General features: G+C 42.5%; 1 protein-coding gene across 1 annotated transcript; it reads right to left on the bottom strand.

Annotated features, from left to right (window-relative positions):
- Positions 1-54,093: 54,093 nt before the first annotated feature.
- On the bottom strand, positions 54,094-131,460 carry epha7 (eph receptor A7). The gene is made up of 17 exons (XM_028397638.1): positions 131,299-131,460; positions 129,913-129,977; positions 128,835-129,504; positions 113,357-113,512; positions 103,558-103,893; positions 73,436-73,560; positions 71,677-71,845; positions 70,005-70,113; positions 68,243-68,298; positions 65,611-65,736; positions 64,984-65,169; positions 64,627-64,688; positions 64,194-64,403; positions 62,605-62,754; positions 58,731-58,924; positions 57,998-58,153; positions 54,094-56,778 (listed from the first exon to the last, which is right to left on the bottom strand). The coding sequence occupies exons 1-17, from the start codon at positions 131,390-131,392 to the stop codon at positions 56,664-56,666; spliced, it is 2,979 nt and encodes a 992-aa protein (XP_028253439.1). The 5' UTR covers positions 131,393-131,460; the 3' UTR covers positions 54,094-56,663.
- Positions 131,461-144,179: the final 12,719 nt, after the last annotated feature.

Below are 144,179 nucleotides of genomic sequence, written 5' to 3'. Positions count from 1 at the left end.
TTGTCTCTCCTGATTGAATTGATATTTGTAAGATTTGTCATTTATGTTTTGTTCCTAGAACAGAAAACAAACAGGGTTTTTTTTCCCACTTAGGTTTGGGTACACAGTCCCAATCCACCAAACCTGCAGAGTTTTGCCTGAAATAAGATGGTGCAGAGCAAGTCACAGTGATGAAATCATCCAGTCTAGTGAAAAATGCTTTAACACGTAATCTCTTTCCCTTGCTTCAGCAGGAAATTCATTTTGAAGTAACAGGTTAGAGCTGCCAGCATATGTTCCCTGCCTATAATGTGACAGATACATTGACATATCTCAATAAAACCACTTATGTGTTTTTTTTCTACATCAAAGAACGAGGCTTACTCTGCTGAGAAGGCAGATTGTCATTCTGCAAAGTCAGGAAATCCAGATAGAGACTACTTTAATCAATGTCAAACAAGTCAAATGTATTGTCATGTTGATTTGAAATTTAAAATGATGCCTTGCAGCACTTCCCTCCCAGTGGAAAAAATAACTATTAAAGTATCAGAGAAATTTAAAAAAAAAAAACTATATTCTCAGCAGATGCATTTTTGTTATATATCTCTATCAACATTTTATGGTCCATAGTAGGAAAAGTCGCAGCACAGGCTGATGGTGTTGTCTGCTGGGCATTGCAGTCTGGCACACCTCCACCACTCCACAGCTCTGACCCCTTAAGGCCATCTGAATGCCCGAAACGCAGACCAATGGTGAATTGCAACAAATTATTATCGATAATTCCACTCCTTTAACCTCAGTACATCTCCTGGTAATAGAGCAATGCTGACACTCAAGGTCTTGTTAGGCCCCCCAGGTCTGTTTTCCTTCTCAGCAGCTACCTTTCTGTGCCTGCTTCGTGGTGGCTCTGCACTCAACTAACAGGTCTGAATTTGTTCTGCCCCCTTTTATAAGAGTTTAAATCGAGGCAACTGGACTCGAGGAAAGACGTTCGCCACTCCCCCAAGTGGCTTCTTCAGTTCTGCTGGGGGAGTGGTGACAACATCGTCAAAAAACAATCCAAAAAACAGTCCAGTTGCCTCGATTTAAACTCTTGGAAATGACTATGACCTGGATGAATGACAGCACCCACAGATATTCTGCCCTCTTCTGCTCATAGGTAGCCTCCAACCCATGCTATCATACTATCATTTGAATGGAAGTTAGTAGAATGCTTTCGCTTGCCTTGGACCACCTCATAAGGTCACCTCTAAGTGGTGTCTGGTGGAAACTTGAGCTGCCTTTCTAATCTACTCTCACAACTAGTCCTGGCCTAGCAGCCCATAGAATTGTTGCATCACAAAGGAGGTGGGCATATAGGATTTCTTCAGGCCTTACGTATTGTGTGAATTATTTGGCTGGAACTGGAGACTGTTGTTTGTGACAAGAGTGTCTCATTTGTTCTTTTTGCTAGGTGCTGATCATGTGTCCTTAGTCCCTAGGGGTCCTAGTCTAAGTAGTTGAGCCTGGCCATGGTTCTGTCCTGAGAAAAGATGGCAAAGCATGGCGTTTCCTCCAGGTGAAGGGGAAGAGTCCATCTTAGGTGCTATTAATCCTAGCTGGTGGATTGTAAGCATCTTAGGCTTGTGTTCATAAGGGACATGGGCAATAGTCTGAGTGCAGTTTCCACAGTGATGCAGTCACACACTGTCAAGGGTCCAAGCTCTCGAGTACCAGGCGTTCTACAGTCCTAACTACAAGTTTAATACCTGCATTTGTGTTTTTAGGAGTCATGACAATATCAAGCTGTTGGCGATACCTGTTTCTGTGTTTGCATAAAACCTCCATAAAAACACACTGAGCTCTTTAGAGGTCACATGGGCTAAGGACTGGTCAAAATGGAAGTCAGTTATTGTTGCAGGAATGCCTTATTTATGTGCCATGAATATGAAGCAGCTACAGGCTGAGAAATGTGTGATACAGAAGCAGAGAGGATGTGGTAATAGCTGAACTGAAGGTCAGTGGAGGTTTGCTGATTGTATTCTGCAAGCGCTGCTCTGATAAAATGAAAAGAGAAAAATCTTAAATGAAGGGGGCGAGGAGTGTACCTGAATGACTCAACCTCAGCCACAAGAGCCTCCTTGGAGGCTTCCTAGGCTTGACTTCCCTGCATGAGAGGGCAAACTCTTTTATAGGGCATGGGAGAGAGAGTGTTGTGGTCAATATGGCTGCGTTGCTGCTCCCTTTATATGATTCAGTGATGTATTGTGGAGCAATTTTAATCAGATTTTTAATTAGATTTCGCCTCGTTGAAAACCTCTCTGGAAAACAGATTTCCTTCACGATAAAGAAACGTTTTACATCTGTGTTGCCGTCTTACAAGTAAACACATGGGCCGAATTAGTGGATATACTGGTATTTTGTGGATCAATATGTTCTGGTCCCCAGTGCTGTCCACAGGCTGAGGAAAGTGTAGCTGAAGGCTATATTTTATTCAAGGGGGCCCTCAGGCCTGTGCTTAGTACCTTTTTAACCATTCCTCACAAGACACACGTGCAATCAAAGAAAAGAGGACAGAGCTTTCACTGAGAATATGGATTCGTTACATAATGAAAACAAGCTATATGACAAACATGAATGACACAAAATGGAGAGTGTGTCAGGAAACGAATGCCTATTATTGTCATTAGGCGTGCATTCATATGTGCTCCACACACTAGACTCACTCATTATTCAGCCTTTGTATGCATGTGTGACTGATATGCATGTCTGCCTCATCTGCACAGAGGCGTCGCAATCACCTTAAGCTGAGTGCAAATCATGTCCTGTTATTGATCCCCCACCACCACCATCAACACAAACACACTGACTTCCTCACTCGGCTGTTAGTGTGCCTCTACGTATATATACATATATACATATATATATATATACACGTATATACATATATATACATATATATACATATATATATACGTATATATATATATATATATATATATACACGTGTATATATATATATATATACACGTGTATATATATATATATATATATATATATATATATATGTGTGTGTGTGTGTGTGTGTGTGTGTGTGTGTGTGTGTGTGTGTATGTAAGCTATAGATTAGAAATCTAAAGCTTTGTGACCAAAAGTACATGGACATCATCTGCAACTTTTTTTTTTTTTAGTTTTAAAGGGAGGAAATCTTAATGCTTAGGTCTACTAGTTTGGCAGCTGATGATTGTTTGCACGATTGAATGATTGTCCATGATGAATCAATAATTGTATTCTGAGCTTTTACAGACTAGCTAGTGGAAAAATTCAATTTCCAGTGTGTTTGCCACTTTTTATGTTTCAACATGGCACAAATTAATCTAATGGGAAACAAAGGATTATGTTATATCTGGTTTGTATGCTGCTGCTTGTGCAAATGTTGCTCATTTTAATATAAGATGTACCCAATGAAGAAAAAACAAAGAGATAAATTCATGTGGCCGTCTACTGTAAAGATAAAATCTTATATAATAAATCTTATACAGCAGCAGAAGACATGATTTTGCAGATGCCCACAACGTTGATTCACTCGATATTACCAAACCTCACTACTAACTGAAAAATATAGAGGCCTGAAATGTAAAACTTATTTTTCTGTCCGAGGTAGAAAATGAGAACTTTAACTGAAAAATCAAACTCAGTGATTTTTCATATATTCTTAAAGATAATCAATCTCAAAGTTAGGGCTGCATAGAAATTGTGCAAGCATAATAATCAGTGACTATTTTACTCGTGCTTAGGTTTTAATTAAATAACACAGTGATATTAATTATATCCTGGTCCCTGGTTGAATCAGATTATTGCGTCTCTGTGTGTGCGTGTCTTGGAAATATAATGCTCCTCAGACTGCAGGGTCATGGATGAAGTGGCAAACTTCCACACCTTTCATCTAAAAGGCCAAAACTAACATGTTAAAAACAACAAAAAATGGAATAAATTACATTCAGAGCTTTGGCCCACTGTGGTGTAACTGCGGCAGTGTGTTTGTGTGGCGAGTTATTTCGTAAGTTTGTCTTCAAAAAAGAAAAAAAAACAAAAAGTTGGAGGGTCTGTTTCAGAATATGGCAGGAGAAAAACAATCAAACCCCCACAAGTACATGTCTGGTGTTCATTTGAAACATGAAACCTTTGGACACTGACGCTGACCAAAGCTGATTGAACTGATTGGAAAAGAGCATGAATTCCTTTTTCTAACCCATTTCTTCTTCTTCCAATTTTTTTCTCCTAGCTTTTTTTTCATATACACTGCAGCAGAAATGAGGGCTACTCAACTCCAGTTGTGGTGGAGTGGTGTTTCTTTTGAGGATGATTAATGAAGGCTCCTGCCCACAAAAACCAGAAGTGTTCTTCCTCATCAGACAAGCGATGCTGATTAAGCTGCTGAAGTGTTCTCTGATTACTGGCTCACCCCTTATTCCAGTCTCTGTATGTGTGTCGTGTTGGATCTGATGTGATGAGCTGTGTTTTTTGGGTGATGGGATCTCCATCTCTCCTCGCTCCCAGCCCCACCTGCACAGTCTGCTGCAGCTTTCATCACTGTGATGTCCACACAGAGGCCAGGTCTGGGTTTGATGTGAGCCACTAGGACAGGGCCTTTCCAGCCCTCTGGCTACCGGGGCTCTCTGCTCTACTCCACTGAGCAAACCCTGCTCTACACATGGTTTCCCCCATTTGATTACGTGCCTGCACATAGACACATTTATTTGGAAACACAAACCTCTAATGTAATTGTCTTTTTAAACAGACCCACAATTAGAACAAGTATTTACAGTATGTACTGAAACTATTTCTGTAGTTTTCATTGATATGCAAAGACAAGATGGAATAAGATGTCAGTCGGGGGATTTGGCATTGACATTTTGACCTGAAAAAAAATGCAGTTAGTTATGTGGTCACTTGAGTCTGGCTCCAAAAGTGAGTCAATCCTCAAATTGTCCAAGGGTCCAGTAGTTTGCAGTTTCTGAGAAACCATCCTCAAAAGTATAGATTCAGTAGGAATATGTAACACCACCAGACTCTTATGGCCTCTCCTATACACTGTGCGATTTTTAGCAATCTTAAAGAGATTGTGTTCTCCTATCCAGCAACATGCCACCTTGTGGCTATAGAGAGTACTGAAGGTAATTTGTTAGGCCCCGTTCACACTGGAGAAAGTCATTCCAGCTAGAGTAGGATTGAGCCCAGACAGCCTTTAAGCTGGATGCGTTCGGACCTATTTTCAAATCTGGCTAGCACACACTTGTGTCCGCACTCAATCAGCTTCATCCAGCGTGTTTGCTGTCCTCCAAACCACTAGGTGGCGCCTCGTAATATACAGAGTCCGTTCAGGCCCTGGTAGGACTGCGTGCGCGAATGCGTCGTGTGTTTTTTTGTCCCGTGTCGCGCCCCATGAACCGGAAGTAGCATGTCGCTAGCCGGATTCGCGAGCCACATTTGATTGAAATCAAACTGGATACTGCCGGATTCGAGGTGTTCACACTCAGAAAAAAAACATCTGGATAGGCCCGAATCCCGCTTTAGCCAGATTTTTTTCCCCAGTGTGAACGGGGTATTAGACGTCACTTAAGAGTCCAGTATCCAAAAGTTGCAGTTTCCCACCAAACACAAGATGTGCAAAGGCCTTATCAATGCTGCTTGGAAATTTATATTTAGAAGAAGTTGTACAAATATTTGTAAAGTTACAGTAAAGCTTTGGGCCACATATTGGCAGGAGAATCCTTAACAACAATAAGAAAAAAACAACCAAAGCTAGTGGTCAGATAATGCTTAAACTGAGTTCTTTTATTAGTAAGAGCAACAATACTGTGAATCTATCTTAACTTTCAGTCTCCTCCAGATGATCCCTGCAATGCTAATTATCAATGAGAAAATATTCTTTAACATATTTTTTGTGGGTTTTTTCTTTAGAAGGTCAGACTCCTTTCCAAGCTCAAAGGAATCAATATGCTTTTATTTTGTAACATCCTTGGCTTGAATATATTCAAACATTCTCTGTACTGGCACGAAACACTGACTCTCAGCAGTTTATAGTTGAACTGGCCTTCACGCACCTAATTTGGCTCAACCTCGTAACACCCATTGGAACTGTTACAACATTGACCTGCTGTTTCAAGTTTGACATCAGCTGAATGAAGCCAGCGGGCAGCTCAACATGCAACAGAACAGACATGCCAAGAAGACAGTGCAAAATAATAGAAAGAAAAAAAATGCTTCAATGTCAACTCTTCACAAAGGTCAATCTAAAATCTGACAGAAGGTCCCGAGAAGCTCAGCCGAAGCATGCACATGCATAAACTGTCACCGGAGCCTCCTGAGGGCTCTCCAAAGTGTTTATACCGTACACGTATTTGTTTACCCACTTATGTGGTCCTAGTGGGAAATGATGATCACTCAAAACAATATTAGCACGTCAAATATTGTACCAAATTTTACAGGGCTACTCTGGGACACAGTTTGCTGAGCAAAACAAAGAGTCCCTATTGATTGTTCGGATGTTTGACCAAACAGCTGCTCGCCACCGGTGTCAATCAGTTTATTATAGTAAACACAGCTCTCCAACACGTTTGCCAGGTAAATAGCGAGCCTCTCTCGAGTGCTTCACATGTGGCTTCATTTAAATAGTCCGTTGATCTCTCCCCAAAATGTTTGGATGTGTTTTTTTTTTATGTAAATACATCTTTTGTGTGATCTGTACACACATCCTTTCAACTAAGATAAAGTCAACAGAAGCTGCATTAATGACTTGTTCTTTGTGCGGGCAGAGCTCCACACACGATCAACCAAACATTGACATGTTGTGGCTTATATATATGCATTTATACTATAATTAGGAGTTGCAGTTAAAGTTTTTTTTTTGTCATTATCTTAAAATATATTGAGCTAATTAGCCTTTTTTTATGGAATCACAACATGACTGTAACAACACAATAAACCTAAAACTAAAGTGTTTTTTACTGGAGACTGGCAGAGGACAGACTCATCATAACTTCACTCTCACAGCAATGATTACTGTCTGAAGTCAGACTGCCTGCTTGCATAATTTGTCTGAGCCTCCTGGACATGCAGCTGAAGTGTGGCGACATGATAGGAAGAAAGCGGCTGTGCATCAGGACAGGCAGCGGGGCCGGCTCTGTATAGAGGCTGTGAGGCAGCGAGGGCGGCCATGCTTGAATTATTTCCGTCGCAATCTGCATTTGGCAGTCACAAATGGAAGAACAGGACCACACGACCTGAGCCAGGAAAGACCAGACTGACTCAAAAAAAAAGTCCTCAACAAGAGTTAGAATGGTAAAAAAGTCTCGTCATTAATACTTACGTTATATAAGCCTATGTTTCTTATTGTTTTGTAGCCTTTATTCTTCGTCTGAGATAAACCTGCTTTAACAACAAACGAAAACACTTCTGGAACAAACAAACTTTACAGTTATGTAAAGAGTTGGACGGGCGCTGCCTTCAGCACCTTATCCACGCTGGCAGCACATACAGCCTCCAAGCCTGTCAGAAGTAAAGCCCGACTCTCACTGCATGTATATGTATATAGTAGGGTTGGGCGGTATCCAAATTTTGATACCGTCAAACACCATCCCCATTTTACCCCGGTGTACGGAAATACCGTGCCGTGCGGCGTTTCAGTTAATATAGTTTTTATTGAGGCTATTTAAAAACACATATAGCGAACTGACTTTTTATATATTTCAAGCTGGCAGCACACAGCATTATTAAACTGGTATGAGCCAGTCCCGATGTGTTTCTGTTTGTTTTTGCAATTTTATCATGTTAACAGCGCAGCCTTGTGCAGTATTTATATTAGAAGCTACGCATGGGAGTCAATTGACGGCACTTTAATTTGATACAGCCTATAGCCTGCTTTTCATTAAACGATTCTAATTGATAAGCTTTGAAATCATTCTTATATATGTTGCATATCATTGATCATTTTAAACTCCATAAATTCTGATATATAGTCACTGATGAAAGACTATGGAGCCTGTCTGACACTGATTTAATGAGCAAGCTGAAATTAAAAAGAGCCACAGTGGATGACAAACAAAAAGGTACTAAAGAAGTAAACCTGTTAGTGAAGGCATCTGCCCTTGAGCCAAGAATCACATTCTGTACATGCAACCTATATGTGTGTGTGCATATATCGCTTTGTTGAAACACTCATCTGTACTTGTATTGGAGGGAACACAGGAACAGTAGAACTTACAGTGAGGCTTAATTAATGTTCACAACATGAAAAACACACCAGCAGCTTAGCATGTGGAATGCTGATTACAGTCTATGTATGCAGCTGAGCCTTCAAATAACAGGTGTAGCCTAAACACCATTGTTTCCAATGTAACGCTGTCAGTCATTTAAAATATCACATATTAATCGCATCGGTTATCTTCCTATGATACACTGCAAATACACGCTTGCTAATGTATGGCATTATCATTGCCCTAATACAAAAATAATGTCATATACTGTGCAGAATATTCTCAAGAAAGGTACAAAAAAATATGCTGATTTGAATTTGAATTTTTGTTCAAAAATGTCTAACGAGTAAGACCAGATCACAGAAAAGTGCATTTCATATCACTCTCTGTTATCAAGTGGCTTAAACTGCTCCTAACCGGTTTTCTTAGACATATATAAAACCAAGGGAAGAGACAAGGTCATGTTTTCCTTCTTTCTTCTTTCCAATGCAGGTGCATACAATGGGCTCACCATTGTTCTTAGCTCTCCAGTAGTTAATAATCTTTACCTATTCTTAAGCCTCTGGCTATTTATTTGAAACTCATAACTGGTAAAAAGATATATCCTGAATTCAGCTCCACAGCTGTAAGGCCAAACTGAACAAGCAGGGGGACAACTGAGGAAAGTTGACGTGAACCACCAGGTCGAAAATGTACATTTGAAAAACTCAAAATTCTAAATTAGAAACTTGAGAATTATTAATTTAACAGTGACAGTAAAACAAAGCTTTAATAAATATTCTGTAATTCTAATGTTAAAATTGAGCAAGGAAACAGCACATCTAAGCGTGAACCTGTGCTTATGAAGCCTTATGGAAGAGCTGCACCATTACCAGGTGTTACATCAGACTGTGTTTGCTAAATGCAGTCAGTATATCATGCATTTTGACAGCCTGTGTGTGTCAGGGTCAGAGCACTGTATTCTGAGTACCTGAACTCGCCTATAGGGGAGTATGATATGGATTTAAACGCGCAGCAGGATTGCAGAAGTTTTCCCACTTTCTCTAACTTTAGTGCTTAAGCCCACTGCTGCCTGTAGATACAGCTACAGAGAGAACCTTCACACCTTCCTGTTGGTTTTTATTCCGAGACATGGAAAGGCTGTATTGATAGGACACCACTGGGATGTCCTGCAGTCTTAAACGTACCACCTGTCCTTGTGAGGACATCTTGCAACAGGACTCCTAGAGCACCACTTAAAGCCAATGCAGGCTGCTGCTGAGCATAAGATGCAAGTGAACCAATCACTCTTTTAGGTCTTTAGTTCCATCTAATTCCATGACAGATATTCTGTGAAGATATTTTGCCATTCTCATCTGTGAGTTAGGAGCATTTTGTTCTGTAGCAGGTGGGAGCTGACATGATGTTTTGAGGATGAAGTTAAAATGGCAGGTGAATAGTGTCGGATTAAACGTCCCACAAAGCTGCAAGCTTTTCAATGCACCACAAAGATGAAAAAAAAATGCTTATGCAAAAAGAAACGGTGACATTACATCTGAAATGGAACCAGGCGAGCGGGGACTGTAGCTAAGAATGTATTGTTGGCTGGTTATAAGCTTTTACGACACACTACACAACTTCAACAGTCTTTACAGATTTTGAAAAGACTGGGAGGACACACTAACAGACCGACTTCAGTAGATTTTTGTATGACGACTAAAAAACTTAACAATCCCAGAGGGCAGCGTCATACAATGACCAGCAAGGTGCGCCACACCAGTGAGTACACTGGAGGCGGTGCGGGTAAAGTGTCTTGCCCAAGGACACACAACAATGACTTAGGGAGGAGTTGGGATCGAACCACCAACCTTCCGGTTATTGGACAACCCTGCTCTACCACTGAGCCACTGCTGCTCACACACTTAACAACTGCTCCTGACGAGGAATCACAGACATAATTTGTCAAACCAACTAAAGACAACTGAACGCATTAAATCTCTCCTGAGGGCTAAAGTCAGGTTTGCTCTGTCACCACTCTCCCACTCTCGCTGTTGCCGTCGTTGTTTTGATATTCCCACTACTTCCTCTCGTCTTTTGAAGCCGTTTCCTGTGTCTTGTCTTTTTCATTGGCTATTGGCAACACGTTTGAGTTGGGTCAGTAATCAGTTCACACTGCCCGACTGCATCCAGATTCAGCTCAAAAAATTCAAACACGTTTGATTGACTGGGACTGAGGTCAGGTCTGTTCCCCTCGCACACAACAGACTTTTGTTGACTACCCATGCCGACTGACCCCAACCGGTGCAGACTGGTACAGACTTTCCCAGCAGGGAATCATGGGTAATATATGGCAAAGAATCTTGTAGTGTGTCCTCAGCTTAACTACTACTTGGTATTTGGCCCCAGGTATCTCAGTATTTGAATGATTGAATAGTTCTATGACCCTGTCTGACCCATAGTGGACTGTTGAATAAAGCATTAAACATTTCTTCCTGCACCTACATTACCCACAATCCTTTATGATCAACACAGTGACAGATTTGGCTGTGCTTTCTGCAGAGATACATGGCCGGAAACGGGCTGCTTTTCTTTCTAGTTCTAGCTTTGTAATGCAGAACCCGCCCCCCCTGGAAACACAAAATACTCAGTGTGTGCAGTGTAGCACTTTTGGACCTGTAAACAGAATTTCCTGTTTAAATTTGCAGATGGTTTTCAGGTGGCTCTGAGTTTATGTGTGAAAACAGGAAGTCCAGGGATTGTTTTAAACTTAAACAAGAGGGAAACTTTTTAAATAGAACACAACTTTTTGACTTTCTCCTTGTTTCTCAATTTCAGCAAACTGTTAAAATGAAGAAACCACAAGTCAAATTTGTCAAATGTCACAGGCACTAAATTCCCACCAGTGACATACCCGGAAACAGGCTATCAAGTATATTTAAGTGTGTGTGTCTGGAGCCATGCCGGGCTCAGATGTGTTTCCACTTTGCTGCGTATATACGGTCAGGTACTCAGTGCAGTAAAAGAGTGTGTTCATAGAAAATCAAACTGACATGCTGACTTCCTCTCCTGGACCTCAGAGGTCGGTGGCCTTCTGATCTTTACATCTGCTGCAGTAATACATGTAGTACACCCCCCCCCCCCATCCCATGTTGATTGTTCCCCACAATGTACAACTCCATCACGGTAGCACTGCAAGTCAAGCATGCAACATGTAATACGGGTGAAATACAAGTCAAGAAACCAGGAGCATAAAATTCTGTTTTTCTGGTTTTTATGTATTTTTGTTTTAGCTTACAATATTTATGAAGTTCTCTGATCAGATTTTAAAATAAATCATTTTACAAATCCAAGTGGAGGAGATTTTCTGTAATGCATCAGGATGCAGGTGTAGGCAATCAACATGGTTGCAGAAGTAACTGATTAATGAATGGGATGATACAGTTAAATGATGGGATCTTTGCAGCATAATTGGTGCAAAAAGACCTGAGAAATGGAGCCCAAGCAGAAGTGCATGCTGCAATACTGCAGTGAGTCCATCCTCATAGACTTCCATCTTAAAATGCCTGAATGTACAGCAGAAATAAACATGTTTACAGCCTGGAACAAAACCTGTTTTTTGTAGTCTATACTGATGAACTCCTATGTCGGTGCTGCCTCTCAGCACAAGCTTCGCCTGCCTCAGCTCTACTCATGCTTCTTGACGCCAATATGGCGACGATCAGGTACACAGGGCGACTCTTCAGAAACCTGTGCGTGACATCTCTGATCCAGCCAGAGCTTTGCTCCAGCACTGCCAAGGTGCCAACAGTTGTAGTCTCCATATATTGCTGTTCTTTTAGTGTAATTACAATACTCTGTGCAGAGTTTGAATTCCTCATCTTGTGTGTATGTGTGAGGGGGAAGCAGTTTATTTCCACAACAGTGAACATGTCAATAGGCAACCGTCTACCTCTTCACCTTCACAAATTAATGGGCCGATGTGTCAGATGTGTTTTCAGCTTGTAGTTAGCAGCTAAAAAAAAGCTTGTTTAAAAATAGAAACGCATTTTATACATGGGACCGTAGAAGACAGAAGTTTGGACATTAGATTACAAAAAAAAGCTTTGCAAAAATGAAGTGCAGTGAGTGGCTCTACTGTACAGCAATTCCAACGAGGCCCTCCTGACACACAGAGGAGCTCTACACATGTCTGCTATTTGTCCTCTAAACAGCCCCTCAATTTATTGTGGTTGTACCAAAGTCTGCGAGGACTCCACAGGGTGGACGTTTGGAGTGAAGAGAGTGAAGCCAGGGATCACTGAGCTGCAGTTCCCAAAGCGTAACCATCACTATCTCCTGCCTCAGCTGGTGCTGCATCAGACATCGGCAGCCCTCAAGGAATAGCAGCCTCTATAACCGTGTAGCTCTGCAGTACAGTCTCACCCACTGTGCTGAGAGTTTCATTCAACTGCAGCCATAACCTCCCGTTGACCCCGCTCTCTCTCTTTTTCCGTTGCACTATAAGCTCTGACTGCTTCTATCCCAATCTCTCAGAATGACTCAAGGATGATGGATCATTTTCCTGCCAAAAAAAAAGCATTCAGGCTCCCCCTCAAGTGGAAGGAGATCCACCTCCACTTGTGTGGGTGGAGAGAGAAACAAAAACCCTGGCAAGGAAGCCAGTAACTGTTTAATTTGTTCTGCTTTAAAACGTTATTACATGTTTTTTTTTAGAGAGAAAATGGGTTGATATTTATTAACAGTTTTAGTCCATGACCCAGTTTTCTTGTATTAACATTTGCTGGAAATTTACTGGCAAACATTAAAATAATAAAAAAAAAAGTCATGACTGTGAGTCATGTGAAATGTACATGTCCATCATACATTCATATCTAAAAGCGTGGCAAGTTAAAACATCCAAAGATCAAATCCTAATGGCTTATCTGGACAAGAGCCAAAATCAAATTGCATGTTTTTCTAGTATGTGCCAAACACAGCATGTCTCACCTTCCCAGATTAGAGGCTCTTCTCACATAAAAGACTATATCAGGACACAAAAAACAAATATGTGTTTGTCAAGATTTTTTAAAACCAAATTAAAAATCAGCTCAAGACATCCATACACTTCCTGTGACACACAGTCAATCGAACCTATTGATTTCAAATAAATCAACATAATGCCTCACACAGAGGATAGGGTCAGTAAAAGCTCTAAGTGGTTCATACCAAAGACATGCATGTGAGGTGAACCGGGGGCTCTAAATTAGCTGTGAGTGTTTATTTGTTTTTATCCTTGTGATAGATTGGTGACCTGACCAGGGTGCATCCTGCCTCTTGCCAGCTGGCAGCTGGGACACAGGGGACAGACTCCAACCCTGTTGGAACTGAGAAAACTGAGAAAGATCTCTGGAAAGATCTCTGAGTTTTCCTGTGACCTTGCGAGCGGGTGCGCCTACAGTTATAAAACAACTTATTAGACTAAAACATTGAAATACGTCAATATTCATATGCTCAAAACGGACGGGGCAGCCTAACACAGACAAGGCAGCTTTCCGTTTTTAGGTGACATGCGATGTTTGTAGTCGAGCTGTGACAGACAGACACTTTATTGATCCGCGAGGGGAAATTCAGGATGCAAACTTTTTTCCGTTGTCTATGTCCATGACATGCTGCCACACTGCAGATGTCTCTGACATGGTAGGAGGAGGACTGACTTAGATGACACGGTCAAAACTAAATAAATATTTAGCAAACCACCGGGCCTGTTACTCTCTGTCTACCTACCTCTAGTGGGTCGGGCTAATCCAAAGTAGTGAAAACAAGAGGGGTGGTCAAGTACAAGATCGACTGTTACCTGTGAAACGGGTGTGCTAAAACACCCCCATTAGCACTTGGTACATTCCTCCTGATGAAATTAACGCTACAAAAAGTCGACCAATCGGAATTTTGGTCGAGCCAGAACGCATCGACTAATAAATCTACCAGTCGACCAGGAGATTACAGCCCTATTAATATCTGACCCTAACTGTGTTTGTGAAAATAAAAGCAAAGCACACCCCCTAGACACAGCCATAAAGCAGCCCAATCCTTTCCTCTAATGTGACCATCTATTGTGAGGAGAAAAATGGATCTCATGTGTTGCTGTTAGTTGAATACACAATATTATTTCTTCCAGTATGGCTAACCTTTCCACAAATCACTTTCATATCTCTGTATTTTATGTTATCTTAACTAACAAAGCCAACTAAACCAGAGTTATAATGTACCGTAGTTTTGCTGTGTGCCTGAATGGAAAACTCCCTGAGCAACCCTGATCGTCATCTCCAACTGATCTAGTGGCCATTAGGAGGCGAGAGAGCGGGGAACATCATTCCATTAGAAGTTAGTGTGCTCTTAAATCATTCCATTGGCATGCAGAGGCTGCACTTCTACACCTTTGCTGAACACAGCGTCAGCTTCATTTAAGCCAGTTTGAACCTCTTTTTTCCCCAGCATCACATTGTGAAATTAATAATTAATATGTAATACTCTTCTGATTCACTTATCATTTTTAAAGCACAAACAGAATCTAGAGAGGACTCTCATTGCCAGCTTTTACCCCTGAGGACACAGCCAGGCGAGTGGAAAAATAATGGAAGAAAGCAAGCCGTAATGTCCCTGAAATGATTTCATACAAACAAAAGTTAGGACCATCAGAGCTGAGTAGAAGGATCCAATAAAAGATGGGCTGTTTTATTATTTCCAAACAAACTGCCATGTAATGGCTACATATTGACCTGGCATAAAAAAATGGTTTTCTGAGTAGGTAACTAATAAGATATTGTTTAATTTGATTATTCACTTACACAAACACACTTCATTAATGGGTTAAAGTATAAGGAAACAAATTAAATGGTGGGTTTCTTATAATAATAATAATTCATAATTCAAGCCTTATTCTTGCTCTCCTATGTTGGCCATCAGTCCTGTTGGTAATAATTAGAACAGCATTGTAACCTGTGATTAGTCATGTGGTCTGACACAGAGACATTTAGTGGCTTCTACAGGATTCAAAAGTGAGTCAATCCCATTGACGTCCATGTAAAAATGTCCGACTTTACAGCAGAAATAAACATGTTTACAGCCTCTCTTTATTAAGACTTGTAATCAGCATTATTATGGAGGTGATTGCTTTGAGGTGGGTGCTGACTGACAGTGAAAACTTCCGGCTTCTGCCTGCCTGCTTCAGCTCCACCTCTTTGTCTGTGCTGGGAGCAGACTTTGACACTGTACTCATCGGAGCCTCCTACAGAGACTCACAACTCCCACAGAGGCTCTTCAGGCACCTTCTGTCCATAGTTATATGGACGGAATGCAGTCATATTCACTTCATGGACAAATGTCTGTGGACACCCAGACTGGTTTGTCCATAATAATAATAACAATAATAATAATAATTTAGTCCAGTAATCATGATCAATAATCAATCAATAATGCAAACAGAAATCAGCTGCAGATCTAGTACACTGCAGCATTAAGAATTCACTAGGGATGTCCCGATTAGGTTTTTTTGCCCTCGAGTCCGAGTCTGAGTCATTTGATTTTGAGTATCTGCTGATAACGAGTCCCGATCCGATACTTTCTATAAAGGCAGTCATTGCGGCAAAACCCGTGTGTGTGTTAACTTTGACAGCCCTAAAAAATATATCCGAGTCCTGATCGGGAGGTGATGTCCGATTCCGATCGAGTCTGAAATCACGTAATCGGGCCCGATTTCCGATCGCGTGATCGGATCGGGACATCCCTAGAATTCACACCTTTACAACTAAAAGACCAGCATGGTGTCCATTCACTTTTGGTGACAAAGTGTAATAGATATTTAGTTGTTAATACATAAAAACATAAAAAATATGACATCAAAACAAATAATTCCAATTATAGTGTTAGTAATAAATAGAAATAATTCTAGCCATTGCTGAACACTGACTATATTAAAATGAAAGGCAGTGTATCTGTTGTGTGTGTGTGTGTGTGTGTATGGCCGTCAGCATTAGCATTCAAGTAGGCTGAGTGACAACAGCTGAAACCTACATTTGAACAGACACACTAATTTCCTCAGTCACAGAGCTGAACCAGACAGTCTCTCTCTCTCTTGCAGAAAGTGTGAAGAGGCCCAGCCAGCGTCCAGCCTGCAGCCTCCCAGGAGGTCTCCCCCGACACACACCGTGTCAAACCACTGGAAAATCACACTACAGCCTTTCATTTGGCAAACGAAGGATGCCGCTTCATTTGAATACATGCTTTCTGACAGCCTAATTAGACCCAGGCTCTCTGTAATTGTCACTAATTGTCAGTGTGTGACAGATCACGCAGGCAATCCAAAGAGCACAATGAAATCATACACTCAAATTACTACAACAAAGGCAGGAGAAGAATTCGGAAAGAGCCGTCTTTCTCAGTGCTCGTGTTTGTGATAATAAATGCCAGTAACCCATGCAAATAGAAGTGAGATGTCTCTACATACAAACATTTTCTCTTTAAAAATACTTGGTAGATGTTTCCAACTGTCCTTAAAAGCCTCATCTTTCAGTCAGTCTTCCAACCACATTGATGTCACAGTTAGTGTCTGACTGTACTAATGAGTTTGTCTGAGTGTTGTTCATTAGTGTAATCCCAACCTCCCTGCAACAAAGGAGGGAGGCCTGCTGTTCATCCGAGAAAAGAGTCATCCAATCAACAAAATGGCCGTACACAGTATTAACTCAACTGCAGAGAGATTCCAGCGTGCAGCGCGCTCTCCAGGCGTGACCCATGAAAAATGAACTTGAACAAAATTGTTACTTAATTAAGGCATAATGGTCATTCCCCCTCCAAAACCATCCCTGACTTTCAACTGAGCTAAAAGCGGAAGCATTGTGCTAAATCCTATTAGCTTCTGTTCAATGCTAATCCATGAAACCAATAAGCAGCTATTAAAAGTTCAAAAATTCCCTGGTCTGAAAAAGATGCAACAATAACAGGATTAGTGGTTCTAAAACACGCCCTGTCTTCCATGTCCGCAGACAGTATGAGTGTTTTAGTCAAAATATGCAAGATCAGACGAAAATCCCTCAACATTTTATAAACAGGCTCAAGGAAGAACGTCATAAACTGTGAGGAAAAAAACCCACAAATGCAACACAGGTTGCAAATGAGTCATTTACATGTCCAGATTAAATGCTACGGTGGCCTACATAGGTCAATATACTGCAAAATTCAAATACGTTGGTACCGTTAAGTAACCATCACCAATTAGGAATCTTGTGACCAGGATGTAGAAAGGATTCTCCATTTCAATACTTTTAGCCAAGCCCAGTCCGTCACTTTTTAGCATCCTTCGGAAACATTTCCATCGTCTTTACATTACTTTGAGCATTCCCCTATTTATCTGTGCATTTTTGTACCTCGCACAGCAGCTGGATTCTTGTGAGTTCACAAGCCAAGCAGATCCATCTTGCCACCAACCTTGGTCGAGGCACTGGCAGTTATGGGAAAGGTGTGGTTGACTGTTTAATTAATAAACAACATGGCTGCACTGAACAAGAATAGCTTACGCGTTGCTATAGTACCTGTGTTATTAAAACTACCAATGTGTTTACTACTGTAATAGCTTGTTAGCATTCATAGATACTTAGCAGTTTGTTGTTTTCTCTGCTGTGCATTGATCTGTTTCTCTGATTGGATGAAATGGTTTCTTTGGTAGCCCTCCCAGATGGTTCTGTTTAACAAACCATCTGTTGAGTCAGGTTAGCATTTTTTAGTGTGTTGACATCACTGTAATGTATATTTGTATTTGTGAGCTAAGCTCCCAGCCACAGTAGAATGCTCAAAAAAAGCTTATATACCACTTGTATCATATTTTATAAAAGGCCACCCACTACTAGACTAAACACTAAATAAATAAAATTCTAAATTTTGACATATTTTCTACATGTTGCCCACTGCAGCCACAGATTGTCCGTTCTTTGTTGGGAGGGGGGTAACCTCACATGGTGTTGTGCTATTGTAGCCTACAGCTGTGTTCAGCACATTTGTACCAAGTGGTTATCTCAGTTGAAGGAGCCTTTCTGTGAGCGCCAACCGGTCTGACCACTTTCCTTTCAACAAGGCCTTTCTGTCTGCAGGACTCACTCGCCTTTCTGTGTAGTGTTGTGGTGAAAATCTCAGGAGATGTGCCCTCTCAGAGGTACTCGAACTTCCAGTCTCTCATACCAACAACAGTATCACAAGCAAGCTCAAAATATATTGAGAAAATGTAACATAGACATACATAAAATAACATAACAACAAACATAAAATTAAGAAGTACTTTCAGTTTTCAGTTGGGTCCGTGTCCCTTTCACTAACATGGTGGGAGCGGGGTTTAGGACCTATACTACAGCCAGCCACTAAGGCCCCGTTCACACTGGGGAAAAAATGTGGCTTAAGCAGGATTTGGCCGCATCCAGATCAATCCAGATGTGTTTTTTTCCGAGTGTGAACACCTCCAATCCAGCTGAATCCAGTTTGATTTCAAGCTGGCTAGATCCACCCTCGAGAGGTGGATCTAACAGGATTGGCTCAAAGGAGGTGTGAACGCAAATGTGGCCAGCGAATCCGGCTTGCCACATTATTAGCCATATTACAAGGCGCCACCTAGTGGTTTGGAGAACAGCAAACACGCTGGATGAAGCCAGATTGAGTGCGGACACAACTGTGTGCTAGCCAGATTTGAAAATAGGTCTGAACGCATCCAGCTTAAAGGCTGTCTGGGCTCAATCCTACTCTAGCTGGAATAACTTTCTCCAGTGTGAACGGGGCCTAAGGGACAATCCAGATGTTTTGGTCTGACGTCATGTCGTCCATCTTTATACACAGTCTATGCTACAATTCATCACACCTAAGCAGTTGCATGGGTCCACCTATAAAGTGCACTGTGAACTAATTTAAGTACCAAAAGTCACCTGAGAAAAGTTTTACCTGAACCAGAAGTACTGTATAATACCGTACTGTATTAGAGATGACACCCATGCTGGACTTTAGAGGGCTTTCAATGCCATTAGTGCACTGTCTAATTAGGAATTTGTTCATTCACAGGTCCCTCAGAGACCCATGTACCTGTGCCCATTTCCCCAGAGGGGTCAGAGCGACCTTCTCCTTACAGGACGGTCAGTGTGGACAGCAGGTCGCCCTCCTCCCCACTACCCTACATACTGGAAGATGTGTTATGTCTGTACTATTTAGCCCCTTCCATGATGCATCAGAGGTTGAAGCGACTGCGATGTTCATCTCCAGAGAGGGGCTGAATCCCTGTGCCAGAGAGCAAAGTGATAATTCACTTCAGAAGCCATTTTAGCTTATACTACATTACTAGGAAAAGATTGCTATGTCCGTCTTTGGGTCCAATGCACCTAGACAATTACAAAAGTAAGCCATGCATATCAGTCATGCGCTGGCTAGAAATAAAGCCCAGCCATTGCTTCTCACATAATGCATCCATATAACCTTGTTTGGAAAATTGGACACTGTGGCAGTTATTTATTACTCATCACTTCTGACTCATTATAGACTGGTGTCACCTTTCATTTACAAAAATCTCCATATTGTATTCACGGAATAGACAGAACGGACAGAGTGGTGTATAATGGCATTCATAAGCCAACCAAAACAACAAGTCTTTCCCTTTTTTCCCCCTCACATTATGCATGTTGGCGGTAATGAAGCAGGAAAACCAGCAGAATAAAGATGTTATATCCTTGAGGACCAATCTTAACATTATAAATGCACTTGTCTTGCACTTCTTTTATTACACAAGGCTTGATACTTCTGATGTCAGGTGGGACAAAACGTTGGACAAAAAGTTGTAAACCAGGACATGTACCATGTGACCAAAAGTAAATAGACACCATTTAGAACTTTAGCATCTTGCTAACCAGACTGTTTTCAGTTGTAATGGTGGGAAATCTTAATCCTGCAGTCTACAAGATCTGCTTGCATTATTGATTGATTGTCCATAATTAATAAATCAATGTATTTTGACATTATATGTACAAACCAGTGGAAAAGGCCCTGAAAATGTTACCAGATTAAAATAGGCTGGCAAACAGTACAGTGGCTGGGTGCCCACATACTTTTGTCCATGTGAGGTATTTATTCACCACCAACCAACAACAGTTAAAATTATTCAGAAGGAGTAATAAATGTAGCTTGATGTACTTTAATTTAATTGTTCACTGTTTATTTTCTTAGTGGGAATTGGCTGTCATAGATAAGGGCCTGTTCTTTCTTCCAATTTTAAATTTATCTTCTTCTGCACACTTCCTCAGCTGGCAAACCTTTGGGATCCTTCTGTGTGATCCTTGAGGGGCTGAGAAGTCTCTGGGCCTGTCATATTTAGCCCGTATCCCACGGGGCCTGATATTTTTGCCACATGCTTCCTCAGTGTAAGGTATTAATCCTCATTAGGCTGTAGTGAAGCTCTCATTGACTGCTCCAAGGTCTTTAAACCTGGGGGAGGCCTGCTGTTTTCAGTTCAGAAAAGCAGCCCAGTTCTGTCGGGGGAGATGAGACGAGGAGACTGGAAACACACATTTCCACTGAGGATGTGCTTATTTCTCTGCTTTTTTTTTACCTGCTCAGACTCTTCAAATTCACCCCAACCATTTTATTATCAACATCACATGAGGCATATTAAAGACTTTATGTACAACGCAGGCTCACTGATATCACACTTTGTCAGCTTTGTTTGCATAACTGTTACACATTTAAATTGAATTTCAATACACCTGCATTAACTTGCATTAACAACTAGGGCAAAAGGTGATTATAATGACTGGTAGCTGTTTTATTTACACTGGTTCCACGTGTGTTTAACAATAATTTTAAGATTCTGTTAATTACTGTTAAAGCCCTTCTTCAAGAAATACCTCTGACCTTTTAGTACCATACGAGCCAACACATGTATTGCGATCTTTATGCAGGTCTAAGGAGGCCTTCAAAACTGTGTGATCAGGTCACCTGAGTCAGTACCTACTTTCAAATGTCCTCTTAAAAACATTTTTATCAGTGAACCTTTCCTGATTTTATTTGATGTTTAATTAAAAATTAAGCTTTGATTGATTTTGATTGATTTTTTTTTTTCAAATCATCTAGAAGAAATGTTATTTTTTTTCATTTTCATATTAAAACAACATATTTGTCATTATTACAGCATGCAAACATACCGTGCCATTATCCTTTCTTGCTACAACAATGTACTATTTACTCAACTATAATGTAGAAACAGTATAATGTGCTATTTGTTAAGACACAAAGTATTGCCATTATAAAATGCACTGATAATACACTGCTACAACATTAAACATTCCTTGTAAGAACACTGTAACCCTGTAATAAACTGTACTGTAATAGTTTATTTTTATAACATAAGTTTATTATTTAAAAAAAAACATCTTACTATTACAAGAAACTTTTCATGTTACAAGTGATACTAATCTTTTTTTATTTCTCTGATATGGCAGTTCAGCACTTGTGTAATGTATATTTGCATTGGGGTATAATTCTATGATCTTGTTTTGTTTAATCACTGCTGTCATTTTTTTAACTTTGAAAATAATGATGATTATAATGTGCCTGATGTTTATCTGGTTTCTAATACTTTTATCAACAAACGTGTTTGTTTTATGTAAATGTATGTTGTTATTATTTTAAGCTGCATTCCTTCCCAAACTATGTGGCAGGCCAAAGGTCGTAATTATACAAGATGTGTGTGCTAATTGCTTGTCTCTGACATGTTATTATTAGTGGGCCAAACTACTGTGCAAACTGTAGTGCATTGTTCCACTGTTGTTATTGCTCATTGCAACAACAACAGCTGCTGACTGCTGACACACAAAGTTCTGTCCATCCCTGCTGAGGATGGATCTTCAAGTTTCCCTCACAGCTTGGCTCAGTGTAGCCTGCAGAGGTCTGGGCTCCAAGTAAAGGTCTGACTTTTGGGTCTCTCCCCTCTAACTGCCAAACAGATGGCTCCAGAGGAGGCAACACAACGGCACATGGCGGAAAGAATCTGGCTGTGACAAAGCCTGAAAATAAATAAACCGACGACCACCAGTGGAAGGAGGCCGCCTTGGTGACATGTGTGTTATTTGGCCTGGCTGTTGGTGCTCGTTTGCACAGCTGAACGACTCTAGAGGGCACCAGGGCCGACGTGGTGGTCAGCCAAAACTTCCCTGCCTTCCCTCCCTGCAGGCTCAGCTGCACTACACTCCCTGTTTACCACCACCACCACCGCTGCCGCTCTCTGTACTTGCAGTCTAGGCAGTGATCCAAGAGATGTTGTGTTGCAGTGAAGCGGAGCCTCTCAAACATACTGTAAATGTAGGTGTAAACAATGACAAGGCCGGGTCCCACACTGCTGTGATTTTTACTTTTTTTACTTGTATTTACACAAGCTAGGTCTGCTGAGCACAAACTGAGCACAAACTTCTGTTGTTTTTCCCCTCACTTTGTAGCACACAGTTACACCGGGGAGCTGTCTGCTATAGAGCCTGTTTTATAGTTTCCCTATTTTGCAGTTTCACTCTAGGTCGGAGGCTTATTGTCTCATTATAAGGGAGGACTCCTTCATTTCCCAGATTGTGATCCTGTGGAATTAAACCAACAGTCATTTGATCAGATACTACCTAATCTTCAAGCTTCTGTTGCTTTAGAAAATTAAAATTGATGCGTTATACCATAATTCTTTTATAAGCCATTTCTAGCTGACAGATATAACCCTGCAAATAACACTCGGGGTACACAGTCTGCCGTCTGAGAACGTTCTGTGGTAAACTTTTCTAATCAAAGCAGAAAAAACAAAAACCTCTCTGACTGATGGGAGTGCGGCACTGCGGCGCCGTCATAAACGCTGTTGTGTATTAGTTGATTTCCCGTCACACATAAGTTAATTACAAGCAGCCCAGATGAGGCTGTGGGGTCCACTCCCCTTTCTTCCCATTGTGTCACATTTAATTTCATTCCACCAAACATTTAAATAGTTGCCTTGCTTGTTGTCTTTGCAGCTTTAGATCACTGTCATTCTGCCAAACGAGCACAACAAATGCACTCTCCTCCAAGCCCTGTCCAGACCAAGCTGCGTTTCACATCGACACAAACTCAATTATTGTCAGTAATTACAAGTATCTTGGGGTGTTTGAGTGGAGGCTGAATTACAAAAGCTGCAAAACATGGATTAAATTGCTTGAGCTCTTGATGGGTGGAGAGGGGGCCGTTAAACTGTCTCTCACATTCAATTGGCCCAAAGAGTGTGAAGCAGGTGGCGTGGCCAGTACTGTGAAGCTTATCAGCGGTGTGTTTGTGTTCAGTTTGAACACACACCTCACCAAGAACGTGTGAGATTAGCCGCTTGCTTTATGGACATTAAGGCCCCGTTCACACTGGAGAAAGTCAATCCAGCTAGAGTGGGATTAAATCTGGATAGCCTTTAAACAGGATACGTTCAGACCTATTTTCAAATCTCACAGACATGTGTCCGTGCTCAATCCAGCTTGTTTGTTGTCCTCCAAACCATTAGGTGGCGCCTCGTAATATACAGAGTCCGTTCAGTCTGCGCGTCGTGCGTTTTTGTTTTTTTTTTCCGTCCCATGTCACTCGTTCTTTCGTTTTCTTCAGTTCAAAAAGCACTTTATTCCTTTGTAGCCCTGTCGAAAATAAACTCGGGACAAAGCTGTCGTAGTTCGACGGTTGTTCACATACGGCTTTTGTACGCAACCCGGACACTTTCCCCGTGAACTGGAAGTATCAAGTCGCTAGCGAATCCTGCTCTAGCCGGATTGATTTCCCTAGTGTGAACGGGGACTATCATAGAGGAAGTACAAACTGTCAGGACTCAAAGGGGATAAAATGCCAGAGACTGATAATCATGCAAGAGAACAACAGTGTTCCAATTCAGGGGCTACATCTTTCAAAAGGACACATTTCTACACTTGTGGTTTGACAAGGCCACTCCATGGTTCCTTCCTGGGATTCATTGCATGTCAGTTACATAAGACAAACTGAACTCTAAATACTGAAGAGTAAACCTTTGCATGGTTGGCAGATGTTACATATCCAGAAGGGCCAGGTGTTTTGTGTGTGCTTGTGTGTTGTCGCCCATTGTCCCTCTCTCTTTCTCTCCCCTTTGTGCTTCAGCTGCCTGACTGGGCTGACCTGTGCTGTCCAGGTAAGCTGCTACCTGGACTGGGGCTGTCCCAAATCACCCCCTACTCACTATATCAGGCCCTATATAGTGTCTGCACCATTTTGTAGTGGTGACTGAATGTGTATTGAAACTTCAGAGCCTATATAGTGCCCTCAATGTATCCCACATTTGATGGTCACTACGTTACAAATAGCAGAACAGCAGTGACCGGTCAAATATAATGATACTTTTAACTTATTAAACCTTAAGAACAGATAAGTTTAAGCAACTGCATAAATAAATAGCATATAATAAACCTCACTACAACAAGTTTTTGTATTCTTGATGTTTTGAGCAGATACCTGTGAGAATAAGTGGAGGTCATTGTTACATTTTATTTTAAATATCTGTTTTGAATGTGAACTCACTAACTCCATTTTATTGGTGTAACTTTAGAAGAGAAACTGAGAAAATGTAATGTGTGGAAAAACAGGTTACAATTAGGTCAGTGTGCTGCAATTGCAGAGATGTGAAAGCCCGAGGGTGTGTTTTCTAATGAGACTGCTGCAACACACCACCTCTAAAATAAAGACTTTTCAAACTGGAATGTCTAATAAAATAATACAATATAAAATGATTTAGAGTTTCAAACAAAGCTTCTAATACTCTCTTAGCCAAAGTTACATCCATTTAAAATAACTGCACGTCACTAAAGATTTACTATAGTGCCCTTTCAGTCAACTATGCAATCAAGCAGAACAAAGAAGTGCTACTGTAAGTGTGCCCTTAAGTGTGTTATATTCATATTACCAAGCATTCATTCTGATGCGGCCGGCGTGTGGGTGCCACACGCTGTCAGCCACCTTTGGCACATGAGGCTTATCACATCTGCCTGTCAAACCAAAATATGCGTGAGTGAGTCACTTTCTCAGATGGCGGTTAACACACCTCCAGCTAACAGACCTCTGCCTCCTTTTACAAGCTGCTGCTCCACTACTACTGCAGCACTCCTGTAGCAGGAAGCAGCTTCCACAAGAAGCGCTTTAAAATGTGAGAGACACATGCAATCTGTCCCCAGAGACAGTGGAGTAATCTGATTTAAATTCAGCCCGCGAGGTCATTATCACGTGTTAAACAGCCTGGGACTCCAGAGGAGCTCCATGCACACAGCTGTATGTAGACAGAGATAGGATGCTGTGTAGACATGTAATGTACACATTGTTTACATACATGCATACCAACACATTTAAATTATTTAGAATTGTTTTAAACTATGTGACCAGAAGTAAATAGACATGTAACATTATTAATGACTCTCTATGATCAATCAATCAATGTATTGTGACATTTTATGGACACCCCAGTGAAAAATGTGCTGAAAATGTTACTTAGCAGTATTTAGATGATTCAGATTCAGGTTTACAAATGGGCTGGACAGAAATCACAAAAATGGAGCGAACACATATGGTGGCTGGGTGTCCACATACTTTTGTCCATATTACGACAAGGAGTTCCCCAAGGCTCCAGTCTAGGTCCTCTTTCCTGCAATATTTTTACCTTAGTCAAATAATTCCAAAAAAAAATATTTTACCATAATTTATAACGTGTCATCCTACAAAAAAAACATCCATCTGTTGATATATAATCCTATTCTATACTATCATTGTAGTGGTGGACAAATGCTAGGTTTAATTTGTAATGTTGTAAGTGTTATCATTATGGAATAAATGGCTATAAACCAAACTTCAATTATTTTTCAGTCAATTCGACTCAGCGGCGTCTGACACTGTTCATCCATCAGTATCACAGTGTTTAGCTAAGTAGCTAACATGATGCATACTGAGCTCCTACACTCATTTCAAAATTATCTGCTGTTTTCTCTAACTTTGATATTCTCTAGATTCCATATTTCTACCTTTATTTCCAGAGATGTATCTAAGATATAAGGCATGTCACTAATATAATAATATATAAACAGCACAGCTACAGCGATGTAACTGCCGCCTGATATCAGGTCTACTTTGCTGCAGTAGCACTTCCTGCCATACACTGATTCCAGAGGCAACAGCAGAAGACTGACCCACTTTTAGAGCTGACTAGGAATGAAGTGTTCGCTCCTCAGCTGAGCAGGGAGAAGAGGTGCTGGAAAAGAACAAACATCTTCTGTAGCTCACCAACGTCACCTCAGGTCATACACAAGCACACACATTTGAACTGAAAAACATCAGTGTGTCAGGTAGTCTGACAGCCGCACTGCCAGGACTGCCTTTGAAGGGCTATCACTGCCACAGCTCCTCTCACTGTTACTGAGCTAATCACTTAGCATGTCCACAGCACTGCACTCTCCATGCTGGTCATCACATTAGCATTTTTTTTCATTTTTCTCCTCCACTTTTATTGCTTTTCTCTCCTTTTTTTCAGCTCAGCATTAAGGAGCTTTGTCCACCAATAAGAATTGTGATAATTAATGGCACAATGTGTTTCTCATTTAAAATCTAATCTAAAGGAGGTGGACACAAATTATCCAGCCTAATTGAAAAGCTAAAAGCAATAAAACAGCTCTGCGCAACCTTAATGCGATTCTTGAATGGGTGGGGAATGGAGTAAGGGGCTCAGAGTTGGGTAATATCAACAGTGGTAATGCGACTTCAATAACCTTCCTCTTAGTGCTGCTTGCCAACACGGAGCTCTTGAATCACTGTCAGTGGACACATTGTCAGAGAGCTAAAATTACTAGCAAGCACGGCGCTGTAGTGTTAGAATCATCAGCAATATTTCCAGTGATGATGACCTAGAAAATACATCATTTTCTCAAGAACAGCAGCTGAAAAGAGAGAACTGGAAGACGTTTATGTTCATTATTAACTTGAAATGGATGAAAATGGATTGAAATGGTTGCCACAGGCATACATGTCAGGCAACAAATCATATTGTAAAGGGGGCTAATATATACATTTTATCTCTAAAATCATCTGACCAAATACAGAGTAAAAGCATCACCTCACAAAGCCAATGTGCAATAGGGTTGGGCGATATTGGCAAAAAAATGAATCACGATTAATTGTGGCATTTAGCCGATAACGATTAATTTGACGATTAATTGATGACAATTGCACTTACATGTTTTTGACTCTAAATCGGCACAGTGTTCTAGCATGATACCGACAAATCATCAGTCAAGTTAACTACTTCATTCTAACAGGTTAAGCTGGTAAGTAGTGATTAGGCACAAACCAGCCATGGAAATATATATTGATAACAGGCACAAACTGCTTCAAAATAATAATGAAGCAAACATTTAAAGTAGCTTTGTCCTTCAAATGTTCTTAAGGTCACAGAGCAGTGCATGTCAACATTAAAATTAAACAGGACAAATTCAGACAAGTTCAGAAAAGTCACATCAGTGATTATTTCAAGTTAAAAAAAATGTGTCTGGTAAATTAACCTGTGACTGGAATATGTCACACACTAGTGCATGTTTTCACTCAGACTGTAGAACAGCAGCAGACACAAACAAACAAACCGTACAATTTCACATTTAAATGTATGTCTGTGCAAATCAACCTGCGTTACGTTCTTCCAGCACTTAGTTTGGTCGTAAGCAGCACAATGACTAAACGTATCGCGGATTCTCGGCTGAGTGGAATTCTTTCCAATATCTGCTGGAGGAGACTTCGCTGTTGTAATGTTTTCCTATCTTGCTGTGGAGTCCGTAAATAACGATCGGAGTTCATTCCTTTGCTATGAGCAAAAATCCAGTTACTATGGCAACAACCAACTCCATGCTTCACCTAATGCATGTCGTGGCACTATATACAGCTGTAGCCAGCGTTGTGTCCTCGTTGCGCTTTCTTCGGCTTTCTTCGTGCTCCGGCTTATGGTGACAGACGTTGAACTTATGTTAGGATCGTGCTGCTCCGCATTATTTAACTGAATACCACTGCCTTCCACCATTATTGTTATTGTGGGCTCACAAAATTGCGTCATCATGACGAGGCACTAATCGCCATAATGGATAAGTGGCAAATATTAATCGGTGACAGTTTTTCTGACAATTAATTGCAAACGATACGATTTTGCACAAGCCTAATGTGCAAACATGGTAACATCACCCAACAAGAACCAAAAACTGAGATCTCCACAGTGTCTCCCAGCCAATCCCATCCTGCCTCCAGTTACTCTGTAGCAGCCTTTAGGCCACATTTTGTTGGCTATAAATGACCTTCAACATCAGAAATGTGACAAGAGGATGAATTAGGTGGGCAAAACTGCAGTTCCCCCCATAGCCTGTGAGGGCTGGTACAAGAAGAGGTATGAACTCTGTTGACAAGTGTGACATCATGGACAACTTGTCCATATTTTTAAAGTCTGGATTATGAGATCAAAGCATTTAAAATATTTCAGTGTAAAACATAAAAGCCATTGTGTTTTTTAAAAGACAAATAAATGGTTGAAGTTAATGTGACGTATCATTAAAGAGCAAAACATTGATGTTGTATATGTAAGTTAAGGAGTATTAATGAAAGTCTGTGTTAATGAGAAATAAAATGATCCTAGCTTTAGGTGGTGTCAAATTTGTTGGACTATAACATTATCCAAAACTTAACTTAAAAAAGTTTTCACCCTAGCCCAAGTAAAATGTTGTTAATGATCAAGTATTTTAACAGCGGATAGCATGGATGGTGGTTAAACTGAATTTTAATGGAATTAGGTTTTTGCTCGAACGGAGCTGCAGGGCTTTTAATCACTACCAAATCTCCAGGCAGCCACAGAAGATTCTCAGGGGGCACAAAACAGGGGGGCCACCGTTTTGATGTAGAGAGGCCTGGATGAGGGGACACAAGAAGGTGACCCTCACCATTCTGCACCTCCATCATTCAATGTAGACCCAGCAAATGTTTCTCACAGTGGGTCTGTTCTCAGACGTGTTCAGACAGTGGATAGAAAGGGAAATCTACAGGCTAATTATCCCTGACCAGGGTGGATTTGGAGGACCTGCCAGGCATCCTCTGATTGGTCCTCTCGCTGGCTGTCAAGATTGGGATTAGTGAGGGCAGCAAGGGAGGTGGACAAACCCCCTGCGGTGAGCCAGTCAGACCTCCACCCCAACAGACAAGAGCACCAATAGGCCTCTTTACAAGGGTGCAGATGGAAATGCCTGCAGAGAGCCAAGTGTGGTATGTGGCGAGCTATTATGTAGGTCTTTTGTTGAAAGACGGCACTGGTGGGTACGGGGGAAATTCATCTCTTTCTAAAGCATTTTTTAAGCTTCAGAGTAGAGTGTGATCTAACTCCGATTCCTCAACTGATAATGCAGGCCTGTGAAGGACCAAAATGCTACCTGTGTCTTATATAAGGGGGGGTCCTATCCAGATGTCTTTTTAGCCCATTATAACATGTTAAATCTAATTCAGGCACTACAATGATGCACACAATTTCCTCAGAGTTCTTTCTAGCAACCTCACCATTGAATGTTTGAAGCTTTCATTGAATTGTGAAATTCTTACCAGTTTTAAAGAAAAATGCGTTAAAGCTACATTGATCCACAGCAAAGAAAATATGCATGTATATTAATGTTTAGAATTTATTAGGTTTTATTTTATATTTTTTATTTTTATGCTCACTACTTTACCTTATTTGTATTTCTGTCTTTTTTGAGTACACACGGAGCACCTGGAACGAAAGCAATTTCCCCCTGGGATCAATAAAGTATTTCTGATTCTGATTCTGATGATTTTAATGGGCAGGACTTGTAACCCTGGCAACCTAGAAGATAAATTGATGGTTGTTAAAAGGTGTGTTTTAACCCAACCTAATCTTTTTGTTGCCTAAACCAAGCAGCAGCTTAAAGTGACAGGGACTTAACCAGTTGTTAAAATAAGTCTGCCCAACATAGAGGGCCCCATCCACAAGTCCTATTAGGGATGCCCCTAGTAGGCTTTTTGCCCAGCCTTCACATTCATGATACAGGTTTCTTGTAATAAATTCAACAAAAATCAACAAAAAACTCAGGTTGAGTTTTCTAGCATCTATGGTTGTCAAATTTGCTTTAACTGTGAATCATAATTTTAATGCTTATTTTCCTAAATGACCCCTTCAGGCTCTGTTTTGCTCAGGTGCTCAGGTTTTTGAGGGCCTCATGCTGTCCAGCCTCTGTAGACGTCATTCTACAGCCTACAGAGCTCCTCGGAGTCCTGGCAGGGTAATGAGCGCCGTCCTCAGTGTAGCAGGTTAATGTGTTCTTATTGCCTTGGTGAAGCTAATAGAGTTGTGATGACTCCACACCTGCCACCGGCAGACGTGGGGGGAAAGAGGAAAAAAAAAAAAAGCCACCGTGAAGTCTCCCACAGGGCCCAGGGCTGTCCACGGGCAAGAGTGCAGCTGACAGATAAAGCATTTGACAGTGACACATTGCTATGGAATGACAACAAAAATGACTAGAATTTTAAAACACACCATGTCTCTTCCCACTTGCTTCTTTCCTCTCTCGCTCTAATCCGTGCCAGTTTCTTCAAGACATCCCTGCCTTGCTTAAATTTTACATAAATAAGTGGAGAAGAGAGGAAATTACATCTTGGCACAGACATTAAGGGTCTGTCTGTGTGGATTATTCCATCCTTATTTCCTCTCACACACATAATTTGCTTGATTTTTTTTTTCACAGATGACTACTTTTCACTCATCCACCCTCCATAAATTCTCCAATTATTGATCATTACATTACCCAAAATGCTTTTCATTAAGGTTATATCCTATTGTTAAAATAATCTTACCACTGCCAGGAGCAACAGTAATACCCCAAATTAAAGCCTCACATTACCTCTATGGCTTCATTCTGCTGCAGACTGTCACAGTGAGGAAGGGTTAGGAAGGTTACTTTCACAGTGTCATCTGCAACACAACACTGAACACCTGCTTCATACAGCGCCTGCTAATGGAATGGACCGGAGGACAGTGTAATCTCATGACTTTCTGTTTCATTTGAAGAGCTTCTGGAAAACAAAAACCATTGCTGTGCATTTAATGAAACATTTAATTCTAATTTACACGCCTTATTCTGGAAGATGTTAAGACTCTACAGCTGCTATTAACAATAGAATCACATGGATAAATTAATTTTCATCCTCTGTATCAACACATATCAGGCAAAAATCCAACAAAGTTAGTTTGAACATTCAACTACCATGTTTGGCTGAGACTCTTTGAACTAGATGTAGACAAACTTATGTGGCCGTCATCCCACACTTTGACCTCAGGTACTGAAGTCCTCCATTTCTGAGAATGACTTCTGACAGCACCCACAGGTGCTCCTTTTGATCTCATGGAGACAAAAGCATCGTAAGTTTTACCAAATGAACAAAGGCAGAGAGGAGAGAACAAACGTCTGACATCATCAAACCCTGTTAGTTGTCTATAAGAGCAACACAATGCTTTGAGTTGGAATTTCCCTTTAATTCCAGCAGCGTGCAGGTGCCTGTGTAAAATTGAAGTTAGTTGTCAGATTAGTTTCAATCCCATTTCAGCCCTGCCAAATAAGCTCTGCATGACCAATCACTCAACAGTGGCGTGACAGGGTTACTTCGACATGGCGCCAAAGCAACGTGGGTTTTTCAGTGAAAAGTTTCTCTTGCCAAAATGTAATCAGTTTGGAATTTATTTAATCCCTGATTCATAGGGCAAATAGTAATATGTCTTTTCTTTAATCATTGTGTCTCCAGCCGAGTTCAATCGCGAGCTACATTCCTCCTCCCAACATCCCAGCCTGTGTGCACAGAAAAGCCTTTCATTCCCCGTCACATCACTCTGACAACAGTGCAAAATGCATGGAACATCTAAGCACAGCCCAGCAGTCCTACACAGTGTTGGTTCAGCCCCAACAATAATCCACCTCAGATCCTCCTAATTCTGCTAAAACAACAGATCAGGGCAGCCACGTCTGACGGGAAGATTTCAGCAGCTTATCTTCCACCTTTCCTGCCACAGATGAAATATATTCAGGATTGTTTGGTTATGTACAATGTGTGTTTGTCTAGACTCATGTATAGAGTCTGCTGCATACACGTTGTTCACGTGTTTACAGTTTCCTTACTGTGTTTAGTCTGTAATCACACCAATTTATAACCTTGTTTGGCTGTGATTATGTCAATAGGTTTTTACATCATTTTTTTTAATGAGTTGACATATGGTTACTTACTGGCACATCTAGCAGACACAAAGCAACATTAGCATTCATTTAAAGTGAGATTTCAGTTTACTGTCATGGTGACAGAAGAATCCGATTTTTATATGTCTGTCTATGGTTCCCATTAGGGCTGCAACAATTACTCGAGTACTCGAGTAATATTCGAGGGCAAAATACCTCGACAACTAATTTAGTACTCGATGACTCGTTTAGTGACATCATTGGGGATGATTCTCTTGTGGCGTAGTGGGATGATCAGCGTTTTTGGCGCAAGAGGTCCCGGGTTCGAGACGCAGGTGAGCCAATTACTCACACACTCACACTCACTTTTGGCGCTGGGCAAGGAGGCGGTCACAGCCTAAATCAGGTATCCGCCTGCTGCCAGATGCAACCGTATCTATGGAAAAACTATGACATTTACGCGTGATACGAGTACTAGAGTAAATGCAAAAATAATCGGCGAGTATCAGAGTATCAAAAATACAGCCCTACAGTACAATGCTGAAATCACTACAGTGATGACCAGGTCAGATTTCAAACAACATGATAGCCACACTATGCCACATAGTACAATCTGATCAGGTTTATGATTCTGGGTGATAAGCAGACTGACAATGTAGCTTGATTTCTGTATAAATTCCCCAGACAGTGAGACAGACAGACACACCCTCCCACACTGACACCTGCCTGAATCCCAGTTGTGAAACCAGCCCAGCTTAACCTGCACATGCCCTGTTGGTTTAACAGATTGCATTCATATTTCGATTCAAAGCTCCTGGCGTCCTGGCTCATCTCCCTCCCTGGTGGAAACGTTTCCATTGTCTGCATTCAGTCACGGAGGATCCTGGAACTCCTCCATGATGCTTCCATCATGCACTGCTTTCATGAGCTGGGGGAGGGTTCTGTGCTGAATAGCACCTTATTGAACATAGTGTGGTCAGACAGGAAAACTGGCTATTTATCTGCGTTTGCCCTGAAATCCAGCACTGTTCAGAATGCTCCTTCTCTTCTGAAAGTCGGATTATGTCTCCTAAGGGGCCCCTAAATCTCTAAACCCCAATTACTATGGTACCATTTGATTTATGGGTTTATTTTTAATGACACATTAAAATGCAATTAGCATCTGTATCCAGAACAAACTGTGTGCATCCAATGAAGGACTTTAAAGAAAAAACAGGTTTCCTTTTCACTACATCTCTAGCAGTCTCTTTGGCAAACACGGGCCTTGCAGTATTTTAGCACTTTAGATGAAAGAGCTCTGCCTTTAATGGGAGTCTAATAAGGCCACAGACTATATTGACTTACAGCAGGGTAGAGAAGTTCTTCAGACTTTCAGCTTGCAGCCTAAAAGAAGAAACCAAGTCTGGTTTACTTGGCAAAGTATTTCTCTACTTCTTTCTGGCATTGCTTTTCTCAGTACCACACCCACACTTAACTGTAAATAGAATAATTATAAATATGTCAACTGTTCTCACAGCCTGCTACAGTTGCTCTACTTCCTTCTAATGTGTAAAACTTTTTTTGTCATACATGCTTGCATTAGTTTGGTGACTTTTTGCATCAGTCATCATTCATGCCTGCACACATTGAACATGCTGAAGCCATGGTGGCAACGTCACATATGTTATTATCCAGTGCAACAATGGTGCAGTGACTTCCCAAGTACTTTAACAATATTTAATATGTCTGAAAACACCATCAGTCAATACTTTCCACTGACCTAAACACACAGCATAAGACAGAAAGTCAGCTTTCAACATGGTGAAAGGCAGAAATAGCAGCGAGATCAGCAGCCTGCATTGCTGCTTGCTGTGCTGCATGCTGATTGAGCTGCCAGTATTGTACGCTCATAAAAAATGGATCGACTTTACCCAGGCCAGCAGACAGACCATTTTGATCATCTTTCTCTTGTTTAAGAGCAGGTTTATGGGTCTGCTGGTGCTGCCTTAATATTCATGTTAAGTTAACCACAGCCAAACCTTAACAGCTTTCATGGACCGAATAGGACCCCACAGGTCACTGATCCAAGAGCGTTAGCTGTTGATTTACCAGCTACAGACAAGCCCTGCTACAGTCCTGATGTCACGATGCTTCCCTCATCACACGTATAAACTTCAAACAAAAGAAAATGGCCACCACAGACAATAACTCCAGAAGCTGCCCCAGCAGCTATACATCGCTCTCCTCGTGGCTAGGTGTGCCTGACTCATGGCTGCAGTGATGCATGATATATGCCTAACCAAGGTGTCCAACTGGACGCCATGACCCACCTGAACCAAGGTTTTGTTCTATTCTTATCACGACCCAAAGTCCTACAATAAGAGTGCTTCCAAGTGCTGCCTGGCCAGCTGCAGTTATCCCCATGCCATGAAGAGATGTACGAGAATTTACACATGGTGATTTATTTTCAAAATCAACCATATGACAAAATAGAATCTCTTCTGGGCTGCTTCTGAAATGTTCTGCAGCACATCTGGTTGGATCGCACGCAATGACTAGAGGGACTGTAACTACCACAACAACAGCAGCTACTCAAAATATGCCTGGTGGGACTGAAGGGTAAGAGTGACGAGTACCAGGCAGCTTTGTATTATGCTCTTGTGTGTGACTCTTAAAGCTTAATTTTTGGAATCAAAAAAACATAGATAATGAAGAATGAAGAATATATGATGTGGTCAGATCCAACGCCATGTCCATTTTTTTGTAAAGTAGAAAGTTACCATTCATAAGCAACAACGAAAAGGACTGAGGTGAATGTGTGGCAGATTCTTCCACATGGCAGAGTAAGTGTGTGGTGACAGCCTGAGCGAGGGGACTGACCTGCTCTGAGACAGCACCGTCAGCGGAAATGACATGACTACAATTGATCTTGGCTCTGCGATTGGAGAGACCTTGTATATACAGTCTGACAAAAGGTCAACAGCTTCTTCCAGAGAGGGGTCGTCTCTGCTCTCAGCCCCAGACGGCATGGAAATAAATAAAAATGGCACATTAGATTGCAGATGACACTGCCACCAGTGCAGCCACCGCAAAAGGAAGCTCTCTTTGTGAGTCTTTAAGCCCCCTGTGCTACCATTAAGCAATTAACACCGGGGGAACATATGGGTGCTGCAGACTGATGTAATCACTTATGCAAATGTACAAAACAAAATTCGGAGGATTAATTGCAGCATGAACACGTGCAGCGAGAGATGTCCCCATTATCTCACATACAGATGGAGGCTGAGAAGGTGTGCGCATAAAGCAGACTTACCTCACAGTTTGAAGGTTTGCTGTCCCCTTTAAAAACATGGCTGGCCTCACATATGGGATCACAGTTTGCGATCCAGTTTTGTGTGATACTTTTTTGACTCAAGGTTACATTCTGCCTGACAAAACGCAACAACAAAGGCAAAAACACAACCAGCAAACAGGCCAGGGTAATACTGAAGGGTGTGGAGGTGGCAGTAAAGAAGACATTAGTCAGCAGTTGATGAACGCATGGTAAATAAATATGGAAAAAACTGTTAGTCTTGAGTCAGCACTGTACCAGTTAAGCTTTGCGTCCCTATAGTGTTGTCAGCCTCATGATGTACAAAGAAAGCAAAATCGATGCAGCACAACGTGAAATATCATCTTTTCATTGCACACATTCTTCTTCCGTTTTAAAAACCTGGCGCCCACACAACAAGCCTTCCATCCTAAATGAATATATTAGTGGGCTGTTGCTGTCCTCTGATATGACCTATGGCAGAGCGAGCACCAGCAGGAGAAATGCCAAAAAACAGTCATTATGAATCACTGCTGGAAACGGTGTCCTGATGCTATGCTAAAGGTTGGCACAAAAACAATTCAGTAGCTCATTGTATGGGAAGATAATGGTTACGTTACTCGTTACGGTTACATACCTCATGGGTACAACGATAATTCAAAAAAAAAATGATGAAACAAAATATTTCTGTTCTTTTCTCAACAGACCTTCATCTGATCTACAAAAAAACTTACATAGAAGACGTGGGCGGTTTTCCAGGACATCATGTACACTTTATAATTAAAATGGTTCAAATTTGCAAATAAATATTCACACTGACAAACTGCCCTTTCCTGCCTTCTGCTGCTAATTCTTTCAGTAGGATTTACATGCAGTTTTGCATCTCATTTTTTCCACAGAAAAAATGCTGCAAAAAAATATTTAAATGTTTATATTTTATCTACTATGATTATACGTAACAGTTTTTAACTTTAAGACTGCAATACTAGAAATTGTCCTGTAACGTTATATATTTCCATTGCAAACAAATGATTATACTGTACCCACGCCAGACTAGTCTCATATATTTATCCAAATCTTTTTGGAAAGGATAGATTTCACAAGTAAGAACCATGCACAGAGCTCATATGTCAAGTTTATACATTTAGAATTTCAACAATTACATTTTAGCTGTTGAGATTCTACCTGAAGATTATGCTGTTTTTCTTTCACCACAGCCACATGGGATCTAATATTTCAAGGAGTCTTTGGTCAGAGACTCCTATCAATCACACAAATTGCCCCTCACCTTGCAATATTTATGATAATGCAACCAATGACACGGTGTTAATTGCATCCATTCCTCACCTCGTCATGGATCAAGAAGGAAGCCAGTTCCCCTCACACTCAATCTATCATCCTCTGCCCTTTGTGTGTGATGAATGCCACATTTATGGGGCATTATATCGGATGTTTGTACCCCCCTGCTGTTCCTGTTTATGTGAAATCTGACTTGTGTTTGATAAACACGTGCAAACAGCGTGCCTGGATGCGCTCATATGCATCCGTGTATTTACAATCATCCAGGTCTATTTGGGAGCAAATGATTTTCTATGAAATCCTCACATTGTAAGCATCTGCACATGTTCTTTTCGAGCATCCTTTGAAAGTACGCTGACACGCCAGAAGGTTTGTTTGCAAAGAACCATCTGGAAAGTCGCCCTAGGACGATGTTTGTAAAGGACAGGTGCTTTCAAAAGAATACTGATGATTAGATGAACCATCTGTCAGTCACCATCTATCATAACTTAACTTCAGCCAAATGAGAGAGAAAATGGAACAAGCAGGTGAGAATCCTTGAAAGCAGCAGTTAGCATTTTTGTTAGCATGTCAATAAAGGATTTTGAGGACGTTAGTACTTTGAAGGCTAATTATTCCTTACCTTCATTGTTTCTATAGGCTATTGTTCCACTAATACAAGCCCTGTGGCATAACTGCAAATAAATTCTTGAAAGATGCTGATTGGTCCGAGCCACTTTTGGTCAGAGAGGCTGGCACGATATATTTTTCTAAGCACCTATCCAGTTCCACGTTGAGGACACCCTGTCCGCAACCTCTTCTGTTTTTGTTGCGTAGCTCGACTGCTCTGTTGGTGGACAGTTGCACTTTTAATTTTGAATGGGATCTGTGTCCAATCTACTAACATGGAGGAGGTGGGGTTTATGACTAGTTGGCCACTAGGGGACAATCCAGATTTATTACGATCTCACAACAACTTTTTATCTTTTGTTGACTCTCCGATCTGTTTGAAACTGGATTTTGAGGTGGGTTCCTAACACTTCTTTCCATTTTATTTTAAGCTGCTCCCAACCTGTGCAGTGTCAGAGTTCCATTCTTGCGTTTTTTTCAGTTAAATTGCAGCAAAAATCTTGAAAATGATGAGGAGGGCATTCAGAAAATGAGCTGCACATATAAAAATAAGTCATTGCTAAAAAATTCCAGTAATATTAAATCAGCGAAATAAGATTTACTTAATAAAAACATCAGCTTCATTTTTACAGAGAAACAAATGTTCCCTTTTCATCTTGTAAAAGCCAGGCAGACGGATTTATGGTGTTTTCCCAGGCATCAAAGTCTTATTCTGAAAGAACAAATTAGAGTATTTTGGAATGACTTAACAACTCAACACCAGCGTCCGTGCACATTTAGAGAGAGATAGCGAGTGGAAAAACAATCACTGGTCCTGTGATATTCAAACGAAGACATCCCCTGGAAGACATCCACTAATCTAGTAATTTCTTGCTTTCAAGACACGCCATGTGGATTTTTCAACTTATAAAACTGAAATGAGTTATTGCCTGTCTAGCAGTAATGTTGAACGAGTCTTTATTGGTATATAAAAGAAAAGAGCCAAACTTTAGCTTCCTGAAGAAACATCAGGCAATCATTTTATCATGACCTTTGTCGTAAATCACAGCTGAGCGGTCTGATCGAACTCTGCAGGCTGTGGAAAAGTTTGCGATATCATACAGAGAGCATCGCCGGGCTGGGTGTTGCATCTTCTTTTGTCTCATTTCCTCAATCTCCCCACAGATGTGCGCTGCAGCTGGCAGCTGCACGAGTGGCCGAAATAGAACCGGCAATTGCAGGCGACCATTTCTCGTTAGCGATTGCAGTTGAATAGTGATCCAAAGGTTAATTTGCTAATCAGTGAAGCCGGAGTAATGATAGCTGCTATAAATTATGACAATCAAAACAAAAGAACGCTTCCCAGCTGAAACTTGACGAGTGTGAACGCTCTGAGCGTGACGTGTACGATCATGAGATGTTTTACAAGTACAGGTGCATAGTCTCCAGCACCAAATTTCCAGATACATAAGACATCCCACGCCTTTTCTTATGCTCAAGATTTGGCATGCCACTGCAAACGATCCTTGAATATATCTATGTTTTGCACGTGTTTAGCCTATTTAATGTCAATCTGTCAACACCGAGAAAAGAACTCTGCCTGGTCATGTAAATATTTTGCATGTAATTGTGCTTACAGCATTATTATAGGTGGGATTCATCACCATGGTATCGTCACAAAATGGCACAGGAGCAGATTTTTTGTGTTAAATATTGTAACAGGGTCTGATTTATGCCAAACATGAGCCTAACCAGGTACTTTTAACATCTAAGCAGCAGTGAAAGTGACATTTGACATGGGAGGATAAAACAAATTAAAAAAAAAATAAAAAAAAAACAGTAGGGTTGTGCATTTAAGATGCTGCAAAGCGTGCTTGAGAATCATTACATTCAGGAACAAAGCAATCCAGAGTAAACAGCTAATCCAACACACTTTAATGCCACCAAACGGACAACATGTAACCCGCTACCTGTATGTAAGAGCGGTAAACACTTGTTTCCGTCTTATCTTGCAGACAGCACCTGTAAACTGCTGCTGTTAGCTGAGAACAACGTGTCTACATCCTGTCTAGACTCTGCCGTAATAAATCTACTAACATCCTCTAATTGGACATCATCTCTGTGAAGTTCTACAACTTTGATCATCTTATATCCAATGTTGGCTGCTCCTCCTCACTAATCCAGTTTTTTTTATATTGCGCTAATCTCTTTAGTCGTGCATAAGAAGAACTTGTATATATTTTTCACATGTATGTCCCAGCTGTCCATTCACATTTTAGTCACAGCAGCAGTGCAGCCAGATTTATTTTGTCCATAAAACAAAGAAGACGGCGAGTGTGGGCGTACAACCTTCCCAGATCTTCATCATAAACACCCTGAAGGTCTCCCTCCCCAAACACTCATATTAATAACAGCTGTTGTGCTGTGAATGCACTGGCTACACTCCTGATATAATACAACAGGGAACTGCACATGCACACATGACACAAAACAGCAGTTAAATAAAGTTATTACTGATGTCTTCGTGATGACAGAGGCAACATGTCATCACCACTGACAGTTTATAAAAATGGACATTTTAACTTTCATTGTGAAGTCTGCACTTTCTGTAAGCCATCTAGGTTTTTTGTTGTGAACAACATTTGGACAAGGACAGTATGCATGACTACCTTACCTGGCTATACCACACATAGACATAGCTAGCAAAGCCATCTTCCAAGATCCAAGCTTAGCCTTAACAAAAGACAAGTGTAAAAAAAGCCAACCAAAGTTTTCAAAACCTGTCAATCATCCCTTAAAATATAAATCAATCTGTTCACTAGTGTTGTTGTTGACAGAGCAGCCGTAACATAAAGCCAAACCTTGGTTCTCCCCAAACCTCAGCACTGTTTGGGACTGTATATAAAGATGAATGATGTGGCTACGCCTGCTCCCATTGTACAAAATTGAGGCCAAAATATCCTGCTTAGATGTGCTGCCTGGTCATGTTGGACAAGATTGAATCTTGGCAAAAGTTTCTGTACAACAGAAGCTGATCATTGCTGTTCCACCTAAGCACCTATCCAGTTCCACGTTGAGGACACCCTGTCCGCAACCTCTTCTGTTTTTGTTGCGTAGCTCGACTGCTCTGTTGGTGGACAGTTGCACTTTTAATTTTGAATGGGATCTGTGTCCAATCTACTAACATGGAGGAGGTGGGGTTTATGACTAGTTGGCCACTAGGGGACAATCCAGATGTTTAGGCCTCGCTTTTGTGGAGCTGTCATGTCGCCTATGTTTATCTACAGTTTATGCTCAACAGCATTTCTTGTTTAAAATGGAAGACCTGCCAAAACTTGATCTCAGAGGAAGAGCCAATAAAAGAATAATAAATAAAGACCCACACCCTTATAATTAATTACCCTGCATTGCTTGTCCCATTGTGTACTGGCACTGAACTACAGAATAATACAAAAGTAATTCAGAGGGGATACAGGACTGATTTGTGACACACTCGCGCACACACACACACACACACACCACGTATTTGCAGCACAAGCCTGATCCAGATCTGCTGCCTGTTTACTTGGCCGTTAGTGTGATGATGACCCCTTTAACACAATATCCCACACTTTATGTGCAAGCACTCTCTAGTTTACATTCAATATACCACGTCAAGGTCATTAGGGGACGTGTAGGCTATACATCATAACGGGTGGCTGCGGGCACTTATTTAAAGGGGAAGTGAAGCACTCAAGGGCAGCCTGGTTTTCTAGTTGGAGCTTTCTCAGCTGCTCTTTTTACAATATTAGCTCAACCTCTCGGCTACAACTCTGCTCCCAGTGTCTCAAGTAAATATCTTGCTTATCTCTATCTGAAAGGCAAGACAAAGTGAACACTTCTGCTCCAAATTCTGAGAGGGGAGAAGACTTTTTTTTTTTTGCTCTGTAGTCTTTTCCATTAGACCCCTGTGGTGAACACCATGCTAGGATCAATACAGGCCCCATTAGGGACCCCTATTGGGTTTGGCTTCGGTGCATCGACCCATCCAACCCTGGCTGTTGTAGAGAAGCCCTACAGGCTCCTGTGGGCCGTCCCTTTCTATTGAGCTGCATCAACTAGAGGCGCATCACGCACATTTCTCTTATGTTATTACTGGATGTTTGGAGCGTGTTTATCAGCTGTGTTTATTGAAATCAAGCTTCCTGTGAGAAGATGCTCAAACAGCTGTTTGCCAGTAGGACCAGACAACTGTAAGAGTTGCAATGAATTATGGCTGATTTCAGAGGCAGCAGACTGTTATGTGCAAATGTGCAAAAATAAAGCAGGGAGGGGACAGATGTTAACAATTGCTGTTATGAATATCTGCAAATCTGCACAGTCTAATCATTCCCAAAGGAATAGCGTATCGTGCACATTATATACGAGTTTGTAAGTAATCTCCAGGCAGTGCTTCTACTACAGCGCCTGTATAAATACTCATCTATTGTTTTGTTTGCCCGTCTCCACTCACCCAAGCCTTCGGGATCCTCCACCTATTCATTCGCCATGAATAATGTGGTGCATCTCATGTCAGATGGAAAGATAATGGTGTCACAACGCAGGCCCCACATCTCCCGCTCAGCACAATTTACAATAGGCCATTCTGTAATTTTCCCCGCCACTCCATGCCTCACGGTGCTGCCCAGTGAGAGGGTTATTTGCAGAGAAGCACATCCTGACCTTACACAGGCATACACCTACACAAATCACTCCTGTTGACCTGGATGGTTCTGATAAGTCCTGATTGGACCAGGTTGTTCACTTCATGCAGCCTTGCGGACAAGATGCTAGACAGAGTGATACCTTAAGGGTAGATAAACTTTGCTCTGCAGAAACAGTTCTTAGAATGTTTTGTAATAAAAAGCATTGACCATCAGAGTATAGAGAAATAAGTAAGACATGAGGCATATTTATGAGACAGTTAAGGCGTCGTTCAGGACTTGGCTTTTGCCCCTCATTATCTCGAGCCCGCGATCACTCTGTTTCTATTCCAATCAGTTCAAGGGAATGAATATGTACGCCTGCATTCCCTTTTAGAATGTGGCTAGATCTACCAGCTTGGTCACATCCCCTTTGCTTCCATCCATTTTCGCCAGGTTTTCCAGACATCCCTCTCCTGAGCAATGTTTTCTAGTTCCTCCTCTTCAGTCTCATTTTAAGCTCCAATCCAGCATGTGAGTGGTCAGACTCTGATCCTGTGTCTAAGCCAACCAGCTCCCAACATATGGTGCCTCTCAGCAGCCCCGGGGCTTAGCTGACCTCTCCCCAGTTCCAGAATCTGTTCATGAGTTGGCCGACACTTCTCCTGTCTGCAAGCCTGCTGAGGGTTCTCATGTTCGGTCAGCAGACGTCTTGCTTTTTTCTTCCTCTTTGTCCTGTAGCTTTGCTGTTGCTGAGTTGGTAAACTTTGCAACTGATACCAAGACTGTCCTCAGGCTGGGTCAACTGTTAACAGCTATTCCGAAGCTAATGCTCGATAAAACCTGGATGACATGAAGCTTCTCCTGGGGTGGGCCAGTCAAACAGACTTGTAGTCAGCTCTAGATGGTTGCTAATCCTGACCCCTCTGTTTAAAGTAAAGCCAACCCCATAAGATGTGATATCAGGATGGAGACATGAAGGTGCAGCAGGACAGGAGATGGATCTCTACATAGTATAATAAGCATGGTGGGGGTACACACCATGCAGCAGACTTTTACTTATGAGTCCGAGGTTTGAGTCCCCCTGTCACCACGAGTTGTTTTGTTTTCATGAATAGGATTTACAGATAGACTTCATGTTTAAATGTGACACTACCATACTTTGTGAAGCTAAACCTACATGTAGTAAAAGAGCAGGTGTGCTTAAGGACAATCAAAACATTATAGGTAATTTCCCAGGTCTCTGTCTAAGTTTCTAAGCTAACACTTTCTCATAGCCGTTATGAAAAAAAGCCTTTAGGGTCTTAAGGCTGTGTATAGCTAAAAAGGAGAATGTGGAATTAAGCAGTGCAGTGGGCCTTAAGAGTTCAATCTTTCATATCAGAATAATCCTTTCAAGCATAAAGGAAGGTGTTATATAATGATGTAGTTATTAGAATTTCTTATGAATACCGATAACGTTGACCGAGTCCAAGAAGAGAAGAGAAGAGAGTCCAAAAAAAAGTACTAGCTGAATGCTAGTACTTTTTTTTTTATTATTCAGGCAGCCAACCCTGCGCCAGTGTTTTTTTTTCCTTCTTTCCCCAAAACCCATTCAGTCACCATTAAGCCTGAATCAAACCAAACATGCAGCACTTGTAATTAGACTGAATATCAACACATTCCCCTTTTCCAAATGTCACTGCGTTATTGCCATCCAAGTGAATCTGTTGAACTTTTCCAAAAAATGAATCCACATTATTACAAAAGCCACTCAAATCTAAACATCAACAAAGACTGCAGCTCTGCAAGCTGTTGGTGGAGAGCAACATGTCCACTCTAGCTCACATGTCTAGTCATTCGGCTGAGCAACAACAACAACCACAAAGAGATGGAAGGTGATCGTAAGCAAGTGTCTCATGGTTAGCTTTAGACATTAAATCCTCTTGGTTAGGTTTTGTAAAGATAATCATGGGTTAAATCTTTTTGCAACCATCTCACCATTTTAATGGGTACAATGGTGACAGGTCCAGCCCTAAAATATTCTAGGTGGGGATAAAAGATGGCAGCCGGTACCATCTGCGCCTCAGTGTTTGCATTAAAAGACTATTTTACAGCTAATCTGCTATATTATTAAATGCAATGTTATCATATTGGCCAGATTGACCTGCAGTAAGACCAAATGAAGGACCAATCTGATATTAATGTCACATTGATCAGCCCCAAATATTGATTATAAAAATGGTTACATGCTTGCAACATATGAGCTACAGAGTCTGCTGTATCAACATGTGTGATGGTTATGTGCAATATCTGCAAAAGAAATGTACGGGACCACATAAAAAAACAAACTGTGATTCTTTTTAAACTGATTAAATCTACATACTATGACTTAGTGTTAGTATATATATGCTTTTTGTTCTTTTTTTGTGAGCCACTCCAGAGCTGAAAACGGAGCTGTGTTACTCTGAGCAAGCAGTGAGCTAATGGCAGAAGCATCATCACTCATTCTGCTCCACCGTGTCTTTGAAGGAGCCATTGTATCTGCCAAATCCATCAACCTTTCCCACAGAGGCATTTGCCAGCCTGTGAAACTGATCATCTACCTTGGGGATTGCAGACCTTAGCAGGGGGAGCCATATTTTACAGCCTGCTTAAATACTTAATGCAGGAAGGTGCCACAGGCCTGACCATAAAAAAAGGACCCCATGAATCCATGGGGGCCTGGCCACTCTCAATCAGCCGAAAGCATCCTGAGACACTCTGGATCCAGGCATTTGATGAGTCCGACGGTTGCTCAAACACTCAATCAAGATGAAATTTAGTTGCAGGGAAAAATGATAATTCAACGTTCTTCGAGGTAAGCTGGTCAGATTTGCATTAGAAACACATTATCCTTTGATTTGCCAGGAACAAATGATTGTAATCAACCTGTAGTGTACTTACTATGCAATCCTATATGAATAACAATAGATATTTTAGGGAAGAGTCTGAGATATATATGTTGCAATTATTATAGTAGGACACACATAGACTCTATAATGACATGGTTATTATCCAGTCTTATAATACAATATATCATTTATGATCATCACACTGATTTTTTTCACCAAAAGTCTGAACTTGCTATTGATTATGAAGCTGAAATAGTAGAGTTTCCATAAAACGTATTTTAAATCAGGTCTGCAGCATAGTCAAAAACACATTTGACTACTGCCAGCAGTTTAATCTATATAGTCTTTAATCAATGGTTTTCTTTTAGATTATAATTAGTTATTCTCTTTCCTACACCATAATATACTGATTCCATGCAAATACTGTAAAAAATGTAAAGTGTTAAAGTCAGAATGACTAATGATGTCACACGGACGTGCCAGAAACTGCACAACGGCCACTTGAGAGTGGCTCCACAAGTCCCCATAGACCTCCATGTACAAAAAAAACCTTCATAGCATGGTACACAAATGGTAAAAGCATGATCAGTAGGCATGTGCTGTCTTTGAAAGGTTTGGGATTACATAGTAAATATCTTTTTACTCAAGGTGGAAATGATGGTGGATAAGATCAGTGAGAATTGTCCTAATTGCTAACGATGACAAAATCCAAAACAAAGAGCTGAAGAACACTAAAATGCTCCATAGAATTTAGGAGAACTGCTGCATCATCATTTGTTGTTTTTTGTGGTTTGATAATTACATGGATGTTTAATATGAAAACACTGACAAGAATACACTACTAACTAGGGATGTCCCGATCCGATCACGCGATCAGAAATCAGGCCCGATTACATGATTTCAGACTTGATCGGAATTGGACATTACCTCCCGATCAGGACTCGGATATATATTTATTAGGGCTGTCAAAGTTAACGCCTTCTGTGCAGGGTAGCTCTATGTCTTGTAGCGCAGCGGTATGACAGTCGCTTTTGGTGCGACAGGTCCTGGGTTCGAGATCTTGAAGTATCGGATCGGGACTCGGTATTGGCAGATACTCAAAATCAAATGACTCAGACTCGAACTCGAGGGCAAAAAAACCTGATCGGGACATCCCTACTACTAACATCCATACCATATCTTTTGATATCCAATTACCAGCTACTACAAAACACAGAAAATTCACCCCAGATACTAAAAAAACAGTTCAAGCTAATGTAGCACTTCAGCACCTGTCATGACACCACCGCACATTATTAACTCGGTTTTCCTTTAAAGTGTAGTTGCCCTTGTAACTGTCACTCAGCCTCCCTAATTACCTCTGCCATAATCATTTATTCTGATTTGTTGATCAGGAGCAGCTTCGCAGGGATCTGAGTACTTTGCACTGAAAATGTAATGTTTACCCTGCTAATGATGAAATCTGAAAGAAGATTAAGCTTGAGAGGTGCTGTTTGATTTTCAGATTGTTTTGTTGACATCTGACACTTGGAGCCTGAGTAGTTTTTTTTTTTTTCCCCAGGATTACACACAACATTAAAGAAAAAAAAATAAGGCAGTGTATGTTAAGCCTGGGAGAGAAAAACAATCGGGGTTAAGCCTTTCAATAAAGGAGGCAAGAAAAACTGGAGAAAGCCCATTCCAGAAAGCAAAGTAACTAATACCTGGGAGTCTGTTACCATGGTAACTTAGTAAGTGCCCATAACCTGGTCAGGAGCAGGTATTTGTGAAGAAACCCAGATTTCCTGTCTGTCTCTGCCCCCTTTGCAGACCCGAAACACTGGTTGATTTCCTCTTTCAATCAGGAGCCTTTTAGTGGAGACTGAGTGAATAATAATAATAAACTAACATGCTCTTTTATCCAGGATCACACAGATCAGACAGTGGAGGCTGAATGAGTTCACAGGGAGCTATATTTACTCAGGGAGGATTCAAGGCTGACAGGTTTTTGTTTTTTTCTTGGTCATATTCGCATTACATGCGATGAATGATTAAATCTTTAATTATACCACCAAATCACTCAAATAAACACGAATTTCCCTGAGGGACCTTCCTGAAGGGATTAATAAAGTATATTCTATTCTATTCTAAACTATTCACACTGCATTTGGTGTTTTTTTATTTCCTAAAGCAACATTTTCCATTAACATGTTCTAGTAATTTATATATAATATAGCCGTGACGTACACCCACCTAAATATGAAGACATTCATGTTTTATATTTACTTTTTCAATACGTCATATGTCATTAAAGTGAGGTACAACCATAACGTTATATTTAACAAATGTAATGTTTTCTTATTATCATGTTTAGCAGCATTTTTCACTCATCTGCACCTCAATAAATAAATAAATAAATACTAAACTTACTCACGGTTTCGAGCAAAATACAATAGTACAGAACAATAATAGATCTATTTAACAGATACAGACTTCTCTGATGCCAACTTCATAATCATAGAACGGTGACTTGTTTGTGTACTATCTCCCTGTGATGCAAAACATTCAGTATTTACTAGTCTTTTTTTTCCCAGCATAAACACTTTCTACACTAAAAGGAAGTCTAAAACTTTTGATGAAGCACTAGCGCTTGTTTTTTTTTAGGATACAGGGCTCCTTTCCTCAGAAATCACCTCTATTTTTCTTCAAGACAAGAACAAGAGATCAGCCGTGAAAAAAAAGTCCACGTTGTTGCATCTGTAAATACCACATAATATTTCCCCAAAGGATACACCTAAACTGTGAAAAGCAAAGCCTTTGTTTTGTAAATGGGTCGTGATCTGTTATTCCCAGCGGAGTCCAACAGGTAAACCATTAGTCAGGCCGGCACGTTCCTCCTCTAATCAATTTACACAGCTTTAAAACCATTCATCTCCATATCCCTGTTTGACTTCTATATTAGATGCAAAATGTCAGATACTGTAATAATGGTGAAGCAGGGCCTCTGGATTATTGCAGAATCGCCAAATACAAATGATTTCTTTCCCTGTTATCTGGCACGGGCAGTCTGCCAGGCTCCACTGTTTGTCTGTGACTGCACATCAGTGTATTGAAGGGATGTAAATGAAGACATTTTGTACTCTGATATATAATGGTTCAGTACGGGCTGTAGTACAAGGTGGTGATTAGAGAAAATCTGCAATACAATCAACCAGAATCTGACTTGAGTTTACAATTATATGTTATAGAACAATTGCAATTAGACTCATAAATAAAGTGGTGTTTGCGGCCTGGCGCAGACGACTGATCTCCACCTCTGCTCTACAGATGAAGAAGCCAAAAATACTGTGAAACATTAACACATTAACTGAAAGTACATGTCCTAATTTATGATTCTCAATACATCCACACTGTATTTTTTTCCCTTTGCTAAAATGAGACACTTACACAGCTAGCAGGTATGTTTTGTCATAAACATAGGTTAACAAGTACATCAGTTGCTACACCTGCACTACTGAGTCCCATATTTCCAACATTTGGTGACGCAAATACAAGTAACTCCTCAAAAAACTGTCCAGCAACTGTCATTAGCACAACCCCACATAACACAATGAGGGCAAGAAGACACTGGTAGCCTTGTTAAACCACGACACAGCTGTTATTTATCTCTTGACTCTTAGACTTCTTCTCTTGACTCATTGATACCACCAATTGTCTAAGGCTTCCAAAGAGCAACGCCATGACATACAAAGACACCAAAATGGCTGCCAGACTGGGTTACATACCTTTCACACCACAGTCGACTCGTCTCCACGCGTCCACCTGATGTGCACCTTTCACTTTATAGCCTTCCTGTTAGCCGTTAGCTCCGACATCAGTGGTGATTCCCCTGCAGAACTCAATCCTGTGGCACAGCTGTGTCCTGTCCTGCAAGACAAAGAGATTGTTAGACGGAGAAACTTTCATTGGTCTGTGTGGTGTATGTGGTGTATTTTCTGATTACAAAACTGTATCAAAGAACATTAAACACTTTTGTTTTTGCTGAGGATAAGGAATAAAAGGCCGGTGCTGGCAAGTTATACAATTTAGGGAATGCACGTTTCTGCAATACACAGCAGTCCATGTACAGCACGGGATCGTGCTAAAATATTTACTGACATGTAACTTCATGCTGTGCAGATGTTCACCCCTCAGAGACAACGTTTATGGCCTTGAATGATTAATCAGCTTTCATCTCTGCTGATGACTTTGAAGTGTTATAATTATGTGGACATCACTGATATCTCATGTCTGATATCTTCATTTTCGCCCCCGTGGAGAAACAACAGGCTCCACACAGCAGGGAGCACAGGGTGAGGAAAACGGCTTCACCCCCAGGGGACCATGATGTGGATTTAAACCACCCTGTTTTCACATGAACACTCTTGTAATATTGCACAGTTGTGGTCGAAGAAATGGTGAAAACATCGATAAAAACAAACCTCCGGAGATTCAAATTCTTCATGTGTACGCTGCTTTAATGAAACCTGCTCATCTGTGCAAGCCAACCTCTGACAGACTGATAACAGGGGTTTCACAGAACAGCCAGTTTGTGTTATTTTCTTTAGCCAATTTGCTATTATTCATTCTGAGTTGGAGCACTTTGAAAGAATGACATGCTGTTCTGCACCTTTAGGAGAGCAGTGGTGTGATCACGGGTCTATCTTCAAAACATTCTGACTATAAATTTGTGTTTTTTTCATTCATACAACTCTCAAAATGAACTATATTGAGGACTTATCTGGGTCTCAGCAGCAGACTCTTGAGAACAAACATTGTCAGAAGTTCCAGCTAACTCATTTTTGTAATACTAAATATAGCTGCTAGCTGTGTAGGTAACACATTTTTGCAAAAAGGTAATTAAAAGCTGATTAAAAAAACGTTCAAAAAGACAAAGAACAGACCTGAAGAAATGAAGAATACCACAATAATAAGGCACCGAACAGAGGATGCAAACACACAAGACAAGGCAAGACACAGGCCTAAGCACACTGAGAACACAGAGGAGGGGAACAAGACACAGGTGCAACTAATGAGAGCAGAACAGAGGCGGGAGGAAAATATAGATAAGAAGTAAAACAGACCAAGGAAAGAGAGTTACCAAAATAAAACAGGAACTAAAAACCATGACACACAGGCCTCTAGAGTGCGACCAGTTTGGTCGCACATGCGACCTAATTTCTTAATGGTGCAACCAAAAAATATCAGAGGTCGCACCGGTATGACCAGCTATTAGAGACATTCTCCGTGACTCTTAAAAGTCTCCCTGTGGTCCAACAACAGACACACATCAGGCTCATATCGTGGTCTAAACCAATCAGAGACGGTGAAGGGCTGGACCCCATGTGTGTGTATCTTTGAAAACGTGTCTGCTGCGGTCAGCCCGAGACCGTCTGCCAAAAATCCAGAAGAATATGCTGTTCCATACTCCATGACAACAGAGAGATCTGTTACCCGAGGTGACGAGAACACGAACAAAGTTCGTTTCGGCCTGGACTTTTTATACGTTTTTAAACGTGTGTGTACAACTCCTTATATGGCCCTCTCACTGCAGCGCACACAGACACATATTTATTTTTATTTACTTTTTATTTAACTGTGTTCATTATACAAGGTCCAAATTCATTTTAGGATGATATGTGATTATTAAGCCTGTTCATATGTACAAAATGTACTAATGCGTACAAAAATATATGGATTAAATGTGATGCGGTGCACCTAAATTTTGTGCTGGTGCACCTAAGAAAAAAAGTTAGGCACACCAGTGCAACCAGTGCAAAAAGTTAGTCTAGAGCCCTGACACATAAGGACAATAACGACGTTACAAAATAAACCAAGAATCATGACAGACGAGGAGAAGGAACCAAACTAAAACAGGAAATACAACAAAAACGTGACACTGATATCCTGTCAACAGTATTTATATATGAGATATTGATCAGTCTTTGTTGAGTGTGTATTATTGATTGATTGACCAGCTTTTAGGGGATTTCTGTCAGCAGCTCCTTTGGAGACAGAACATTGGACACCACAGGGATGATGACAGTATCGACCTGGGATGTTAGTTTTACATATGATTGTTAATTGATTGTTAGCACCTAGAGACAATTGTGATTGTAGAGGGTGCAATATAAATAAAATTGAATTGAACTGAGAAAAAAAAATGAGCTAATGAATTGGAATATCAGACCCTTCCACACAATATCAAACGAGACTGATGTTTCATTGAAATGACATGCGTGCTTGTCACAGTCAGACATTCTGTTAAATGTCATTAGTAATTTGGGTGGCTGACCGTTTAAGTTTCCTGGCACTCACACTGCAGCGCAACTCAGCCATCTAACTTTTTGGACACAGAAAGAGCAAAAAAAACAGTCCGGAAGTGAGGTATTTGATCACAGCTAAGGCACACTCTCTTTATCTACTCACTGTATAAGATCCAAATCACCAGGGCATCATTCCATCTTTGCACAGTCTAACCATTGAAGCTGGATCAGACAGTACAGCTGAAGTTAATGGTGACTGAACTGCAGCAGCAGCAGCAGCAGCACAGACAAACAGATGGAAGGAAGCCAAATTCATGTGAACACTGAGCTGCTGCTTTACCGAGACAGTGGAGTAGGCTTGGAGACGGCATGGTGTGCCACGACTGGACTTACCAAAATAAACACAAGAACTGCTGGAAGATGTGATCACAAGAAATCCGCTCAATCCTCCTCTGAGGAACTGGACTTTCTGGAAGATTAAAGTACCAAACAGGGAAGTTTGGACGACTGTTTGGACAGTTCTGGTCGTTATTATGTGTGTATGTACAAACAAGTTGGTGTGGTGTGTGTGTCCACACTGACTGTCAGGCCTATTTACACACACTTATTTCACTGTAAGTGTAAAACTAACTTTTTGCAGCATGTTGATTTTTGAATTCCTGAGTCATTGTCCAAATATGTGTCCATATGGACCGATTATTATTCCCATGCAGTCTCACTGTGCACGTATTAATCTAGTAATAAAAACATCTTTGTACCAGAGCTCAGATGTCCCACCAACACCTGAATGCACCAGGCACTTGCTGAAATTGCCGTCTACATAAATAAAGTTAAGTTTTTAAAGCAACACTTTGGAGGATTTGGAGGAATTGCTCACGGGGTCCTTCTATAGCATTGTAAAATGTTTCTTCACACACATTTGTTGAGTAGTAGTAGCAAAGGACACCGGAAGATGGAGCTGTCATCATCAGAACTATCGTCAATTAGCTAGCATGTTAGCTCCCAGCTAGCAAACAACTCTCCTTACTGAGCAGCAGCAGTACCAGCGCCAGGGTCTCCGTCAGTCGGTGTCCCTCCCCGTCTTAAAGCTCTGCCCGGGCCGATATTGATCCTTGTTCGAGCTCTTGCCTCAGCGCTTCTGTTCTTCCGTCTCCTCAGACATTATCTTTAGTTTCTGTAAATCACTTCAGCGAATGTTTGTGTTCGCGCTCTGGACTCAAACAGACACCGTACCTGTGTAGGATGTGCGCATGCGCAGTAGCATGTCGTTTTGTAGTGAACCCCAGTGTCGTGCAATCAGAGGGGTACCATCACCGTTTGGAGGCTGCTGCTTTATAAAGTTAAAGTGGATAAAAAAAAAATATTAAAAACATTACTCAACTTTATTTGAGAGAACAAAAAGCCAAAGACACATAAAAATTCTATAGAGATTGTATTATATTTCCAAAAATATATGTACAGTCTATTACAAAGGTTACAAAGCAAAAAGAATTGTCTATGTAACAAGAAATTGTCTAATTAAATGATCTTACAGTTCTGCTGTTTGGGGAAAATACTTTTTGACCAGTGAATATTCTCAATACTTCTCATCACAGAAAAATAAATAATAAATCGACAATTTGTATTACTGTACAACAAACTAAAGTCAAAACAACAAAGTTAAAGTTAAAGATGGGAATCCTATCAGCCGTCTTTGGTCCTAAATGAAAAAAAAAAAAAAAAAAATATGTACAACTGAAATCTTGTGGGTGACAATAATTCATCTGCGAGATAGAAAAATATAGTGCATTTTCAATGTATTCAGAGCTCTACTGAGTAATATGTGTAAAAAACAATATAAATAAAATGTACAAGTTTTACAATTAGAACATATACAAAGATCCCCTCAAATCTCAGCTCTTTCGGACACAATCAACAGTGCTGCACTCTTTGGAATTATCCACCACTTCGCCAAAGTGGTGAAGCTAATTTCCAACAGCTGAACCACAAGATTTGAAAAATAACTTCATACTCTGTCTGCCATTCCTGATTCCAACCGTCTCACTTTTTTTTTTTGTTCTTTTTTGTTGTTGTTGCTATAACGGAGCCGCAACAAAGCCTTTTATTTTTCTGTGTGTGAAATGTGGACGTGTGGGTGAAGGTTGCAGGTGATCTGGACGTTGAATCGATTGTATCCTGGCCTTAATCTCAATTTGGCTCAAGCTGCTTTCTCCCCAGTACAGGGGAGGGGGGAAAAAAGGGCAGAAGCAATAAACCCACAGGTTGAGGGTGTGTGGGGGAGTGAGGAGCCTCCTCCACAGGCGCCCCCCCGAGTGTGGGTGGTGTGTGTATGTTTGGGGTGTGCAGTGAGAGATGGAGTGCTGCCTGTGAACTGGGGAGTTTTGTGCTGACTGAATGACTTTATGCCGGTGTTCAATTCAAAGGTTTGGCCCAGGCCCAGCTGCTGAGCTGTGCTGTATGGATGAAGGGTTAGGGTGTGTGTGTGTTTGTGTGACAAAGAGGTCTGCTCAGGGCTAATTTCTGGTGTCTCTTCAGGATGGTGAAAATAGATCCAAGCGTGCGTCCACACTAAGCCAGCTAACGTTGTTCATCTGATGTCATTTTATGTTCAGGTTGTGTGATAACGATCTCTGTCCACACTAAGGCTCTGTCCTCCTCTGCTTATAGTCCTCCTAAACTCACACTTTATGAATTAGATAGTTTTATATGAAGTGCTTTGAAATCTTGAAGTGAAAAACAGAATTTTTTTTTTTTATATAAAGTCATAGACATCCACACAAAAAACAAAAAAAAATCCCTGCTTGGGATAAATAAGGTATTTCTATTCTACTCAATTTAATTAAAATTAAAAAAAATAAAAAATATTTTTTGCCTGGTTAAAAAAAAAAGTCAGGTATACTGTCATAAGACTTAAAAAAATTTTAAGTAAACCTTTGACAGGTATGCACCATTGTACATAGCAAAGTAAAAAAATATGTTTTTCGTGTGTTTTTTCAAATTTAAAATATGTGGCATGGATGTAAAAAAAGAAGAAGAAAAGGATGGAATTTCAGTGTGACATCACTCCACAGTGTCTGGGCATGCAGCGGCCTTCTTTGTTTCCTTTGCTATTTGCATGCATATCTTTTATTCAGCAGCTCAGTGAGGACAGAGATCGAAAATGTATGTTTCAAGTGTGTCTGGCTCAGGATGGACACAGTTTAAAGAAAGCTTTAAATGCCTGTTGGTGAAGCTCAAGGTTGATTCCTGATGTAGTGGAGGAAGAAAACGACTGCAGCTTTGAAAATATGAAAGACGTTCTAATGGTTTTCTCCTGTGAACGACTGAGTCTGTATGAGACAGCTGAATCACTGTATTTCAAAAGAATACGATGCTAAAACATACTTAACACAGTAATGTTTTGAAGTGGAGACAGGTGGCACCAAATAGGTTGATTGGCTTTTAGCACATCTCTCGTCTTCTCTCCATACAAAGCTGTTATGGAAGAGACGAGGAGCGATCTTAAGAAACACTTTAATGCATGTTCCGTTACATCTTTGCCTGTGAGGGGGATGAGACGCATGAATAAACAGAGCCGGGACGGAGGGGATTTTTTTTTTTAGCAGGCATGCACGGTCTACTTTTGACTCTGGGCTTCCGTCGTTTGGTCCTGAATTTTCATACCCGAAACCCTGAAGGAGCTCTTTTGATTTCTGGGCCGCGCAGGATGATAGCATGGCTAATTGGCACCTTTCTAGTGTTTCACATGGTGCCTTTTGCATTCCTGCAGCCACTCAATCCCAAAAGTTTCCATGCCGTGTAAGGATTTTCATCAAACGCTCAGCATATCACGGTGGCAAAAGAGACAGCATGATTATTTCATTTGATGACTTGGCACAGTCCTCTCTGGCGAATCTTTCCAAAAGGGTTTGTGTCAGGACAGCACGCACATGTGATTCTACCTAGCACCTTAAACAAAAAAAAACGAAATCAAATCTCAGGCGAGGACCGTTTCTACCCGGTAATTATTGCTTTTTTTAGTCTTTCTCGCTGACTCGTGGCCATCTCGCTCCAGGTAAAAAGACATCACACTAAAAAAAATAAAAAGACAAAAAAGGGGAGCTTCACCCTTGAAATGAGCCGCAGAGAGAATTGCCATTAAGTGCCTAAAATAGCGGCAACACATTTTAAGGCAGTATTACTCTTCTTGGATCCATTCTTAAAAATCAGGTTTGCAGCTGAACAATGCACCTAAACAACACTATGTGCAACATTTTAGGCAAAATTATGGCAAAACAATATGCGGTGCAATTTCAATACAATCCGTTTTGAAACATTCTGCTCAATAACTCGTTCCGAAACTCCCGCTGTGAACACTAAGACGAAGGATATTGCTACTCTGATATAAAAGTCTGGTGATTCATCTCCTTTTGTGTTCCTTAAACAACAAAAAAAAAAACCCCAGTCCTGCAGGTTAGGCTGAAAAACAAGCACGTGAGGATGCCATTTTTCACTTCAACAGCACATGAAGGAAAACACAAGTCACTGCAAACAGTCCAGCATCATCTAAAAAAAAAAAAAAAAGTACCGTTTGAAAATCTGCACCGAAAAACTTCTTCCCTCTGCGTTTGGATAAGAGTTACCCTGTTGTCAAGTCCAAAGACGAGAGAAAAATAAACGAACAAAAACAACCTCCGTGTGTGTGTGTGTCACTTAAAGAAAATGAGCACATTAGAAAAAGAAACAAGTGAAAACCACCGCAAGTAGACACGTTGTTTTGTTCTTGGTAAAGGAAATCCATAGTCATGGTGTGCACTTAAATCATTAAGTTAAAGAAACATAAACTCTTGTCCAAAGCGCCATTGATATGTGGTTGAGTTCGTAAGCGCTTCTACAAAAGTCATCTCGTCCAGGTAGCTTTTTTTTGTCACTGTTTTTTTTTGTTTTATTGTTGTTTTTGTTTTTTTGCCCTTTTCCCCTCTTTAGTGGTCTTTGAAGAGGCAGACCACAATCCTTCACTGAGGAACAAAGGAATGATTTCACTCCAGACGCAGCCGGAAGATCCAGACACAACAGATGTCCGTTTACTTTGACCATCATCCCGGTCACGTCCCAGGCGCTCGCTCCAGATAACTTCTTGTTTCTCGCCGCCCCCTCCCCCACCCCTCTCTGTTCGAGGCGGCCCGTCGCATCTCATCACACCTGGACGCCGGTGCCGTGCAGATGCAGCATCTGTGCTCTCATAGTCTGTATGCTGCTCATGATTTTCTTCTGATGGCCCACCAGCGTGATCCCCAAGCTCATCACGTCCCTGAAAGACAGGACATCACTTCAGTCAGAGCGACGCAGGGGCCGCAACAAGAGCAAGCAAGATTTACAGCCTGAGGTTTTTCATTATTGTGAGCAGGGCAGCTGAAGGTAGCAGTCCTGTTTATGAAATTCAGCAATACATTCTACCATCAACATCAAGGATGCACTTTTCTTTTTTCTTTACTTCTGCAAGTGTGGAAGGTTTATTTGAACATTTTGTGGAGATGTGGAGACAGATGTTAACAACGGATGCAAGTATAAGCTAAGAACTCAAGGGCAAGCCACAGTCTCAGTCTTTCAGCTGGTAAGAAGGTAATAGAAAAGAGTTCAGACTAGTTCATGAAGCTTATATATACTGTATGAAACCACACATCACATGGAAATGAGCGAGGCTGTCCTGTCAGATCAGGACTCGGGGATATAAAGAGCTTGTGGATGCTGATAAAAGACAGAGTGTCTTTGATTGGTCTGTTTTTTTAGTATAAACAAACCAACAACAACACATAACCCCGAGACATTTAAGTACGGCAACATTGTCTTTCCACAATTATATCACTTGCATATATGTAAGGCAATATACCATATTTTTTCGGACTATAGGTCGCACTAGCCAAAAAATTCGTAATGCAGAAGAAAAAAAAACATAGATAAGTCGCACCAGCGGGCCAGCGTAAATCACTACGTTTTTAGCGTTGCCTCTTGAATTCCTCTTAACTTAAGTGGTGCGGCTGCAGGACATTGAGAGACAGACACACGCATTTCAACAAGTCCTCATGTGGAGAAATGATTAGCTTCACTGCACAGAAATATCTATAAACATCCTGTAAATGAGTAAAAGGCGACTACTGTGCGCTCATATAGCTGTCTGGAATTAGCGACCTGTCGGCCTGTCGGCTCAGCTGCAAGCACACGTTCCATGAACGTACGCATCACCTATGCTCGGAATGCAAAGTGGACAAGTGGAGGTGGAAGAAAACCGTCAGGAGAGGGACAGAACAGCTACCATTATATTTGTAATGGGACATCAGGACACAAGGCTAACTAATTGTATATTTTTTCATATATAAGTCGCACCTGAGTATAAGTCGCATACCCAGCCAAAGGATGAAAAACAGTGTGACTTATAGTCCGGAACATACGGTAAGATATGTGGTATGACTATGTACCAAAAATACCAAAAAAAGTAAATGAGTTGCTGATATGGCTTTCCATGCACTTACTCGATTGACATCCTGGCCACAGATTCCAGGGAACTGTAGCCAGCTGCTGTGAAGTTGTCTCTGTAGCGCTCCATCTTGATGGCTTCCAACCACTCTCCCACTGAGCGGAAAGCAGTGAAGTCTGGTGTGCTCTGATCTAACAGCGGGCTAATTGGTCTGCGGGATGAGCACAGAAAGACATTTATGTTTCATGTGAAAGGGAAACGTTCAGCTGAAAACACAATCAAGCGTCAGACGAGACAAAAGCGGCGACCAAAGGCGTCCAGCAGTGCGGCAAATTGGGAGTAGGAGGGGGGGAGGTAAAACTTCCTGATTGGGGGGTTCAATCAATAAGAAAATCACAAGGAGATGTGTCTTCTTCTGAAAATTATTTTTGTCTGAATAAACACATACAGAGGGAGGCGGCGACCTCTCTGTCTCATCTGACCTTGGGAAAGTATGTTCTGACTGCAAACAGAATTCATCTGACAGACGTCAGAGTGAGGTCTGGAGTTCCCACTGCACTCTGAAGTACCAGGAACTCATTACAGAGATTGATTTAAAAGCTCTGCTATTGACCATAAAGCCATGGAAGCTGCTTTGGGGTATCGATCCTCTGGGATTTATCGTTCATCTTTGAACAACAGAGGCTAAATCATCCACTGGACTTTGGATCATCCAATAATGCGCTAAAATAAAAGTTAGAATTCTTTATTGTACAGAGCCACATTATAAAGGGGATTCATTTTCTTACCTTGTACATGTTCCCACCGGGGTTTTCAAGGTGTTAGGGTTGCGGATCATCTTGTCGAGGATGCCAACTATCTGATCGAATTTGGGGCGCTCAGCTCTGTCTTTCTGCCAGCAATCCAGCATAAGCTGATGCAAGCCCGGTGGACAGTCCATAGGGGCTGGAAGACGGTAACCCTCTTCTATCGCCTTTATGACCTAGAGGATGCAAAACAGATGGAGGCTTTAGGATCAGCATTTGGCATCATTTGGTATACCTTAACCCTAACTCACAGAGGTGGGTTCATTACAAGCGTACTGGCAGAAGTGTCACATGAATGGTGTTCTACATAGAGTGGAACTTCTTACCAGGGTAACAAAACCCCCAAACCATGATCAGTCTGTAAACATAGGTGATAGAAAACAGCGGTACAAAGTGAACAATGCGCAAAAACATCTCATGAGAATCGAACTTCATCCCCCAACCCTACCTCCAATCCTAAAACACACCTAAATAAGTCTTTCTGAGGACATCTTAATGGCAACATGCCATGCTCATACACAGAGTGTTTCTCAGGCTGCTAGGACCCTTCTTCTGTAGCTGGAATATTAATGATGTCCACTTCTGTCAGTGAAGCCTGTCTGCAAAACAGCAAGAACGGCCACTTCACAGCGTTTACAATTTATAGCCAAGTCAATTTACTTGTCGAGAGGGAGAGTTGAGCCTGGGAAAAAGCTTGTATAATGGCTTTTGTTGCACTAAAAGTAAATCAGTCAGCTTGTAGGTTGTGTTGCAGAGCAGGGGCAGAGATTTTGAAAGACGGACGGAACTCGAGATGCGGCTAAGTTAGTGTGAGTTTGACCACTCTGGAACCTAACCCTAGCTTTCCATCGTGTTTGCATGCAGCCACAGCTATGTTTACATGGTAACCTGTGATAGTCTTGTGTTCTTGTTGTATAGCACTGTATATTTGTTTGATTTTTTGACTTATTCACTTGCTCAAAAATGGCAGATAAGAATGTGAGGACACAGTTTCGGAGCGCTCTGTGCATGTAAACGTAGCGATTGATTTTGCCGGTTTGGATGTTTAAACATTTCTCAGTAAGACGTCCTGGGTTCAAACCCCAGGCGTTCCCAGCAAAGAAGAGGCAAACTAAAACACAAAGATCAATATAAAGAGCTAAATCCAAGGCAGGGGAAAAAAAGGGAGTTCAGATGGTTTAGCACACACGCTTCAACACCAACGTGCTTTTATTTTGTTAACGCTGCGGCTCTACGGGGAAGATGAGGTCATGTTACAGCTCTTCCTGAGTTTTGGAGATTCTCCTGACATCCTTTAAAGCTTTAAAAGGTTGCAGATATTTAACACACAGTTCATGCCACAATGCAGACAGAGTTGTTTCCCTCAGATTAATTTCCTACATCGTTCCTATGTCGAAACAAAAGGCTATATTTATACAGCTCCGATAAATAATAAAAAACGTCTTCCTGCAGAGCCTCTAATGCAGTGTCACTCTGCATCATGCATGCAGTTTAGCGTAGACTTCATTAAAAGTCAATGCCTTCTAGAAGACGTAGGTGCAGTGGGCACTTTAACTCGAGCCCCCAGCTCTCCGGTCCTTTATTGTGTGGATCAGTTTCTGCATATATTCATCAGGTATTCCTGTCACGACTGCTCAGACAAGAGTGAGTCATGGAGGAAAAAGGTGTCAAAACACTGAAACTGTTGGGAAAAATGCAAATAACGTTCTTCCTGTATCGCCGGAGGATGAGTGCTGACGTCTTGACAAAGAGCAAACATTTCTGACATTGATGTCTGTCAGGAAACGGAGCGTCGGAGCAGCACATATGCCATGTATTTATGTATATATATATGCTCGGCCTTATTGTTTAGCATTAGATTGTTCAATCAGCAGAACTCTTCTTCGGAGCGCCGGAGAATCTTAATCATGTTTAGCTTCCTATAGTGTGGGTGCTAAACAACGGAAGACATAAAGGCATCTTAACTCTCCTTTGTATCATCCATCAAAACTTGTCAAGTGTCCGTGAATGAGGAACAGCTTCGAGTGGTCTGGCGCAGTTGGACCCGCTCAGTGGGAGCTGGCAGGAAAGCAGGCAACAGCACTCAGAAAGCCGCGGGTGAGTCAATCATTATGGCAATTTAAGACATGTGGAAAAAAAAAAGGAAGTGTGGGGCTTAGAAAAGCTAATGCATTCTTTGAAGAAGTGTGGGCAATGACAGAAGTCAGATCTTATGATTTACAGCTAGGTACAGATGCAGCTTTGGCACCACGGCATCTTTGGAGCCACAAAATCACAGCATCGTCAGAAGTAGCCCTTTAAAGCAGAGCTGATCTATGTGATGAATTCTATGTCTATGTGAGAGCGACGCAAACTGCAAAATATGCAAAGTTGTTTTACAGTGTAATTGGTTCAACGCTGCTAGTCACACTGGTTCCTATTACCATAAGTCATTATAAACTTTTAAAGACATTTGAATCAAAAGCATTCTGCATGACAAGTGTTTTCCACTCCTGTTATTTGTATTAATAGCACCACTAAATCCATGTTCTCAGGACTTCATTTTAATGCATGTCCCACTTCAGGCTCCTTCAAATGGATTCAAACGCCGTGATTAGAGCGAGACTTCTTGAACTAATTAAGCCCAAGGTTACCGTCGTCCTCGCCAGGCTGCTCTCACGAGGGGCTCGTAAGGAAGCCTCAAAAAGGAACTGGTCTGTGATTTTCTGTGTTGTAGTGGGAGGACTTCATTAGGCGTAATCAGGGAGGAATCTGGGGAAAATCTTATGTTGTTACAATTCATGCCCCACTTCAGATTACAGTTACTTCTCATTTGAGACGCTGATTGGGGGAAATGCACGGCCTCGACTTGTGAGAGAGCTGCAACTCTACGCTGCAAATTAAAAGGCCCAAATGTCCAATTTGTGAAACCAAAGCTTAAAAACTCATATATTTTTTTATAATACATCTATGAAATGTCATATTTGACGAGTGTAGCGGTGGGTTTATTTTATATTCCTAAACTAGATTTTGCTTTAAAAAAAGAGATACAATAGGTGAAAATATGTCAAATAAAGAGTCAAGATGACTCTGGTATGGTCCCAAATTACTGTTTAGGACTCGGCCTAGAACAGTGTCTATCAATAAAGATGCTCTTTAACTGTGGAAATATATAACATCCTGCACAGTTACAGTAGGGCAGTGAATGCCACAGAAGAGAAGAAGAAGAAAACTCTAGCTGAGTGTGTTAAAGGTAGGGTAGGAGATTTTATTCTGATGCACTTTTTGTTAAATTAGTGTAACTTCTCTTTACAATCTGATAGCAACCGCTTAGTTCGGCAGTTTCGCTTTAAAACGAAGAATATGAATCATCTGTGGAAGCTATAAAACACTAAAAACATCAGCCAATCCTCCGGGTGGACCCTGCGCGGAGGATTGGCTGGTTGTCACTCTCTTCCTGCTCTGTGCGCACCAGAGAGGTACGTGCATGATGGCCGAAGTCGCAGACCGCAGCTCGTCTTCAGGTAATGCACGTCCATGTGATTGGGAGGCGTGGCTTCGGGGTGAGCTCTGAGAGAAAGGGGCGTGTGTTTACTTTTAAAATCTGGCTGACTCTCACTGAGTTTTCAAAATCTCCTACCCTACCTTTAAGACTAAACTGAGGTGGAAAAAGTCACCTAAACTCCGTGGAGCTTGGAATATGTTCGTGTTCCCGAGGTGGTAAGAACAATGGCAAAGTTCAGTCCGGACATTTCATACTTCACGAGAAATGTGTGTGCAGAGCTCCTCACACACACAGGTTTGGAAGATGTTTTGCTGCTGAACAACGGGAGGAAGAGTAAATTTAAGGTGTTAGGGACTTTATGTAATAACTCACATCTTGATTGGACATGTCCCAGTATGGCCGCTCCCCGTAGGACATCACCTCCCACATGACGATGCCGTAACTCCACACGTCACTGGCAGAGGTGAATTTACGGTACTGGATGGCCTCTGGTGCGGTCCACCGGACGGGTATTTTTCCTCCCTGTTCAGTGAAAAAAGGTCAGTGTCTGGAGTCAAAATTACATCCTGCATCCTTCACTAAAACATGAGTTAAAACGAATTTAAATTACACACGGGGCTACAACACAAACACAGCATTTGTCCTTCAAATATATGCCAAGTCCCAGTAAGCCTTTAACTGCAATAGTTAATCATTAATCAATACTGTGTAACTTTAAAGCTCCCACTGGCTGGTGAGGCAACAAAGTCACTTCTATTAACAGCTTATCTCCTTTTACAACTGCAGATGGGCTTTTTTAATGCCTTATTAAAATGCAACTTTGAAACAAGTGCTGTCATTATTCTTGCACAGAAAATGCACTGACAACCTCCAACGAAGAAAAATAATCATGATTTGCTGGAAAACGCCCCACCATCACACAAGAGTTTCAGTCAAGTACGAGCGCGAAGAATTACATTCAGTTCATTTCACGACTGCTGATGTAGTAATTGATTCATAACGTCCTTGTCGTCATTAACCCTCACAACCTCCAATGTTTTTCACATGTCTCACATTTTTACACGACAATATGAAGTTCTACACTTCTATTTATACCATTATGACTCGAAGGAGAAATAAGTGGCTATTCACAAAACTTAAGTGCCAACATATGTGATGTGATGGACAAACACATAAAAGTTATGAGCTGCTATGAACCTTTTTACCACCTATTTAATTTATTTATTTTTGTTTAGATACTTTAGTAATCCCAAAGGGAAATTGTCTAAGTGTCTTGCCCAAGGACACACAACAACGACTTAGGGAGGAGTTGGGATTGAACCACCAACCTTCTGGTTATTGGACAACCCTGCTATTCCTCTGAGCCACTGCTGCCCATATATATATATATATATATAAATAATCGAGGCTAGTTGTCTGCGAGCGGCTTCCCAGTGACAGCGAGTTTACAGCAGATTTTTATATTTACTGATTTATTTTTGTTTTATATTTAGTTTTGGTGGTTTTGGTGGTGTTTTAGTACTGTCCACATGGTTTATTATGGGGTACTGAAGCTTCTATTTCCACTATTTTCATTTTCATTTTTTTCATTTTCTTCAATATGTCTTTAAAATGAAGTTTTGAACTGATATTTCAATAGTGAATTGATCCGATTTGTCAAAAGTTGGACATTTGTAACCATGCAAAATAACGGAGGGGACTGATTTTAAAACCTATTTTTTTAATGTTTTACAAGTGAGATCACTCATAAACCATAATCACTATAATTATGCCTCATTAAATGATTGATTACCATGAATAAATGCTTACCTAAAGCTCATACACAGCTGGTTTTCCACATTAAAAAAAGGTCAGGCAGACTCAGGCTCTGTTTTCATGCACCAGCAGTAACTTATTTGATTAGAGAATTCTAGACATGGCTCTTGGTAGGGGGGGAGGAGCGAGCGCTTTAATTGACTCACCGTTGTTGTGTAGACAGCCTCCGGATCGTCTTCTATCACCCTTGACAGGCCGAAGTCAGACACTTTACATACAAGATTGCTGTTGACGAGGATGTTTCGTGCGGCCAGATCTCGATGGACGTATCCCATATCGGAGAGGTATCTCATCCCCGCCGCGATGCCCCGCAGCATCCCGACCAACTGGATGACTGTGAACTGACCGTCGTGTTTCTGTGCAGCAGAGAGACAGAGACAGAGACAGAGAGAGGGGGGTCAGCCATCTTCACTGACCATAAGGGAAATGTAGGTCGCAGCACTAGGAGCAGCTCAAGATTTATGATATTTATGTGCTTCTGCGGACTCTCTGCTCTCTGGGACACTTTGTAGCAAGATGCAAAGAAAAGTTAGAGAAGATGCTGCTTTTTGTTGAGCCTCCTGTGAAGGTGATACTCACCCTGAGGAAAGCATCTAATGAGCCGTTCTCCATGTACTCGATGACAATCATGACCGGCTTTCCTGAAGAAAAAAACACAAAACAAAAAAAAAGGACGGACAAAAGAAGAAGAAGATTAATTAATACCTAAATTTTATTCGCTTGCAAAATGTCTCACAATAAAAAAGTTATTTTTAACTCCCTTTCATTGGCTTTTAATTAAAAGTTACCATCTGCTGCTTTTATTACAGTGTCTAAATGAGAAACTGTTAAACAGCGAGAGTGGCTAATTCAATCAGATATAATGTCACTCTAACCGCACGCGCCGTGCTTAGACATTCCTCTGATGATGATGATGCTGCTGCGTCACGTGTTTACCTCTGGTCACGACTCCCTCCAGGTGAACCACGTTGGGGTGGTCGAACTGCCCCATAATGCTGGCCTCGCACAGGAAGTCCCGCCTCTGCTTCTCCGTGTAGCCCACTTTGAGGGTCTTGATGGCGACGGACGCGTCTCGCTTTCCAGGTAGCTTCAGCCGGCCGCTGCACACCTCCCCGAACTCTCCTGTGAGGAGGGATCATGGAGTGAGGAGGTGGTGGTGGAGGGGAAGGGGGGTGAAAAATAAAAAATAAAAAAATCAAGCACTTTATTAGTGTATTTTGAGACAAAGCAGCTGTGCAGTGCTGGAATACAAATTGGAGTGCGACATCTTGTTATACTCAGGGGACTGTAAGCGAGACCTATAATAAGACATGCTAGAGATGCATAGATACTGTCATTGACCGCCTCTGTAAAACCCATGTGGCAGCAATTTTTCAGCGCCGAGTATCCTTGCTGCTACCAGACACAGCCCACACATTAATTGCAATGAACTTTTTCCCCTCTTTGCAATTGCTCTATCAATACACGATGCATAAAGCTGTGTCCCTATATTCAAGGTGTAAATATTTGGCTGTCAGCATGATATATGAGCGTGATATATAACAGAAGATGGGATGGGCTCACCTGCTCCAATAACTCGCTCGATTTTAATGCAGGAGGCATCCAGCTCCTTGGCGAACTGATGGACAGCTCTGTTTGGGTCCTCGTAGGTTTCGGGGTCAATGTAGGTTTTGGTGCCTGGAAATTTAACTGTAGAAAGGTAAGAGGATTACTGTGACGATTAAGCATGCACACTGCGCAGCAGCCAGCGCTCGACAGTCAAAAAAAAAACGATTACTAAGACCGGCCGTTCACAGGGGAATTGCTGAACAGTCAGGCAGGCCGGTGTCAAAGAAAGGTTTTCACACGAGAAAAAAATCAGCACTTAAAAAAAAAAAAAAGAAAAGAAAAGGGAAGCAGAGATTTGAGTAAGCCATCTTTTTTATGAGGTCACCTTTAACCTCCCTGCAGCTGAGACTACCACACTGAAAAATAATCTGTCTGTCCAGCTTTATATCAATGATATCATCCAGAGATATGGTGCGAGGAAGAGGAGGAGGAGGTGGTGGTGGTGGTGGGAATCCCCTAAATTTTCACTGCATGACTTTCTCTTTTAAATATTTCTGTGTGCTCACAGCGTGCAAGCTAAGACTTCTACTGAGCTCTTACTGATCAAATCTGTTTGAATGAATGTGGCCGAGAGGTAGGGGATGCATGCCGACACTGTCCAAAAAAAAAAAAAACCTCTGGCCAACTGCAGATAACAACAGCTACACCGGATGTTTTTGAGTGGAATTACCATGTTCAGGGGGTTAATTTATTTTTTTTAATTTTTAGTGTTAGCTTTAATATTGTTAGAAAAGCGTACTGGTAAGCAAACACAGAATGTTCAAATCTGCTGTGTCGCCTTTTGTTTGCAGCCCGGTCAAAGACACGTTCACTGTCCTAATGTCAGCGTTTGAGTTTGGCTTTTGGACAACCAGATTTATTTGGAACTTTGGTTTTATTATTATGCAGATGAGTCAGTATGTCAGCAGCGTGGAGGTTTTTCAGGTGTCGGAAACTGCCCATGATGGCTTCAAAAGTTTAATTACCCATCGAAATATGTTCATTTCAACACAGGGAAAGGCTTGATGTCCTCTCTGCAGGTGGCCACAAAGGTGTTGGAAAATAAAGTGCAGTTTTTCAGTTTTTTTTTTTTTTTTTTTTGGGGGGGGGGGCGTTTCTGGTAATGAGAAAGTTTCATTGCTGAACGCTATGGATCAAAGTCTAACAGCTGCTCTGCTTTTTCACCCTGGGTTTTGTCTCTCAGGTCATTTCATCACTCAAATCAAAAACACATATATCACAATTTGCAGTTCATTTAAAATAGAAGATTAGATTAGATTAGATCATATCACTTTTTTCTTTGTCCTCGGTCGATTTGATGATTTACAGTAAAACTGATTATCAGGGAAAGATGTGACAATAACGCACAGATGCAAATCATACAGAGGTCTCTGTGAACGGAGCTTAATGACTCTTTGTTTAGACAAATGCTTCAGGCGAGAGATTTAGGAATAAAATTCAGTCAGTTCCAAAACATGTATGAACATCCATGAGGTGAGAAAGAAACCGGATTTGTAGAAAATAAAGGAAGATGATACTGCTTTGCACAGTGCTCCAAATTAACAGCAAATTACAGTATTATGCACTATTAAGTTAAAAGACCATTTTAAATTCCACTGATAACAACATAACCTGTCAGCTTTATAATTTTAATGAGACGGTCCAGCCGTAGATTAACGGCAGACCCACACAGCGAGCACATTGTCTGCATGCTGACCCATCCACTCAGTGTAAATACAACAAATGCATTGTGCTCCGCCTGCTGAGATTCTCCTCCACTTGCCTCCACCATAATTGCTCCATCCATCTAAGATGTCAGCGGATCTGATAGGAGATGTCTTATCAGGACTTCCTCGCCTCTACATGGCAGACAAATTTGGTGTACATGTTGGATTATCTAGCCTCGTGTCGCCCCGGCAGTCTCTCCTCATTTGATGTTGTGCTGCTGATCCCCCCCATTAAGCCCGACGACACTCGCCTTGTTTGTATTTTTTTTTCAGCAGGTGGGACTTGTGAGCTGCTGAGGTGGATCTGTCAGACACTTAGCAGCAGGAGCCAACCTGGGCTCACCGGCTCTGCCTGTGCTCCAGCCGTGCGCTTTGTGACACTCGGTGACCCTTTGTTTCCAAATCAGCAGTTTGCCTACAGCGCGGATCATTACGGCTCCACTTGGGGAAGCTGTCTGCTGCTGTATCTCCAGGGGCATCATTAGGAGTGGTGTATCAGTTTAAAAAAAAAAAACTCTTACTGATACAAGAGGCAAACTGTGTGTGTGTGTGTGTGTGTGCACCAGAAACTCACCCTCTGACTGGTTCCATTTTTAAAGAAGACACCTTTACACACAGGTCAAGCCTTTACTCTCTCCCTGGCAGCTGTCACATTCAGACGATTGTACTTTACTGACTTCTTCATCTACACAGACTAGCCAATCAGCAGCAGATATTGGCCTGAAAGACTCAACTCAAATAAGGTGGGATAAAACAGTGACGCCTGCGGGTGCTGATGGGCTTTAAGGCAGACTTACAGACGTCTCCATCTATCTATGTATATACTGTACAACGTGTGTGTGTGTGTGTGTGTGTGTGAGCTGATGAATGCAGGCACTCACATTGGAAGTAGAGCTCCTCATCTCCCTCCTGATCGGCTTTGCTGTACCCACAGTGCCTGCAAAGGGAGGAAGGAGGGAGAGAGAGAGAGAGAGAGAGAGAAAGGAAGAGAGGGAGAGAGCAGCAGAATCAACTTGATTGTGTGGAGGAAATAAACGTCCTAAATTACAAGAATTTCTTATGCGACATCTAAAGCTGTGCATGACAAATCTCTTAAGCAACCCAGCTGAGCAGCGAGCTATGAGCCCACAGACCTGGGAAAATTAGCTGAAACATCTCATCACATTAACATATCCAGTAACACATGCACTGCAAAGGACTGTTCAACATGTCTTGTAATATTATTCGGTAATATTAACGTGTTGAAGGTTCCTTCCAGCAGCTGATCGGCTGCACAAAGTTGCTCTTTGAGTGCAAACGGAGAAAAAAAAAAAACAAAGCGATGATATGGGAGGGTGAAATATGCACATACAACATCTGATGCAACATGCAGTGACTGGTGATGGAAATGTGGAGTGAGTGTCTCCAGTGTTTTCTACTGTACTTTAATATTTTGTACTTCTAAGTGTCACTATACATTTATTAAGCTACAGAAGACGTAAAGAAACAGACTGTGAGTAAATCCACCAGGATGCCACCAGCTGATGTGATTTTGGGGTCACTTAAAATTGACTTGACGAAGATACCATTAAAGTTACATTGTTCATGTGGTAAATGACTGTTCTAGTTATTAAAGGCTGATTTTAATGGAATATATACAAAGGTATACAGAGGCCCTTTCCAGCAGCCATCACTCCTGTGTTCTAATGCTACATTGTGTTAGCTTATCATGTTAAAAAGGCTAATTGATGATTAGAAAACTCCTGTGAAACTATGTTAGCGCAGCTGAAGTGTTATGCTGATCAGAGTAGCTGTAGAACCGGCCTCATGACCCCAAACCTTTGAATGGTAGTGTATATTTTCCATCAAAAAATGCCTCAAAAATCTTTAAAAAACAAACATTTCACTTCAACAGGATTCTGTACAAAACAAAAAATTCGGTAAATCTCAGCACAACTAGGAAGCCATGATTGACTTCTTTGTGATGAGTAGTCATGTGACAAAAAATGAAAAACTATTGTGATTACATTACAAATTTGTAAAAATGGATCACTTTAAGATGTATGTCTTTCCAGCAGTGTTACATCGCACACAAACTTGACAAACTGCTATGTTGCAGTGAAAAGTAAACCCACACGGACTAGAACTGTGACAGGATCGCTTGGGGTTAATTGAGGTGGCTCTTGTGTATCAATATTGAGGGACACTAAAAATAAAGCTCTGGAACTATTACAGCTTACAGGAGGAAATAATACTTGAAGCAGCAGCTGTTCCTACAGTTCATTAATTTTGACTTTGAGCATGTGATACAAGCAGATGAAAAAAAAGGAGATAAAGTAGGTGGACAAAAAAAAAAATCACACTCCATCCTGCCCTCAGGATCTCACACACACACACAGGCATGCAGAACCAAAGCTCACCGTGGAGTCTGATAATGGCTCGGCACAAAATAGCTTAAAAATCTTGTTGGGTGGAGGGCGACAAAAAAAAAAAAAAAAAAAGATGCATCACAACCTATTAGCACAGCATGCCACGAGATGATGAGTGCACGTGTGTGCGCGTGTGACGACTCCACAGACGTGGAGGCCTGTGAGTGACAGAAAGGCTAATTGACAAGCGGAGACTCACAGGAGCGGAGAGTCAATGGGGCCCGCGAGAGCGTACCTTCTCCCAATGATGAAGCCGAACACCATGAACACCAGGATGATGGTCCCCGCCACGGCCACCACCGCTATGATGATGACGGGGTTCTGCTCGCTGGAGACGATCGCAGCTGATGAGACGGACACACACACACACACAGAGAGAGAGAGAAACACAGAAAGAGAACGTGAACGCTCAGTGTGAACTTCAGCACACCGAATACTGCAAACTGCAGGACATACAGTAATTGAGCCAAATGAGCAGCAAGGAGATTGATAACACCCCCACCCCCCACACCCCCTCCCCCTCTGAGAGAAGGGGGGAGGAGGAGGAAGAGGAGGAGGGACACTTCTATTTTTGAGCCGTCCTTATACACACGGCTCTACTGTTTCAGAAAGTGGGCTTAATAGTCCCAGACGGCGACGGCGATGCCCTTCATCTCAAACAAAGACACATTCAGGCTGAATTGTTTCCCATTCAGAGCTCTCACAGTGCTCAGACTGTTTGCATTGACAAACTGCTGATTGCTCCCAAGCACAGCTCGTCGTCGTCGTAGCATCGCATAAAGTACAACGCCGGTGACGTGGGTGGAGGCGAGAATTCATGCATTTTTAAATGGGGTGGGGGGATCTTCACTGTATAAATGCTGAGATATACAGTCCGAGGAGAGAAAGGCGCTGTTAACCAATCAAGCCTCAGTATCACCAATCGTCTCACACGCCACTGTCATATTGCAAACTTGCAGGTTGCCCTCTCTGGGGGCTGTCACAGAGGGGGGTTAGCGGTTCATAGTGCTGGTCAAGGACACTTCAGCTGGACTGCAAGCTTCTCACCTTGTTGCAGGACACACTCTACATGTAGTTTGAGTAATTAATGTGCACTTTTAATGGAGAAATGGTGGCTGTAAGGTGGCAGGTGACCAGGCAGGCTCGCCAAGATGGCCGTTTAAAGTCATTTCCACCTGTTTCTACTAGCTAATTAAGTAAATCTGACAGATCCATAGTAAAGAAACTGTGCACTAACCTCATCTTGTGATGCAGCACATGCACACACCTCACAGCACCATCCCTCAGCAACACAGTGTGGGGCTCAGGGCAGAGCTAATGTAACTGATTAGATTTAAATGAGTTTATCCTCACGACACTACAGTGGTTTGTCCTTGTGCTTAGTGATTTTTTTTTTTTTTTTCCATGATGTATTGTCAGCATAAAGTCGGAGCAATTTGTGTTTGGTTTGCTTGAAAGCAAATTATTTCCCTGGGCTGTTACAGCAGGAGCCGGAACGTTAACAGGTTGTGTGCATAAATTGAAGCGCTGCTTGCTGTAGTCAAAATGTGCCTCTGCCGGGTGCGTTCCATGTCACACACGATGTCATTTTTTCACGTTAAAACTCTTGTACTTCATACTGTTATGGTCTGAATCTGATCATCCAACATTAAAAACGATTTTTTGTTATGTAAAAATCATTAATTAGGCATGTAGTAAGCAGAAGAGTGTGCAGTGATGCAGCTCCTCATCACCTCTGACCCGCTCATTATCACTTACACACACCAACATCACACACTACAGCACAAAGTTGTTTGTTTTTTTGCCTTTTTAACAGCAGAAATTTGAACATTAACTTTAGAAAGACAAGTCTGTGTTTTACTGTCATAAACAGCTAATGAAATACAGGAGATCACAGTACATCCTACCTGTGTCCTCCTCCTTGGTGGTGATCTCCAGTCTGGGGCCGTAGGTACCGTACCCCGCCTCTGTGAACGCCCTGATCTGGAACACGTAGGCCGTGCTGGGCTTCAGGTTGTTCACTGTGGCTGAGGTGGACTTGGACCTGACTGTGGAGTAGATCCGGTCCTTCTGATCCTGCACAGGAAGGAGAACACACAAGTATTATTATTATTAGTAGTAGTTTTTTTTGTTGTATACCAATTAAATAAAAAATTAAAAAATCAAACTGCAGAGAGAAAAACAAAGTTTCTAATGGAGTCTGATTGAAGTGTTGTTATCGTAATGTGTTCCCTTTGAGCAGATATACTTCACAGGATGTAATTACCTGCACCTTCTCAACGATGATAGAGGAATGTTTCATACACACACAGCAGACAAAACCTTTCCAATTTTTCAACATTCCAAAAATCCTTTGAAACTTTTACAGTTAATTGTCTTATATTAAATATGGGGTAAAAATGTATCTTAACGCGCGTCTTTACAGATGTTTCGGAGCATTTATCCACACTTTCTCCTTTGTAAAGACAATAAATCATAAAAAAATGTTATTGCACCTCAGAATGCAGAATTTTGTGTTTTTAGCTGATGCTTGTTAGTGAAAAACTTTTGTTTTTTGGCTAGATTTTAATTGCTACAGCTAGAAGAAAGTGGTTGTGATTTTTTTCAAATGCTGCTTTCAAGGCCCGTCGGAAAGTTCAAAGTGTTTCTGTTCTATTCTGTCTTTATAGTTTCTAGGATGGAGATTATTAAAAGCAGCGTACATTATGAACTGCTGGTGGGTTTAGGGGTTGAGTGGGTTAATAGTTCGTTTTAGCTGTGTTTTTGTTTTAATTAGCCATAAAACTTTTCTTTTTTATTACTTCCAATTGAATTTGGAGTCACATTAAAAGCCATAAAAGAGCATAAAAGTCCTTCATTTATACTAAACTGTAGGCACAGAGAATTCATATCATTAAAATATTCTATGACTTTTTATTATAGTGCTTACAGGAAGCGTGAGATGTTGTCTCTTACAAACACATATAAAAATATCTTCTCTATCGAGGATGTATTTGGATGCACAGGCGGTGCGTATTGTGTATTTTGTTGTTGATCTGTAAATGTTTTGCTCGGGCAGAAGCCCAAAAATGGAATGCCAGGGTCTGTTAGGGGTGTAGCCGTTGTTTCCAATTTTCCACTTTTACAGCTGGGCAGGCCACAAGCCACAGTACGTGACACAGGAGGCTGATTCGTCAGTGTGTGTGTGTGTGAGAGAGAGAGAGCCTGTGGCCAGCAGGACAGGCATCAGAGCTCCGCTACCCTGCCTTTGATTTGCTGGGTTAAATTTGCTCCATTAAACCTCGCTGTAGAAAGCTGATGTGTACAGACTTGAAACACAGGGAAGCAAGCGGCAGTATAATCTATATGGAAGGTGGTGGTGGTGGTGGTGGTGGGGGGGAAGATAACAGATTGCTAATTCTGGCAGTGTGTGTGTGTGAAAGTGGAAAGGGTGGTGGTGGTGGGGGGGGGCTGATTAAAATCTTATGAGCATCTCATTCATTATTGCAATTATGAGACAAAGAAGGCACTTGCAGAATCTTGTGAATTCCATTCACAGCAGCACGCAGACAGAATACAAAATGAAGAGTCGGCAAAAAGTGGTGCTGAGAGATGGAGATGGAGGCGAGAGGGGCTTCTTCTTCTTCACAAAAGAGGCGAAGACAAACAAACGTACTGCAAACTCACTTTTTCGTAGTATTTGATTTCATACTCCGTGATGACGCCGTTGGGTTGGTGGGGCTCCTGCCAGGAGAGCTGGATGCTGCGCTGCTGCACTTTCTCCTTGATGACCTTGCTGACCTGGGACGGAGCTGTGTTTAGAGAAGAACATGTCAATAAGTGGAGGGCAAACCCTTCTGAGCACGCACATGCATAAAAAAAGCCTTGGGGCCCCAAATCAGCCACGCCGAATCCTCCGCCGACACTCGGCGGCTGATGAATATTCACAGGGATGCTTCTAAATGTTTACACCTCATGATCGAAATTTCAATTACAGTGCAAACAGGAGAAGGTGGTGGAAACCAAACCCCGGCCGGTGGAAAACGCTGCCACATGTAGATTACCAATGACAATTCAGTTCAATTAATTCCAACATTTCCAGTGGAACAAACAGGCCTCTTACATTCTCCTCCTTGATGACGGAGCTATTCAGAAAGCCTCTTAAAGGGAGAGGGCTGTACCTGTAACCTTCTGACACCAGTCTTAGTCACACCAATTATCTCTGCCTCTTTGCATGACTCATTTTAAGTGTCTGGCTGTCTGGATTAAGTGCTACCACATTTAGGATTTGCAAAACAAAGTGCAAGTACATAATTATATTTTTGGAGTTGCCAATACCAAAGACAATAAATGATGGGACAGCGCTGTGTGTGTAGACGCAGCTTAGGCCATGTAATGCCTGGGAACCAGACGGATCTGTGAGCTCATTCGCTCTATAAGAGGATGTCTGGCTCCCTTTTTGCCGGGGCCGATCGCAACCATTTATCTAATATGGTGTAGGTTTCACAAAATTAACAGCACTGCTGCAAATTACACTGCAATAAGAAGAAGACATATAGTGAATGTGATTTAAAAAGGTGTTTGTGTTCATGGCAAATATGACACATAGCTCATCTGATGACTAGAAAAACATGTTTGTTTTAGTTCCTTTGTTTCTTGCTTGTGGCTGGCACCTGAAAGCAGCTGCCTGCCCTGCTGGTGTCTGACTTTGTCAAAGCTTTAGAGTCGAAAGAAGAAGTAAAATGCCTGAAAATAGAAAACAGTGAAAAGTCTGACAGGAACTGATCTGATGCGTTACAGTCAATCAAACCTTTCTGTATGCTCTGTCTGCATACTTGATGACTTCTGTATGTCATGTGCCAGAAAACACAAAACTCCTGCTGACTTCTGAGTGTGAAGACACCTGATGCAGCTATGGAAGAATAAGAAATGTAGCTGAAACTTCATAAAAGTCTGTGTGGGAGGCTCTGACCATTGCACCTGAGTCAATGTAAACTCCCTGTAACACTAGTTGGTTTTGGACAGTAGCTTCTTTCCTATCGGGCCATATGATGCCTTCAACACTATATTTCCAAAAGTATTCGTCATCATCCTTTACACACATATGAACATATGTGACATCCCATTCTTAATCCATAGGGGTTCATATGACGCTGGCCCACCCTTCTTCAGGGAAGGTTTAGGAGTGTTTTTATAGAAATGTTTGACCATTCTTCCAGATTTGTGAGGTCAGACACTGATTGGATGAGAAGGCCTGGCTCACAGTCGCTGCTCTAATTCATGGGTGGTCGGGTCAGGACAGTCAAGATCTGTCACACCATTACGACTCGTGCTTTGTGCACTGATGTGCAGTCATGTTAGAACAAGAAGGCCCCATCCACAAACTGTTCCCTCCGCGTTGGGAGCATGGAATTGTCCAAAATCGCTTGGTATGCTAAAGGATTTGGAGTCCCTTGGAGCTCCCCCTGGAGCTAAGGGGCCAAGCCCGGCTCCTGAAAACCAACCCCACACCATGATCCCCACCTCCACCAAACTTCACACCTGGCACAGTGATGTCAGACACGTACCGTCCTCCTGGCATCCGTCTCTGACAGACCTCCGATTGCCAGATGGAGAAGCGTGATTCGACCTCACAAGTGACCCAACAATTCAGCAATAACGTTCAAGAAGACCCAGACGTACAACTGTACCATTTACACCCAAACCAAAAGGAGCAATTTAACCAAACTTTAAGAAGAGACTTAACTATAGGTGGACTTTTAGTAACAGCCATCAGTAAGACAGCTGTGGACGCAGAGGAAGTAACTCCAGCTTCTGAATATTCATTTGTTTTTATGTGTTTCTTACAAACAGCTGCTGTGCCCAACTTATTTTGTTCTGGTTTGGAGTTGATTTTCAAAAAAAAAAAAAAATTCAGATGGCAAACGCACACTTTCTCACTCATGTGATAAAAAGGTCTTCATAAGACCGCAGCACGTCTGCAGCTGTGCTTGTTGTTTCCAGTACATCCTCCATTAATTACCTTTACAGTGCATCATTACCGTCGTCATCTTGATTATAATCACCATCATTTTACGCCACTCTTCTTAAAGACCCCGGTGAGGAGAAAAGAGGGCAAGCTTTTTGGATTACTAAACCTCACCCTGAGGAGATGATGCTTTCAAAAAAAAAATGATTTGCTTACTGCAAATCTGCTCTCTAAACAGCCCCAAAATCCATTCTGTAAACATACTGTGAAATCTTTATGACTCACTGCGCTCCTGGGGCACAACATATTAATTAGCACATCTTAACAAGTTTGAAAAGCCATCCTGGGGATGACTTGAACTCTCAGGTAAAAGCCACTTGTCGGATGTGGTGCTGTGATTTGTTTCCTGTAAAAAAAAAAAAAAAGTCTGACGAAGACTGAAGAGGTTGCAAATCACGCTGCAATGACAGGAATTCATCACGCATAACAAGCAGCTCACTATTTGGCAGCAGTGTCAGCCTTGAGTTTTTTTTTTTTTTTTTTAAATATAGAACAACAGCCAAGAGGGACCGCTTCTTTCCCAGGACAATCAGAAGCTGCTGAAGTGTCAGTGCCATGCTCAGTGACCCAGTGGGAGTGGACCTCCGTAGCCTTAGTGCAGCCTGACCTCAGATTGTTTTAAGATGACCTGCCGCTAATGACTCTGGCTGGATTAAAACCTCATTAGGCCTCATCGGCATTCCTGACAGTAATGTGCGCGACAGCGGACACCCGAGACCTTGTCAAAAACCTGCTGTTGTGACATGTCCCCTAATAATCCACCCAAAACACAGGAACAATGTATCCTTTCTCAGCACAGCCGGCCGGTCAAAAGGACGATTGAGTTTTCTCTGCCGAGTCACAACAAGCAGTTAGTGCGGCTTAACTTCATCCAATTTGGCTGCTTCCACTGCTCCCATCCAGACGGCGTCCTTGAAATATGGACTTTTTTTTTTTCTCTTCACGACTCTGGTTGGGGTTTATGGGCGCTAAATGATGCCTCTTGTCTGTGTTTACTGCTTTAATCTGACATTTTCTTTCATCTCCCTGCTGATGCCTTTTTCTGCTGTGCATGTAAAATTCAGAGAGGGTACTTTAACTACTGGCAGAAAGTTGAGAGTTATTTTTACCAGTTTTACTTTGTGACTAATTCAGCTGTGTTGGGATGTTCACTCCTTGGACTGTAACTTTGTGCTCTTCATCAAAACTTGCATCTAGCCAGGCTTCCACCTTTGTGCTTGTGGTTGAACCGCAGGTGGTTCGGTCCAATCAGCACCCTGTGGAGAAGCACTAGCAAATATGTGCTCGACATGCTACACATAGGCCAGTAAAAGGTGAAAAAGCTGCACACTTTTTTCCCTAAAAATGCCCCAAAAAAATCTAGTGACATGCTAACTGCTACATGCTAGCTTTCAGAATTCTCCAAAACTCAATAGGTTTTTTAAGAAAATGCTACAAGTCCAGTTGCCTTGCTTCGACCTTCTGAATGAAAATGACCTGGATGAATGAGAATCTTCATCGACACCTTCAGGTTTTGTGTTTTCATCGCTGCAGAGTTGGATTAAATTGTATTCTATCCCACTGAAGACAAACGGCAGACATGGATGGATTTTTGTCCACAAAATTATTGCGAAATTATTCATTAAAATGTGAACTTTCTTAAAATTAACATAAAAAAATGGATGTTCTTGCTAATCTATGAGGGGAAGCAGTCCATACTTCTGATGTCAGACCTGCATGTCTTTTTATGCAGCAGCAGTAGCAGCAGCAGAGAGATGCAGCATGATGAGCTACTTTCCCACACAACTCCCTCCAGAGTGTGACGTCGGCTCCGGCACCAGATCTGCCCCATTTTACCCCTTTGGCCCACAGCTGTAGTAGCGGTGACTCAGCCCAGCCCCGCCTCCTCCTCCTCCTCCTTCAGCTCCCCCTTACTGGTGACAGCCTTTTTTTTTTTTTTTTTTTTACAGAGATCAGTAAACTCAAAGGTGATCATTACAGCAAGGTGATTTTTAGAAAGGAATTTCTCCATTTCTGCAGGCTGTGAATGAAGACCTTTGTTGAGTGTTAATTCTAAGAATACAAAAAAAAAAAAACACTCCTCTGGCTCGCTCCATCTCCCACTCGAATCACTCAGCCGGCACTGTGTGACAGCCGTTAATGACTAACTTGATATCATGGAGACCAGAAGCCACCAGTCAGCCTCTCTCAGACTCTTTCAGTCTACCTGTGGGGCTTAGCACAGCGGAAAATTGTATAATTGTTATGCCGGTCTGTAAAGAGACTGTTTGGGAAGGCATTTGTGCATTCATTTTGCAATATTAGAAAATGTGTTAGTGACCCCGAACACCTTCTCCTGTAAAGCTAACTGATCCAGAAGCCAGTCGCCACCGTGCTCGGCATTTGAATATCTTATGAATACATTAGACAGTGCATTTTAATATCCTCCTCTTTCTTTTCACTCAGCCTGCTGATTTCCACTCCGAGGCAGAAAGCAGAGTGGAGCCAGTTCATTACATAAGCGTCTTTCTCTGCCTCATGGACCGTACCGACGCTATAAACTCATATATTAATTATTGCTGTTTTCAAGATGTGCTCATGTGTCTTAACGCCTACGGCACCATCTGTGTGGAAGCGCACAAGATTGCTGGTGTTTAACAGTGTTTAAAGGTTTTTAACAGGTTTTTAATTTGAAGAGGAGATCACTGTGTCTTCATGAGAACCAATACAGACTCAATCCTCTGTGCTGATACATTTATAAATATAAATATTCAAGTGTTGGACCGATGAAGTTATTGTGAAACATATATGTCCTCCGATCACTTCCTGGAACTGGAACTACACATAACGTTGATTACAACCATTAATCGAAGAAAACTTCCACTTTGCTGAGTGAGCACCGCAGAGAGTTTATTCAGCCAGCAGCAAGAACAGAGGCTGCAAAGCTAGATTAATAACAACCATCTGAATCAACATCAGAACCGCCCGGCTTGACTCATCAACAACTGATGAAATTGCCAGTTAAGAAGGCAAGGCACTTAAAGGCAGAGGCAGAGATTTCATTCTGATGCACTTTTTGTTAAATTAGTGTAACTTCTCTTTACAATCCGATAGCAACCAATTAGTTCGGCAGTTTTGCATTAAAACGAAGAATATGAATCATCTGTGGAAGCTATAAAACACTAAAAACATCAGCCAATCCTCCGGGTGGACCCTGCGCGGAGTATTGGCTGGTTGTCACTCTCTTCTTGCTCTGCGTGCACCAGAGAGGTACGTGCATGATGGCCGAAGTCACAGACCGCAGCTCGTCTTCAGGTGATGCGCGTCCATGTGATTGGGAGGCGTGGCTTCGGGGTGAGCTCCGAGAGAAAGGGGCGTGTGTTTACTTTTGAAATCTGGCTGACTCACTGAGTTTTCAAAATCTCCAACCCTACCTTTAAGAGTGACTTTTCTGTTAGACTGGCTCAGCCTGGCCTGCACTTCTCTGGCTCTTTATCCAGTCCTGTAAGCATTTGTTAAGTCTGATGATGATGATGATGATGATGATGATGGTGATGATCAGGTGTCAGGTGGCCTTGGCCCCAGGACAGATTAGTTCTTGCACACTAAACTACAGAGCTCTTTTTTTAGCTTTTATTTTGAAACAGGAAGCCAACAAACGCACAAACACATGTGCTGTAAAGTTCCACACAGCAGAACAAAACGGTGACTCTGCAGACTGTGCATATTTTATGTGACTGGCACCAATAGAAGAGTGAAGGTGAACTGACAAATGAATCCGTTCAGGGACCAGGATTTATGCTCCACCAACATTTATTATTATTTTTCAGCAAATTGCTTCTGACATAATCTCTGTTAATATACTTAAACCCGGCTTTTTTTTTCCAGCTGCTTCTGTTCTCCATCATATCAAGTATTTTTACACACTGACATCTATTGATACCTTTAACATTCACGCTCGCAGAGATGGATATTTAAAGCTGATGGGGAGTCTGGTTATGTGGCTGAAGCCTTTTTAACACATCATCTCCAGCAGCCTGTGAAACAAAAAAGACCGGCGACAGTTTGGTTGTGGGCCGGGTTGACGTTAACGAGGTATGGCATAATCAAGATTACTTCTACTTTATGTTGTGACTCCACATAACTGAGCAGAAAGTGCCTGCAGTTAAAAGTTGGCAGCTCAAGAGAAAGTGACATTTTAAGGACTGAACTCTGCACAAGATCCTAAAAAAAACGTGAATTACTTGAGGACACGATATAAAATCACCTTGAGACAATAAGTTAAAGGTGGCCCAAGAACCGACCACCAAAGATCTGAGAGGACGCCCAGTACTTTTAAAGGAAATGCTCCTGGGTGGATCCGACGAACCATCTGTCAGTTTAGCATTGACTGCCATCCCCACAGCACTCTTTTCACCAAGTTTCATACAACACTGCTGATTTTCACAGCTGCGATGCCTGTGCACAGGTGCGTAGGTGTTCAGTTGTCTGTGGATGTGGAGTGGAATACGTGTGGGGGCGGGTGGAAAGGTGTCATCGGTCCCTCTGCTACTCTCCACCTGTCTGGCCGCAGAGCTGCCCGGACTGAAACTAGCGTTCATTTTGAAGGCCATTTATCCACTCCACACACCTGAAGCATACTCGAATGACAAAGCTGAATTCCCTTTAGTAACTGGAGCATGCTCAGTGAGTCACAAACTAAAAGATGGAGGATGCTAATGTGAAGGGGGTATAGCATCAGATTTGTTGTGGTGTCACCCATGGTCGTGACTTTTTTATGCCTCTTTTAGCCCTTTGTTTTGGTTTTCTGATCTCTTTCCTGAGACCCAATAACAAATCTGATCATCTCTATTGATCCATATATCAACAGCAGAGACACCCAGACCTCTAAAGCAACTTAAGCCAGGGGCTACTCCCAAGACAAGTCAAAGATGGGACCCCCTCCTATGCGGTCTTGGGTCGGCCTTGAACCACCTCTTCTATTCGACTTTCTAAACTTCTCAGCCAAACCCCGATCCACCAAGTCCTCTACAAACTCTTTATTAGAAAGAATCTGGGCAAACATCAATGGCCAACAATATGACTTTAGGAATATTTTGATAGATAATTCTCATGCAGCACAGACAGATGTGTTTAAAATACCCTTGAACCGCACATGTTTGAAAACAGAGATTTAAAGAGGCCCGGCAGAGGACGGAGCGCTCGCTGCATAACAATGCCGGTCGAGGCGGGGACACCTTTTTAGTGACCATGCAGGGAGGTCAAAGGCGGCTCCGCTTGAAAGCAATTAGCTAGGCCTGATTTGAAGGAGACCTAGGCTGGGTCTTTCATGTTCTATAGGACTGACAGCTCCAGAGGTGATGGGATGATTATTAATTCATATCCAATGCATTCACGACTGACAGCTCTAACACAGCTATCGTACCCCCCCCCCCCCCCCCCTCATTATTTTCCAGTTCAAGGACCCCTCTATCATACGTTCACATCAGTTCTGTGGATCAACAGAGAGGTATCCAGTACCATTCTTTTTGCCTCGAAGTTTTTGTCGGCCTGATAGAGATGTGCCTGTCAAATGATGTTGGGTTGTGTTGTGGCCATGAAGAGAACACATTAGGTGTCAATGAAAATGTCTTCACTTAATAGAATCTCTCCTTGAATTCTCCCTGCGCTCAAGCAAGTAAATGTTTTTTTTTTTTTTTTAGTGTTTGAGTGCATCACCCACACCTAACAGCTTAAGTATAGGCCTGCGCTCCACAGTGAAGCCGGGAATCAGAACCGCAGCGGAAGGTCAGCGGGGGGAAATTGCATTCATGCGACACTGACATGCACACACAAGGCACCACTGTGCATCATTGCCCCTCCGACGCCTCCTGACAGGAAGTTGTTCCGTTTGCCGGTTGCTCTCATATAATACCCAAATGCCTTTCAGTGGTGTAACAGACGCAGAAATCACTGGTCAGCTTTGTTACATAATTGTTACACCAGCAGGGGGGCCCGTTTATTGAAGGAGCACTCAGCTTTTTCCTGTGTCAGTGTTCCAAATTAAGGTGCAGGGCTGGCAGCCTATCATCAGCGGCTCTTAGCAGCAGTCCGTGCTTTCTTCACGTCTGAAGCTAGAAAAGAGAGTTTGGCTTTTACAAATCTAAGCGGTATCAATTTGCCATATGTATTTTTTACTCATATCATACAAACACATAGACAGTTTAAGTCAGGGTTAACTTATCTGCCTATCAAAGTTTATTTTGGCTTATTTAAAGCCAGCATCTGCCAATAATGATGAAATTCTGACACTGTCATGCATCCCTTGGGTGCAGACAGTAGTCACATTTTTTTAATTTTACAGTTTTAAACTGAAAACAATGAGAACTCCTGCACTCCTGACTCCTGACGCTTCATGATATTTCATTGTGCCCATTTTAGTCTACATTAAAAAATGAACGGTTTGCACTATCAAGATTCAGGCAAAACATTAAAATCATGTATGTCTTTATAACGAATCTTTCCTGCACGGAGGCATGTCTCTGCTCTCTTCTTTCCCCCTCTACTTTTTGCCATAGCTTCCAAACTGAACTTTACATCTCAGTGAAAAATGAGCCCACAGTGACTAAAATGTGACAGGAGTGAAAAGAAACAAAAACTTAGTGATGATGAAAGGTCAAAGGTATTTTCAGGGATGAGAAATTTTGAAAGAAAACACTAATAATGAGCGTATACAGCAAGCCAGATGCTTCCTGTCCATTGGAATAACCTCAATAACCCCCGAATTCTGAGGTCCTGTGGGGACACACACAGCTAGTGCCATCTTCCCCTCACACAGCATATCTGCAGTGAAGCAAACAAGCAGTGGGTTGAGTCGTATTTTAATAATGCCAGGTGTGAACTGTGTGTGTCTCACAGAGAGCAGGTCGTTTTAGGTCCTAATGATGAGCTGGGAAGATGTTAGTCAGCGAGCCATGACAACGAAGTGTGTGCGTTTTTTTACCACAGTCATAAACTTCAGCTGATCACATGAGGGACCCGTTGTTTGTAATAAGGCAGTCAAATAAGGACATCTGTTGACTTAATCTGGAAATCATAATTATGATCACAACACACAGCAGGCTAGCATCTGTGTGTGTGTGCTGGATGTAATGTGATGTGAGGTGTTTCAGGGGAGGTCCCTGGGTAGCAACAACACTCTCTCTGAGTTTGTACAGTAAATAATAAACCTTGCTTTTGTTCACAGACCGTTTTCCATCTGAATCCACTTAATCTGAGTAAATCCCCAGGAACTGTCTGGCTGCGTGATGTACAGCCTGATAGCTTCCACTCTTAATTGCCGAATTTCCTGAGATCTGCAGAACTGGCTGCCCAGACGGCCTGATGAAGTCATAAAAATATGCCATGCTTGTCCAAATCCTTTTCTGCTGGTGAGCAGTGTTATAATGATGCCATCTAACTCCTCGGATTGTCAGAGGGAATACACTGTGAAACAAACAGGCGCGGGCCAGATGAGAAATGAAGGCGCTGGTAGTTGTTACAATGTGCACGCTTGGCTTTGCTTATCCGCTTCCTCGCTGACCTTTGTGCTGCAGGCAGCTGCAAGGCATGTCTTTTCAAATACATGACCAGGATAAGCAGAGATATGCACACACACAGTGGCTTTATCGTTTATCTTAATAAAACAAAGGCTGTGGAGTGAAAAGGCACACAGACGATTACGACGCGGTTGACTGTGGATATTTACAGGAGCTGCTAAGCAGCCAAACGGCCTTTCACCTCTCTGCTTCCCTTAAATGTCAAAGCACAGCCTGAGGGGGTGCTTGCGCGCTCCAATCTGAAATCCTGATTGGACATCTGAGCTCCATGGGGATTGATAACCGAGATAATTCGCAAAAATGCGCTGTGCCGCGGACTGATGGCGCGCACCAGGTCAGAATCCTGAGGCACTGCTATTATTTTGAGGTTGCAACCTCTACAGTCACACTTTCTATCTGTTGTTTCGCACACAGAGGCAGCTGCTCCTAACTCAGCCTTATCGTCAGCAAATAAATCTGATAGTTTGGCATCCGGTATAAGAGATGTTAGAAATTACAAATGAAACCCGGGGGCTGCTGTTTCTGCAGAATGTGAGGACATGCTGTATGACTGCTGGCGTCATAAACATCCATTTATTATAGAAATACGTCTGTCATCAGGAAGATGATCGTATTAATCAGTGCTCATATGCTCTTTAATCACAGGCTTGGACAGACTCCATCGCAGGGAAATCACATCCAGGGCCCCCCTCCAGCCGCCTCTGTAATTTTGCACGGAGCTGTCTAGTCCAACACACTTCTGATTGCCAGCAGATCTGGGCCAGGCCTGCAGCTCTCCAAGACACTACACACAGTAAAATCATATCGCTGAGCCAAAAACAAAAAAAAAAAAAAAAAAAAATTGAAAATGACCCGGCTCATAATGCTGTGGACAGTTGCGTGAGGTGCAGAGCTGTAGTCAGGTTGCTGAGCGCCTCCAATCTGTCAACAAGTTGAGTCCTCCACCAGATGAAGTGACAGACACACACACACATCCCAGCTTTGGTTATTATTGGGCTGCTGTTTTGATATTTCATTTTGCAAGACCACAGAAAACAATCCGCCGCACAGCAAGAGGGACAAACCTGCAAACTCACCTCCTTCTAGGACATCACCTTCATCTTTGAAAGAGGAAAATGAACAGGAGACAGCTACAACCAGAACCCTCCAACCAGTCAAGCCGCAGTTTAAATCCATCATGTCGGTCCGGACTCTATTATACAGTCGGGATTTGTTCAAGCAAATGTGAAATGTGATGAGAATCTCACCTTTGTTCCTGAGTTGGAGCACGGAAATGTGGCCAGAGCCTTATGAAGCAGACCTCGACGTGGGATTTTATCACCTTATATGTGTAAACCAGCCTAAATTCAACATGGAAACAAACCTAGAAACTCTAGTCACACCCCAAAAGTGCCCAGAAACAGCCTGTAAAGGGTTAAAGCAGCCAAAATACAAGCTGAACCAGCCAGAAGGACCCAAAAACATGATGAAACAACCCAAATATGACCTAAACCCAGCAAAAAAGGTAAAACACAACCTAAAAACTGCATAAAAACTGCCAAAATACATCATATGCACTATGCTATGGGGGGGAAGCAGGGGCCAACCGAGTTCCTTCCTGCCCCTATAGAAGGTTAATCCGGCCCAGTGTGCAGCCATTAAAACAATCACCTGGAGTTCCAGAGTACATGAGCTAATACAGAACATACACAGTTAGCTTCCAATGCTCGGGTCACATTCACGCTTCCTCCTCTGCTTGAACTCGGCTCTAATAATTGAGAAAACACGGATGGCGATAACGACCTAACGCTGAAACCATACAACTCGTTGGAGTGCGCACACTCGACTGCATCTGCAGGAAATCGGGCGGCGCGTAGCCAGGCTAAAAGCACCTGGTGATAAGGAATAAGCCCGGAACGCCCAGCCGACTCAGCAGCAGCAGCAGCAGCAGCCCTGTAATCAAGGGGACGGCCTGATGCTGGCAGCTGCTCACATGATGAGTAACTCCCCCCACCACCACCACCACCCCACCAGGCTAAGACACTCCAGACAGGCCTCCAGCCAGACAGCATGTGGGAGAAGAAAAAAAAAAAACCTAGATAGAGATTGCACAAAAGCCTACTTAGTGGCTGACTGTAGTTTTTGGGATTGGCTTTTTCATGTCTGTCATCATCAGTGAGCTCTTCTATCACTCAGCTGTCTGCTATGAGCTCACTTGATGTCTTCTTTATGCTCAGACAAAAAAAGCAAATGACAGAATGTCAAGGAAACCAGACGGCAGCACACTCACGACGGGGTGTGTCGCTTCACACTCGACAAAAAAAAAAAAAAAAAACACGTATTTGTCCTGGGTAAGTCCACAGAGGTGACAGCCCGAGTGTATCACCGCTGATCCTTTAAAAGACCGGCCTCCTGAGACGCAGCCTTCCTTTTTTATGTTGTGTTATGTTATGAGAGCTGCTAACTGGTCATGATTAATGACTGCTAAGCACAGAGAGAGACAAGCAGTGACTGCACGAATATGGTGGAATTTGAAAAAAAAAAATAAAAAATTGTCACAACTCACTGCGCGTAACAATCTGTTTAGATCAAATTCATAACTATGATTTATTATCAAGTGTCATGTAAAAGCTGTTTGCAGTGCTAAAAAGCTGCCACGTCTAACAAGAGCTGATTATTCCCCGACTCTGGACCCACCTCCCAACGGGTTTATGACCAAAGCCGCGCTGACTGATCAGCTGCTCGCGGAGACAAAAGGCCGCTCTCAGGTTGCCCGGCTGAGCTCGGCTCATATCGGCTCTCAGGTCACATCGCTGCGCTCTACAAAGACCCGACCGCTCTCCCCACAAGCCCCTCCCCCCTCTAATGCTAAAATATGATGAATGATTGATTAACTGGGAAATCAAGACGTAAACCTCTAACGCCCCCATTATTACTGAAGGGTTTGTTTTTTTTCTTCAAAAGAAGGATGATCAAATGTACATTAAACCAACAGAAGTAAATGGACTCCAGCTTTAGCTTTCTATTGGTTGGTTTTTGGTTGTAAAAGTAGCCATGTTCAGCATCTATGTCCACCGTTACAGCAAAAAGAATATCTTACTTGTTTAATAATATGAATGCATAATTTATGGCATGACAGGTGCCCTATGTGACCAAAAGTAAACGGACACTTAATGCCGCAGTCTACCAGATCAGGAGCTGATGATTGTTTGCATTATTGATTGATTGTCCACACATCAATCAATCAATGTATTCAGTCATTTTATGGATAAACCAGATCCTGAAAATGTTCCTGTTTCTCGACTAATTTCTCGACACACAGTATAGTTTAGTGTGAGAGAACTTGCTGTCCTGACCTCATCACCCTTCATCAAACTTTACAAAAGCTTAATGGGCTGGACAGAGAGCCAGAAACATGGAGGCCATTAAACACTTCTGTCCATATAACAGCGTGTTCATAATAATGGATAAATGTGTAAAACTCAGCCGCTGGCTTGTCCATCCACCACAGACTATTTTCAGTCAGGGTCATGACTTTCACTTTTTTCCCCGACTCGACTTTTTCCTCTGGGCTGTTTGCTCTCTTCACCTGTGCACAGAACCCACAGCTGACAACAAGTGCACCTCTCAGCAGGGCTGTCAAAAGGCAGGAGCTAAGGCAAACTAAACACCAGCACCACCTAACACACACACAAAAAAACAAATAATAAATCTGGGAATATATGCAGTGATGTATTGAACATCACAGACTCAGCGGGGGAGAACTGTTTGTAGATGGCGGTACAATGGTGAACATCGCCGGAGCCCGGGCTTCCTATCATTATAATGATGCCATTATTGAAAGATAATTAGCCTTGAAAAAGTATCTTGGGAAAACAATCTCATATTTTGTACTTTGTTTCTCTGGCATGCGGCCAATTTCCACACAGTATCCGTCTGAATTTAGAAATCATTTTAAACAATGAACCACCTGTCAAAAGATGACGAGGCAATAAGATAACAAACAAAAATTAAAGCTGCAAGCAGCGATGACGGGCCCTCGCACTCCTTGCGGTCCGCGGGGTTTCGCAGCCGCCACTTCCTCTATCGCCCCTTGTCCTCCGGCCAGTAGGTGGCGCAGTGACTGTAGCATAGCAGCATATCAATGCGTGCAGAGTGAGAAGTGCTGCGTTTTTGATAACTTTTGGCCCCTAACCCCTTAAGGGCAATTCACTCTTAGAAGAGTCTTAGCAGAATATATTCAATTTCTAGGGGGCGCTGTAGAGCCATTTTGCAAGTCGCAGTTGCGGCAACAGTTTCAGATCTCCATTTTTCGCGAGCCTGACCTGTGTGCCAAATCTGGTGAGTTTTTGAGCACATTCCAAACACCCATTTAATCCAAATAAAGTATGCATACAGTGCAATACAGTAGTCGATTAATCATGGACGATTAATCAATAATTCAAACAATTCTCAGCTGTCAGATCATACTGATGCAATGAGATTCCCCATCTTTAGACAGAAGTACGAAGAAAACCTGCTGTAAAGTCAGACAATTTAGAAGCCACCCTCAAGTGGCCACTTTAGGAACTGCAGTCTATGGCAGCTCCTTTAGCTAGCTTCACAGAGAATGTCTAATGATGTTCTTTTACGAGCTGCTTTTGTGCTAATTTCCAGCACTCAGAAACACGATTTATAAGCCTCTGTGACCTGATAATGACTGCTTTGTTCCTGGGCTGGCTGAGTGCTCCTTTTTTTTTAGCGAAGCTAATACGAATAACAGACACTCTAATGAGATGTCAGAGATCATCAAGTGAGGCTGGGGAGAAAATAACACAGATATCATAGAAGGGGACTTTCAAAAGTTAACACACACACACACACTGAGCAACAAGGTGGCACTTGATGCCATTTAGCAATCCAGCAAGGTACTTTGTGTAACAGCTCTATTAGCTGTTTAATGTTTTCTCAGTTTGGCTGTTTCATGGCTTTGTGGTGAGCTTATGAAAGAGAGAGAGAGAAGCAGGGAACGGTCACATAAAATCTGCAGCCTGAGTAGATGAATCAAGCCTGTGGAAAGTACTGCAGTCAGCGCGCTGATTAAAGTTTGGAGATTGGCCAGACATAAAAAAAGAAAGAAAGAAAACGAAAGAGCTCAATCTGTAGTTTAACTGCCTTTTTTTTTTTTGATAGAAATCATATTTTTCTGTGAGAGAGGAAAGGAAGCAGGTACAGCACAGAGAGAAGCTGTCAAAGTACGTCCATACAAAGAAGAAATAAAAAGATATTTCTTAATCCAACCCAAGCTCTGGTCAAATAAATTCCCAGCCTCCACATGGTAATAATCAGCAGTCAATGCCTCCAACACATTGTGTTGTCTCCTGACACAACAGCTATTAGTCACAGAGGAACAATTAAAGAAGCAGCCCAGGCCTGTCCTTTGTAAACCCGTCTGAATTGCTTTAATCCTTCACTATTAAACTCCAGAATAGTCGGTGGGACCATTCATATCTATATGGGAGTGGGGAGTATATGGGATCCGAGCAGAGCTGTGTGGATTCAGCCTCAGAAAGCAGCAGCAGGGGGGCTGTGGATGGAGGGGGGGGGGGGGCATTGGGTTGTTTGTGATGCAGATTCCCTACTAGAAGGGGACCACCAGCAGTGTGAAGCATAAACACACACACACACACACTCGTACAGTACATCAGGCTGTGTCTGGCCTTGCAGCAGCAGTCATACATCAGCCAGTCAGTCGTCGTCCCCCATGCTGATGTGATGGAAGGAGTTTTTAAAAATCTGCTCCAGCCTGGTTTAACAAAATAACAGAAAAGCTGATTTTCTTTTTTTCTTTTTTCTATTTTCAGACTGGAATATTTTTTTAAGCAGGTTCCTGATTGACATCATAACTTTCTAAGAGGACTATGGATTACTGTAGTCGGTCACAAAACTTGTTAACAAGCTAACAGGCCAAAGATGACACCAGCAGCCGTCTGCTGTCGGTGTGATGGATGCTGCACGATGACGTGCGTTCACGCAAACATGGGAACTTATCACCAATAATGGTGGCCATCATGGCTGTAGGAGCACTACAGCCATACTACACTGTACTATAGCCAGAAGCCATCCTTATATACACCATGTGACCAAAAGTAAATGGACACCATGTGTAACAGGTCTGTTTTTTCAGCTGAGAAGGTATAAAATGTTAATGTTGCAGATCTGCTGATGACTGTTTGCATAATTGATTGATTGTGTGTCGGTAAATAAATCAATATATTGTGACAAACCAGTGGAGAAAGTCCTGCGACTGTTCCTGTTTCCAGAGCTACACTCCCAAACTTCCTTAACTTTTGTCACAAAGTGAATCAGTGCTGCAAAAATGTGTCCGCTTACAGGAAATATTAGCATTAAACACAGTGTGTCCAAGAGTTGTGATAGAAAATAGGCCTCTATTGTTGTTAAAGTAAGAAGAAGAAGAAGAAGAAGAAGACATGGAGCAGAGTTTGTAAAAAAGTTTTTATGCTATAACTACTTCCAAAATCTGAGTTAACAGCCGTGAAGACACAAAGACACTTCTAACACAATCCAAACAGGATCACGGCTTGTTGTGAAATTGGGCCAAAGCAGCTTATAAAGTTTGCGTATTGACAGTGGGATTGCAAATTGAGAGATGAAGCTCGACGTCCTGATTAAGCCCGGCAAAGGTGTCACATCATTGTCAGCCTTTGTGTATTGGCTGCAGGATTTGCCATTACTGTAATTGGTGATTTATGCCTGATAGGCGGTGAGGAGGAGACCAGGACTTAGGACTTAGTGGGAGGGCCGCAGGAGGAGGAGGAGGAGGAGGAGGGGACGCTTTGCTTTTTTCAGGGTGCTCTGCTTCTCCCAGAGCTCCCATCCCAATTACCTCTGGGACAAAGACAGACAGCGGCTTTTGCCTCTTTGTGTCAGACATCCGGCGTGTTTACTTAGCCGACCTGCAATCCACTTTGTCACCAGTTAATTGGAGAGTTAGTGAGTTATTCTGATGTAAATGCCGGACGTGTTCACACCATTTAAAATGAGCTACCTATACTTCAGCTGGAGGTGACAGCGTGAATGTGTTGGGAGAAGTGTGTGTGTGTGTGTGTGTGTGTGTGTGTGACTTCACTGTATGCACTTGTCTCCACAGTGATTTCACTTGAAGCAGACAGCCGAGGATTAGCTGAAAAACATCCAGCATTAAATCTGGATGTCATTTAATTTTGCATAGCAGACAAAATCAAATAATGCTGTGATGTTAATAAGTCATTATCTCTCTCTCTCTTGCTCTCTTCTTGAGTGTTTTTTACAAACCTGCTGAAAAACACACGGGTTTCTCATCCAGGCTGCCAAAGTACGCTGGTCTTAACACATTGTGACACACTTTTTGGCAGCATCGGATGGGCGAGTCAGCAGCGTGTTAGGGACATGATTTGGGAGGAATTTACAAATTTAATTAGCCGTGTCTCTGAGGATGCAGGCTCTTCCAGCTTTCATTTAGATGTAATCTTTCTTTGGAGAATACAGAAGAATAGCCGTTCTTTATGACAGAAAATAATAAAAAAAAATGGCTTCTAAGCATAAAAACACATAAAAGCTGCAACATGATGGATTCACAGCACTTTTTTTTGACGGGGGAGGGATTGAGACAGAGGGATGGATGGGGGTCATCCAGCGACTGCCAGCACAGTGAATTATTCCTGGACACCTGCAGCCATGTTTCTATGACGATGCATCAAAATCCATTTCTGAAATAGATGCTTTTGGATGATGATGACGATGATCTGGCAAATGATGAAGGCATGTCTGATATTTCCTGGAACAGCATTGTGTCCCACAATCCTCCAGCTGCACTAATTCACTAGTAAACTACAATGCTTCCAAAAAATGCATTAGCAAGTTCTAAGGTTGCAATAACTAGATAATATCGCTGATTGTTTTCCAGGAATAGCTCAGAATACAGAGATGTTCAGATTCAAAATCTGCAACCAGCAATAATTTGACATTTTCACTTTTAAAAAAAATGAATTGATTACTTAATTTACCAGTCTCTAATTTTCTGTCAATTGACTAATCAGTTCATTAACTAATCACTGCAGCTCTGGTATGTTCCACTGGCTCACACATTGACCTAATTAAGAGTGTATTGGTCTAACTTGACGGTAATTACTTGCTTCATAGGGTGTAGCGAACCAAAAAAAGTCAGGCCAAACTGAACAGCTGAGAGCTGAGGACGAATATTCTTACACCTCTAAATGATCATTCATTAAAGGAAAAATAAAGCTTTAAATCTCTAAACACGCCTCAATAAAAAAAAATCAAATATAAATGATTTATTCTAAAAAATATGTGAGAAAATAACAATATAAAGATATTTGATTTATCCAATTATAGGAGAAGAGCTCCATCACAGACACGCAGAAACATCCATTTCTGAACCAGCACCAGCCTTAATAGGTCATTAAACACACCACGAAATTAGATGAGGTGGTAAGATTGGAACATTAAATGAGGTAAAATACATTAAATTGACTCAACATCACAAACTGTGAAAGTTTCTGACTGTATTTTTTAATGTCCGTCTCTCTCTGCCTTCTAAAAAAACAACCAGCTGCCTCTCACAGCCTCTGATCTGTTTCCAGCTGCAATGTTTTAATGCTCTTTTACATTTTTGTCAACCATCTCTAAAATCGCAAGGTTAAACGGGCAATTATTTTCTCCCGGCAGGGGCTGACGGGGCTTCAGTCAGACCTCAGTCAGTGTCTTTGTCCCCAAGCCGTCCAAGGATGCAGCGGAGTTCTGAGAGGACGGACGGAGAGTGACGGAGACAGAGAGACGAGGGGAGGGGCCGCGGTACGTTGTCACAGCGTCCCTTTTGCCCTCACTAACTTTCCTCCTGCCCCAGATGTGATGTGAAGCCCATCTGCTCCGCGGGCCAAAAACCAGCGTCCTCTCAGATCCTCGGCTGCCATAATCTTTCTTTCTGCTGTTGTTTTATACCAAATAATTAAAAGCAGGCGACCAGATGGTTGTCGCGCGCTCCCTCTGCTTTGATAACACAAAGGTTTTTGGTCCAGCTCTGGTTTAAAGCAGTGGAAGTACAGATGCTAGCAGGTGTGCAGGACTGAAGGTTTTCGTCAGGCCCTGAAAGAATTTGAGGCGACAGCTTTGAAGGGTCAAAAGGTCGCCTGTAATTGCCGACGGCCTGAAAAACCAAACGGACCTTTCTGATTTTTTTTTTTTTTTCACCCCCTTTTCCTTTCTCCAAAGCCAAAAGTGGTCTGCCACAAACTCATTATGATTTCCAAGTGTGATGATCTGAATAAAAGTGGGAGGGGTGGGGGTGAAGCAGGGGGTTGAAGACATAATTAGTTTTCCTCACTGCAGGAGACAGTATGCTGATGAGACAATGAAAGACGGAAAAAAAGCCGAGCTGTCAATCTCCCCTCGATTCTTTTTCATCTCACAAAGCACCAGTGAGTAATGCTCACACACAAAAAAAAATCCCAACACAACAGCAGTGTGTTACCCTCTGCCAGCTCTGCAACCATCTCAGGCCTCTGGAAGAAGGAAAACAAACAGAGCAGAAGCTTTCTAACAAACACTGTGCAGGTCATCTTCAGTCAGAAACCACAGTAAACACAGTACAGGGCAGTATCCACTGCGTCTCCAGGCTCATTGGTCAAAGCCCTGACAACCATACTTTTAACCTTGATATAAAAAATGTAAAAAAATACAATTATAAAATACGTTTTTTGGTAGTTTGACATAAAACAAAACCTGACTTTTGTCATTTTCCTTCTGCATTCTAAGCAGACTTTAGGCCGAGAACAGGTGATGGAGGACCGAAACAAAGCAAAGGTGGGTCCAAAAACCCAGAACTGGGGTCAGCTCTGCTTTGAAAAACAAGAAGAGCCATTTAGACATAAGGACGTCAACGTGTTGGTGATGAATGAAAACACAAGTAGACAGAGGGTGCAACCCTCACCGAGCATGAACTATAAATGTCTTTGTTTAATTAGCTTTAGCTAACCTAAGAAAATAGAAATATAACTTTTTTATTAATAACTTTCATTTGATCGATCATCAATATCTGATCTATTGCTTAGAATCAAAATAAATATGTAGCTTTAATTCTTCTATAGGTCAAAGGTCACCCACAGGCTCAGGTTTCTCTGTGCCATCCCCAGCTCACACACTCACACAGCACCCAGACAAAACACCACTGCCTACAGGATACAGCGGTCAAAGTTTAGCTATTGACGGTGGATTGCTGCTGTGTGTGTGTGTGTATGTGTGTGTGTGTGTGTGTGTGTGTGTGTGCTTTTGTCCAGTAGAAGGAATTCTCTGCTATTGGGCACCTACGGTATGCAGCCCTGCTTGGCTTTTTATTACCCTTGGAAGTCCTTTTAACTCCTTCAGCAGGAAATGAAACACTCGAATGGCTCTATTGCAAAGTGCCGCAGCCATTTGCAGCCAGGGCCGTGACATTCCCGAGCATGTGTTCCATATAAAGACAGAGGCTCAGGGAGTCACAGGTGCAGGCACCATGGCCGTGTGTGTGTGGTATGTGTGTGCATTTGTATGTGAGAGAACAAAGTAGATACAGAAAGAAAGGCGAGGAAACCGAGTATTTGGGTGTTTACTGAGGCCGTACACTCGCCCGTGTGCAGTAAGCAGAGGGCTGGTGCATTCCGAGGCCAGCTGCCTTCACACAGAGGGCGGCTTTAAATATGGAAGCGGAAACAATTTCTTAAAGGCTGCATTAAAAGATTTATTTTACTTAAATAGTCTGAAATGTCAACAACAGATTCACTAGATTCATAAGTTACTATGGCCGACCACAAATATTCAGAGAACTAGATAAAGAGAGAGCAGCAAACACATACACTATGTGGTCAAAAGTATGTGGACAACCAGCCACCACACACTGGTTTCTTGTCCAGCCCGTTAATCTTTTGTAAAGTCTTTTTTTTTTAACCACTCCACAAACAACAATCTGTCCTAAATCACACACATCACGTTATAAGTGTGCCAAAATGTTAAATCATTTGAGGACCTAGTATAGAGCCTTGGGGAACTCCATGTCTCTTAAACTCTATGTGGCAAAAGTACGTGGACACTTTGCCACCGTGTGTGTCTTTGCTGCCTCTTATTTTTCTGGCTTCCTGCTCAGCCTTTGTGAAGCATTTGTAAAGTCCGATGAAGGGTGACAAAGCCGGGCATTGTGTCACTTTTAAAGTCAGGACGGGCAACACAAGCTTTTTTTTTTGAGCAACAGGAAGTCGACAAACACCTAAAAGTTATCATCTAAAAACGTATTTAACGCTCTAAAGCTGCAACGGTTAATAAATGAAATCTCAGACTGTTAGTCTGACAGGTTCCACCATAAAATGTCAGACTGCATCATTAAGAACTAAAAACAAACCAGCAGCAGGCTGAAGCCGCTGGTGTCCATTTACTTTTGTTCACACACAGTGAATGTATGAAAAGGCTCAACATGTCTGCTAAGCAGAGCTCGAGTTAGGATATTTTAAATTCTTTCACAAACCACTGTTTCCAGCGCTACCTTCCTCCCTCCCTTATTTAATTTCCTTTTCAGGCACTTTTCTAATTTCACCCTGCCTCGCAGCAAATAAACCTTCCAAACATCCATCAGCTGCCTTCAAACTTTATTATCATTATGAGATGTTGCAAGAAATGATGCTTGCCAGAATGTATACTTTTTTCACGAATCAGTGAAAAAACAATTGAAAGAAAGGGAAAAAGGTGCTTATGCCACAATGAGGACATTGTTGTTCAGGTTGAGAACAGCGTGTGCTCCGGCTGCCTCATGGCACTGCTAAATATGTACTCTACGTTCTCATCCTTTACTCTCAGGTCGCTCTCTCTTATTTGTCCCACGCTTCATCTGCTGCACCCACAGACTGACTACCTTAATTAGCGGCACTCAGCGACGGAGACATTAATAAGGGTCCAACAAACCTGAGATGGAATATATTAGAGTTCCATTTTTGTCGACAGTGACATTTCTCATCAACTGCCCCTCAGGTCTGTAATTTCACTGAGTGAATACTCCCTGCTCGTGATCCGTCACCCTGTGGTGGTGGCGTTGAGGGGGTGGGGGATTGGGGGCCTCACAACCTCATCTACTCAGGTGCTGTTACCATATACATGGTTGTATCAGTGGCTCAGAACTCCAAGCATTCTTTCACATTTTCAGTCACTATGGGCTCATTCATCAATATATATATCTATATATAGATATATATATATCTCAATTTTTAGCTTACATGTTTTCTGACAGGACCACACTGTGTGTGTCACACGTGATGCATTCAAGGACTGTCGAAAAGTTCCAACATTTGAAACCCTCTGGCAGGTTCTGAGGGGTTAATGTGACAGCATATAAATACGTTAAAGTCCAGTTATTATACAATTCCCCTGCTGGCCAATGTTTACTTTACACCCTGTACACACAGTACGAATGTGCACTAAATCGGATTGATAGTTCCAGCTTAAAAATGTGACACAGCCGAGCAAAACGCAGCTGCAATTTATTTTTATATCAACGATAATTTGGATGGAAAATACAACTAAAAGGAAAAGTTGATAGTGATTGTGGGATCACTGTAATCTGACCTTCTCTGATAACTTATCCACACTGACAGCAGATCAACAGTCCCTGAACCTTTAACTCCTGCCGCTCCGACCGCTCGGGCCTGCCTGTGGCCAACATGTAAACACGCAGTCAGACATTCCTCAGTGTCTCCGCTTCCTGCTTTAACGCCTGCAGAGACATCTTTATTTGTTTTCATTTCATGTTTACATTTAATATCCCTCCCCAAAAAATGTTATTATATAATGCAACATCTCATTTGGAAACTTCTTTGCAGCCACCTTCTCCAAATAATAATAAAAGTTGTTCAAAAGCCAGAGCTGATAAACGAGAGCGGCTGACATCTATGAGAGAAAAGCATCCAGACAAGGTGAGGGCCTGACTGAAACGCTGGGCTTGCTGTGTGGAAGGTAAACAGCACTGACTGCCAAAAAAAAAAGAAGAAAAAAAGAAAAAAACATTGCCTCAATCTCTTTCTGCAGAGGTCTGAATAATTAAAACGTGTCTGTGTCTGCTCCGGGGGAACACGGGCTATAGGATGAGGCTGAATGTGAATCAGCGTTGCCTTTTTTTAACTTTCACATATTCCCAGCTGAGGCTGCAGCATCAGAATGTGGCAACTTTTTCAGACGAAATCATATCTTTGTCTGTCTGTCTTTGTTGCAAATGTTCCAAATGAATAACGCAGCAACCCAGAAACATAAACAAAGAGAGCTTCTGTGGAAATAAACACGAGGAAATCAGGACGTTTCAAAGATAAACTCAAAAATTCATAAACAGTAACAATAACACGACCAATACATCCATACAGAGAGGCTCCAGAAGCAGACTTCTCAGACCACACAACGATTAGCACCATGTTTATACTGACCTGATTGAGCTATGCTTCATCTCTGTGAAACGCAGATGAATGTTATATTTTATAAATAGTCTGAACACCACATGCCCTCTTTCTTCCACCTGGAAATAACAAAAAAAAATTAAATTCCTGCATGCAGCCAAGATGTTTCTGTGAGCTGCACGTCTTCAATCCTTTTCATTTTTGTGCTGATGTCTTCCTTTACTCTTCTGCTGCATGCTGACTCCTTCTTTCTATAGTTTTCTTTATGTAATATTTAGTTTCATGTTGCAGAAACATCCAAAGACGTGATGTACTGTATATATGAGCTAACATCATTTTGTGCATAGAAACTACACGTCCCTGAAATTCACTACGTTAAAACCAGTACCAGTAGTCATATATATATATATATATATATATTATAGAGTTTGGTGAGACACAATATACAGCAAATATATTGTCAATAAATTTCTAATATGCATAACAAACAGAAACAGGCCACATATTTAAGAAAAATAAGGGGGGACTATTTTCAGCAGTGGAAGGATCTCTATGTAGTGCTATAGTGCAGCTGAGATCAATGACATTTTACAATAAGATGAGGTCTTTTCATATTATGTGTTTACACGAGTAAAACCAGCTGAATGTATCTGAAGCTGTGTCAGCCCCTCCAGAGCTGCTCTCTGGCTCAGGCCTATTCTCGCCTGCAGCCCCGCGTGCTGTGTACTTTCCAAAGCAGTGAAAACAGCCGGCTGGCTGCTCTGACAGGCTGCGTGCACAGAGAGAAAAGGACTGTCCAATGTCTGCGATAGGGTACCAAGTGAAGGGGAAAGAGGCAACGCCAGCTTCTGTGAGGGAGGGCTCATTGAAGCACAGCAGATTCTGGAGAAAAGAGGGGGGGGGGGGGATTTAGGGAGCTCGTCTGCCAGCAATAAAAGGCTGAAACAGGATACTTGGTGAGATTAATTACCTAGATAGGCCACGATAATGCCATTTAAATGGGAAAGTAATTAAAGTGCACCTTCCATGAAAATTATTCATTGCTGACGGATTGGGTGACAGACAAATCAGGAGGCATTTACAGAAAAAGCTACAGGTTAAGTGCTCCGAGCTGCTGCTCTGAGACCACCGCAGTTTTATTGCAGCTGTTGAATCTTACTGCTTTGCCCAGCTCTCATCAAATTACTGCGAGCATGCGGAGGGAGGGGTGCTGGCTGGAAAAGAATGGGCTCCCAGGTAACGTAAAACCGGGGGACAAATGCTACAAAGGCGGATCCGCTTAACTAGAAAATTACACTGGCTGGCACTGGTCAGTGGGGACTCCTCAGAATCAATCAATCCTTCTGTTTAAGGCCACCATGGCAGATTAGAACACAGAAAGGGGGTAAATCAATGGCCTTATTGTTCCCCAAGTGTTACTTTCACAAATGCACTCAACAATATCCATTTAGCCATGATAAAGTGTCAATAAAGTGGACATATAGGTTACCATGGAGGGGGCAGGATATCAATTTGCACCCATTAAAAATTTAACACTTTAATGATCATGGCTCTCATGGCTTGTGGTAAATAATTATCACCCTTGCTATCGTCCTTTTCTGACCCGTACACAAACACCACCGGAGGACACCGAATCAGACATTTACTAAAACTAAGCAAGAATATTTGCTTCTCACGCAAGAGAGGCTGTTCTGATCAAAGTAAAATGCTTAGCTTACACTCTTTGTGTGCCTCTTCTTCTTCTTCTTGTTTTCTTTTTTTTTGCACTGAGAGATTGTTCTAAAGGGAATCGCCTGTTGTTCTCTTTGAATGTCTAAGTAGGTTTGTGCTTGAGGGGGGACCAGAACATCGTCCTACAGCGTTGCACAACAAATGAAGCGAAGAACGGCTAAAAATAAAAACAGAAGACAAGTCAGCTTCTGGTGTAATAAAGTGTGAGGCTTGTATCTTCAAACAGAGGCAGATGAAGAGCGCAACACTGCGATGATCTGACATGATCACTGCCTAATAGCACAACAGACACTCATTTTATAACTTTAATAACATGAATGTGTTAGGGCAGAGTGTAATGATGGTTATAATTATTTATCAGAACTGAAGTAAAAACACACACAACTGTCCTTTCCTCTTACACTTCAGATAATTTAACTATGACATATTAGTATTCTGCTGAAGGCTCTATAGAGGCTCTACTGCTGCTCATTGGATGTGTTTGTGGTTTGCGGTACCAGCCAACAGAACAGAACAGAGCTCTTCTATTAGAAATAGGATTAAACAATATGAGGGGTCTCAATTTATTTTTGAAAACATGATGCTCGAATTGAAATCTCCATAGGATCCCATTTATTCTGGGCTACCTCACAATTAGGCTACTAATTTAGCAGACGATGGGTCGTTAGTGACGTCATCGCATGGCATCCAAGTGTAACGCATTTGCAGGGGGAAATTCTCTGGCTTGTGGTGTAGCGGGATGATTGGTGCTTTGGGTGCAAAAGGTCCTAGGTTCTGTTAGGTCGGTGGGGAGGAACGGTTGTTCCAGAGTAAACAAGAATATCAAATGGGTGGTGTCACACACACACAAACCTACACACATTTTTTGTTTAAAACAAAAAAAAGCACGAAACGAGGGCTTTGGCCCAAGATCTTCAGCTTTATACATTGAAGCAGCAGCATTAAGGTGGAGGAATCAATGACAAATTAGTCAATTAGTCATTAAGGTAGTCGATGACTAGTCGACTATTGAAATAGTTGCAGCCCTACCTCACAAGCGCCCCCTACAGACAGTAAATTCAGTTGCAGGGAGGGACTCCTCAGTATACTGAATGTCCTCAAAAGCTGACATGCTAACAGCTACCCGCTAGCTTTCAGATGTCCTCAGCTGCTTATTGTGTTTCCTTCACAGCTATTCATTGATTTGATTGGTTGAAAGTAGCCTGTGACACACAGTGACTGACAGATGGTTCGTCTAATTGCTTGCCACATACCCCTTTTACAAACAGAACGACAGTAATGACATATATGGCTCTAGTGGTCCAGTTATGTCTGAATCTCATTATAACAAATTGACCGATGGACAGATGATCCAGGCTCCACGTCTGCTTCGCACAAACACCTCTATCTTATCAGATGCAATGGCATGTGTGGCATTTTAGGAGCTCTGAGGTATTTCTGGTCAAACTCACCACGGTCTAAATAATATATCTGGCATCAAGTCACACCCTCGTGCTCTACTCCGACTCAACCACGGAGCCTGTGAATACTTCAGAGCCTGGCTTAACTATTGTGAAAGTTGCTATCGGAGGGTAACAGGCTGTGTGCTGCTGGCTAATACTGGCAGTCAACATTAAAATCAATTTCCACAGGCTCTTCCTTTTTCTCAGTATATTGTTTATACCTCTAGTTGATTGCACCTAAACCCCTTTTCACTGCTCTCCAGCTGAATGGGCACACACACACAGGTTGTGTAGCCTTTCCCATACCCAGTTTCCAATCCTATTTCTGTGCCCTTCTCCATGGTGATTTTTCTGGCTCAGAGTCGTGAACACCAGCTTGAATAAATATTAATGGTAATTCTATGAGCAGTGCCCACTCACGAGTGTGATGGAAGAACAAAAGGCCTTGTTTACAAGTGCGCTTTAGGAAAGCTAAGGCGCTAAGGGTCTATACGAGGGGCTCGGAGGTTGGCCCCTCCGGCGCTGCTGCTGACTCACAATGGAGTGCTGATTGAAACGTACTCTTAACTTCCAGCATAGGGTGGCGCCGAAAACAGGGAGAAATCCTTAACACCACAAATTTCTATTCAGTCGTTACGAGAACGGAACTGGAGGAATCAAGCTTACAAACTTACAGCCACTACTTAAAGTCCTTTTAGACAGAGCTGAGAGAGTAATTAGGTTTCTGGGAACAATAAGGGAGGACTCAGCACCTTTTGCAGCTCCAGCCTTGCTGCAGACATTTCCTTTGGTATAATTAGGGGAGGTGTGAATTCCTCATCAGATGGATCACCATCTGCATTCACACACCGCTTATTCCCAAGTCCCCAGCTACGAGCCCATGTTAGCGCTGATTATCATTCAGCAGGTGGAGATGGGAGGGATGGCTGGAGGAGAGGGCTTCGCTTTTTAAGGTTCTTTCAGTGCTGCTGCACCTCCCATGCAAAGGTTAATCAATTCTGAATGATGAGCCATAAAAGCTTTAATAATGCAGTCATCCCGTAATGACTGGTCCTGCATGGTTGCCCAGGAAGGACCGATTGTTTTAGGGGGCTCAGACGATCCAATTACAAAACATTCAGCAGCCCAGCAGAGCACCGGACACAGTGAGGGTCCAGTGAGCAGGACAATGAGCCCGGCGGCATGGAGCTAATGTCCGCTGAAGATGGGAAACAAGGGAGAATAATCACATGGCTGTCAAAATGAAGCTAACACTGATAGCTGTACGTTGTGTGTGAACCTACAGACAGCTGTGGACACCCAGACTCTGCGATTCATGTATGTACAGTGGAGTATAATCAGGAATAATATCCTTTTTCTGCTAAATCTGCTACATTTCTGAGGAGGACAGGTCTGTGGTGTGGAGATTCAGAGGTCCTATCTGCTCACATACCTGCTCTTGCATTGGCATCTTTCATTACCCATCCATCCATTCATCATCCAAACCCGCTTCGTCCTGCATTGCAGGGTCATGGGGGTCTGGAGCCTATCCCAGCTATCTTCGGGTGACGGGTGGGGTACAACAGTTAACGATATCGGCATATTGGTCACAACACAAACTCACCATTGCACATCACTAGTGTACACACACACAGTGTCATGTTTAAAGACCAAAGTAAGGACAATGTCTGCCATGTGGACCCTTGTGGACATTCACAGACTGGTAAAGTCCTCCTTTTTTTGGACAAATCACCCACCTCCCTGCCCTCCTGGACAGTCAGCACTAGTTTTGGCTTAAATCCTTTAGTAATAGTTTTTTTAATCATAAAGACAATTCGATTCATAATCTTTCCCTAACCTAATCCAGAGACCAATCCTGGCATTAGAAATAATATAATCCTAATAACCTGGTTTTGTAACCCTAACCAGCCATATCGACGGTCACATGCAGGAATTTCAAGGGCAACAAAAAGCTACACCCAGTACAACAAACCCGCACATGTGATTTACTTGCTTCTGTATCTCCAGCCTTCATTTTAACAGCATTATTCTGGTCCTGCTGTCCAACCACGGAACAGATGGGGAGGGTCGACTAGCCTTGAAGAGCTGCTAACCCTGAAGGAATTTGATTAGTCTGGCTTTCAAAGGGCCGGTCGCATCACAGCCTAAATACTGTTTTAGAGGCACTTCCATGCCTCGTACCTTATAAAACACAAGGAGGAACTCGGGAACTATTCGGGCCAACTGCACCGATCCTATTGTGTTAAATGATGCCACTTCATCAAAATGATAAACATGACACCATCTTGGCCGAGCACACCACTCTCATCCACAACAACTAATGGCTAGTTGGGGGGGATTGTGTGCCAACATGCCAGCTATAATTATGAGTGACTCTGAAAGAGCATGTGTTAATTGTTCGGTGTTTATGCTTTTGTTCTGCAGGTCAGCCTCCTCGGTCCTTGGCCGTCCAACACTGCGGCGCCTTCCAGCTCCTGTCTCAGTCACACACAGAGCCATGCAGAATATATCACCCCACCCCTCCCTGACACCATATTCTCTGATTATGTAGTCAGCTGATTGCCTCCGCCTTTCCCACACATATCTGGCACTGTAGCAGCTTTTGCTTTTGTACTGTTTATCAATAATGACTATGGAAGAGCAGCAGACTGACCAGCATTCTCTTTTCATCAACACACTCAGAGCTAGCAAGTCTTTTGGGCCAACTATGTTTCATGGATGCTCAAGCGTGAAAGGAGAATCTTGTTGGACAGATCCATAAAAATAATGAATAAAACGGGGCTTTGTCACCACAAAGCGCAGCTTTTTAATTACACAGATTCCCTTGAGACGAGGCGGCGAATACACTACGAGCTTTTTTTTGTATGTACCGCTGGGAGTCTGCATCATTGCTGAGCTAATAATGTTTACCACTGCAGAGCTGATATACACATTAAATTAATCCGGGGTAATATGCATACTGGAAATACTGTGGATCACATCAGACATTAATGTTAATGAAGAATCATTACTGCAGTTTGCATATGAGAGGTTTTCAGAATTAAACTGTCAATCGTCCCGGCCTTAATGTCTAATGCTCTCTCAGCTGGAGCGAAGCAGGAGCTCAGTGATAGCACACCCTGTGCAAAGACTCATGTCGGCCCATCACAGTTGTATGAAGTACTAGCTTAGCGGCTAGCCTACTGAGCGATACAGATTGGGGTAAGCACAAACTGTTATGCACAAACTCTTATGCACTCCAAACAATGTGTTGTGTCTTGTTTGTATAATTTCAATAAAGGTTAAAACTGCAGTTCCTTTGAAGACCACTAGAGGGTGGCTCCAAATCCACATGGACTCCTTTGTTAGCTCTGATGTTTCATTATGTTACACATATTCAGGGGTATCAGGGGGATCCATTATTTTGTGTATTGTATTGTATTACAAGACTGAATGCTAAGCTAGGCTAATCAGGTCTTAGCAAACATGTGCACACAACCAAACCCTCAGAAACATTTACAGCTGACAGCTCACAACCACAGAGAAGCGCGTTTATACCAGGAAAGCACATCACACAGCTTAGACACTGTCCTGGTGCAAATCAGCATCATCAATAATATGTTAGATCTCTTACCTGCTTGGCCAGTAGCAATGCTAACTGCTGCGAACAGTCTCTGCGTGCGGCCCAGGTCCGACACCCCGTTGACAGCCTCCACCTCGAAAGTGTAGTTAGCGTGGGCCAGCAGGTCCATAACGGTCACGTAGGTGTCCACTAATCCTGACTGTGCGGGAGAATATCCCACATTTGGCCCACATGGAACACACTCCTCAGGTTCCCAGCTGCAGCGCCGACAAATAACCCTGTAGGTGACGTCGTTGCGACCGCCCGTATCGGCTGGCGGGCTCCACTCCAGGCTAACGGTGGTCTGGTTGATGTTGTAGACCAGGTTCTGTGGCGCCGAGGGAGGTCCTGTCAGAGGTGGACACAGAAGAAGGCAGAATTAAACAAAGGTGTGCCAAAGAAAGTGACAGCCAGGAGTGTGCAGTGACTGGATCTGTGCTTTCACTGTTCTCTGGTACAGGACATGCCAGCTCCAGCCCCAGAGCCAAACACTGACACTCAATTATAATAAAAAAAAAAAAAGTGGTGCAGGTATACTGGAAGGAAGTGAGCTCTGGCAAGGTCAGAGTTAGAGGGCTGCAAAAAACTAAGGCAGCAGAGCCAGACGTTCAAAGAGGAAATAATTCGATTCATGAAACACAGTTTATGTGTCACCGTTTCTATGAATTCTCATTATACAGGCCGTGCATGCAACAAACCACCTTCCTTTCCAAATCACTGCACTATGAACACTAAAAAGTCTTAACCAGGTTTTACAGTGTAAAGCTTCGTTGGTTTAAACACAGTAAGCATTTAAGAATTTATCATTGAGTTCCTCCATCCCAAGAATAAAAAAGAAAAAAGGATTAAAACTAAAATAATGGAATGACAAAAACTGGTCGTGCAAAATCTTTTATCAACATTTTTATCCAAATCACCGCTTTTTATTCACTTGATTAGCTTCAGTGCTACATTATCCAGCCTTTGTTGTGGTTCTCCTGAGCGGAATATTCATGTCTTTAGCTTGCTCCCTTTGACTATTATAATCATAACAGTTCGCCTTGTTTTTTAAATGATTCTGTCAGTAAATGTTCTTTGTATTAATTATTTTGTTTTTCTTGACAGATGAAATCTAACTTTCAAAAGCTGGCACATATTTGCTATTATGTTATAAATGCTCAGAACAGTGTGTAATAACAAGTAAAAAAAAAACTGATTTGAATTTTCATCAAATTTCTCTTTTATAAACAACTATAAATGTTCAGCAACAAGACAACAAGAGATTACAAAAACTAAACTCTCCTACGCTCCACAAAACTCCTGCCCCTGCCACACGCAATGTGCTTTCAGAATCCGTTGAGATTTTTTCAATAGTGCGAACATAACCAGAGCTACAGTAGTTTGAACAGCGCATGTCAATTTCTGTTGCCGGCGACAGCTCCGTTTTAAGAGGGTTAACTATCTGGTAGCTGTAGCTACTTTAGATTTTTTTTTTTTCACCAAACCTGTACAATGATGCAAAAATCTGGTTAATGATGAACGTTTGCTAAAATGCTACATGCTAAAGGCACCATGAAGGTATCAGTTTTGAATGTGAGATCCCTTACATTCTTCTTTGTCAGTACCTAAATAGCATGCACCCTGCTTGCTCATCTTATCATTTTGAACCAACCTGATGCTCTTCTTTTTTTTTGCAGTGTACTCATGCATGCAAACATAGCCGGTGATTCATCCAGATGGACCGAAAAGGCTTTTGGTTGATTGTTAACAGGGCCAAATCTGCAGCTGCTGCTATGGAAATGAGTGAGACACGGTCAGACAAATGGTTAGCTTCGCCACAGACGGCGACTTGCTAAGACTTCTATAAATACACCATGCAACCATCCCAGCTGGAGACAGCGGCTTTACTGGGTTTCCTGAGGAAGGTATATCATGTAGACAGAGCGCACTTAAAAGTTAATGTCTTCCAAAAAGACTTTAAAGCCCGTCTCACCCGGATTTATGAAGAAGATTTAAACCTGGATTATCACCGCCCTGTAACTGCCATATACAATTTCACTTGACACACAACAACAACTCGACTCCACAGGACCACGGACCAGTTGCCTATAAATGTTCACATAACGGCAAAGAGATTAGCTCATCTCTTAAAACAATGAATAACAAATTGCTGCTTTCATCTTTCACATTCCAGGCTGTTGGCTTTTATGGCCCAGATGTTGATATAAATAAACTCCCTCCTAACGCCGTAAAGATTATTATACGACGACTCTTTATTTATGTTTTAAGAATATCTTCATGTTGTTCTCTGGGAAACACAAAAACCCTCTTTGAGGGAATCTTGAGGAGGGACCTCGCAACTCATTAAATTTGTCACATTAACTAACAAAATAGGTCATGCATATGCATAACTCCAAAACTGCTAGCCTCATTAATACAGCGCTTAGTTGTGTGTGTGTGTTTTTTTCCCCTGTTTTTCATACCCATTAGAAACACAAGGGCTCAACGGACACCATCCATATTCATGATTATCGGGTAAGATAAGAGACAGGCTGTGGACTGGGAAGATGAAAGAGCCACCTGTGGCAGGTGAAGTGGAGAGGAGTGACTGCCAATAGCGCTACTCGACTTCAGCTTTGGCACTGACACTCGACCCACTCTTTCAATCTTCCCTGTGTACAAAGGGAGGGTGTGACTCCACATACAGTGTACACACAAACACACATAGAGTTTTCTGATCGCCTCCCCTGATCGCACACCTCTGGGATTTATTTTTTATTATTGTACCATTTCCATGGCTGCTATAAGCACTGATAACATCTCATTTCACTCGTGCCATTCTCACTCAGGTTCCAGCTGCCGCAGATCAAAGTGCTGATTTCTTCCAACAAGAGGCGAAGAACAGAAATTAGATCAGACTGACCCCAGATCTGTGTGAACGTTGTGGTCCACATTTTTTTCCCATCCAGATTTGTGGAAGTAAGCAGAGTTTGATCCTCTTTAAGTCGGTCTTATCAATTTCCGAGTGCTTTACAGCAGCCTTACATGTGTCAGTGATGCAGAGGAATGTTCTTGGAGATTGTAAATAAAGATACAAGAGCCTTTAGTCAAATGATAAAACGTGGGACCATGTAAGCACTCCCTGCACCTACACACACACACACACACACACTCACCACTGCAGCCTGTGCAAGCTCCCCACGCTGATGAGAGCCATTCTATGTGCTATGGTTACAGTTTCTATATCTATAATTACCTGTTCTGCATCATGGATTACTGAGACGTTGGACAGCGTGGTGTGTACGAAGTGTGGTCTTTCATTAGCGCAGAATACGACCTGATCCATAATGTGTAGAAAGTAATACATGATATTTGGTGTTCTTGCATAACATGTCAATATGTTTCCTGGAAGATGTCGTGCAGCGAGTGCGAGGTACAGTCTAAGTGTAAATCAGGCTTAAAGTTAATCCAAATGGCAGCTAATGACACATAATGTTAAGCTTTTTATGAAAGAAAATGGATGCATGGCGTTAATTCTTTCTCCATTATATTCACCATAAAACACTCAATGCTAATGCAGAGCTATCAGAAGCAGCCTATGCTAACAGTTTCTTACACTTTTCACTACCATTTATGATGTTGGGCATTTCACCGTGGTGTTATATGAGGATTTACCCTCCAGTGGCCCATCATGAAACTGCAGTTTTTGACACTTAATTTCTCAGCCCCTTATAAAAGGGGACGTGACACATCACAGGAGCCAGGCGTGCCCTCTTCCCTCTCCTTTCTCTGCCTCGGCGTCTCTTTCTTCCTCTGAATATTCTCTGTCTGGACTGTGGAACATGAAACTCTTCTCACCCCGACTTCACCTGCAGCACAGATTTGCACCACATCCCGAGCCCTCTGCTGTCTGTCTGTCTGCTCATCCTTGTAGCTCAAGGGCTTGTCGCTCTCCTTCTTCTTTTTTGCTCCTTTTTCCGCCCTCTCTCTCTCTCTCTCTCTCTCTCACACTCTCCCCCCCTCTACACTCTGTCTTATCTTTCCGTGTTCTCTCCCCCACCCCCTCACCCATCCTCCCAGTCAAGTTTCATTTCACGGATTAGCCTGCCAGAGCCCCCACAGCCTGAAATGTCTCAATCACTTGCTTGCTTCCCTCCAACTCGCTGCCACTGTGACCAAGCATGGGTAAAGGACTGTGTGCACTGTTGTTGCGCATAAATATGAAATATGTGCATGCACGGTTTGATGTTTCCTGCTACAGCGTTTGCATGCTAACATGGCAGAGGTTGTGTGGAATGTACAAAGAACTCCTGTGTGTGTACAAACTGTGAGAAAGAGAGGTGTATCCACTATATATTGTTTTGTAGCAGGAGATTGTTTTTTAGGTCATGTTTCAAAGACCATCTCCACCCTGAGCAGAGTTGTAAGACTCCAAGTAAATCCAGGCTTAGGAGGAAAGAATCTGCCGCTTATCGGCCTTGAGAGGTGCTCTGGGCTAACTTAACCCTCCGCAGCCTATTAGCTGTCTGTGCTCTAATTGGGGAGCTGTGGGGAGAGAGGGGCGGCAGGGGTGAGTGGTATTCAAATCGCCCATGAGGTAATCCTCACTCTACAAATGTGTTTTGTGACCCCGTGACCTCGCCTCTAATGATGTGGCTGCAGCAGAACCAGTGTGAAGGGAATAAGAGAGGAAGAGAGCTCAGACAGGAGTGTTTTAGCTGAAGGGTTTCCAACTGCTAGCGCTGTAATATCCCCAAAAATTTTAACGCTACTTCAATACCACACCGGATTCAATATTGGATTTGCTGCTCGCGCCCAGTGTGTGCTGCAAGCTGAAATTCCATTTCAGTCTCAGTCTCCGGAGAGCGCACGATGGCACGGGGACAGGAATAAAAAAAAAAAAAAAAAAAAAAAAAAGCGGAGCATAGCTAAGACTGTGGTAGAACAATACACACATTTTTTGGCTGCATGGGCCAAGAGCTCGGAGAGTTCCTTTCTCACTAAACTGCTGAAATACATGCAAAAAATACACACGCAGATTTATGATGCCAGGAAGGATTTAATGAAAGCATGTGAAGCTGCATGGCGCTGGGCATCCTCCCTCCACCAGGATGCCTTCACATGTGGGAGGATTTATGAATCTGGTTTGGAGTGAACTGGCTGTATTTGCATGGCCTTATCTAATTACAGCATGGACTCAGAAACATGTAGCCATTTTCATAGGATTTACATGATGTTCATGACCAGGATGGGAAACATAAGACTTTAACCCTCTGAAACCCAAAAGCCATTTCTGGTATTTTTTTTTTACTTCATAGCTTTAAACCCTATGTGTGTGCTCATTTCTCACTGCAGTATAAAATCCTGCACCTCTATGGAAACACCTCCATCACAGCTAGAAGGAGAGGCGACTGAAGAAAGCCTTATGCAGACAACTTGAATCAGTGTGCACAACAAGAGCTCCACATGTTAACTATTTTGTAAAACCCCCTTTTTTCCCCTCTTTATTCTGCACATCAGCTATACAAAGGCAGAAAAACAGATTTCTTTCCTCACTTGACTGCTGGTCACATGTGAGTCATCTATATATTTTTTTTTATTTTACATACTTTAAAAATCCCAGAGGGAAACTGCTTAAGGCTGCTGCCAAACAGTGTCATACAGTGACCAGCAAGGAGCGCCACACCAGTGAGTACACTGGAAGCAGTGTGGGTAAAGTGCCTTGCCCAAGGACACACAACAATGACTAGGGAGGAGTTGGGATTGAACCACCAACCTTCTGGTTATGGGACAACCCTGAGCCACTGCTGCCCCAATATAGCTTCACAAGCACAGAATGTTGTTTTGTTTTTTTACAGAATTTGGTTAACACAAAGTCTTTATTTCTTTTAGCTGACTTTGCTACATCCCTGTGCCTGCGTGGGGTTTCTCTAGGTTCTCCGGCTTCCTCCCACATCCTAAAGACGTGCTAGGATAATTGCTGAGTCTGAATTCCCTATAGGTGTGTGTGTGTGTGTGAGTCTGAATGGTTGTCTGTCTGTGTGTTGCCCTGCGATGGACTGGTGACCTGTCCACCCAAAGCTAGCTGGGACAGGCTCCAGCCCCCTGTGACCCTGCGCTGCAGGACGACATGGGTTAATAGAAGATGGATGGACTTTGCTACAACTGGGTGTCGGAGGCAAGAAACAAGCTCCTTTTTGGGTTATATGCTGTTAAAATGCCTTCTTCTCTGACAATCTGAACATCAACTTGTTGAGATGGCACATTTGAAGGGGAGTGGCTGTAGGTGTGTGTGTGTGGTGGGGGGGGTGCTGTGGGTTAGGAGCGGGAGATGACTGCTAACAAATGCCCCCGACTCGCACCAAGCACAACTCAACAACAGCTGTTGCATGATTGATGCCCAACTCCTCAACCTGTCAACAGCTCCAGTCGGCACCACGCCTCTGGAGAAAACGCCTCCTTATACAGGCGACCACATATATCTCATCTCTTCTCCTAACTTTGCATATAAATGGCACAGACAAACATCCAGCAAACAATAGCGTTTCTTCCTTCCGCCCCCTCTCTCTCTCTCTCTCAACACATACCACATGGGAGACTATGTATCTGGAGCTATGTTTTTTTGGAACTTCTCCCCCTCATCTTTATTCAGCATGGATTTGGCTTTTCATGTCCCCCCACATTATATCTTCATCTCATTTCCTCTCAAATCCTCATAGACACATTCTTAATCTCTGTGTGCCGCAGATCCATCTCACTGTTGTGCTAAGGCCTACAATAAGGTAGCTGTAAAAAGAAAAAAAAAATCTGTCAATCAAGCTATTTATTCAGGGAGTGCAAATTCATTTTCAATCACTATTCACTGCTGGTCTGGCATAAGGCATTAAAAAAAAAAAAAAATCACAGTGTCTGTTGGTCACACCGACTTAATCCAGCGCTGAATGAGGGAGCGCACGTACAGAAAGGCGTGCAGAAACCGTGCTGGCTGAGGAGGGTGAAGCTGTTCATACAAGTTAAAAATACATATTTACATATAATGGTATGGGGTCATCAAGTGGAGACCCGAAGTTAATGAAAATGAATAATGGAAAGTGTGCATTAGGCAACTTCAGTAATTACTGCACTACTTGGCCAAGGTGATTACCCAGAAGGGAACAGCCAGAGGACACTGAAAAGAACTTTCTCCTGTTCTTACCCAACGTGTGTGTGTGTGTGTGTGTGTGTCCTGCCCTTGATCAGTGGGGGATGTTAGAGTGAAGCGTTAACATCCGATTAGGATGGTTGGAGAAGTGAGTAATGGACCTGTCGTTTAGAACAAGATCTATACGGCTGCCTCTGTGCTGTACGGAGAGATTGGTGGTTTGTGGTCATTGGCAGGACTCGGATTTACTTAGCCTCAGTCATGTCCTTGTCAAAGGCTTAGAGAGACCGAAATGAAGTTAAACAAATAAATCTGAACTTTAATATGTGTGTTTACACATGACTACTACTGCAGCTGTAACAGTCTGCACTGAGAAACTTCTCAATGTAACGAGGAAGCCACGTTGGACCAGCAGTCCATTGTTTAGCTGGATATTTTAGTGACATCATGCAAAGTAGAGTGAATTCTGAGTTTGTAAAGGCTGTAAAAAAATGCAAACGGTTAAGAAAACATCTGCACATCGAGCCATAAAGGTGTAAGGAGCCCGCAGTGACTGAACCGGCTGGAGCCAGTGTTGTGGATCTGTCTGTGTGTGTCCTGTTTGTTTTGATGCCCACAAGTTATTTGAAGGTAAACAAAGGAGAGGGTGTGTCTCACATGGGCAGTGCAGACACAGTGAGATCTGCAGACTGAGTCACATGATGATGGGATTCCAAGGGTCTGAGTCAAGGTGGCGTTTCTACCATTTACAGTGAGAGGACACCGAGTGAGCTGATTGTGCCATTTAGCTGTGCTTATTCACAAACAAATTTGCTATTCATCAGCTGACAGCCAATGCACCAGGGGGCCCTGGGACCCTGAGGCCGCTGTGGTATACCCAAACAAGGAAAAGGAAAAATCTGCAACTTTGGATCAGTACCAAAGTCAGACCTTCTGTTTAATAATCCATAACTGGATTCAATGCTTTTAAGAAGCCAAAGCTCTAACACAATGTTCCATTTGTTCTTTCTTCACATACACCTGCTATTATGGGATTATATTCAGCATATAAATTCAACTATTCATTAGTCTATAATCTCACTATATGCTGGAGAGTGTAGTCTAACATGTTAGCTTCACATGGGAGCAAATGGATCTGGATACTTGTGTCATCACGGTCGCCACGTCGCACCGATTATTGGCTGTCAGACATTGAAGGATGTGTGTGTGGGCAGATTCACTGTCAGAGGCAGAGCACAATGGATAGCTTTGTTCTCCACATTTAAAGAACTTTTCTTTTCCTTTTTTTTTATTTGTTCAGTTCATAAACTGAAGCTGCAAACCACAACAGGAGGCACCATCAGCTGAATGCAGCGCACCAGAGCCAGCTGACAGTGACCCTTTCACATGAGACAGACATATTGAGTGGAAGACAGAAAGCCAAACCCCAAAATAAAAAAAAAGTCATGTCAGTGTGAAATTACAGCTTTAAATGACTGACATTTTTCTCATCCAAGTATTCATATTTTTTTTTTTTTTCAATTTTCTCAAACTCCAGGACTCAACACGCTCAACGCGCACTTCTGCCAACATAACACACACAAAAGTTTCGGCTGCATGCAGAGACGGAGCTACTTTACACCGACGCCCGTAAAAAAACAAAGAATCATTTTTCCTGGAATTTACAACATTAGATCCAACCTCCAATCCACTAAATCCTCTCTTTGATTCTCTGATTTAATGCATAGACAAGCCACTGCTGATTCTACTATTTGCATAATATCTCACCAGCAGTCTCTTTCTCTCACACACACACACACACACACATTACAGATTCTGACTTGCCCTAGTTTGGGTGTTCAGGGAAAAAGCAGCCCTGGTGAGGATGTGGACCAGGCATGCGTGCATATTTTTCCGTGTATGTTTGTCTTTTTTGTGTTGTTTTTAATAAACACGATACAAAATAAATTAGCACAATCTGAAATGCTAATTGAACTGCTTTTCTGAATAGACATATCAAAGGAGGAATGACAGGAGAAGAAGAAGAAGAAGAAGAAGAAGAAGAAGAAGAAGAAGAAGAAGAAGAAGAAGAAGAAGCCTGTGGGGTCTATCCAGGAGTACTGTGATCAGGTTATCAGGAGAAAGAAGGCACACAGATATGGTGCAGAGATTAGGTTTAGGGGGTCCTGTTTACACACAGAGATAAAGCACAGTGCTAACATGTGCCTGCTGAGATGTGCCACTCCCCTGTGCACAGTAGCTAAACGAAAAAAAAAACCAGGAGCACCTTGAAGTAAACATGTTTGGGAAAGGATCTGGAAGCAAATGAGCCCCGCCCACTCAGGCTGAATCCCCCCCCCCCCCCCCCCCAGCCTGTGTAAATAAGCTGTCAATGGCTGTCACAGAGCTGTTACACTGGCCAGGACAAATGAAGACGCAGGGCGCTGCGTGGGCCGCCGCTGCCGACTGTAATTGCAATCTTTCAGACGGGAAATGGCAAATTGCTCCTCTCATCATTAGCAACCAGCTAAGACACAAAACAGACACACAAGCCTGCAAACATAATTATAATGACATGCTGGGGAGGCAGAGGAACAGCTATGGAACACATCTGGGGCTTTCATGAGACCAGGCTGTGTGACTGAACAGGGTCTGCTGCACCGAGCTCTGGAGCGTGTCGTTTCTAACCTAGCAACAGGCTGGCAGACTTACTCGTGCAGGCCACAGAGGGAGGGTCAGAGAGTGCTCGGTAGTAGCCGTCCACACAGTCGCAGCGCCAGGAGCCCTCGCGGTCGTTGAAGCTGTGTGCTGGACATCGAGAGCACTGAAGGTCCTGGGAGGAAGACTTGTAAAAACCACGACCACATGCTGCGGAAAGAAAAGGAAGAAAGGAACAATCAGAGGCCGAGCTCGCATGTGTGTGTGTGTGTGTGTACACATAATTATTGAAAAAGGAAACACATAGAAAGCATCTTGAGATCTAACCACAAACACTGATCTGACGAGCTCGCTGCCACTTTTTTGATTTGTTGTAGTTCACACAGGATCACTGATGATGTGGGCAGTCATTACAAATCACTGAATGTCTTGAGGTAAAATCAATCCTGTGCAAACACAGCTCTGAGAGAGACTTAGCTTCAAACCTGAATTCCCATCATCATCATCATCATCATCCTCATCAGGAGGACGTGACAGACAAACAAACCACCGTGCTCCTGTCTGTGTGCACCAACCTTTCCCCCCTCGGGCTCCATCAAGCAGGCTGCGCCATGTAAAAAAACGCATTATGTGGAGGCATTCGCCTTGGGATAAACTACAGCCTCTCACTCTGAGAGGAAAATAACAAGGCTATTTTTATTCTGATGAGTCCTCGGGTCAGCTAAGGGGTCCCACTTGTTTATAACAAGTGCTATCTGTGAGAGGAAACATTCGGAGATAAGCCTATATATACATCAAGCACAAGCACATAGATCATGTCAGCACTTTACCTTTGACCAAGCAGGTAAACACAGCCAAGGCTGCTGATATATTACTAATAAAGACAGACTCATCACTGCCTGTGCGGTGAGATAGTGTTGTATCTTGTGTATTTTTTGTTGTCTATAGACACGGGGTGCTCGAAAAAGCCTGACCTTCAGACAAACGGCACGGCCGTGTCATCAAAAAATGAATTCTGAATGCAAGGCTGCGGGCACCCACACGCACACGTTCACTGATCATTCTTATACAAATGTTTTTTTTTTTCTAATCCCAACATACAGATTAAATAATGGAAAACAACAGGTGCTGTGATTCACAGCAGCACAAGAGCGGAGGGGCAGGAAGTGAAATGGCTCCTCTGCCTCTGTGAGGCAGGTAAATCCACATCAGCTGATTGTATGTGTGCAAAACGCAGCTATAAGCTGGGAGGAAAATCTGCAATCTCTGCCACATGATTTCCAAAACAATCTGCAAGAAATCCATACTGCGAATAGTTCTGCATACAAACTATGGAATTATGGTAAAAAATGCATTTTTCATGAGTCACTGGGCAGAAATGAGTAGCAATGATTTTCACACAGGCTTCCACCGATATCAGATCACAATACAGTTCTGCAGTCGTCCTAAATTTCCTTATGACAGGTCTGGAATAGGGACAGAGGATGCTGAATTTTCTGGATTTAACACTTCCAGAGCCGCGTGAAAAAGAATATGACGAAGAAGAAGAGGAGGCTGGGGCTCGGGGTATCCCTATTTCAGCCACATGAAAGCCTTGTCATTCTCCATTTATCACACCACGGCAGCCCTGTGAAACAAGACTTTTTTTTTTCCAGGAAGGAAAACAACATAATTTTTATCTTGAATCTTTCCTTCACCTTCTTTTTTAAAGCAGGTAATTGAAAACAGAGCCACGAGGAGGCTGTGGCTGGATGCTGACCAGGCAGAATAATATGGATCCACAGTGAAGCTTTCAGGAGCTCACTCCATGTTTAACTGTGTATGTACAGTTCCGATGAGCCATAACATTCAACAGACTTTTAGTATCTGATAAATTCTGTAAACATTCCCAACACGGATAATGACTCTGAAGGGTTTTCTCCAGCAGGTTAAAGATTGGCTACATAGATCCACCACTGCTGTCGCCCGCCACGCTGGGGCTCTTTTAACATTCTGATAAGTCAGCATGGCGTGTTTGCTTTTGGGTTTCGGAGAGCTCATCTGATGGGTGGCCAGAGGGAGAAAACCCAGCTGGGACCAGGGCTATCTCACAACACGACCGCCTTTCCAGCAGACAAGAGGATCCACAGAGCAGATTAAGATGAGCTATTTACAGCAGCTTCGTTTTTTTTTACCATGTATCACTCATGTTTCTTCACTTTTCTCAACGTTCCTGTTGGAAATTTTAAAACTTAAACTATTAAAACCTCAATTTTCTTTCAAAAAAACATCTGCTTAACGTTTGAGAAAGAACAACAAAACAACACAAAACTAAGTACGGACATGAATAATTGGTTATTTGTTGTTTAGACTTTACTACTTTACTTTACTTTGAGCTTTCAGTTTCTATTTCACCTTGGATTAAGCTGTTAAAAGCTGAATGGGAATATTTATTTTATTTTTATATTTACTAGCATATTTTAGGTCAGACAGTAGGCAGCCAGACAAAAACACATCTAAAAAAAAACACTGATTTCAGGATGATGAAACTGGATGTGCTAAAATGGTAATTTTACAGGTTTGATAACTCAAATGTGAGCTAAACAATTTAATTTTCAACAAGTCTGACCTCAGACTGAACTGTCTTGATATGAAAAAAAAGCACATGGACCAATAATCTGCTTTAAATATCCTCCTCTGTCCCAGCTTTACAACATGTCTGACCTCCTGTGCTTCTTGTCCCATTGGCCACATTTCCCCAGTCTGAGAAATGACTGTGGTGAGTACAGTGTTATCATAATTATTATGTGACCCAAATAGCAAAAAAAATAAAAAAAGATGCAAACCCGTCCTTTAACACGATCTAACGATGTACAACATGGCCTCATTCTGCAGTGACAGCCTATAGTGTTTATCAATGACCGACTCCGGCTCGCGGGAATGTTTGCAGAAGCAACAAGGCGGCAAACGAAGCTTCAAAAATCGACTGCCTGTATGACACCGGCAACTAAGTGTTTCTGCAGCTCTCCTCGCCGCTGAGTGACAAGTACAAACACAGCCGTCCCAGCCCCGGCATTCCTGTCCCAGCAGCACTCACGCTGTTGGCGAGTTCTCCTTTATTTTCCTGGCACGAGACGCTGAGGAGACACTCCGGTCGAGATGGGATGATACTGAGTGAGAGGCTCTTTGTCAACTGTCCCTGCAGCAACACTTTCTCTTTCTAAAGGGGAAATATCTACGAAGCTATTACACCGTGTCCGTTCACCCAGTAGCCTTCTTAGCTGACAAAATGACTGACACCTTACTGGCAAACAGTGACACACAAACATGTTTAAACGTTGTACTGAAGCCCAGACTGCTACTTGACAAGAGGACTTATCGTCCAACGTGTAATTACATTTGTAGGGATGAAGTGTTTCAGAGTGACTCTTTGGGAAAAAAAGGCCCATTTATGTAAGTCTGGTCTTCTTCTTCTTGCACAGATAAAGGCAGACAGTCGGCCCCTCAGAAGAAGCTCAGAAGAGGAGGCTTATTGACGACAGTGAAAAATTAGTCAGTCCTTGGAGGAGCGAAGTGAGGTTTAACAGAGAGAGAGAGAGAAGAAAACACAAGCTCTACATTCCAGCCAGGCTATGGGGCCAGCATCTGTAATTTCCCTTGCAGTGGTCAAGCACTTTCATTCAGTGATGTGTGGGGGACAGGCTGCAGTCAGCAATTTTACACAGAGAGAGAGAGGAAGAGGAGCCTGAGAAAGCGGAGGTCCTCAGAGCAGCGGGATGGAGATAATCAAACACTCCTGTGACTGTAAGCGTCTCAATCATGGCCGACACTGGCCCGCAGAGTGAAACAAAGTCTCCTTATCTTATGCAGACACACATACGCAGAAGGAAAAAAAAACGGATTTCTCTATTTTTGTAAGATCTCCGTTTATTTCTTTTCCCTCCAAGCTGAGCTTCTTAACATTCTTGAATTACATCCAATTTCTTGGCAGTGTCATGACACTCTGGGTGACGGACAGAGAGGGGAGGGGAGGGGAGGGGAGGTGACGGCGACAGCATGACATATCCTTTCCTGGCCAAAATAGAAAATAATTATTTCTTGTGTCAGTGACGCTGTGGCACCCCCCCACCCGACTTAATCTTGTGCATTTGCTGACAGACTGGATTCCAGATTTGTCCCTGTAGTTCTTTAAGTATTTGCAGTGGCTTGGATGGTAGAACGAGCACAGAACTTTAGGAGAAACTGATATGACACAGGTACAGTATCAGATAATGGGGGGTGTGATCCATGATCTATTTACTTGGATTCTATGTTTGTAACATGGGCCATGTGACCAGTAGACTTGACTCATGACAAAGAGCAGCAATATGGAGTGTGTTCAAACTGTGAATCACCATCAGCCTCCAGAGTTCAGAACTTAATGTAAAAGAAAAACTGCAGTTCCTACATTGGCCACTTGAGGGCGGCTCCAAAAGCAACAACAAACAAATGACAAAATCAAGTGTTGTCAAGTGTTGTTGTAGTTTGGCTTTGACGCCACTATCAAAGAAAACCAAGATTGTTTTGTTGAAGTCGTCACTCCGAACCGACACCTACCAGTCAATAACAGCATTAATCTTTAGCCGACGGCTACATCACGTCATCCGCCTCATAAAATAATGTATCGTCCATGTTTTATAGTTAGTCACTGGTGCTGCAGCCCCCTCAGTTTCCGTACTTCCAACATCCCTGGTGCATGGCTTCCTACTTTCCCCACTTTACTTGTGCTTTGCCCATATTTGGACTGATCAGGAATTATGTGGACTACTGCTCTGCAAATACATATGAAGTGATGAACATCATATTGGGGGTGTGAAGCAGTACTTTATGCCAGTGTTTAAAACCTTCATACGACACTCTGTCTTACTGGAACTAGAAACTAAGCTTCCCTATTTTCTTACAACCCACAAATCCAATCAAGGTTACAATCCTTATTACTGCTGAGCACAGAGGGGACTAGCCTGCCCAAGCAGCAAGCAGCTGGGATATTGAGTTTCTCCCCATCTGTCTCAATCTTGCTGCGGACGGGGCTAAAAGTGAGCTGCAGTCTGGGAACATGGGAGATTCCCTCTGATTTCTGCAGGACTGCCAGAGCTGAAGTGAGAATGACTAGTGTGGGCCTTTCTGTCTCCACGGTCCTCACATGATGAGTCCTGTCAGGGCCCGGGCCTCTCCCCCACCACCACAGCCACCACCACAGACCTTCCCCCTCTTCTTCTCCCACTGCCCTCCCGTCCGGCCTGATTATGTGTTAAATCCGCCCGTGTGTCGGGATGGATGTGGAAAGAATGCGCGTTGAAGGGGAGCCGAGCAGGGCTGCGGAGACCCGGAGAGAGCAGTCTGGAGATAGCACCCCATTAGAGTGATAAAAGAGGCAGAGGGAGGAGAGCAGCCGACAGGACCAACATGCTGGCCCAGCCACTGATGAACGCCAGGTGGAACAGGTCAAGCGTGATAAAGGAAACTGTTTATTTTCTTATTTCAAACAAACACCATAGCTTTCTGTAAAACGTTCGCCGTGGTCCCGGCCGCTCTGATAGGGAAGCGTCTTTGTAAATATTGACCGGGCGCGCGGTGCGACGTGGAGCCTGTCGCCTGTGGTTTATGAGCACGTTTCCTGCTAGTGTCTTTTGCTTTGTCTGCACGGCTCCAACATTCACTTCTGAGTTTGTACTTGCTCTGCATTGTTGGAAAATCTTTTTTTTCTGTGTCATGCAGCTGTTTTTTTTTTTTTTTTTTTTTTTTTTTTAAATGGCAAGTTGGTGATCCTTGATTTGACTTGAACATTTGTGATAGTGGATAAATTGCATTCAGGCTGCAGAACCTTTTTGAGCAGTTCTCTCACATTTTTAGTCACCGTGGGCTCATTTTTCACCACAACACAAGTCCTCAACCTCTATGGGAACAGCACAGTTATGGCTAGAAGCAGCAGAAGAATATTGTATAGATATTTGAATATTTGCATTTTTACAGATCAGACAGAAACTTGCAGAATTTTTGACATGTGACTGTTGGTCTCACGTCATTATATCACAGCTTCGTGGTTGCAGAGGGTAATGCAGAATTTTTTGTTTCTTGTTGGTGCACATGTTTGTTTTTAAGTGATTTTTTTAAGTGCTTACGATGAAATAAATACGTCTTTTTCAGTATTTCCTGACAGAGCAGCATTAAACAAATGTCAGAAAATAATGCTGTATGATGAATATTTTTATATTATATATTATATTATATTTTTTAACTGAGGCATGTATAACAGGGTGCACATTTCTAGGGTTAACAAAATGCATGTACAGCCTCTCAGTTGCAAGGCTAACCATGCAGTGTGGGGGCTTCAGTGCGTGTCAACTAGTCTGTGCTAATTTGGGAGCCCATGTTATGCCCCCACAGTATCACTATGTGTTGAGACTTGACAAATGGTATAAACTGTTTTATGAACGTTGTGTGCGTGTGTACGTTTAATGAATGAATGTGTTCACACATTAAATCTGTGATTAGGAATACCAGACACATCGCCCCGGAGAGTGGGAGGTATGGGAAGGGTTACAGGGGTCCTGGCAGCTCAGTTCATTTCTCCTTGGCAAGTTGATCTACTCGAGTTCAAATGTTAAATGTTGTTAAAACACGAGCAGCTCCATAAGATATGAGCAGCTGATTTTAAGTGAGGAACTACCTGTTGAAAGACTGAGTAACCTCATATGTCCAGAAAATGGACGCCGGTTTGTGGATCCTTACAAAACAAATCTTGATACCCCAGTGCTACTTGTTTTTTCTCACTCAAACTTGTCAGATTGCTTCTATTACACAGCAATCTAATGCTAATACTGTCATAAAGAGTTTCTATCATCTGTCTCAAAATGCCCTGTGTCTAGCTGGATATTCAGACAACCATGAAATGCTGTTTAAAACCCAATTCCTAGTTTGTGTGTTTCACTTTTACTTTCAAGGCACACGATTTGGACCATGACCGCGCGGTACGACGACGGTGAAGGATGTCAATAGCTCTCTCACACTCACACAGAGCTTATTTCTTATGCATTAATGTAGCCTGGGGGCCGGCGTGCATTGGTCGGATTAGATGTGACTTATGTTTTTGTTTTTTTTTTTTTTTGCTTGGATAAATGGCAGGGCCTCGGCTTGGACATCCATCAGGCTCTGTTCACTGCATGCTGAACTATGGCTGCGTCTCTTTTATGGACTCCAGCAGGAGGTGTTTTCCCTCTGCAGTACATCTTGTGTGAGTAATTTCAGAGCAGCACAGCCAGGCAGAGCTGGAAAAAAAATCCAAGCGAAGTGTATTTCTTTGACTTTAAAAGCCAAAGGACGGTTTTCGATTGATCTCATCTTGAGGGTGTTGTGTGAAAGGTTTCGGAGAAATCAAGTGTGCCTCAAAGGCGGGCATGAGTTATTTATTAGGCTTACTGCATGCAGTGCACCAATCTGTATTCAAAGTCTAATGTCATGCTATAGAATTCTTCTGGCAATTTTCAGGCATGTTTTTTTGAGTCTGATCACAGGATTAACAAAGGCAGCAGCAGGTGTTTGTTGAATTTTTCCTTTTCTGAGCCCCAGAGCGCTGCTCTAAACCTCTGTTTCTTCTATCAGTAAAGAAAAAGATGCTCAGCAGCTGGGTTTGTGCCCGCAGACATGTTAATCTACCACCTATGAGAGCTGAGGCGCCTGCCCAGATCAGAAAGACAGTGGCAGAACACAGATTAAAAAAAAAAAGGAAAATGCTCACAAAAAAAGTCAAACCTCTCTTCAAAAGAAGCTAATTTTGGACAAAAATGTCGTATGGAAGCTAAAACACGGCTACAATGAGGCCGAAAAACAATTACAAGGAGCTAAACGGTTAAAGAATCTGATGTCATTATGTTGAATCCCCCACCCCCCTCACCCCATGCATACTTGGAATGGCTGTGTCTGGCTGCTGCCGCACTCCACACATCCACACAACCGAGCCATTCATCTGAGGTACCTGTGCTTAGCGGGAGATAAGTAGCTTTTCCATGAGAAACAAAGAGAAGATTAGCATTCCCTTACACTGTGTTGGAGGGCACGCAGATTTGCCCTCTAAGCAAGGGAACACCCGAAGGAAGTGCCTGCTTGGTTGTACACAGCAAAGATCAAAGCCCAACGCTGATTAAGTTATACTAAAAAAAATTTTAGGCTAATGCTCCAGCTGTGGGGATAAAACTAGTGCCAAAGCCCACAAAGTTAAAAAGAAAAGTGGGACAGGAAACTAATGAACATTTCATATCGGGGGCCCAGTGACTTTTGGTCATCTCCATTAATACTCTGGTTTGCAGCACAAACAGAGGAAGACACATCGGTGGGAGGATTAGTGTGGATAGACACAAACACTGTAGGGTTAGGGTTAGGAAAGGATCACTACATTCAACCCCCGGGAGACAAAGAGCCCATGCATTTATAATAAAACGTCCAAACTTCCAGCAGAAATAAACACATTTACAGCTACACAAAAGTGCTTTCGTTTCTATTAATAAGTACCTTCTTTTAGGACAACTCACCCACTCCACCTGGGCTTCATTTCTTTGCCTGTGCTTGGATCAACTCAGATACAGCTAACGTGGCGATGGTCAGAGCCTCCAACACACCATGAAGACGTCAGTTCAGAGACATGTGGGTGATGTCACGGATCATTTGTCCTTAATATGCACATGCACAGTGTTTGGAGACAAGCTTCTCCATCATTTTTTGATTCATTCCTGTTTCCATAGGTCTACCCGGATGCCCAGTAGAAAGGCACCCAACAGACCATATAGTCTTAGTTTTTCGGGTACCTAGTATCCATGGCAACATTACATCGCACTTGTGGACGCTAAAAGTAATAATATCTTGTGATAGCCGGTGTAGGAACTGGACTTTCTTCCCCTACAAACGCCTCCTTTAATCTGCACTTTATGTAGATTATTTATACAAAAAACATTGATGCTAATTCTTTTTCAATGTGTGCTTTTCATCGCATGAATTTTTACATCCATTTCATTTGGGTAGTAGACAAAAATAATGTAATAATATTTTTTTTAGGAAACATTTTTTGGATATTGAAGCCAAAAAACAAATCAAACAAATGCATCTTCGATGACGTGAAAAACGATATGTGAAGTAATATGATCTCACAAAAGATAACCAGCTAAGTCTTTCAGTGCTTCTGCTGATTTATCGCATGGATTAGGAAGTGGGAAATGACAGGCATTTTCAGATTAAAGCCTTTACATCAGTGGATTTAAAGCCTCTCACTCTGCCCTGGCTGCATCTTCTAAGAGGTCTCTGCTTCTTTAAGTCATCATGCGGAGTGAGCTTTTTGAAATGGATTCTCAGTGACATGGAAAATGTCCCTGCCTAATCGTCTTTTGTTTAGTTCATTTAACTCACATGGAAACAGGAGAGCGAGGCCCTTAAGGCCAGCCATGCGGCTACCTTTAATGGACAAGGTGGTCAGCTCTAAAAAAGGGAGCTGTGCTAAAAGACACCATGGATGATGCTGGGTGGGGTGGGGTGGGGGTGGACTCTGCATTCTGGGGATGAAAGCGCAGGGTCTAAAGGTCTGACTGATCCAAAGCCCCCTGCAGCCCAAGCGAAATCAGCACTGAAAATGTCCCCAGTCAGCAACTGAGCATTATCTCTGCCAATGCCTACCAACGCTTCCACCCTCCCCTTCCCTCCCCCCCCCACCTACAGTCCCCGAGCTGGGACAGAAAGGAATGGAACAATGTCAAACCAGCCGCTGGTTGGTACCAGCTGGGACTCACATGCACACACAACTCATTCTGAGCAGGGTTCTCTTGGTTGATTGTCTCCAACCAAATATGCTATTACACTTCCTCAGCAGGTAACTTGATAATGAAGAACCCATGCAACATGTTCACTCTCAAACAGTATCACTCCTGTCTGCGTGGAAAAACAACTCCTCTCCGGTCAAAAAGAAACAGCTGAATCTCGTGCAACAGAGCCATCATCAAGCCAGTTCTGCTTCCTCTGCTCTGGCTGTAAGCGGGGGGGGAAAGTGTGAAGTTATGTAACAAGTTATTGATTTTTTTTTTCTTAAATGAAGACTGAAGTGCAGAGCCAGTGGTCTGAGGCCTCCCAAAGGAGCCAGCAGCGCCACTGACAACCAGGCCCTGCCTGCTGCGTCTTGAAGGTGGCGAGACCCCTGCACGCGGTCACATATCACTTTCACCCTCAAGCCACACAGAACACCAAAAGACATTGTCTTCTGACACAGAGTTCGCCTGTCAGCTCACATCCCTCTCACGCAGTCAGCAGGCCAGCAATTAGAAAAAAAAAAAGACACAGTTTGGATAAGCTAAAAAGGGCAAAAGCTTTGGATTGCAGGAGGTATGGAGGCGGGGATCGATGGAGATGTCTGAACCTGTTAGTGCAAGTGGAGATGAGGGCCGCCGCTCTGTGGGGAGGGCTCTTTTGTCATGCAGGGAGAAGGGGGGGGGGCCGGAGAGGTGACTCTTCTGGCGATCAGGGGTCAACTGCTGCGATCATCCATCTTCTTCTTGACAGTGCCCTGTCAGCCGAGGTGCTCGTGTTACTAAACACAACCGGCAGGCCTCCATTGTGGCACTGCGCTGGTCTGCAGCCATGTGTAAATGAAGTTAATATTCACTGACCTAATGCACAGCTAAATGTGCACCTCAGTGTCACCTTGGAAATAACGCTATCTGACGCAGAGTCACAGAGGTCTTCCATTCTGAGGGGGGGGGGGGGGGGGGGGGTAAGGTCTCAAACCAGTATGGCTGACCATATGTCTTTGTTTGCGTGAGAATGAGGAATGTTTACTGGGATTCTGTTCATTCATGCGATGCAACGTACGACCTCAAATGTGGACTGGCAGGTCAGATTCCAAGACCTCAGCGCTGATAAGTCATCACTCCTGCTTTTATTCTTCTAATAGCTGGTCGGTGCAGTTTGCATTATCCCCCTGATCCACAACACCCACCAGTTAACATGGATGCATGCATTACAATGGACTCTCCTACAGTCGGAAAATACAATCAGATCGAACCTAAAAGTTATACTTTTAGGTATAACTTGGTGGATACTTAAAATAATCCACCAAAAAAATAGTTTGCATTAACAAAATGCTGTGGGAAACAAAAAAATTCTGCACGTTTCATCATAATTAAAAAGCCATGATTGACGTCTGTGTGAGTTGCAGTCATATGACAAAAAAATCCATTTTTTGGCTGCACAGTTTCTACACTTGCTGTGCAGAGCTGAGTGAAAAATAGATTCATAAAGGCTGTAAATGGCATTTAATTTAAATATCTATAGCAAATGGAAACCTGTGGAATTACAGCCTGTTCAGTGGCTTTTCCAACAGCTGTTAGATACATGAGTCAGTAGCTTATCATCAGAGGCGAGACACAGAGCAGCAGAAAACGACTTGTTTCTTTGTGCTTTAGCATGTTTGTGCAGTTAACAAATGCTCTTATACTCTCCAAACTTTGTGAATGAGCCTTTTTGGTGTGTAAAGGGAGGCGTTTGTATAAAAGCTGAAGCTGATGTGTTGACAGGGCATCCATCAGAAGAGCCGTAGTGGATCCCAGGAAACAACCTCCTTATTGCTTTCACTTCTCATTTGGAAGTGTATATTTAAAAGTGGGAAGTGGGGGGGTGGGGGTAGTGGATGTGGAAGTAAAATAAATACTCTTTATTACTGCGTGCCAAATCAGGATTTTAAACATTCTGCCCTCTCCTCATCCTCTGAGGAAGTAGCTGTGGTTGAGTCTCTGCTATTAATGAGAGGGAATTAGAGCAAAGGAGCTGCATTGGAATACAGTTATGTGCTCAGCAGCCGAACTAGATGGAGAGATAAAGCCGAATTTTGACTCTTGATTGGAGTTTCTTTTGTTATCCGACTGACATTTATTCTCTTTTCTACAACTGTGCAATCACTGTGATTATTGTTTTTATAACTGCAAACAGCGGAGAACCGAGTGGGTTTATTTTAGTTTTCTACACTTATTTAATTATTGTGCAAAAGTTACATTTCTGTTATTTAATTTTACAAAAAAAACAATTAGAATCAGCTAGAATCTGTATGTAATTTCCATGTATGAGGGTAAAAAAAGTTCTCTTTTCCTAAATTGTGAGGAAAAGTTTGACATCCTCCTTGAGAACGTCTCTGTATCTTCATGTCCTCCACTAAGTGATCAATTTTAGGGTGCCGCCGACTATATTGATAGTAACACCCTGAGCAGAGAACAGCACATCTGTGTGTCTGACTGCTACCTGCCAGGCCATGACAACAAGGAGGGGGAAAAAAAAGCCCTGGGCTGTGGAAGAATGCTACTATTCACAGGAAGCAGGCAGGACGAGCTCCCATCCATCACCAATTTATTTCAATCTTGAGTGATTTAGGTCCATTTAAGTCTCCTGTGGATTCAGCACACACCTGTCATTTGCATAATTAAGCTCTGGAGCGGCAGTAAAAGACAGCCATTTGGTGTATTAAATTCACACCTTATCAATCAGGGGAGCATCAAGATGTATGAAGACCTCCTGACTGGTGGCTTCCTGGCTTCATTTGAAATGCTAAGTGCAGCTTTTTTCCTCCGCGGCCCCACAGAGCTTAGGCCTGGCTGCTCGCTTGCTCGGTCGGCCCGCCTGGTGGCTTCCATACACGTTAGCTGTCGCGGTCGTGGACCCCATCCCTCAGGGGACTCAATCATCAATCAGTCTCCAACTAACTTCTGTCCAACTCCCTGACAGCCAAGATGGATGGTGCCAGCGCCTACAGGATGCTGTATCCTCTCATTAATTCTCTTGTTAGCATGCACCGATAGCAGCGAGATACGACCCACTTTATCTGCTTTCCACCAGATAGAGGCCTCTCCCTTTTTTTTTTTTACTGGGCAGGGGGGGTCAACAGTTAATCATTTCTCAGGCACTGGTTACTTAGTACCACAATGATGTGATGTGTCAAAATCGGACAACATACATTCCCGGGATTGAGCAACACAAAGACGCCTGTGTCCTCCCACAAGGGCCCCCTCTCTCTGTCCAAAACGACTCAGTGGCTCCACTGCAACCAGCGGCCAGCGCCGAACAGAACCAGCAGATGAATGGCCGCTATTTTTTTACAACAACACGCACTTCTTTGGCTAAAAAGTGAAGCCCCTCCTGCGCAGCCTGCGAGGACACTTCAACTGGCCTTTTTCAACACCCATTACACTGAGACCACTGAGCGGACACAGCAGGGCGGAGAAGAAGAGTGACATTTACTGCCACAGATTGCCACACAAAGAGTTAAAGACAGACGTAGAAGGGAGGGTGTGTGTGTGTGTGTAGGGGGGGGGGGGTGAAAGAAGTGAAAGACAAGGGGTCCCTCTTTGCTGACGGTGATGAATGAGTGGATCACAACAAGTTTCAGGAGAAGGCCTTTGCATCCACACAGGGGGCTCCTCAAATGACATGACTGACAGCTTGCTTACTCCACCTGCAACCCTCCCCACCCCTACCCCCACCCCCACCCGCCCTGCCCAGCTGAATATTTGACTCATAGACCATGTTATAACCACAGCACACACTTGAATAGACTAGTTAAAGCTGTGGGATTGCACTCCTTTCGTTTCTGAGTGTTACAAAAATGCTCAACAAACTGGAATCAGATCGGACTTTTTGCACACAGGTGTTACCGATCTTAGAGAAAAGAGTGGGAGCTCCACATACTTTAGATATTTATAGTATCTACAAGTGGCCAACACCAAAACTTTAAATCCAAGGTTTTCATAATTTGCTGCATGTTTCTCTCTCTCTCTCTCGGATTTAGTTAGATTTGCGACAATTTTCCAAAACAAACCATTGGGACAGTCAGCTGTCAGCTGTGTCAGGACGGGGAAACTTTTCTCTCCTTACAGCCTTTGTTTGCGGCGCCTTATACTCAGCCTTCAAATTAAAGGAACTATAAGCTATCAGCTGGATGAATCATATACTTTTACAGCCCGTAGAAAAGCGTGCCCAAAGTCCAAGAGGCTCAGACTGTACATTTCCTTTATTCCTGTCACACAGACCTGGACTTTCTGCCCTGCCGATGGAAATACTCCCGAGCTGCTTTTAGATTGTTCTTCGTTGAAAGAGGAGGAGGAGGAGGAAGGGGGGGGGGGGGGGGGTGACTACTGAATGGACAATTTGATGTCAGTGTAGCCGCTGGAAAAAGTGCTGATGGTGCAGCGTGATTCTCATTTTATTTAGATTAACTACCCCTTAATACACAAGCTTCTCATGCCTCAGTGGAGATAAAGCTCATAAAGGTGCAAGGTGTCAAGACTGGAATCTGATCCACGTACACATTAAGGAGCCACCTCCAGGCTTTTTTTTACCGAAATGCACAAAATCTATGGGTGTTTGGCTTCGGCTGACACATGAACACATTAATTAATAGAGACATGCCTTGCACCGAGACACAGTGAGGAAAAAAAAAATCTTAAAATGACTTTGACGAGCCGGAGCTGCCGGTTGTTGTGCTGCCTCTCTCTCTCTCTCTCTCTTTCCCTGTGGAAATAAACGGTGGGCTCTCTTTCAACCTGCGGACACATGCATATTAAAACAACAATAAGCAGCAGCAGCTCTGTGGGGTTTGAATCAGCGATAGCCTGCTAACATTAGCGCAACTTGAGGCGGGCTGTGTTGCTCTAAATTACACGGCCTAATATATTTCATTAACACACCTCCCTCAGAGGGGTCCCCTAATGGATGACAGCATGGCGTAAAAAAAAAAGCTCATCTGCCAGGGACACTAATTTGTTCTTAGACACATTCCGTTCAATTGTTACAGGCCGCTGTTCCTTTTAAGCTGCTTAGATTGAGGTTTGCAAAAAAAAAAAAAAAACAAGACAGGCCACTTAAGTTCTGTGACCTAAGTGCCCCCCCCCTCCCTTTTTTTTTTAAATCCACAGTGATTTCTATCGGTCAGGTCAGGTGGCTGCAGAAAATAATCCCCCGAGCGTTCAGAGTGGCATTTTGCTGTTAATTCTGACAATGTAAAAAAAAAAAAAAAAACGAGCCCCTTCCTGTTGTGGCGGCCATTTGTTTTCCCTTTTCTGTCAGGGTCGGACACAGAAACACTGGCTCCTCTAGACCTGTGTTTTCTGCTGGTGATTGTTCTGGCCCCCAGCCAGTGAGCGAGAGAGAGAGAGAGAGAGGAGTTAAAGCTATGCAGCGAGTTACTATTTAATCCTGTGTCAACAGAATCACGCTGATAAATTAAGAACTTCATAATCAATTAACACAAAATCCACTTATTAAACAGTGAAGATGCCTGGATTTAATACCGACTCCACTGCTGTCACATCATCTGTTTTAATCCCATTCGCCAGCCAGATATTTTGAAATTATCTTTCACCTTCTTTACATAATCAAATCACAAACACCCCCCTGTTTATTGCCTGTTTTTTCTTTCTTGGTTGCACCTTTTGTTGCAATATATAGTTATTAAAAAAAAAAAAAGAAAAAGAAAAGGGAGGGGGAGGGGACTCACGTTCACATGCGTCTCCTTTCTGATGAAATCCAGCCTTGCATATACATTTCCCAATAGGCACCAGCCATTCCCCTTCGGCGCTGCAGTGCATCTTGGGCGAGTTGTCGGCCTCCTCCTCGGCGTCGCTCACACACATGCCCTCCACCTCCACCAGCGAGGAGAACTCCGATCCCGTCACGGTGTCTGGGAACGTGGCCAGGTTCTCGATGATAGACCAGCATTTCTTGTAGTAAACTTTGACAGAGACCAGGGCGATGCACGCCCCTACATCCTGGAAGGCCAGGTAGAAACCCCGCCTGGTCAGGGGGCCGATTATGCGCACCTCCGTGTTCAGCTTCATCTTCCTTTCCCCCAGGTCGCCCTGGGTGAAGCTTTCATCTGCGGCGATCGTGTCAATTTTCACATACTGGTTCTCCCTTAAGCTCCTGCCCACCTCCGAATCCGTTTCCTGGTAATACAAGTTGAACGTCTCCTTGCATGTGCCCACCACTCCGGGTAGGCTGTTACAATCCCTCAAGGTGAACTTCAGTTCCACAAAAATTCTTTGGGCATCGCCCTTCTCTATCCAGTTAGTCCGAAGCCAGTTATTCTGATTGGGCTCCATGACTTGACAAACCTGGTACGTGCGGATGGGTGTATAGTTCTCATCCAGGCCGCTGATCTCTTCCCACTGAAGGAGGACAACGAACCATTAAAGCGTCATGTAAGTACAAGCAGTCAAACAAACCTGCAGAGGAGGAAGGTAGCCGCATGAATCGCACAAACACATCTTTAAGGATTGTGCTTGCTTGAGCTCACATTATTTATTTAAAAAGTTCCTCGCCGCCTGCTTTTAATCAGACTAGCAAGTCGTTTTTTTTTTGCTTAAGGCCTTTGTGCTCTGAATGTCAAAAGCCTGGAGATGCAGAAACAGCCGTTCTTTATCTTGGACAGACTTACACAACACACTGATCCTCCAGTATGTGTCTTTTTACACATTATTATTCCCATCACACAGACATCAGAGAAAGCAGGAAAACACAGAGATATGGTTTAGCTACATCTGCATGCAGGCAATGCAGAGATTCTGCAGGCTTACCCCATTGGGAGGATAGGAGATCCACTCCAGTTCTGTCTGCTGTGCCTTGGAGTCCATTAGAATCACTAGTGACAGGAAACCAAGAGGCAAGGTGGTTAAATCTCACCGGGGCAACCGGGGCCTCGGTTATCACTGACAGGACACATACACACACACACACACACACACATCTATGTCTATATAGCGCGTGACCTAATTTCTACCGGCAACAACGTACACACACTGCAGCAGACAGGGCCCTGCTGTCTGCGGGGAACTTTTTATTAAGAAACACAAAATGACCAGTGTCTTATTCATATATATGTTATTGACTGTTAATTAAAGCGCATTTTTTTTTGGAGTGGAAGTTGTTAAGGTCAAAGCTGCTTCCTCTCCAAAAACGCACACGCGCTGAAAATAAGGACACGCAAAACTCCCGTGGAACCCAGCTGTGACATGCGGCTCGGGTTTTTTTTTTTGTTTCTTCTTCTTTGCAGCGTTTGTCAAAGCAGCCTGGACGCATGCGAGAGCGCAAAGCGACGGCATCGCGGCGGCGGCGGCGCGGTGGATAAAATAAACCCCGGAGGAAGTTGTTTAAATGGTGTTTAATATCCAACCACCGTGCGAGGAGGAGCGGAGGGCAGCAGACAGGACGCACAGCCGGGAATGAAAAATGAAATGTTTTATATACAGCAGACTGTCTGTCATGGACGTCCATAAAATCCCACATTTTAAACACCGTTTCACATCAGCAGCCACTGTTACTGCTGCACTGTAGTCTGTGTGGTTTTCACCAGACAGTCAAATGTGATATTTCTATATTATTCTGGTTGTTTTATTATTATTTCTATAACTTGAGCGTTCATGTCAGCTTACGGCTGCGCATCAGTTCTTGCTTAAAGGGAGCACTGTCAGAGCCGAGGCCACTTTGGAGGAAATAACCCTCCGAAGCTGCGTCCTGGCAGCCGGCGCAGGCGAGCCTCTGCTGGAGCGATCGATCCGCCGTTATTAGCCTATACCTACTTTAATCATGATGGATTGTTAATCTATAAAGCAGTTTGCGCGCTGACGCTGGAGTAAAATTTGAAAAAAATAAAAATAATAATATTAACAAGTAGCTCCTGCTGTCTAGTCCGCATCCGACTGCGTTTATCTGCCGTGCGTAAAAACACCGAGAGGTCGCTCCGCAAATCAGCCCCGGAGCAGACAGCAGCGCTGTCAGCAGCACTCCCCCCCGCGCACCGGCCTCAGCTGACAGCCACGTTTCCATTTATTAAAAAAAAAAATCTAACATGAAAACAGAATACTAAAAAAAAAAAAGAAGTCAGGACGCTGCGTGCTGGTTTTGGACACGTCTCGAGGATGTCTCCAGTTGGATGGAAGAGAGTCCAAACTTTAAGAACTTACCTTCCTTCGCATTCTGTGCTTCTCCGCTGTCCACATACCAGCATAAATGAAGGCAAAATGTAATCCACAGACACGGGAGACACCTGGGGAGCATGTTGTAGCTGCGGATATCAGGCTAGACCGTAACTCGCTTTGCCACCGTCTCGCGTGCTTCCCATTGACGACACTAAACCGGCTGTATGTACCACAATCCGCTGGTCCCCACTCAAATAGCGTCTGCTGCCGCTGGGAGGAGACTGTGGCTGCGGGGATGCCAGTCAAAGAGACGGAGGTAGGGATTGTCCAATGGGAAGGCTGAAAGGAACACGTCACGAAAATGGAACGCCAATAGGTGCCTGGTGGTGGTTGTGTATTTTGTGTGTGTGTTTCTGTGTGTGTGTGTGTGAGTGAGTGAGGGTGCACGGTGGAGGAAATGTTGTCACAAGTTGGATCAGATATTTTTGGGCTTCTTAGGGAAAAGGGCATGGATGCTCCACTTGGTGTCTGGGCACAAACACACACACACACACACACACACACCGCAGCAGCGTGTGGCTGAAAACACTGAGCACCACTGAGTTAAAAGTTTTAAAGTCAGACTCACTTTCCTGGAGCTTTATTAAATGTGTTTGTTCTAACAGCACAGAAACAGATGAGTGGATGAAAAATCAAGACTTAGTCAAACATCGATATAAACTCTAATACATTTATTATTTTGTATTACAAATAAATAATGTATGATTCAAAGTACAAATAAGCTTCTTTAAACTTCACTGGTGCCAGAAGCTGAAGAGGCAGATCTCATTGCTACTCTGCCAAACTCAGCCAGTTAGTTCATGGAAATTTCTTCTTATAGATGCACATTATGGACAAAAGTATGTGGACACCCAGCCCCTCCATGTTTATCGTTTCCTCCTCCTCCTTGTGGTGGCCTGGAGGTCAGGACAGGTTAGTTATTCCACAACAAACATGATTTCTTTGAGCTTTCATGTGTCGTACTGAAACAGGAAGCCAACACACATACAGACACATCTAAAAAGTTTTCATCTAAATTCTCATAAATGCTCCAAATTTTATGGGCTATTTTTCCCACTGTGTATGAATACATTGATTGATTCGTCTTTGACAAAGGCCAATTACTTTTGGTCACATAGTTTAAAGGGCGAATAAATGTGAAAGTATTTTTTACTAAAAATGTCATTAAAGACCAAATAGTTTAACTCTGTTATTTCTAAAATCAGAAAATCTGGATTAAGCCTTTAAACTTTTTAGCTGTCTATGGGTGAGAGGCGGGGTACACCCTGTGTTACTTGGCTACAGGACACCATTAACATATCAAGATGGATGCCATAGTTGCAAAGTTTATCAGTTTGGATAACACTGTAGTGCACAGGCTTGGGCTTCAGGGCCCCCTAACCCCTTTGTGCCCCTGGGCCTGGGTCTGGTAGTCCTGTGCAGAAACCTGTGCCTGGCTCCATGTATTGGATAACACTTGAGCTAGCAGTGTAGTCTTTGTCCTCAATGACGGTCACTTTCTTTTATGTGCAAACGAGTGCACTCACATGCATGTGTGTGTGTGGCTAAAGTTGAAAAGTTTCAGGCCAGTTCTTTTAAAGTCTTTCCACTTTTGACCGAGCCAAATATAGCATAAGACGGAGAGAGGCATTAAACGGTGTTTATATGTGCGGAAGTTGACCTTAAGTGCGAAGAAAACCCCACTGAGACGGACCTGATTCATGACCGCTCTGCTGACTCTCACCATAAAGATGGACCCACCAGGGGTCTATAAATAAACAAAGATAAACAAAAACACACAATTAAAAAGCCTAAAGTTAATTTCCCACTTTCTCAGATGACTTGGCATATCACTTAAAAAATGAAGGCATAAAGCGGCGCTCATTATCCTTTTATACATACAGCATTTGTTGCAGGTCACTAATTAATCTCCATTACCTCCCAACAAGCGAAACAGCTGTAATTATGGTCCACAAATATTGATTAATAAACTGTGTACATAAAAATGGACAGAAGCAGACAAGGACTCACTTCAAGGTTTATTTACCTTCTACCTTTTTTTTGTATTGTTCTGATTTTTGTTTGTTTGTTTGTTTGTTTGTTTGGCCTGTTTATTATGCAAATTGCAGCTAATCCTTTTTGCCCTTGGCAGTGAGTTGTGTTTTACTGATGATTGTTGGAATTAATCTGGATTAATGTTACCTTTATTATAAAGTGTCTGAGTCAGTGTGAGAAGCAGACTCTGCACCACAGTTCATGTTTTCAATCAATATTTGAATATTCATGTTGTTTTGTCTGTCAGCTCGAGCTTCATATGGAAATATGAAAAAAAACATGCTGCATTAGTGGCTGCGTAGTTTATTTATTATTATTCCGCCTTTTTTCCCCTTTATCAACAGTTACATACAAAATAGAAAAACGGTAAAACTGTTAGGAGTAAAATGGTGGCCAGCTTGCCAGTCAGTCCAACACAAGGTCGCTATTTTAGTCCCTGAAAACAAACAACATGTGTGCTTCTGTCTCTGGCCACCTTCCTATATGTTTGTGGGGGCAGGGTCTCGTCGCCATGGCAGCTGAAAATGGTGACGACAGTGGCTTTCCTGGGCGATGTGTTTAATGTTATGATCTTTGCCTATAACCTCTAACCTCTAAATGTGACTTGGTGTCATGTCGGGCAGATGTATTATGATCATTCTGTATTAAACTGTGCTGCTAAATGGTGTAGCCTGGTTCTGCATAATGATGTAAAGCTTTGAAGATGCTGTAGCAACTTTCAGAGAAAGATGTCAGAAATATGTGTGCTGTGCTTAATGTTGTTGGTGCCTCTGTTTTGCTTTCTTGTCCATAACTAATTTTTCTACATAACTTTGTTTGAAACTTTCCTGCAGGTTGGTTGCATTCCCATAATCCTTCATTTTGTGTACATGTACAGGTAGACAAACCATACGCTAGCTTAAACGCAGCAGTGAAAATGAAACGTTAGCACTGTCAAACACAGATAACAAGGTTTAGCCTGCTAGCCTAGCCATTAAAATGTCTTGTCATCATTCCCACATTAAAGAAATAAGCATATATTTGCCTCATACCTTCAGTCATTTAGATGATTGTCAGTTGTTGTTGTCCCAAGTGTTAGCAGGTGTGCTACAGCTTGTCACCAACAGGTGAAGGCCCAGACAGGAAGTGAACAGGAAGTGGGAGATACCACAGGTAGTTATAGTAGGGGTGTCTGGCTGTACCACCTTGATTAGAGAACTATCTATCTATCTAAATAACGCACACCGTGCCTCTATGTGTGTTTCCTCCACCACTCGGCCTGCTCTCACACTTTGATTATTTTATTCTTAAATAAAAATCAAGTAAGCCGTGCAGCTGAGGGCAAGTTTCACAACCAGGGGGAGGGGTGTCCAAGGTTTCTTACTTTCTAACTCGCTCCCTGCCATGTTGTGTAATTCTTACAGATACTGGGCCGAGCATCACTGCAGGGGTTACACACTTTTACTTCTAAAAATATGTAGTGTGTTCTCTTGCATTGTACAAAGGAGACTGTTTTTGAAGGTGCTTGGCAGGCAGGCAGGTTGCTCAGCATCTTGAAGAACTCGCCTCAGTTCAGTCAGTTGGATTTAGGCTGCCTCAGTGTCGGTGTAATCCCAGGATGTTAAGATCGGGGCTCCGTGGGGGTCAGACCATCTGTTGCTGGATAGTTCTTTATGACTCTGGCTGGATGTTTGGAGCCATGTTTGTAGGAGGATTTCTGCTTGGTCTGTTTTAGCCATATTTCAGTTACCTTGATGTCATTATGCCCACCATTAAACTGCTATCTATTATCAAGCAAACAACTTACATGGTTAAAGAAAAAGAGGAATTATCCTGAAACCTTCTGAACGTGCTGAAGGGTTAACATGCATGCTCAAAAATCTAGAAACCTTGCCCTTGCACTTCCTTGAGTGCATCATGTCTGGTGTATTATTCTGTTAGAAAATACAAACCCTTTACTTAAAAACCATCCATACAAACACTTTCTGCACTCTTTATCACAACTAGGAAGCCATGGCTGAGTCATTTGTGACCAGCAGTGATGTGACAAAAATAGCATTTGACTGATCTGCAGGCTCTTGACTGTCTGTGAATATGGTGTTTGTGCTGGCTGCAGATACAAATATTGACATATCTCTAGCATGTGGAGTAACACCCATGAAGATTATGTAAATTTATGTCTTTGTAGATATGTTCTTAAGGCCCCGTTCACACTAGAGAAAGTCAATCCAGCTAGAGTGGGATTGAATCCAGATAGCCTTTAAGCTGAATATGTTCGGACCTATTTTCAAATCTAATCGCACACACGTGTCCGCGCTCAATCCGGCTCGTTTGTTGTCCTCCAAACCGCTAGAGCCCATTCATGGTTGTGGTAGGACCATGTGTGTGTCGTGCGTCACACATTTTTTTGTCCCGTGCCGCTCGTTCTTTCATTCAAAAAGCAGTTTATTCCTTTGTAGCCTTGTCAAAAATAAACTCGGGGCAAAGCTGTCATAGTGCAACAGTTGTTTACATACATCTTTTGTATGTGACCCAGACACTGTCCCCTGATTCCGGAAGTATCCCATCGCTAGCCGCATTTGCATTCGGACCTGAGCCACATTTGAGCCAATCCGGCTAGATCACCTCCAAGAGGTGGATCGAGATATATCCGGATATATCCGGATTCACGTTGTTCAGACTCAGAAAAAAACTATCCGCATATATACAGATATGGCCCGAATCCCGCTCTAGCCAGATTGATTTCCCCAGTGTGAACGGGGTCTAAGTGTTTCTTATTTCTAACCATGCTTGTGCTGTTTCCATAGAACATTGTAGTGAGAAATGTCAACACTGCCTGAAACTCGGAGGGTTAAACAGTAATATGTAGCGCTGTTACACAGACACTGCAGCGGTTTTAATCCTCAGTATGTGAGGATTTTTCTAAGGACGTCTCCTTCTTCTTCTTCTTTTCTTGGTTTGATTGACACATTCAGGTTTAAAGATTGAAGGCTATCAGAACAAAAATCCTTCTCTTTGTCTCCATTCAACAGCCAGACAAAGCTGTAACCTTATGTCTGTTTCACCTCATTGTACCTCAGACCTCTAGATGTTCACTGTTGCCATGACGTCCCTTAATTAAAGCCTTCCTGTTATCCTCATGTGGAAGTGACACTAAGTATTGGAAGTATTATGTTGAGCAGTGACAGTAATGAAGCTGCTACCGTCTTGCCTTGTTGTTGCCGAAGCGACCGGCTCACAGAGGGAAAGTGAAAGTGCGTCCGACATGTCAAGAGGTCACTTGGAGCTGTGAAACTCCACGTGCCTGCAACTCTGTCACTGAAGCCTTTCAAGCTAATTTAGGGTGAGTAGGTGCTCTGTCATAACAGGCAGCGATTACTTGTCTGAGGGAGTGGCGGCGGCAAGAAGACGCAGCTGTTGCAACAACATGACGCACCGAGGCAAACTGTGAGCTGACACATCTCATGGACCCTGAAAGAGTCTTTTAGAGCAGCTGTGGATGTTTACGGCCCTCACACAGAGTTCAGAGTTTTAGTAGTGATACTAATATTGAGTTAAAAATACTTGAAACTAAAATGCTAAAGCTTAATGTGAAAGTTAATGTGAAAGTTTTAATGTGAAACTAATTGGTCGGATTGTAAAGAGAAGTTACACTAATTTAACAAAAAGTGTTACAGCTGCTTTGTTGCTGTGGAACTTTTTGTGACATCACTCATAGATTTTCTAGGGAATGGCTGCAGGTGTAAACATGTTTAGTTTATTCGAACATGGAGTTCGAACATGGAGGTTTATGAGGACAGAGCCAGTCCTCAAGTGGTCATTTGAGGAACTGCAGATTTCTTTCTCCCACATTGGCTTTATGTCTTATCTCTGCAGATTGCTGCTTGGTTTAGTCTCTAAAAGTTCATCCATCCTTTAGTGTAACATCACACTGATGTGTGTTGCTAATAGTACAAGAGAGGTGGAAAGGGCTATTACAATTTTCAATCTGATTTTTTTTGTGAATGATTAAATAATCAGATTAAATAATTTGGAAATGATTTTCTACAAAATTTGGTTTCGTTCTTTTCAGTCAGATGAGAATATGGCAGCTGTGGGGGTAGTTCCAGAGTGGAATCCAGGCTCCTGACACAAGTATTTATAAAATCCTGGCCACGGCCCAGATCCTTTACACTGCCCCAGCAATCCCTCCTCCATCTGAACTGGTGCAGTGGGTCAAGCTCGAGTTGCAAACCTGCCATAAAGAAAAAAAAAAATGCTGTCAGTATTCTGCAAAACTGCAGCGTGTATCTCTGTTAAACATTCATCCAGCGTCCTCATCAGCAGGCAGCACTTAACTCCTCTCCCAGTGTTTTCCTCCCTCCAGGCTCGAATTACATGTCTTCGACAGAGTGTCCCGCAGACTGCTGAGATGTGTAAAGAACTTGGAAATACTTCTGTACACACTTGTATCTTGTTCCTCGTGCAGCTCAGTGAATGGCGAATGAGCCGTCCCCCCAAGCCGGCCGGCAGCCCGGACTGATCCTGGCACCCGGCAGCCTGGGTGGGGTGGGCGGCTGAAGTCTGAAGCCTGCCTGTCAGGACCCCTGGAGGAAAAAAAACACCACCCAGAGCTTTAATAGCGACCATGAGAGGCAGCCCAGAGGCCCTGTCAAATGGCGGTTTTGGTTGTGCAAGCAGGCAATTTGCTTCTTTTTATAGATCAGTAATATGGAATGGCCGTCCCAAAGGAAATCTCAAGTGTTGAAAATTCAACTGGTATTGTTGTGGGGCAGCTCAAAGCCATTTGCACCTGACACCGTTTTGTTGATATAATCACATTCCTGCTGGAGTCTGTCTGCGACCGCGGAGAAGTTTAAAAAAAAAAATGCAAAGCACCGGAGAAAGAGTAATCATTCCACACAAAATTTCCCCTGTGTTTAAAGACACATGCGCCTTGGGTCGCAATTATGAAAATTGTTTCATCAGGAGACAAGGAAGTACGGCAGAAATCCACATTTCTTTGTGATCCAATTAGGAGATTCAAAGTATTCAAAGCACGTGTATTTATTAAGCACATTTCTGTGTTGCTCTAGTTTTTACTCGTGTAGGTACAGCAGAAGTTTGGAGTGTTGCAGCTCAGTTAATGGGTCACAGGATGTGTGAAAATGCAGCTTCAGACTGAACGAGATATTATAACTACATCCTTTGTGCCGCAGTACAGAAAAAAACAAACTTTTTTTTTTGGTTTAATTACAGGAAGAACAACAGCCAGGATAGAAAATGAGACAAAAACAGGACTAATGGAGCCTCAAATGACTCCACCGCTCCACTATTCATAACACACATCTGTAGTAATTGATGTATGCACATTAAAGAACGCCACATGTGAAGACAATCCCTTTAATTCCAGTTTGATATTTCCATGCAAATGAAAATTAATTAAAGTGCTAATTAATAGGCCTTGCTCATATAAGAGGCCGCTTTTATAGTCCAATTTGGAATCATCCCAGGATCACGGCTCTTCAGTGAAATGTCACAGTGTGCTGCTACGTTTCCTTAGTCAGTGCAACTTTCATTACCGACGCACGACTCGTGAAATCAGTGTCGACAAATGAAGATATCCAGACGTCTGCTCCTTATGGGAAACACATGGTCAGCTTCACTCGGCATCATTCATGTGCGGGGCAGCGGGGGCGATGGGAGCCCGCCATCATCATGTTGTTTGTTTATTTAAGGGTGATTAAAATGGCTTGCCTTTAGTTTGTCCAGACTCTTGTGGTTGAGGCTTCTGAAAACAAACAGTGGTCCCAGTGAAACTTGAGCAGTGCAGGAAGTCAGGAAGTCTCAGGGAGTCACACTAGGCTGTCATGCACTGCGACTGTATGCACCGAAACTGTTTCGGTTGGAATACATCCGTCCATCCATTCATCCATCCGTCCATCCTTCCATCCGTCCGTCCGTCCGTCCGTCCGTCCGTCCGTCCATCTATCCATACATCTATCCATTCGTCCAACCATCCATTTGTCCGTCCATCCATTCATCCATATGTCCATTTTCTTTACCTACTTTGTCCTGTACCTCAGGGCCAAGCCTGTCTCTACCGCATTAAGCATGAAACACACACAGAAAGAGCACTATATGTGGACAAACAAGTATAATTTGTTATAGAGTTGTCCAATCAGTGTGACCTCAACAGCTCTTTGTTTTGTAGCTTTTGGTGGTCTTAAGCCACCGTTAAAAAATCATTTTCAGCTCTGCACCTGAACTACACGGTTGCATGAAATGTTGGAATGTACACAGTTTATAGAACTATATCATTTTTGAGATAGAGATTCATGGAGCTTCTTTCTTGTGTTAGCCATTAGGTGCTAGCTAGAAGTGGGAAGTGATCATTACATAATGCAAAAACACAGTGCACAGTTCAAACTACAGAGTCAAATCTAACTGAAGCTAGCTAGCATAGCATCGACCAACCACCTTTCATATTTCTCTGTCTTAATTTTTGTATATTTTAAATTTCTTTCTTTTTATTGTGACTAAGATTAGTCACAATTATTTATCTTAATAACATAGTTTTTATGTCATTTCAGTTTCAGTTTTACTTTAACTGAACACTGGGATCACTGTTAAGCTGCTCACTCAGCTGTGAATGTCTTTTTATGAAGTCAAATGGCTCCACAGAGCTCCTCAGGTACTGAACACATCAGGCTGTTAGGACTACAGTATGTCACCCATATCCAAATGTAGCAGCAGTGTTGGGTTACTGAAGTGCCTCGCTATAAGTGAGCGTAAGGGTACAGGGTGAAGGAGTCAGTTAGGGTTTCAGCATGAAAGAGAAGAAGGTGGCCCCCGTGAATCTAAGCAGAAAAAGGTGTTTTATTTCACCGTTTCTCCGGCCGCCTGTGCCGCGACGCTGACAGCATCCAGCGTGGGTAATATTTGGCCTGCGTCTCCCTCGGGCAGTCTGTCCAACGGCTGTCCTCCACCCAGACACAGCCTTCAGCCACGCTGCCTGTCTGGCACTCACAACCCCTGAGAAATAGATGTCCCCCCCCCTCCCTCTCTCTCTCCCTCTCTCTCTTTACAATTGCTCTTTAATCAGCTGCCTGCACAATAGCCTGACAATTTTAACATGCAGCTGAAGCTGTTGTAGGTATGGAGAGAATCACATTTTGTGTCCAGGTCTGCCGTTCCAGTGCTGTTTTCTTTTTTCCTCCAGAGAAAAAAAGAAGCTAATTTTAGTCTCTCTTTTTCAGTGACATCCAACAGACACTGAACATTTTTACTGTGGTCAAGGATGCTAAATTATCATAGCTAACAGCATGCAAGAATTGTAATGTCCCTGCAAAGTGAGAGTTCATGCCTTGAGACACAGTACATGTCAGATTATTAATCTTAATCACACATGATGTACACAAATGGTCAGTATGCCGCACCACCTCAAGGTTGATTGATTGAAGAATGCCTATTTATGCATGTTGTTGCTATGTGAGAAAATTAGAGAAATCTCTGCAGGCTTCAGTCAGACCCACATCTCTGCAGCAGCCCTGAGAGGAAACCCGCTATCATTATAACATCAATGGCTTAAAGTCCTTCCTCATCAGCTGCAGTGCATCAGCACTGACTGAGGTGGAATATGGGAGCAGGTAGTCATCCTTTAACACAGCCTGTGTGTATATATTAATGAGACGCCACTGGCTAGCTCCAAACTTTTCTTGTGCTTGTCATTAAAACACCCCACGTGCACTTTTGACTCCACATTAAGTTCTTTTTGCCCTGCAGGGAAACAAAGGGGGATTATGTAAGATTTATAAGGATCGGCCCACATCTAGCCACGGCCCCTCCACTCCTTTCATCGTCTGATTGGGATAATCATTGGTCAGAGGAAGGGAGCAAGGAGAAAATTAGATGGTGTCTTTGAAGTCGGACAGTTTTCTTCGGAATTTTCTACCCACACCTTCCTCACAGTGTCAGCAAGCTACGACCAAAAAAAAAAGCAGATAAAAACCAGCAGATAATCGAGTTTTGTCAGTCAAAGGGACACAGAGACACACCTCTGGATGTGGTTAGCCTAGCTTAGCATAAGGACTAGACATTTGCATAGACTAGATGCACATGTAATCACTTTAAAACTCTATTATATCTTTATTTATGTTTAATTTTGTTAACATACATTTTTATATTTATTCATTTTTCTATTTAATTAATTTTTTTTTATTTAACCCTCCTACAACAGATTCTGAAAGCTGAGAAACATCTCTTTCGATTGCTATTACATTCATTACGGTAATGACCAAATTGCCTGTGTGCCAGGGGCGGGAGTTTTGTGGAGCGTAGGAGAGTTGATGTAAAATAGTTTGAGTTTAATTTTTGTAATTACTTGTTGCTGTACATTTATAGTTGTTTATAAAGAGAAATTTAATGTAAATTCAAATCTGTTTTTTTAATTACACACTGTTCTGAGCATTTATAACAAGAAAATATGTGCCAGCTTTTGAAAGTTATATTTGATCTGTCAAGAAAAACAGGGAAAAAATGAATACAAAGAACATTTTCTGACAGAATCATTAAAAAAAAGAACTGTTAAATACAAAATAAAACGTTTTTGTCCCTATAAAATTGAAAAGCTGATAGCATTTCTTAATTAGAGTAATGTCAGTTGTATCAGCACAAAGTAACACTAAACTTAAAAAAAATACCTCGTAAAATGTGTTTTTTTTTTGTTTTTTGACCTCAAACAACAAAACACGTAGTATAAATTTAAAAACTAGCCAGGACTTCATGTGTGTTCATTCTTTAGTGTTTTCTTTTACGTGTCTCCCTTTAAAAGGACTTAAAATGGGTCAATAATGTAATTACAATTTACTTGGTCCCGTTAACAAAAGTGCACGGCCCAGTGTGACAGTGACAGATATGTAAGATGTGCCCTTTCACAGTAATAGCTTGGATTGACCGTGGTGACCTTTCAGATTTAGACGGGGCTCTTTTGAAAACACACAAAGTACTAACAGTACATCATCTTGATTAAAATGTAGAGGATGCAGTCGTGGCGCTGTAATTTAGCCCTTGACCGTGTTTACGTTGGCATTAATATGCCGGTCGCATACTTTGACTCAGAGAGAGGTCACTGTTGCATGCCCACTTCCCAGAGCGACCGAATTAGCATGTGGAAATATGCCACTTGTTAACTTGTGTGACTTTGGGTTCTGTGGCGGCTGTCAGAACCACAGAAGCAAGACTTTGTTTGTTGTTCTCTGATGTAGATGAAGGGGGGTGGGGGGGTGTCTCACAGATACAGTAAAGAGGGGCCCTTTTTTGGCACCTGGCTCACATAAAAACACCTTCATGGATCCATTACAAAGTAGTGCAAGTTATGACATCTATGCACGATTTAATAACCTTTATACTCCAGATTTCCACACATTCAGTTCATATGCACCAACAGAAGTGACGCTTGGACACGTTTTTGCCAGCTGACCTGAATGACCCCTCTGCCGGCGTGGCTGCGGGCTAACAAACATGCATATAATCACAGCCATCTCACTGTTCATATACCAGAACTGGCTGCAATTCAACTAGAGGGTGCCTGCAAGCTCTACCAATAGGAGTGAATGGAACAGCATGGCTGAAATAACACACATTCTAACATGCTGTCATTGCGCTATCCACAATGGATGCTGATTGGTGACTCCCTGCGACAGTAAACCCAATCCTCAATCCAGCTTAATCCAGCTTGTTTGTTGTCCTCCAAACCACTAGGTGGCACCTCGTAACATACAGAGTTTGTTTATTCCTTTGTAGCTCTGTGAAAATTAAACTTGGGGCAAAGCTGTCATAGTTCGACGGTTGTTTACATACGACGTTTGTACGTGACCTGGACACTGTTCCCTGTGAACCGGAAGTATCGCGTCACTATTACGTCACTAGCCGGATTTGCATTCAGACCTGAGCCACATTTCTAGATCCACCTCTGAGAGGTGGATTGAAATCAATCTGGATATTTCCGGATTCGCGTTGTTCAGACTCAGAAAAACACAATCCGGATATATCCAGATACGGTCTGAATCCCGCTCCAGCAGATTTGATTTCCCCAGTGTGAACGGGGTCTATACTTCAGCCTACTACTGTTCTGTAAATGTGAGAAATCTGATGACTGCTTGTATTAGTGATTGATTGATTATGATTAATCAATCACGTGTTCTGACATGTCATGGACAAAGCAGTGAAAAATGTCCTAAAATGTTCCTTCATTGACTAATTGTTGCAGCGTTAGAGCATATAACGAGGATTTACATGATAACTTTGTGTGTTTGTCAGCTTCCTGATTCAACATTTCACAAAAGAAAAGTTAAAAATAAAAAAATCTTTTCAGTTTGGGGTGGATGAACTTGCCTTTCCTGACCTCCAGGCAGATGCCAGTTTCAGTTCATGCATTGCAAGAGACAAAGACTTAGCACAAAACAAACTTTATCTTCTTTGCATCTAACTTTGCACCAACAGAGTGAAGTAATGAAGAGCGTGTGTGGGTGAAAAACCTCAATAGTCCTAAAAAAAAAACAAAAAAACAAAACAAGAAAAGAAATCAAAACATAAAAAAATCACAACGAAGGATAAAAGAGATCGAGCAGATATACAGGTGACTGGAAATGTAAAAATATAAAAGACAGCAGGAGGGACGGGAGCTTTACTCAGCCAATAAAATATTAATATGTGTATTGAGATGTGCAAATTAACACTGAAATATTTCTGAAGTTTGGTGAGAGGAGAAGTGAGTACACACCGTGTGAAACCACACCTCGGTGATCATGTACAACCAGTTCAAGCCAAAAAAAACAAAACTCAGTTCCTCTCAGAGCGCCTGCAGCTGGCTC

Source organism: Parambassis ranga, chromosome 24, assembly GCF_900634625.1.
Source record: "Parambassis ranga chromosome 24, fParRan2.1, whole genome shotgun sequence".
Classification (NCBI taxonomy): Eukaryota; Metazoa; Chordata; class Actinopteri; family Ambassidae; genus Parambassis; species Parambassis ranga.
The sequence above is the reverse complement of the archived record's forward strand: the minus strand, read 5'-3'. Positions and strand labels throughout refer to the sequence as shown.

Coding starts and splice junctions, on each gene's coding strand:
- epha7 (XM_028397638.1), bottom strand. CDS start 131,392: ATGCTCCCCAGGTGTCTCCCGTGTCTGTGGATTACATTTTGCCTTCAT. Junction 65,737..68,242: donor TGAGGAGCTCTACTTCCAAT/GTGAGTGCCTGC, acceptor ACCTTTCTACAG/TTAAATTTCCAGGCACCAAA. Junction 56,779..57,997: donor GTGGCCAGGATGTCAATCGA/GTAAGTGCATGG, acceptor CCTGTCTTTCAG/GGACGTGATGAGCTTGGGGA.